At 42.5% G+C, this 119,723-nt stretch overlaps 1 protein-coding gene across 1 annotated transcript; it reads left to right on the forward strand.

Moving 5' to 3' along the window:
• The first annotated feature begins 43,313 nt into the window (after positions 1–43,313).
• On the forward strand, positions 43,314–119,488 carry TXNRD1 (thioredoxin reductase 1). Its single transcript, XM_088453577.1, has 17 exons — positions 43,314–43,480; positions 46,651–46,829; positions 57,063–57,123; positions 77,688–77,797; positions 85,711–85,833; positions 85,977–86,049; positions 86,495–86,614; positions 90,557–90,699; positions 91,035–91,150; positions 92,597–92,822; positions 96,765–96,854; positions 97,279–97,355; positions 97,800–97,956; positions 100,632–100,739; positions 102,328–102,423; positions 113,178–113,312; positions 118,724–119,488. The coding sequence occupies exons 1-17, from the start codon at positions 43,402–43,404 to the stop codon at positions 118,790–118,792; spliced, it is 1,962 nt and encodes a 653-aa protein (XP_088309703.1). The 5' UTR covers positions 43,314–43,401; the 3' UTR covers positions 118,793–119,488.
• The last annotated feature ends 235 nt before the right edge of the window (positions 119,489–119,723 follow it).

The following is a 119,723-nucleotide window of genomic DNA, read 5'->3' on the forward strand; positions in this document are numbered from 1 at the left end:
GCAAGTGGGTCGATGTTTCCAATTGCGCATGCGCACGACGGAGGGAGCTCCGTCGTGCGCATGCGCGAGACCCGGCGAGCGACGGGCTTCCCATCGCTCCGGGTCTCGCACCAAAGGGGGCGTGCTGTCGATGTTGATTGACAGCATGCCCCCTTTGGTGGGCGTGCCGGGGGCGTGCCTGCCAGACGGAGGCGTTCCCATGGGAACGCCTACCGTCTGAAGCCGGCCCCACTGACATCACTAGTGATGTCAGTGGGAGTGATTTTGGCTCTGATAGAGCCAAAATCACTCCAGGGCTTGTGGCTGGGAAACCCGACCGCAGGGTTTCCCTCGCAAGTCCGATGGTCGCGATGGTCAAGACCATTGCGACCATCTTTTCGGACGCTCGTATATGCTGTGGGTGGGGACCCACAGCTATACGAGCGTCCAGGAGAACGCTCCATTTTAATGGAGGAGGACCCTGATTCAGAGCGTGCGCTCTGGTCAGAGCGTCCGGCTCTGAATCAGGCCCTCTGCACATTACACTTCCTCCTCTGAGCGGTGCAGGGGCAGTACAGCCTATTACTATAAAGCTTATCAAGGTAAAAAAACTGAGATGGTTGCGCTCAGTCAGGAGGCTAGTGAAAATAATGGGCGCAGCTTACTGTTGAGGCCATCACTATCTCAGAAGATAAGGTTATGTAAGAATAAACACTATTCGTGTTAAAACAGAGCTCGATCACAGGTGTTGACACAATACTGTAGATGTAAATTAATATGCTATAAATCAATATTACTATTGCTCAATTCTTATGTCTGATCCTGCTGAATTAGACATATAATTCAATACCAACTTGTGTAGTTTAAAATTTAATATGTAAATGGTGTCAGAGTATATATATAAAAAATAAAACAATATCATATGATTACTACTCTCATTATAAGAACACAATAAAGGTAAACACAGGGTCACAATAGGATAGAGAGTGGGGATGTGGGGAAACAGGTATGGAGAAGAGAAGACCAGAAAAAAACTCCAAATACCATTGGAGATGTATAAAACATGTATATTATTATTCTTCTTTATTTATATGGCGCCACAAGTGTTGCGCAGCACCTTACATAGTACATAAAATAATAGGTGAACAAGAAACAAGTAACTTACACTACATCACAGTGCAGAACAAGGACACGATTTATATACATTGCTGCAATAGCGATTAAAGCACTCACAATAAGCAGCCGGGAGTTGGCAGTCACGTGTTAGGTGCCCTTATGGGGAGTAAGGAGTAGAAGAAAATGTCAAGAGAAGCACATGAGGGAAGAGGTCCCTGCTCGTGAGAGCTGTAAATAAATAAAACTAAAAAGTATAGTCTCTGTAAAAATATAAAAAAATTCAGTAACGGGGCGTGGCCTAGGAGCGCATGGAGTAGTACGCAGTTTGCAGTGCTCTCCAGGTTATTAATATCCGGACGCAATATCCTGCTCTTCCCCGGGACCCAAACACTTGCCTGCAGATGGTAGAAGGTGAGGGGAACCTCCTGGACGCTGGCTGAGCCGCTGAGCTGCACTGACGGCGCAGTCGGGGCTCTCTCCTCCTGAGCCTGCTGCCGAGTCCAGCTGCGTGAGACGCCGACGGCATCCCCACTCGGCTCCCTTCAGCACACACCACCTGACCTACATTCCAGTCTGCACACAGGGGCGCTGACCGGAGGGCTCTGCGGGGAATCTCCTGAGCTGCTGAGAGGTGCGGAGGCTGAGCGTGTACAGCTCAAACAGCACGGACCTGCCAGAGGGCCTGGTCACGTGACAGGCCAGCGCCATCTTCCCTGGGGACTGCACTATACAATCACTCTCCTGTGAGTGGTGCCAGGTGAGCTATCTAGTTGAGCTCACATATATCCTTCATCTCCTTTGAGCTTCATTGGTGCCCCCTGTGAAACAGAGAACTGTTTGTCGCCCTGCTGTGTGTTGGAAAGATCAGATCCTATTAAGTAAGGTCAGAGCTTGCTGCTGCATATGAGACTGCTGTCTCCACAGACTTAGCTGTGATTTATATAAATTGTCTCAAGACATCTTGTGGTCGTCTTCTCTGTAGGGGCTGTTCAGCATTAGACAGAGCCCAGTACCTGTGTGTTAACCCATCCTTACAAGCGGATAATATTCTAATAGATACTTACCAGAGTCCACTGTGTTGACGATGTGAAGATACTTATCTAAAGAATGTTGCACCTCCACGGGTAATGCCCTGCCTACCCATGCAGTAATCTCCTGAGTCGCTTTACCCAAAACATCACTCTGGTCCTTTTCAAAGCGAGATTTTACGTATTTCTCCGACTATGCCGTCAAAGAAAACAAGACAACAAAAACTTCCAGCACCAATCCGCTTTCCTACTGCCCCTATATCTAAAGTCGGACAGATACCTTCCCCAACATCTGGAGCGTTATCTATGTCCACTTCACGCGATGTTAATGCACTGCTAACTACACAGGCAATGTTCCAGGTTTTCGCGGCATTTCGGTCTGACGTGTTAAAGGGATCAATCTATAAAAATCTATAAAATAGTTCAATCTATCCGAGCTGATATTCTGGGGCTGGGAGAGCGTACAGACCATATAGAGGTGAAGATGCAGGAATTGATCTCATCTCATAATGAGCTCCTCTCAGCCCACGCAGAACTCCAATCAGAGGTTTCATCTATGAGAGATAAAATGGCGGATATGGAAGATCGCTCACGAAGAAACAATCTGAAGATTCGCGGTGTCCCAGATTCTGTATCTAATGCAGAGCTACCAGTTTACGTTTCAAAGTTGTTTCTTAAATTGGTGCCTATGGCTTCTCAACAAGACTTGTTAATTGATCGGGTACATCGCCTTCCCAAACCGAGATCAGGAGCTGGAAATTACCCGCGAGACACTTTATTGCGTGTCCATTTCTTTCATTTCAAAGAGCAAATCATGCGCGCTGCACGTCAAGCTGAGGGCACAGACACCTTGGGGGGCCTTCAAATCTTTCCTGATCTGTCTGCGGCTACTCTGTCCAAAAGGCGCTCTTTCCAGTCCATTACTACAGCTCTAAGAGATAATGACATCACGTATCATTGGGGGTTTCCTGTAAAGCTTCTGGTAAACTACGAGGCTTCCTCATACGTAATCTCTACTGTGGAAGCTGGAATTAAGCTTCTGGCGGAATGGGACATCCCAGTGTCTACTCGTGCTTCTGGCTCCAGCGTTCAAGTAACTCAAGACTGGTCTAAAGCTACGTGAGATTACTACATATATACAGCTATTGTGTTATCTCTGTTATATTCTGGTCAGCCCTGTTGTATCGATAGGACCGGAGATATTAGATTACATTTTTTACATGAGATAGTCATTTCTTATGTATGTTCTATCATGTTTTTATTGTCTGATTGCACCAAATTGAATAGCAAAAATCTGCATTTTTGTATTTCTGTTAGTTTAAGGGCCTTATTTACTAATAAGAAATAAGAGAGGGGAACCCTTAAGGGTTTCCATCCTTCCTACTATTGCAAAAAGTCTTAATTTGAGACCCTTTTCTAGTACATCTATAATCAAATAAGCATGTTAAATGCGTATTGTTTTTGTTACTGTGTGTAATTCAGATTCCGAAAATTTCTATAGTATTACTATTACTATTATTATTGTTGTTTTGTGGGTTTAGCAACTCCACATTTATACTGTTAGTAAGGTGGATGAGTTTATGTTAGTTTATGTTTGGATTTAGCTAAACGTGCATATCTGACATCTAGAGAGACTTGAATAGTCCTTACACACTCTGGCCCTCATTCAGAGCCGCACGTTAACAACAGTACGCTCGTTGCGTTCCGATGTTGACTAACCGCGCATGCGTCGGTGTTACACTGCGCATGTGCGTACGGCAGATTGCGAGCTTTTTTTCTCTCGTTCCTAAAATAGCGTACAGGAAGTGACATGTCAAATGTGATTGACAGAACAGGGCGTTTTTGGGTGTTGACGGGGGTGGAGATGAAAAAACGCAGGCGTGGCGAGGCGTTTTTGGGGCGTACATACATTAGCAGATGCGAACGTCAAATGTGTTCGGACCGTCTCATACGTCACTGGAACATCCGCTTTCCCTTCAAAATGCTCGCACAGCCTAGGGTCAGGATTACTCGACCACATTGGCGATGGCCTTCTCCGTCCTGGGACTCAACGATGGTGCTGCGATTAATCGCGGCTGGTCAGTAAAGTAATTAGTGTTGGATTGAAAACCGGCTTGGTATGTGCTTGGAAAGCAGTTTATTGGGATAGCACAAAAGCGTACGCAGGTGGAAATCAGAGCTGCTAATGTCATGATTACACAATCAATTAGCGTACATTTTGGGTGTTTTATTTTGGCCACAATTTGTTGGTTATGGCCTATTGTAACAATAATGTCATCATGTTTTAATTAGCTCCCCTTTTTTTTGGTTTACTGTGGAATTTGCATCGCTATGTGATTTTTTAAACGTTCCTTAAAGAGGCCTTTTTTTTTTTTTAAGAGGGTCAGTTTTTGCCTTTAGGGCCAGGATTAAATGTAACCCATTTGTACAATAATGTCACAATACAATGTCAGTTTTTCTTTTTAAAATTTATTGTTTAAACACAAACAAATTGGCCTAATATTTTTTGGCCTTTTTTTTGTGGCAAAGATATTTGTTAAAATAAAAAAAAAAGCCATAACTGGTAACATAAACGTAAATACCAAATTTAAAAAAATTTCACAAGAAAGGAGAGGGAAGTTTTGACCAGAAAGGAATATGAGCCAAGCACAGAAGGAGTGTGGGCAAAGTCGCCATTGCTGTCACCGTTTTCTCGCCCGTTTGGCTGGGTGAGGGTGGGCGCCAGACCGGGTCCGGGATGCCATCGGGCTGGCCTGTCCAGAGGCAGATGTTGTGGCCTCTGGACTAGGCACAGGGCTAGGCACATTTGGAGGATTGGCTGATGTTGTGCCAGAGGTGGAGGATCCGGATGTTCCGGCAGGAAGGGAGGTCGGCTCCACCATGTGCTGGCGAACGAGCTGCTCCAGGGCATCGGTGATGCGGATGTTGGCCCTGGTATTTTCCGCCAGGGCCTGAGCAATGGTCACGTTGGCCGCAGCATTTTGCTCCAGGGCCTCAGCCACCCGTATCAGACTGGCGTCCATCCTCTGCAGAATCTCCGTATGGAAATCCGATTTAAAATTGAGTTCTGTGAGGAGGCCCACTGCCTGCGAGGGGGCACGCCCTGGACTGGCTTCTGCAGGGTCCTCAGCCGGATGTACTGGTTCCTCCCCTGCAGAGCCAGCAGAAATTCTGCGGCCAAGGCTCCCCTCTGGAGCAGACTCATCCGCCTCTGTCTCTGTTAGGAAAATTGCGAAAAGACTCACATTAGAATCTACATATTGGCACAATAGCATTTCAGAGTTGGTGACATCACAAGACTTACCTTGGCCAACATGAGGAGCCGCAAAGTCTGGCATGTCCGTATCCATGTTGGACACGCCAAACACCTCCACAGCCTGCACACACCCCTGTGCCAGCTCTTCTAAGTCTGTCAACTCCAATGACACAGGGGTGGGACCCCCACCTGTCCCCCTTGCATGAGTAGCCCTGTCGGCAAGTTTTTGCTTGAGACGATATTTGAAGTCTGCCCATCTGTGGAATGAAATTGGAACCATTATCCTTTGTTTTACAATGGGGTTTGTTTATAGGATGGGAAAGTGTTTACTTACCGCCGTTTGACATCCCGGGCTAGACGGACATAATCACCCACCCTATTGACAGCAACAGCGACCTCCTCCCACATTCTCCACTTCTGGCTTTGGCTCATATTCCTGGCTGCTTGGGGCAGGATGTCAACGCACTTCTGGATCAAAACCTCCATCTCCTTGCTTGTGAAATGTGGCTGCCTTTTTTTTTTGGCAGCTTTGGCGGGTTGACTGGGGCCAGCAGTCTCTTCCATGTCATCCTCCTCACCTATTTGGGTAAATATGCAGATTTAGCCACTTCACAACTTGCACAATATTATGTTTTAAAAGAATCATTGAGACAAAATGCATGAAGGCCTTACCGCCGGATTTTTGGCCATTGTTTCCCTGGTCTGAAGCCATGTCTCTGCTTCCAGAATGAAATCAACCAGAAATTAAATGTGATTTCGTGACGTATTTATACATGCGTCCTTAGTTTGCGGCCGCATCATTGATTGTGCGTCCCTATGATTCATCCTTAATTTGTGCGGGAAAATAAACACTATTTATGGCTTGGTGTGTGTGGAGTCGAGGTTGCGTTGTTGGATTGTTGGCGGTTAAGTTGGTTGGATTTGGTTGTTTGCGGTTGGAGGATTTGGCGGAGTTTGTTTTTTTTTTGTTTAGCTACAGTTGTTTTGGTTTTCCGTTCGCATTTTTTTGGTTTATTTTTTTCCATCGTTTCCTGATTTGGTAAGTTTTGTGCAGTCTAATTTGTGGCCAATTGGTGTCTACTTCTGGTTTTTGGTTTTATATATATTTTTTTACACTAATTTCATCAATTTTAGTTTGTTTTGGCTTTCGGACCCAAAGACCTTTTTGTTGGAAATCTTATATATTCGAGTTGGGTAAGTCCATTTTTTTTCTTGCATTTGCGAACTAATTAACGCATTTTTGACTGTTGGTGTAGTGACTTGCATTTGCGAACTAATTAACGCATTTTTGACTGTTGGTGTAGTGACTTGCATTTGCGAACTAATTAACGCATTTTTCGAGGCTTATTCATCATGTAAACCAGTTTTGCTTTTCCCTTTTCCATTTTTGGGGTCCATTTGACCCCTATTTGACGTACGGTGTGCAATGTCGTTTTCATCGATGGCCAAATGTGTGTTTCGCCTATTTTATGTGTTGGCTTGCACCAATTTGACAAACAAAAAATCACCCTCTAAATTTTTGATGTCTCATTTTTGGCTTTTTTACAGTTTATACGTATCATGACAATACCCCGGCATGTAAGCTGCTATGGATGGTATCATAAAGCTAAGTTGTTTTATGTTACTTTTGGGGTGGCTCAAAAGCCTTACATTGTAAACTTTGAATTTCAGGTAGATCTGGGGCGAATTGTTCTGGCCCTGCTCCCGGAAGACGACCAACCTCAAACTCGTCCCAGGCGTAGGCATCGTAGGCATGCAAGGCCCCAGATATTTCGAACACGTGTCACCCTTTTTGGAATGCCCGATGATGAGGTTTTAAGACGCTACCGTCTACCTCCCAAAATCAGCAATACCACCACTGACGCAATTTATAGCGGTGTTACATTTCTGTGCCTCAGGATCGTTTCAAACAACGGTGGGAATAGTGGCGGGCATCTCCCAATCCTCCTTTTCCCGGATCCTGAGGGCAGTGATGGAGGCACTTTTCAAGCACCTCCATCATTTTATTAAAATGCCTTTGGATATGGGTGCCCTTAGTGTGGCCAAGGCCAATTTTTACCAAATAGCTGGCTTCCCACACATCATAGGGGTTGTGGATGGTACTCACATACCACTTCAGCCTCCAGCACGGCTGGAGGCAATATTTAGAAACCGTAAACACTATCACTCCCTGAATGTAATGGTGGTATGTGATGCCTCCCTCCAGATCCTGTCCCTGAATGCTAAATTACCAGGAAGTGCTCATGACTCCTTCGTCATCCGGCAATCAGGGATATGGCAGAAATTAACCAACCTACAAGCTGGTGATGCGTGGCTTCTGGGTAAGTGGAGACCTTTAGTACATAACAATGTTAAGCTTGATACACAGTGTTCCTGATGTTGGCTATTTTTTTTCACAGGAGACAGTGGATACCCTTGCATGTCCTGGCTGCTCACTCCTTATTTGGCTCCCATACCAGGGCCACAAAGTGCGTATAATTCCGCACTTACAGCCACCAGGCAAGTGGTGGAGCGCTGTATCGGCCTTTTAAAAGGCCGATTCAGATGCCTCCACCGCTCTGGTGGCGAGCTCATGTATGTGCCGGATATGGTGTCTAAAATTGTGGTCCTGTGTGGGATATTTCACAACATTGCCATAAGGAGTGGTGTCCCAATGCAGCCAGAGGATGCCTTACCTGAGGATGGCCCCCCCGAGGTTGGTCGGAGGTCAGTATGTGGGGGGGCCATACGCGATGATGTGGTGGCCAGATTTTTTAGGTAAGTTGTAACAAAACTACAGTGTTTATACCTAATGTGTTTGTGTTTGTTTGCGAACATCTAATTTTGTGTTTTTTTTCTCACCATCTTCTGTTTGTTCACATAATCTTTGGCACTCCAACGCTCACTACTTCCTGCTACCCTTACCAAACCTGGATCTGGTCCTTTTGGGCATATATTCTGGAACCCATATTGCAACGCCATGTTTGTGGAATCATGTTGGCATGGTCCTTCGTCAACCAGTTCTTGATTTTTTGTTTTTATTTAATTATTTCTTGGTATGTGTTGTATTTGAATTTATCACTGTGTTCTTTTTTTGGGAGTGACCACTTTGTTTTCTCTGTTATGTTGTGAATAAATGTTTGGAGAGTGAAATGGTCTTCCTTTTTTGGGACATTAACAGCAAGTGTAACCAGGTTAACACAAGTTACATTTGACTAAGGGGTAATCCAGTACTGACGCCAGTTGAGCTAAACTGAAATATGTTTTCAGCTTCCCAACCCACACCAAAAGGAAGCCTGGCCCAACCTTGGGATTTGTAAGATTGGCCTAAGCAGCTTGCGCACCAACTAGGAACCTGTAAAATGTAGAAATATGTAATTGACACTACACCCAAAAAGGGAAATGACATTGTTACTGTTATGTGTTTCTTGTGTCTGTTTGACATACAAAGACAAAACACAATCTAACTTTTAAAAAAGGGAAATCCTTGCAGGAACAGTCTACTTATGTCATGCTAAACTATCTTGGTTTTGGATTTAAAAAATGAGCCAGAACGTATATTTGTCTGAATAAATTTATTTAGAAACGTTAACAAAAATAAAAAAACTACTGGCGAAGGAGGCCAGACAGCCGGTCGAGGGCCACCAGAATGCCGATTACATGTTGCCGCATCTGGCCAACACAATCCGCCACCTCTTGCCGACGCCTCTGTTCCTCTGTGGGTGAGAAAAGTGTGTGGGTTAATACAACAATAGGGAATCCACATTAAAAAAACAAAAACACAACCAAATCACTCCTAAACCTAAAAAAAAAAAAAAAAGGGGGTGCTGCCAAAAATACAAGGCCTATGTACAAATTCCCACAGGTGTGATATGTGTATGTTGAAATCACCAGGAAGAGGTAAAGGCAAACTGCAAAATCACCAAAAGTCAAGCCACAAAAACACGAAGAAAGGCACGACACATGATTACATACAAACAGTTTGTGCTTTAAAAAAAAACAAAATAAAAACATACCGGGAGCCAAAACGGGAGCTCCGGAAATGCCTCCATGATCCTCCTCGGAGGATCCGTCATTCCCCAAAGAATGGGGAGGAGTTATGATGGACTCCGGGGAGGGGGTAATTGGAAGAGGGGTGGGTGGAGGAGAGGGGGAAGTGGGACGGAGGGGAAGGAGGCCCGACATTTCCGGGAGAGGGTCTGGGAAGGATGGGGAGGAGTGGGGAATAGGGGAAAGATTTGGGGTGGAGTGTTGGCTGGGGGTTGGGGATAGTGGCCGGGAACGCCGTCTGGACGGACGGTGACGGCGGAGTCTTGGCTGTCCCCCTAAAATATGTCAAAGAAATTGCGGTTAGTTTATGGACAAATCCGGGCACCAAAACTAAAAAAAAAAAACAACCCCAAAAATAAGCCAAATAGGAGTAGAATGAATAAATCAGAAATAGAGGGAAAACATGCACACGCAGATATGAGTACAAATAATAAATAGGACAGACAGGAAAACATGCACACGCAGATATGAGTACAAATAATAAATAGGACAGACAGGAAAACATGCACACGCAGATATGAGTACAAATAATAAATAGGACAGACAGGAAAACATGCACACGCAGATATGAGTACAAATAATAAATAGGACAGACAGGAAAACATGCACACGCAGATATGAGTACAAATAATAAATAGGACAGACAGGAAAACATGCACACGCAGATATGAGTACAAATAATAAATAGGACAGACAGGAAAACATGCACACGCAGATATGAGTACAAATAATAAATAGGACAGACAGGAAAACATGCACACACAGATATGAGTACAAATAATAAATAGGACAGACAGGAAAACATGCACACGCAGTTTGCCCCACAAACACAAACATTAAAACCACAATACATAACACTTACTTTCCAGGATCTGCATGCGAAAGCATGCCAGCAAGCGGGGCGTTCGCCGTTGCAGGTCGGACCACCTGCGCTCCAGCTGCCCGATGTTGCGGCGTGAGCCGAAGGACCGCAGGCGGGACCGTGCCTCCGCATACGCGGAGCGCTTCTGCCGGTTGGTCATGGGTTGAGGTTGGCTGGTGATCCGGCGATCCATGACCTCCGTAAGCACCAGCAGCTCGCGCCTGGTGAATGCGGAGGCTCTCATGATGGCAATGGTGTTTTTCTTAAAAATCATTTTTGATAAAGTGTGTAAAAATTTTCTGATTGGCTAATGTATTTTGGAAATTAACAGGAGCAATTTTATTGGTTAGTGTATGAGTCATGTGTTCGACAGGGCCAGAAATCTCTGGAGAGTTATGATAGGCTTGATGCAGTGACATGCGTAAGCAAATTTAAATAAAGAAATGAACCCAGGGAAATATGCGGGGATCCACAGCAATAGAACAATTGTTTAATTGTGGTTCACATGTTTTTTGAACAATAAAAGCGAATGTTTCATCCGTACGTATTCTGCGGGTAAACACAAACACGGACAAGAGTAAAGTTTCTTGCATTGTGTTTAAAAAAAACAAACAATTAAGCTAATTGATACATTGATTGGCATGATACGATTGAGGGAGGTAGGCAGAATAAAGGAGCAGGTAATCGACATCTGACAAGGCCACTTCCTGTTTATACTTGTGCGTGCGTTCCTTTCAAGCCATTTCGGGGATGTACGCTCGCTATTTCGTACGCTCGTTAGTTAGAGGAGGGGTCGTCAGAGTTTAGGGAGGAATTTTAGATGCGAACGAAAATACGAGCGAGCCATTGAATTTAAATATTTTTGTACGTACGCCTAACGTACGTGCGCCCGCTTGCGAGTGGGTCTGAATGAGGGCCCCTGTATTGGCGAGCGTTTTATTTTAGCTTTATTCCTATATCTATGTAGTCCACCTGTCTTTGTATTTCGTTAACAATATACTGCATGGGGGGCTTATGGCTTTTGCCGTAGGCCACGTTCCTCCATGTTCTTAGATTTGCCGTTTTTTTTCTATACGGCAAACACTCTAACCCTAATTTTTTGTGTTATCTCAGTTTTCCCTATGTGTTCCTTTTCTGTGTGTCCTTCTTGGTTTTTTTTTCAGGTTTATTTTGTATTTTGGGTACCATAGTGCATATTACTCTATCTCCGCTAGAACCTTGGGTATTTTTGTCAATCTAACGTCTCTTATTTATGGTCTATAGATTATGGTCCAATTTTTTTCTTTAAATGTATATGGTTTGAACTCTCCTAACAGCGCAGGCTTGCTTTGTCCACCTTCCATAGACACAGGGCTAAAGTTGTAGCACTACAAGAGACTCATTTTTCATCTGCAGCCCCACCAATTTTGAGAGACGCGAGATATAATGTTGCATATTATGCGAATGGTCCTCTCAAAAAGAATGGTGTAGCTGTGCTGTTCCATAACTCAGTGTCTTTCACTTTATCTAGAAAGGTAGAAGATAAGAACGGCCGGTATCTGATATTAGTAGGTCAGCTAGACGGTAAAGAGGTTACATTAGTTTCCCTCTATGCCCCTAATACTCTTCAAATCCCGTTTCTCAGACGAGTGTTTGAGGAAGTCTATCAGATTAGACGCGGTCATACGATTGTAATGGGTGATTTTAACTTAGTCCCTGATAGTCGAATAGACAAATCATCAGTTAATGTTTCCGGAGTGAACAATAGCGTTGCCGATACATCAGCTCTACTGCGGAAGCTTTTGGCGGAATTCGATCTATACGACGATCTATTCGCCTAATGTGAAAGACTATACGTTTTTTCACATGTACATAATACTTATTCACGTATCGATCTGATTCATCTACTACAACATACTCGACAATCTAGTATTAAGCCTAAAGTTTGGTCTGACCATGCTGCGGTAACGTGGACTTGGGATGGCCATAACACAAGATTTCCCTCTAGACCATGGCGTTTACCAGATCACTTACTATCTTCCCCTGAAGGTGTTAAACCGTTAACAGAGGCCCTGGAATCCTATTTAATAAATAATGATCCACAGGACACCTCTAGCACAACACACTGGTGCGCCCTCAAAGCTGTCCTTAGAGGAGTAGCCATTCAAACAAGTTCTCGACTTAAGAGACAATATCTACTCAAACAATCCGAATTGGAATTACGCTTAGCCCTGGTTGAATCTCTAAATAGGGCCCGTCCTTCACGTACTCTTGAGAGAACTAGTGTCTATTCGAAACCAACTCCAGAAATAATTTTTGGCTCGTATGAAATCATCCCTAATTAAATTTCAGCAAAAGTTCTATAATTCAGGGAATAAAGTAGGCAAGTTTCTAGCTCGTAAAATGCGTAAACGTCAGACCAGAAATAGGTTTGAATATTTAATCACACCCAATAATAAGAAACTACTTAACCCCGCTGAGATTGCAAACGCCTTTGCTGAGTATTATGCGGGACTATATAATCTTCATACTGACATTACTATACCACAGCCATCTGGCGCTTCTATTTCTACCTTTTTAAGAGACATTACTTTTCCTCAGTTAGGAGAGGATGCTTTGGCTGTTTTGAATGCACCTTGGACTGAACAAGAAACTTTGAGTGTGATCAAGGCATTGCCTTTGGGGAAGTCCCCTGGTCCGGACGGGTTTACTAACCCATTCTATAAACACTTTGCTAATTCGCTTTCTCCCATACTTACCTCCTTATTTAATTTTGTCTCCGGTCAGGGTAGCTTTCCAACAGAGATGTTGGAAGCTGAAATTATCACCTTACCTAAACCAGGTAAGCCTCCTTCCTCCTGCCCGAATTTTCGCCCAATAGCCCTACTTAATTCAGACATCAAAATTTATGCCAAGATAGTAGCCAGTCGGTTGGCCCCTTTTATCCCCCTTTTGATTCATCCGGACCAGGTGGGCTTCGTCAGCGGCAGACAAGCATCAGATAACACTCGCAGAGTATTTGATTTGGCGGAGCTGATGTTGAGGCAACGCAAGGAGTTCATTCTTCTTTCTCTCGATGCCGAGAAGGCGTTTGATCGCCTTCACTGGCTGTTCCTCTTCGAATCACTAAGCCATTTTGGTTTTCAGGGTGCTATTTTAGAGTCTATCAAGGCACTCTATAGTAATCCCACAGCTAGAGTGTTCAGTAATGGCTTTCTTTCCTCCCCATTTAATATTAGAAACGGTACAAGACAGGGGAGTCCTCTATCCCCACTTATGTATGTTTTAGCCATTGAACCATTAGCTTCAGCAATTAGAAATTCCCCTTCATTTCCTGGAGTGACAGTCGGTTCAACTTCACATAAATTATGTTTACTTGCAGACGATATTCTTTTGTTTGTAACTAACCCTGTTGCTTCGTTGACAACCCTCCATGATATACTAGACAAATTTAGCGCAGCTTCACTATACAAACTGTCACGTCTGAAACTGGAGAAGAGGACGTGGTGGGCCTCAGTTGGGGAAAGAAACGGAGACGAGGGGCCTGGATGTACGTTCTCCTCATCCACAGGTCTTGAGTGTTGGCGAGACCTGGGCAAAGGTGCGGAGTCTAACCCACATGATGGTGTTCACCAGTGACCCCCCCAATTGGGATATGGGCTTAGCTGCACCCCGTGAGCAGGTCGCGGTCCTTTGACCAGGTACCCAAGCCCTGCAGGGATAGAGACACTACACCCGTGTCCCAGCAAGGATATGCCTACAACTTGACACGAGGATCAAAAACATCAATAAGGCTTTCAAAGTGGGAAGCGACTCACGGTTACTTGAGACGTCACCAGAGATAGAAGGCACATGGGTAGAGGTGGTAAATGTTGTAGCACGGATGTCCACGGGAGACGTGAGGCACACAGGTGGGGATGATCACACTGCTGCACGGGTATACACCAGAGACGTAAAGGCACACAGGTGAAGGTAGTAACACTGCTGCACGGGTATTCTCCAGAGATGTTAGGCACACAGGTAAAGGTGATATCACTGCTGCTGTACGATGAATAGGAACCTGGACCGGGAACTCACTAAGGCACGCTAGGAGACAACCGTTGTTCAGGCAATTTCCCATAACCTGTGGGACAGTTTTATACCCAGGGGAACACTTAGACAGGTGCACAGCATCAGCTGGAAACGAGCCAATCAGGAGGAAGGATTCAGTCACATGGGCCGACTGTCATGGCGACGCCCATGTCTGGATTTGAGATGCCGGACACTAGCCCTCCAGGAAGCCACAGCAAGCGGGGAGAATCCTCAGCTTCTCCCCCGCCGTCGCGCAGGCCGACCGACCACCCAGGAAGAAAGGGGAAGCCGGTGGTGCGGTAAGCGGGCGCCGATCCCCGGCTGAGCCCTGACACAAACTTAACACCACCAAGACTGAAGCCCTACCTTTTAACATACCTGATTGTGTTTTGTCACGTCTACAAGCTCAATACAGGTATAATTGGAAAACGGATTATCTTCTCTATCTAGGAATTAATATCTCGAACAGACTAGGTAACTTTACTAAGATAAATTTTGATCCTACAATAAAACATATTGCCGAACTGTTACTTAACTGGTTGGGTTTCGAGGTTTCCTGGCTGGGTTGCCTTGCAGCATTTAAAATGATGATTTTGCCAAAGTTAATGTATCTATTTCGCACCATTCCCTTTTTGGTTCCGAAACACTTTCTCATTAAGGCCCGTAAACTAATTGTGTCTTATATTTGGAAAGGTAAAACTCCACGACTAGCTTAGCAGCGCTTGACCAAACCTAAAATCCTGGGGGGATTACAAATCCCAGACCTAGAGTTATATCAGTCAACGTGTTTAGTTTCACAAATTAGTAACTGGTTTCTTCCTTCTAACACTAAACCCTGGGTTGACCTAGAAAGGGCACTATTGAAAGAGTATCCCTCGGTGGACTTAATTTGGACACCCAAACAAATGCGTCCCCTTTCGAATAATACCCCTAGGGCCATATTAGACTCCCTCAAAAGCTGGGACGACATGATATTTCAATCTAAATGTATCAGATTACCGGCTAAATCTCTTATCTTTAGGCGCTATAGCACGCTTAATCCCTGATCTATTGGTGGCGATCTGGCGTTCATGTGGGATTGAAACTATCGCTGATATTTTTGGGTTCTTCCTCTCTAATCCCGTTTTCTCAAATCCAATCCCAATTTCAGTTACCGTCTGGAGAGCTTTTCTCCTATCTTCGAATTCAGCACTGGGTGGCTAATATAATAAAGCTGTGTGGTTCCTTGGAGTTGCCTTCGGCTGATATCTTAGCTAAATTAAAAAAGGGTAATTCTAAAGGTACTATTGGCTTTTGGTACTCCATGTGTCTCGAGGCTTGCCCCCCAGTTAAGTTTAAGTCCCAAGAGCAATGGGAGTCTGATCTTCAGGAGTCTTATACTCCCCTGCAATGGGAATCTATTTTCACTACTGCCCACAAATTGTCCAAGTGTTATATTCATTTAGAATTACAGTATAAAATACTCCATAGGCTCTATTTCACTCCAGCCAAATTACACGTAATATGGCCAACGCAGTCAAAATATTGCTGGAGGTGTAATACGAATGTTGGAGATATATTTCATATTTTTTGGAGTTGTTCTCATATTCAGGCTTTCTGGAAAGATTTATTTGATTTGATTTCCAAGGTATTAAAAGTGAATATCCTGCCATCCCCCTCTTTGGCGTTATTGCACGTTTATCCTGTAGGCATGGCCAAAACTGACTGTTACTTAGTGGGGCATGTTCTCCTAGCAGCCAAAACAGCAATAGCACAATTATGGAAATCATCTTCTCTTCCTTCTATTCATGAAATTATGCAAAAGGTACAATTCGCATTTTTGATGGAGACTGTAGACGTTGCATATTCCACGTCTGCTGTTTCGCCACTGAGGTTATGGTGTAAATGGCAGGAATTTGTATCTGTTGGCGAAGGTGCAGACCTTATGCTTTGAGATATACCTTTTGTATGAAAATATATGGGGGAATTGGTCTTTACTGGGATATAGGCATTTTGATTATGACATTTTATTTGTACTGTATATTTTTGTGAACTGTGGTACCTTTTATTTTATTTAATTTATTTTTTTATTGTGGTATTTTGGTATTGTATTATATTTATCTTTTTTCCCCTTGTTCTATTTTCTTTTTATATTGCTTACTTATTTTATGTCATGTATCTGCAACCATTATAATTGTAAGTAATGTGTTTTTACTTGTGTTTTTATTTTAGTTTACTTTACTATTTTTGTATTTGTGTTTTTCTTGTTGAAAAATCAATAAAAATTTATTGGAAAAAAAAATTCAGTAACGATGTGGCTCTCGCAAAGTCCAGTATTATTTGTAAAGGTCTCAATGAGTTTAGGTTCCCGGCAAGGGGTTCCACCAGCCCTATTTCACAACAGGGATATCCACAGGCCATCTCCTGTGTAGTGATGTCAGCGTCGATCTTAAAGCTACTCGGCAGATCAATCAGAGGCCGCACTATGGGGCATATTCAATTTGAGGCGAAAGGTCTGGCAACTGACTTTTTGCCGTCATCGGAAGTTTTAGAATTTAAAACTTATCACGCTCGTCCCCGCGATTCCCCGTATTCAATTTGAATTTAGGCGAAAACGGAACCCGGCGAAAAGGAAATCGGCAAAAAGTCCTGTCATTTTAGGGGAAATCAGCCTCACCCCCCCAAAAGATGCTCTGACATGGTGGATCACTATGGGTACCCCCGAATAGCCCTGCTAAAGGTATGTGGGGTCTTTAAACAATAGGTGCTGTATAGCATCTTAGGGAAAGTGGTGAAGAATAGCATTTAGCAACTTTTTTGGGGAAAAATAAGGTGTCCCATCAACTTTGGGGTACATGAAAATGGGTACTAGCATATTTTAAAGTGGCTATTGTAAAGTTTTAAAAATCGTGAAAAATCCACCTGCCGCAACCACCTGCAATCAAAATGTAACCCTTCGTTACCAGTTAATAAATAGTGCTTCCACCCAGATTTGTATTTGATATAAATTATCTAGGCTAACCTGGGAAAGCCCATACTATGTAATGACAGTATTATACTTGGTGTGTATAGTGGGCCTGATTCAGAGCCGGACGCTCTGACCAGAGCGCTCGCTCTGAATCAGGGCCCTCCTACCTAAAAATGGAGTGACCACCAACAGCTTATGCGAGTGGCCAAAAAGATGGTCGCGATGGTCATGACCATCGCAGCCATCGTGCTTGCGATGAGACCCTGCGGTAGGGTCTCGCTGCCGCAAGCCCTGGAGTGCTTTTGGCTCTATCAGAGCCAAAAGCACTCCCACTGACATCACTAGTGATGTCAGTGGGGCCGGACCCAGACGGTAGGCGTTCCCATGGGAACGCCTCCGTCTGGGCAGCAATGCCCCGGCACGCCCACCAAAGGGGGCGTGCTGTTACACACCATCGACAGCACGCCCCCGTTGGTGCAAGACCCATAGCGACAGCTCCCTCCGTCGTGCGCATGCGCATTAGGGAACCATCGACCCTCTTGTGAGCACTCAGCGCTCGCGAGCGGGTCTGAATTAGGCCCAGTGTTAGTATACAATTTCAATACATTACATACCCAATCACTTATTTTTCTTTCTGGCTCCTCAACAGCTCCTCTACACTCCTTCAGTTAAGTAAATCATGCAATGTATGTATATATATATATATATATATATATATATTTTAGTTACTCTTTTATAAAAAAAAATCACATACAGTTGCAAAAGTAACTTATGCTATTAAGTTTCAATTATAACACTCCTACCAATATAATTATACTATCATAACATCAAGCAGTATTTTGACAATATAACAATACACATAAATATACAATGGATTGGATAAACTCTCGGGATTCCCTATAACTTAAAATGTCCTTCCCACAATTCTGGTTTTTTGTTTTAGTCACTTACTATAAGTCAAAGTATTGAATACAGCCTCCTGGCAACATAGATAGTTTCCGTCGGTCCTCTTTTACAGACCAAATAATATCTCCGCTTAAAGGTGAACCCTGTTCTCAGCTTACGGTATCAGTTCACACTCTTATTAAACAGCATAAATATACAGGCTCCGATAGAGGGGCAAAAGTCAAAGTGAGAGTTTATAGGTGAAATATTTACAATATCCCTAGATTTCTTTAAAACTAATTTCTTACTAGGTGTTCCTCTCTGGGTCTGATTTCCAAGAAAGATGCAATTGTTAAAATGTTGTAGCCTTGAATCCTCTGTAGACTGAATAAGTGACTCTGTAAAAAGTTAAATTCAGCTGTATCAGACTTAACTCACCCTACTTTCCGCTTGTGTACTCCTACTCTACTTTCTCTTTCACTATTATTGCTCCTCAGCGATAGCTAAATACATATATATGTATATATATATATATATCAGTTTACATACTGTATGTTGGCAATAGGTGGTATATAAGCACCCAAAGAGAGAGGGCAACAATACTGTTTGAAGTATAAGTCACTATCACTATCCTAGCTGAGGCAAATGAGGACTTCCCTTATATCTCTATATATTCTGGGTTGTTAACTTGCTCCTCTTTAATGGTCTGGCCTTTGGCTGACCCCTCTGTTCTGTATTAGCGAAGCTTACTGGGCTTCTGTATAAGCAAAGTGGTTTATATATGTTGTATATGTCAATTGGTAAAGCAAGGTTGCTATACCTATCCAGGTCCCATGCAGCCTTTACAGCTACTACGGCTCCTAGATTAAACTGACTGCTGCGACTTGCACTTCACCGGCTTACTTAACTGTCTGGCCAGCCGTCCGTCTACTTCATTCACTCTCCCAGCCTGGAGCCTTCTTTGACGTGGCTGCCTGCCCTGGACACCACACCCCCTGGAGATCTCAGGCTTCCTTAACAACCGCAGGCCCCAGCCATCAAGCGCCTGCTGGGAGCCTCTTCTACTCCACTGCAAAGTCCAGCGACTGCAGTTCGGAAGCTGCCGCTGAAGGTACCAGAAGGCCCCACACTGGCCTGTCACTATCCGACTATTGGCTGCCGCTAGGTTTTGCTCTCATCGCAGCGCTGGTAAGTCAGTTGTACAGCTCTGGAGGGGGGAACCACCAACTGACCCAACCACCGCTGTCACTTCCTGTATCCCTCTGGTCATTGACGTGACCAGCTCCTTTCCTATGACACTAACCTCTAGTGTTTGTGCTCCAACAATGACTTTTACCACCCTGTACAAAATATACACATTCCCTATAAAATCCTGTTATCAATATATACATTAACAGTAAATATAAAAAATATTCTCTGTATTCAAAAGGGTTATTCTGGTTACCAGTGACTGGTGCGGGTTCCTACTATAGGGGTAGTGTTGCTACAACCCAGCCCTTTTAGACTAAATACCCCAACACTGGCTACAAAAAAAACACCTGCCACATACTTGGGGACCCCCCCTGAGTCTATTTTGCTAGTTTAGAAGTTTGTCCCACAATTTTTTTATTTTACCCCCAAAATGAAAGTACCTTTTTTGGGGTGTCCTGTGGTCCTTTTTTAAAATTTATTGATACAGAATAACTTTGGGGGACTGTCCAAGGGGTGCAGGGTGGTTTTTGGAATTCTGCATCCCAAAACCTTAATTCTGCACTTGTTCTCGACACATTTTCAATGGTGACACTTTTTCGCAGGTCCCAATGCATAGACTTTTTGCTCCGGCAAAAAGTCGGGTAAATTGAAAACGGGGATAAGTCAAACCTGCGAAAATTATGTCATCGTCGATAAAGTATCGCCGATAACAGGTTTTCGCAGCCTAATTGAATACGGCCCTATGTGTAGTATCAGTTTGGCAACTTATCACGGTCGAGCTACGTTCTGGACAAGGCAGTCTGTTAGTGTTAGCGTCGGTCTTGCAGCCGCACAGCAGATCAGTTTCAGCTTAGCAGCATATCTCAGTTTAAACTCAAATCTGGTAAGGCAACTTGGATTCATAGGCTGTGTCTTACTTGATACGCAGTAGCGCTGGATTATAGGGAGGGTGACAGGGGCGGTCGTCCTGGGTCCCCCAAACACTGTCCCCGGGCGGCCCCTTCCCCAAGATGAGCAGATTTTTTCTTTATTAGAACCGCCTGCCACGGCCCACGATTAAGCTTCGCCCTCTCCCGGCATTTGGCGCCGCCCCATTCTGCTGCTGCTGGCCTGCTGCCTCTGAACTTAAGAACGTAAGAAATAATGTTTATATGTATATGTGTGTCTGTGTCTATATGTATATATGTGTGTGTCATATATACTGTATATATATTGTGATATGATCGGGGTAGGGGGTCCCTCTCCTGGGGTAGATGGACACCTTACACACAGCAGCCAGGAAACAGCACTCCAGTTGTGGATTTTCATGCAAGCTGGTTGGCACCAGTTTTTATTGTGCAACATCAATAATGAAATACACAAAACATAAAATAAATCCTAGCCTGTCTGGGCTCTAATTAGACAGTAAGTTCCCCCACTAACAGAACACTAAACTAAGTTCTCATCCACAGTACCTTCTGGTTTGTAGCAAACAGTGTCTCAGAGCAAGCTAATCTGCAGGCCTGCTCTCCCAGGTATGAGACACTCAGCCACAATTAAACCCAGCTTTTATCAGCCATTTCCAGGTGCAAGCCCTAATGAGCCTGCTACCAGGCTGAAAGGCCCAACACCTGGAGTGGCCTATGGATGGAGCCCTCCCTCTCCTCGTGTCCACACCCCCAGGACCCATTCTGGCTTTTCACAAAAGCCGACATTTCTAGACTGCTTTGTCCAACAGAGTTGTCCTAGGGGTTTTAAAACACATTGGACAGGAATCTGGGACAGATATAGAAGCCATTCCACACTTCTCCAGTGCTTCTATCACATATCCCCCCCTTTGTTTTAACCTGTGGGGCGGAACAACCGCAGCCCCCAAACAATGGACACGTGACAAAGCATCTGCATTGGCCAGCTGGCTTCCTGGCCTGTGTTCTACTGTGAATGTAAAGGTTTGTAATGCCAAGAACCACCTCGTTATTCTCGCATTGCTGTCTTTGTTTTCTGACATCCACTTCAAAGGGGCATGGTCAGTGATCAATCTGAACTTCCTTCCCACCAAGTAATACCTGAGAGTTTCTAACGCCCACTTTATGGCCAATGCTTCTTTTTCGAGCATAGTTTCTCTCATATACATTTAATTTCTGGCTTAAGAAAAAAATTGGGTGTTTTCACCCGCTTTGCTTTAGGACAGTATCGCTCCTATGCCTACATCTGATGCATCAGTTTGTACAACAAACTCTCTGTCAAAATCAGGGGTCATCAGAACTGGTTGGGTACATAATGCTATTTTTTACTCCTGGAAAGCCTTCTCTGCTTCAGGACTCCATTCCACCATGACTTTCTGTTTGCCATTGGTAAGGTCAGTCTCTTATAATACCTAGTGATCCCTAAGAAGGCTTGCACCTGCTTCTTATTCAGGGGTCGTGGCCAGTTTTGTATTGCCTCAATCTTATTGAGCTGTGGCTTTATCAAACCTCTGCCAACGGTGTATCTAAGATACTTTACTTCTTCCATCCCTAGACAACACTTTTTGGGGTTGGCTGTCAAACCTGCCTTATAGATGGAGTCCAACACTGCTTGTACTCTGGGCAAGTGAGAAAGCCAATCAGGACTATGAATGACCACATCATCCAGATAAGCAGCAGCATACTGTTTATGGGGCCTTAGAATCCTATCCATCATTCTTTGAAAGGTAGCAGGTGTCCAATGTAGCCCAAAGGGCAACATCTTGTATTGAAACAACCCCTCTGGTGCGGAAAAAGCTGTCTTTTCTTTGGCGTTCTCAGTAAACGGCACTTGCCAATACCCTTTGGTTAAGTCAAGAGTGGTTAAATATCTGGCTGTCCCCAGCCTTTCAATTAGTTCATCCACCCTAGGCATAGGTTAGGCATTGAATTATTTTGACACACTGTTCAATTTCCAGAAGTCATTGCAGAAACGCACACTCCCGTCGGGCTTTGGAATAAGCACAATGGGACTTGACCACTCACTATGCGATTCTTCAATTACAACCAACTCTAACATTTTTTTAATTTCTTTTGACACTGATTCTCTTTGGGCTTCTGGTAACCTATAGGGCTTTAGGTTAACCTAACCCCTGGGTCAGTGATTATGTCATGTTTAATGACCGTGGTTTTCCCTGGTATGTCAGAAAACAGCACCCTATTTCTGATAAGAAATTCCTTATCTTCCTGCTGTTGACTTGCAGACAGGCTTTTTGCCACTGTCACCTCGGGAACCACGGGCCCAGGGTTTACTGGAGGGGCTCGGATGGCTGACAGTGCTGCTCTATCCTTCCAGGGTTTTATAAGATTTACATGGTATATCAGTTCTGGCTTTCTTTTCCCCGGCTGGTAAACTTTATAATTGACCTGCCCCACTTTTTCTAGGTTTCAAAGGGTCCTTGCCATTTAGTCAAAAGTTTACTTTTTACTGTGGGAACCAACACCAAAACTCTGTCCCCCGGAGCAAAGTTGCGTAACCGAGCATTGCGGTTGTATACCCTCTGCTGTGCCTGTTGGGCCTGTTCCAAGTGCTCTCTTACTATCTGCACCACAGCAGCAATTCTTTCTTGCATTTGGGAAATATGCTCAATAACTGTTTTATACGGACTGGACTGCCCCTCCCATGTCTCTTTGGCAACGTCTAGTAACCCCCTTGGGTGTCTCCCATATAACAAATCGAAAGGTGAAAACCCGGTGGAGGATTGGGGAACCTTTCTTATGGCCAACAACAAATAAGGCAACAAGTAATCCCGATCTCTACACTTTTCTTAGCATATGTTTTAACATCTTGTTAAACCTCTCCACCAATCCATCGGTTTGGGGGTGATAGACCAAAGTTCTTAACCAATTTAGAACAGGTAGCATAACTCTTCATGACTTTTGACATAAATGGGGTACCCTGGTCAGTCAGTATTTCCTTAGGTATTCCCAACCTCCTAAAGACATGGACTAACTCTCTAGCAATGGACTTGGTTGACATTTTGTGCAATGGTATCGCTTCCGGGTACCTGGTAGCGTAATCCATTATCACCAGAATATATTGATGGCCCCGGGCACACTTCATTAAGGGTCCAACCAAATCCATAGCTAGTCTTTCAAATGGCACCTCTATAATAGGTAATGGGACTAGTGGACTTTTAAAATGTGGTCAGGGAGCATGATACTGACAATTCAGCGCAGGATGCACAAAAGTCAGATACCTCTTTATGGACCCCAGGCCTGAAAAACCTTCAAAATTCACTCAGTGGTTTTCTCTACCCCGGGTGGCCTGCCGTTATATGGCCATGAGCCCAATCTAACACTGTTCTTCTGTATGCTTTGGGAACTATTAATTGTTCCACAATATCGTCCCATTTCTTAGTCACCTGATACAAAAAATACTGACATGCTGCCATGTGAGGATATGACAAAGGACTATCGGGGTCTATGGGTTTACCATTGATCACTTTGACAATCTCCTTGGCTTTTACCAGAGTAGGGTCATTTAACTGCTCCACGGCAAAAACCTCTCTTCTGACCTCTGAATCAGGCAGACGATCAACTGGCTCAATAACACTTCCCACCTCAATGGGAGGCACATCACTTGGCGAGCCACCATCACGCTCCGCATTCTCTAGTTCGCCAATCATACTAGAAAAAGGGAACATCTCTGACTCTGAAGAAACTTCCTCTGCTACTACACCAGTAACCTTCTCAAACGGGTCAGGGTGATTTACCTCTGTGCAAAAGCGACTTTCCCACAACTTCCAGAAGTGAGCAAAGTCTCTCCCCAATATTGCATCATACATTAAGCCATGTACCAAACCCACAGAGACTATCGCGGTACCACATGGTGTCTCAATGTTCACTTCTGCAGTAATATATTAAGTATGCAGGTCACACCAACAGTTTTCCCCTTTTGCTTCAATGGGTTCACCAGTTCAGCTATCATAAGTGTAACCAGGCTACCAGAATCTAACAGAGCCTCTACTTGATTGCCTTCTACAGTGAGTACACACATGTGCTTATCTGTCTCAGCCTACTGGTCAGCAGTACAGGCTGGCTGTGCAAAAAAAGACCCACTGAAGTTGACATGAGCAGTATCACATTGCATAGGTTCAGAGGTAAGTGAACAATTAGCCGCAATATGGCCGAAATCACCACATCGGAAACACTGAATCACATTATTATCTAGTCTTTTACGGGGAAGGAACCTTTCTGGCCTGGCTGGCCTGTCTCCAGGTTCCACACCCTCAGTCTTAAGTACATTCCATCGCCCAGCACCCTTCTCCATGGAACAGTCTTACCAGTGTCGATAGGAGTTCACCGACGCTCCATCGGGGCTCGGTGGGGCAGACTCAACAGCTCCTCAGCCGCCACGTACCTCTCCACCAGTTCAACTAACTGGTCTGCGCACTTAGGGTCTGCATGGCTCACCCACTTGCGTAGAGTTCCAGGTAGCGATCGCAGATATCAGTCCATCACGACTCTTTCGACAATCTGTGGTCCTGTCAGCATCTCAGGCTGTAGCTATTTTGTGGTTAGATGGATGAGGTCATGCATCTGTGAGCGTGGAGGCTTTTCCATTAGGAACTCCCAGCAGTGGACTCATTGGGCATGAACAAATGTGGTGACTCCCAAGTGAGTTAGGGTCTCCCGTTTTAACTTTACATAGTCCTTTGCATCAGCCAGGCACAAGTCATAGTAGGCCTTTTGTGGTTCTCCAGACAGGAATGGTGCCACAAGACTTGCCCACTGTTCCTTGGGCCAACTCTCCCTTTCTGCGGTTCTCTCAAAGGCCGCGAGATACGCCTCAACATCATCACTGGGAGTCATCTTCTGTAAAAAATGACTGCCACATATGGAGCGAGCGTGGGTTGGAGGGTCAGTGGAAGCATCTCCAGACCGGGCTACTAGGTGTTGTACCATCTCCTTTAAGGCCTGGCTGTTTTCCGCTATGGCCTGGCGAGTTTCCACGATGGTGACTTGTTGTTGCCTCGGGGCTGCCTCCAAGGCCAATAGTTGCACCTGGGTGGATTCTTGCTGAGCTCTGGTAGCTTCCTGCTGAGCCCTGGTAGCCTGAAGCAAGGCTTTTACAACATCCTCCATGTTGTTTTAAGGATAAGCTGAAAGCAGAACCTGGCCTCTCTGAGCATCTGCTGATGCCACCTTCATGGATTTCACCGAACACGAGTTGATATCCAACACAATAAATTGGAGTCTGTCACTTTTAATTTTAAATGCAGAACTTTTCCTCTTGCTGCAATTTTCGGTGTGCATTGCCCGCATTCTCCACCAATTGTGATATGATCGGGGTAGGGAGTCCCTCTCCTGGGGTAGATGGACACCTCCTTACACACAGCAGCCAGGAAACAGCACTCCAGTCATGGATTTTCATGCAAGCTGGTCGGCACCAGTTTTTATTGTGCAACATCAATAATGAAATAAACAAAACATAAAATAAATCCTAGCCCTTCTGGGCTCTATCTAGACAGTAAGTTCCCTTACTAACAGAACATTAAACTAAGTTCACATCCATAGTACCTTCTGGTTTGTAGCAAACAGTGTCTCAGAGCAAGCTAACCTGCGGGCCTGCTCTCCCAGGTATGAGACACTGAGCCACAACTAAACCCAGCTTTTATCAGCCATTTCCAGGTGCAAGCCCCTGTGAGCCTGCTACCAGGCTGAAAGGCCCAACACCTGGAGTGGTCTGTGGATGGAGCCCTCCCTCTCCACACATCCACACTCCCAGGACCCAGTCCGGCTTTTCACAAAAGCCGACATTTCTAGTCTGCTTTGTCCAACAGACTTCTCCTGGAGGTTTTAAAACACATAGGACAGGAATCTGGGACAGATATAGAAGCCATTCCACACTTCTCCAGTGCTTCTATCACTATATATATATATATATATATATATATATATATATATATAGGGAAAAACAGCGGCACTCTCAGGACTTGAAACATAAATGAGACTCACGACTCCAAGAGATCAGCGTCCAACGTTTCAGTCGGTGTGACTTTTATCAAGAACGGCTTGATAAAAGTCACACCGACTGAAACGTTGGACGCTGATCTCTTGGAGTCGTGAGTCTCATTTATGTTTCAAGTCCTGAGAGTGCCGCTGTTTTTCCCTATATACTTGGTTCACACACCATTAGAGGGCACCCAGGCAGGTACTGACTATACTGTGGAGTGCCGGCGTTATTTCTATATATATATATATATATATATATGTAATGTGTGTGTCTATATATATATATATATATATATATATTGTGTATATATATATACATGCATACATACATATACACACATCAGACAGGCAGCCCGATGTGGGTTTATGCATGTGTGTATGTGTATAAAACATTTATTGATGGGGCCCCCACACATTTGTTGCCCAGGGGCCCCTTCAGACCTTAATCCGGCCCTGTACGCAGTAGAAGTGAGAACGCATCTTACGCATTACTCGGCCACGACAACAATGACTGCCCGTTTCCTCAATAGACAGGCTGCGGCTGGGAGGCACTGCGAGCAGACTCGCAGATGGAGGGCTGCACATGCGTAGTACCCATCCTGCCCATACACAGTCCTCTAACAATCGGAAATGTGGGCAAACCTTCGGGTTACTGTACATCTTTGAATCTGACCCATTGACCACAAGTACTTGATAAAATCAGATGAAAAGCCTCATTGATTCCAGTCAAATGTGCCAATTACAATTCAGCTGTTTTTGTCCACCTGCTCCCATTCAAAGCAGTGATAACACTACAGTGATGATATTATGCAGATATGGTAAGGTAACAGGTTTTAATATTGTGCCATACAGAGGATAAAGGGGTAGATGTATCAAGCCTTTGAGAGAGATAAAGTGTAGTTGCCGAATCAATCAGCTTTGAACTGTCATTTTATACACTGTTCTAGATACATGATAGCTAGTAGCTGATCGGTTGCTATGGGCGAATTCTCCACTTTATCTCTGGCATAGGTTTTATTACATCTCCCCTGCTCCGCTCAGAATCTGCACCTATACAGCATGTTCCCAGCTATCACCTGCAAGTTCTGGCTGTCTCCATGGGGTACTTGGCTGGTAAATGGTATTAATACTTTGCTGAGTGTATTCCTGTCTTTCACCTGCAAGCTCACACTGACTTCAACCAGTGCTGGTCTGGAAAAAGGGCAATACTGATTCACTGGCCGTGGCTATAAGACCTTGAGATCCACCAACTACTGACATAAAAAAGACATGCTAACTCAATGCGTTTCTCTGGCATTGCCCAGTTTCATCAGAGGATTCAGTACAGTAGGATCATATATATAATACAGGAACGTACTTGCAGATTGGCACCTCAAGCTCTGTGTAGCTGTAATACTAATTAGTAAGCACTAAGGCAAAGCATAGCTGCAAGCTGAAGCTATTTAATCAGGGCATTTGCTCCTCCCACTGTCCAGTTCCTCGGTAGACTGTCTCTAACAGCTTTGCAGCCATGTGACGACATTACAGGATGTGGAGCCAGCTAACAGCTGTAGACAGAACCATAACTAGACATTTTGGTGCCCTGTGCCAGAAAGAACTGGTGCCCTCCCCAAATTTTAAATAGGAACAGCTCCCCAAAAATTTCATGGTCTTGTGGGGAAGGGGCGTGGCCCCATAATAGTACCCCCAATTCATATTATGCCATACAGTAGTGCAACCTTATTCACAATACACTGCACAGTAGTGTCCTTTATTCACGTTACGCCACACAGTAGAGCCCTTTATACACTTTATGCCACACAGTAGTGCCCCTTACACATTACACCGAACAGTAGCACCCCTTACACATGCCACACAGTAATGCCCCTTGCACATTATTCCACACAGTAATGACCCTTATACCCTATTCCATCCATTAGCAGTGCCCTTATACACATTATGCCACACATAAGCAGTGCCCTTGTACACTTTATTCCACACAATAATGCCCTTTACACATTATGCCATAAATGATCACCCCACCCCCAATCCCCCCTCTTAGCCTCTATTAGTAAATCATGATTTCATTAATTCCAGCACCCAATGTCACTTCCAGTACCAGCCCCCAGTGGCAGTCCCAACCCAGTGTTGGTGTCTCTTCCAACCCCCAACACCTACCTTCCTCTGGCTACTCACCTGCTTGTCTGTGATTCCTCTGCTGGAGAGATATGATGTCTCTCCCTGCAGACACTGCGGGAGACGGAGCACAAAAGACAGTCACAGCCTGCTCCAAAGTATATTAATATCGGTGCACCTGGCAATGAAGGGGCTGGGTGCACCACTACTAATATGCATTGCAGGGGGTGCTAGGCAGTGGGGGCACTTACAGAACATGGTGGTGGTGACCAGTTCTGCCCACAGAGAATCGGTGCTTTGTGCAACAGCACCGGCCACACCACCCTAGTAACGTTCCTAGCTGTAGAGAGCTGGGCCACAGGTCAGAGAGCCCTGCTCGCAAGCTTACAATGTATAGGGAAATAGGCATTGATACACAAGGATAGGTGCTACACATTGCATATTGGTCCAGCCAGATTGCAGAGCTTCTTTGTGGGCTGTATGATCCAGTCACACAGGAATGTTGTCCTAAGCTTAGGAGGATGTGAAAGTGAAGAAAGAAAATATGTGAGGTTATGTGTGGACTGTAAGAAGGGATGTAAATAGATAGTGAAGCTATGAAGGTTATGTGGGCAGTTCTGGAATCTGACTAGCTTGTCTGAAGAGGTAAGTTTTCACAGAGCGCTCAAAGGTGGGGAGACTAGCAGAAAGTCTTATTGTTCATGGGAGGGCATTCCATAGAGTGGGTGCAGGCTACAAAAAATCCTGTAGCCATGATTGGGAACAGATAATGCGTGTGGATGAGAGACAAAGATCTTGTGCAGAGCGGAGAGGTCGGGTTGGGAGATATTTTGAGATAAGTGAAAAAACGTATGTTGGTTGGTTTCATTAATAGCCTTATGTGTATATTGCATATGGTAGAAAACCAGTAGCCAATGGAGGGACTGACAGAGCGGATCAGCAGATGATGACCATTTAGCGAGAAGATCAGCCTCGCAGTTGCATTAAAATGGATTGTAGTGGCAAGAGTCTGTTTTTGGGAAGACCAGTAAGGAGACTATTGCAATAGTCAATGCGTAATGAGTGCAAGGATGAGCTTTTCCAGTGTCTTGTGTAAGATATGGTGGAATTTTGGCTATGTTTTTTAGATGTATGTAACATGATTTTGAGACAGATTGAATGTGGGGAAGAAAGGACAGTTGAGAGTCAAAGATGACACCTATGCAGCGGGTTTGTGGGGTGGGGATGATTATTGAGTTATCAACCGTGATCGAGAGATCAGGATGGTAGCTACTATTGGCCGATGGAAATATATTTCATTTTGTTCTGGAAACATTAAGTTTGAGGTGGCGAGATGAAATCCAAGATGAAATGGCAGAGAGACATTCAGTGACACGGACCAATACAGATGGTGACAAATCTGGGGTGGGTAGGTAGATTTGAGTATCATCTGCGTACAGATGATACTGAAATCCAATAGAGCTGATTACTTTGCCTAGAGAGGTGATATAGATTGAGAAAAGCATTATTATATAGTAATTCACTATATGAACAGGTGACAGGGTAGATGACCTGCTGCCTGCAATCCGGCTAAGGGGTGTGCGCGCAAAACACGTGCCTATGACTGCAACAAAGTGTAGCTTTGGAATCAAATTTTAGTGGTATCATTATTGGATTTTAATCATTTTTAGAAAGACCCGGTGGTTATGTTGTGATTAACCCTTTCTCACACACCTGTCACGTAGACTGAGGCAAATGGTGTATGTGACAAACATATATTCTGAAGCATGGGAGACAAGGTTTTAAAATGATTGGGGGTTGCTCGATTAACATCCACCATATGACTCAACAATGCATAGACATGTCTGTGGGCAACATGAATATTGTTTCATCAAACACAGAACTTATGTTCCAACTTATGCTTAGCATCTTGGCAGGTGACATATCATGTGTCAATGCTCTGTAAACACAAGGTTTCAGTAGAAAAATAGGCATGGGCTTATCTATAAAGGGTGCTGGGCGTGCGGTGCATACGGGCTCCTGGGTCCTGGGGGCCTATACCACACACCCTGCACCCATTTATGCAATACTTACCTCTCCGGAGTCCCGCTTCAGCAGTAGCAGCGCTGTAGAAATCGCCAGGAAATGACTGGGAAATTGGCTGCTGCGCCATTTCCCCGGGGACTTGCACATGTAGACTGGTGCCCAGAGTAGAGTACGGGGCCTTGAACGGAGACTGCACATGGGCCCCCTCCTCTCTTAATATGCCCCACTTCATAAAGAAATGGTAGTGGTGGGTAGGCTGTAGTGGTAAAATAACAAATGTTAGAAATGCCAGTAATTAAAATTGTAAAGTGCAACAGAATATGCTGGTGCTATATAAATGTAAATAAACTACAATCTAGCAGCATTATTCAGATATGTTACTTGTACAGAATGCACTTGTAAATGAGAAGTAGAAACGGATGGATTGTTATTGGCTACTTCTCCAATGGGTCACTTCTCTGCACTGCTTGATGCAGAGAATGCTTTATGGGCCTGATGCAGACCCGGTCGCAAGCGCTGAGCGCTCGCAACCGGGTCGATGGTGGCCCACAGTGCATGCGCACGACGGAGCCGGCTCCGTCATGCGCTTGACCGAGACCCGGCTAGCGACGGGCAATCCATCGCTCCTGGTCTCGCAACAAAGGGGGCGAGCTGTTAATGTTGAGTGACAGCTCGCCCCCTTTGGTGGGCGGTCCGGGGGGGGTGGCTGCCCAAACGGAGGCGTTCCCATAAGAACGTCTGTCGTTTGGGGGCGGTCCCACTGGAGAGATTCCAGCTCTGTTAGAGCCGAAATCTCTCTGGGGCTTGCGGCCACGAGACCCTACCACAAGGGTCTCGTCGCAAGCCCAATGGTCGCGATGGTCTTGACCATCGCGTCCATCATCATGGCCGCTCGCTGTAGCTGTGGGTGGTCACCCACAGCTATGCGAGCGGCCAGGAGGCCGTTCTAAAAAATAAAAACCCGGCCCTGATTCAGAGCGAGCGCTCTGTCAGAGTGACCGGGTCTGAATCAGGCCCTATGTCTCCCCACTTTATAATTACTCCCTATTGGAAGGAATGGTATTGGGTGTCATTGGGGCTCTCTTTCTGGGAGCTGTACTGCAAAATACCATTGTATATTGCCTTGTGGATGGGTGTACTGGTTATTTATGCAGACTGTGGAGTGTAGGGGGGAACTGACTTCACAAAATGTTGGGATGGAGGTGGTGTAGGCTGTAGTGGCCTAAATTTTTGACACATAGGCCTTGTTGTCAGGTCGGTGTCTGTTGTCAAATCACCACTTAACCACCTCATTAATGTAGTAAATATGATCCGCTCTGCGTGTATGCACTGGTCTTCAGACATGCGACAGTTTAAAAGCATAAGAACTGCATAAAGTGTCCCACTCGTCTGGGGGCTTCCTCAGTACATTCTTTGCAGTAGTGAGTACTTCACGCTGCAGTACAAAATTGTCCTTTTGGACTTCAGTTTGAGGCTGAGTTGGCCTCTTCCTACGGCGCAGTGGGATGGGCTCAGATGCTGAGACATGTTCGCTTTCTTTTTTTTTTTGTAAAACATTTTTATTGTTTTCAAATAAGAAAGTATAACAATACTTGGCATTCCAAAATATCTTTTTAAAATATCGATACTCAGATATTAATATTCAAGTAACAATAGTTGACCATATCGGAATAATTGACAAAAAACAATATGAGAATAATCTTTGATCAAATCCAAACTTTAAAGTACATATCCTTCAAATACAAAAAAAATCTTGAAAACAATTAAGATAGGAGATTAATAGACAGACTCAGGGGGGGGAAACACAAGAGGGGGGGGGTGAGAGGTAATAGGGCAAATTATTTTCTGTGGATCTAGCATACAAACTTTAATAAGAAGTGGTATATGAGATTCATAAACCTATTGTCCGGTACACATAGAAAGGATATCATGTAAGTCTTCTGTAAAGCATCCATTCAGTCTTTTCAAATATAGATAACACCCATGACTGAGCAGAAGGATCTAGCGATTCTATATACGGACCCCACTTTCTATAGAATCGGATTACTCCTTTTTCTATGTCTGGTAAGGTTGACTGTCTGTCATAAAACATTAAGCGTTCGAGTTTATGACATACCATTTGTATTGTAGGTTTCTGGCTATGTGTCCAGTTTGTTAGAATTATCTTTTTTGCTACTGTTATCACCATGGTTAGAATAGGAGATAACAATCTTAACTGAACCAGATCCTTCCAACCAGATAAGTTGGCGCAAAGTAGCGCCAGGGGATCTAATGTAAGGATTATACGAAAAAATCTATTCAGGTAAGATATTAATCTATTCCAGAACCTTTTAATATATTTACAAGTCCAGAAATTGTGGGTAAAAGTGGCAGAAGGATCTCCACATTTGGGGCATACTCCAGATGCGCCTGTAACCAAATGAGAGCGTTGAGATTGAGAAATATACGCCCTATTAATTGTTTTTACATGAATCTCCTGTAAATCTGCAGATTGTAAAATGGACATAGTCTTTGAAAAGTATTTAATACTGGAGGCGCCTTCTGTAATAGTCGGGTGGTCCTTCTGCCATGCCTGAAAACAGGGAGCCCACAACCTAGAGTCTTTAGATTTAATTAAATCTGCATATAAATATCGGGTTCGATATGGAATTCGAGAACAGACAGAAATTAGAGACATTAGGGTATCCGAATCATCATTTGCAGAGGATAATGACATTATAGATTGAATAAAATATCTTCTCTGAAGAAAAATATATAGGTGATTGTTTGTGATCGCAAATTTCTCTTTCCATTCTGCAAAGGACAACAATCGACCTCCTGGGTCAAAGACATCTGAAATAGCACGAATACCTTTAGCTTGCAATCTTAGGTATGTACAGTTCTCTAAAGCTGGAATGAACATGGGATTGCCACAAAATGGTATATATTTGGAAAATCTGGGATTTCTTCCAAGTCGTCTGTTAATGGCTAACCATATGTCAAATGTGCTTTTGAATAAAGGGTTATTATATATTACACTAGGAATCTTCTTCTTTGGTGAATGTAAAAGTGCCCCCGGATAGTATGGGTGTAGAAGAGCACACTCTAATGCATAATCTGTATATAGACTACGAGTATGCAGCCAGTCCGTTATATATCTAAAATGGACCGCCTGTGTAAAGCGACCCAAGTCAGGGAGGCCCATTCCTCCATCATTTTTATGTGACAGCAACTTTGCTCTTGCAATTCGTGGTTTTTTACCCCGCCAAACAAATTTAATAAAAAGTTGAGTAAGCATTTTAATGTCATATTTAGAAATCTGGATAGGTAACATCTGAATGGCATAAGATATTTTTGGGAAGACGATAGATTTAATTAGGGCTATTCTTCCTAACAGAGACAACGGGAGCTGCATCCATCTCTCCAACATATTTGACACTGATTGGACCAAAGGAGTGAAGTTAACTTCGTAAAGATTAGACTATTTTAAGGGAATGTTGATCCCTAAGTATTTAATATGTGATTTAACCACTTTGAAATTTTGTACATAAGGGATTGAGGATATATTTGTGTTATTTTCAGGCAGCCCGAGAAGTTCAGATTTCATCATGTTGATTTTATATCCTGAAAGTTTCCCAAAGTCTTCAATGATGTGTATTATAGCGGGCAGTGAATTAGCAGGTGATGAGACAAAGAGTAACATGTCATCTGCAAATAGGGCCATCCTCAAATCTACACCTCCTCCTATCTGTAGACCTTGAAAAAGGGGTGATTGACGGAGTGCAATCGCCAATGGTTCTAACGCTATGTCAAACAATAGGGGCGAGAGAGGGCACCCTTGGCGTGTACCACGTTTGATCTGGAATTATCCAGATATATGGTTATCACATATTATTTGTGTTGAGGGTTTAGTATATAAAGTACGAATCATATTAATAAATTGTAAAGAGAAATAAAATTTCTGTAATGTGTCAAAGAGGTGGGACCAAGAAACGAAATCGAACGCTTTTTCTGCATCTAACTATAAAATAGCTTTGTCTATGTTATCTTTACGTTGGGATGCTGTATAAATAGCCGCCAAGACCCGTCTAATATTAACTACTGAATGTCTATTTGTAACAAAGCCTGTTTGGTCTTTATGGATTATGGAAGGTAAAATTTGGTTCAATCTTTCTGCTAGAATCTTTGTTAGGATTTTGTAATCACAATTCAAAAGCGAGATTGGTCTGTAAGAGCCAGGATCGCTGAGATCCCTACCGGGTGTCGGTAAAATACGTAATATTGCAGAATTGAAATGTAGAGGCATATGATCTTGCTCTAGAATTCGATTATAACCTCTTGGTAGTATAGCAGAAATACATTTAGATAAAAGACGATAAAATTCACCGGAGAGACCATCAGGTCCAGGGCCTTTTCAGGTTTTAATCCTTTAATTACGTTTTCTACTTCTATATCCGTGATAGGGGCATTGAGTGAAGTATTTTGATCTGCTTGAACCCGGGGACTGGTAGCATATCCCAAAATTTAAATATAGTGTCTGGAGCGTCATACAGTTTCTCGTAAAAAGAACGCATGACTTCTGAAACCTGAGCCCCTGAGGTAGTGAGAGAGTTATCCGCTAGACGAAGGGGATGGACCACTATAGGCGGCCTGTTCCCTCTTAATAAGTTGGTCATCAATTTACTTGACTTGTTATCAAATCTATGAAAGCGGTAATCTCTTCGAAAAGTATGTCTTTCTTCTAGTCTAATAAAAACATCATCAAACTCTGCCTTTGCTTTTAAGTAATTTTGTTTATTAATTTTTGTAGGGGAAGATGCAAATAAATTATATTAGAATTACAACTGTTTTTGTTTTTCCGTGTAATCTTTCATTAGTTTCTTTTTATGATTTGAAGCATAGGAGATAATACCTCCTCTCAGGACGGCTTTTGCAGCCTGCCAAAATAGAATGGGGTCATCTTCCAAATGAGCAGCATTGTTAGTTAGGTAATCTTCCCATATAGCATCTAGGTGGTTCCTGAATTGGAGTGATTGTGTCAAGTATTGAGGAAATCTCCATAAGTAACTTTGTCCCTTTGTGGCGGGGATGTGATAATCTAGCCATATCAAAGCATGATCTGAAAAACAAATCGGTTCTATTGTAACTGTAGATATATTGGGTATCAGTGTTATAGATGATCAAATATAGTCTATCCTGGTAAGTGTTCCATGTGCATTTGATAGGCACGTGAACTCCCTATCCACTGGATGTGAAAATCTCCATGTGTCTACTAAATTAAGACTTTCAGCAATAGCAGGAACTCCAAATCTAGGGGGTTTACGTTGTTGATTATTAGGAAACTGTCTATCTAAGTGAGAAGAAGATATCATATTGAAATCTCCACAAACAAACAAAGAGCTGCACTGGAATGGACTAAGTAAGGCAATGAGGTTTTGCATAAATAGTTTAGAGTATACATTAGGCGCATACACAGAACATGCTGTAATTTTTTGTCCCGCTAAAAGCAATTCACATATTAAATATCGACCCTCCGGATCAACCACAGATGTCAATAGTTGAATCTGTAAATTTTGTTTTGCCAATATACTCACTCCTCTCGCTTTCGATGTGAAAGGAGCCGATGCCAAAACCGACCATTTTAAGGTATTTAATTTGTCAATTTCTGCCTGTATTAGGTGTGATTCCTGTATACAAATTATGTCTATTTTCATTTTATTAAGATACAACAATATATTTTTCCTCTTCTGCGGTGAGTTAAACCCGCCTACGTTCCAGGAACCCACTCTTAACTTATCCCCCATTATCTATGATAACAGTATGACGACCTTTAACTCTAGAAAGTGAAATGTAGTGGGTTACAAATGACCTAAATCCACAATTATCAAAGAATTGGGGGAGGAGGACACAAAAGGGAAAGAAAGACAAACAAATAGAAGGGGAAAACATCAACACTAGTACTATGAGGATAGGAGTATAGTTCCCAAACCTCATAAAGTACATACAATCAGAAAAAAGGGATCTTCCGGGAAACATCTATGAATGTCAACTAATAAAGGAAGATCAAGAACAATCCTAACCGATTCACCGCAATGAATAAAGTATTGAAATCAGTATTGACAGGTGTCTTGAATTACACTATTAAAGAGGCGCTACTCAGGAAAGACAGGGGTGAGTACCTCCCAGAAATTGGGTGCAAACTGTAGGGCTATATTATTTTGCTACTAATCAGTAAAGAAGATCCATCGTCACATAACTATATGCAGTAATAACATTCATACAAAGGTATGTCATCAAATTCTACAACCGATTTCCTGCTGCACAGGAGAGTGAAAAACAAAAAAGTAAAAGCATAAGGGTTAGCTCTGCATTATATGTGGTTGTGACCTTCCTTGGCCTAGTAGTATAGAAAATCTAACATTGATCATGTCATGTTGGAATTTTCAGATCCATGACGTTCATCATCCAGTTCTTTTAAGTAGGCTTCTGCATCTGCCACAGTGAAAAATCCACCGAGGATGATCCATCATACAACATAAGGCGTGCAGGATATAATAGGGCAAATCTTTTGCCTTCTTTAATGAGACGGGAACACAGTGGGGAGAAGTCCTTGCTCGCTTTAGTAAGTTCAGCCGAGTAATCTTGAAATAAATAAATCTTGTTTGAATTCCAAGTAAGGTCACAAATTTTCCGAGAAGCAGACCAAAGCATCTCCATGTGTAAATAATTAAGGCACTTGAAGACTACCACCCTAGGGCGAGCCCCTTGATATGTGCGTTGCGGGCCCATTCTGTGTGCTCTTTCTATCACGAGGTCTCCGCAGGAATTTTGAATATTGAGTAATAAAGGAAGGTCATTGCGAATGAAGTCATATAAGTCGGGACCCTTCACAGTCTCAGGGAAACCTACTATGCGCAGGTTATTCCGCCTGGAGCGATTTTCCAAATCGTCTAGTTTGTTCCAAATAGCATAGTGTGATTTTTCCATTTTGGCTGTTGTCTTTTTTAACTGGGAAACATCTAGGAAACACTCCCCCAGCCTATGTTCTGTGGTTAAAACTCTCTTAGATAGGTCTTGGAGCTGAGCCTTTATATCTGCTGTTTGTGCCTGTAAAAGTGGGCTTATTGCATCTCTCACAGCCTGCACTATGGAGCTGTAGGTGACGGAGGTATCGGAGAGAGAGGGAAAAGGATATCTCACTGTTTGATGCCTTATCTGTCCTCAGATTGTGTTGTGCTTCCGAGGATAACGCTGAGTCACTGGTCTCCGGCGCCATATTGGATGTGTGGCGTCTGTCAGTTTTATTTTTCTGCGTTTTGCCCGGTGCTGGAGCCATGAGGTAATGCTGCATAGAGTATGGGGTGGGGGTCAGCGGGTTCTCCCAAAGCTTTGCCCGTCAATGTAGAGTTCAGAAATGACCGTGACCGTGAAATAGGGTATGCGGCTATCAATACTGGCGCTCCTGATCTTAGCGTCCAGCCATGCTCGCGCCGGAACCGGAAGTCCACATGATCGCTTTCTATCCACATCACTATGGTACGGCTTGCTTCAGTGCTGTAGCTAGGCATTTTGGTGTTCTGTGCCAGAAACAGCACTGGTGCCCCCCCCCTATATTTTAAAAAGGGATAATGCGCAGCGAAGGCATGCAGTAAAAATAAAGGTGGGCGTGGCCTTTCCGGGATGGGATGTGATCACACAAAAGTACCAGATAACATTACACCGCATATGTCCGTTATTCTTTACACAAGTAGTACCCCAAACCTCTTTATGTATGTTACGCCACAGTAGAGCCCCTTATACACATTGTACCACACAGGAGTACCCCTTATACACATTATACCACACAGTAGTGCCCCAAACCCCTTTATGCTAGTTACGCCTCACAGTAATACCCCTTATACATGTTACGCAACACAGTAGAGCCCCTTATACACATTATACTACACAGTAGTGGCCCTTATACACATTATGTCACACAGTAGTGCCCCTTAAACACATTATGCCACACAGTAGTACCCCTTATACACATTATGCCACACAGAGCCCCTTATACACATTATGCTGCATAGTAGTGCCCCTTATACATGTTATACCACCCAAATCACAGCCCACACTCTTACTGCCCCAATTTATAGCTATCACTGCCCCCAGTCACAGCCCACACTGCTTCCTTTCACACTGCCCCCAATCACAGCCCACACTGCCCCCAATTACAGCCAACACTCTCACCACCCCCACTTATAGCTATCACTGTCCCCAATCACAGCACACACTGCCCCCAATCACAACCCATACTCTCACCACCCCCACTTTTAGCTATCACTGCCCTCAATCACAGCCCACACCTCCCAGCTCACTGCCCTCCTCACACAGCCCCCACTCATAGCTCACTGCTCTCCTCACACAGCCCCCACTCATAGCTCACTGCTCTCTGCACACAGCCCCCATTCATAGCTCACTGCTCTCCTCACACAGCCCCCACTCATAGCTCACTGCTCTCCTCACACAGCCCCCACTCATAGATCACTGCTCTCCTCACACAGCCCCCACTCATAGCTCACTGCCCTCCTCACACAGCCCCCACTCATAGCTCACTGCTCTCCTCACACAGCCCCCGCTCATAGCTCACTGCCCTCCTCACACAGCCCCCACTCATAGCTCACTGCCCTCCTCACACAGCCTCCACTCATAGCACACTGCTCTCCTCACACAGCCCCCACTCATAGCTCACTGCCCTCCTCACACAGCCCCCACTCATAGCTCACTGCTCTCCTCACACAGCCCCCACTCATAGCTCACTGCCCTCCTCACACAGCCCCCACTCATAGCTCACTGCCCTCCTCACACAGCCCCCACTCATAGCTCACTGCCCTCCTCACACAACCCCCACTCATAGCTCACTGCTCTCCTCACACAGCACCCACTCATAGCTCACTGCTCTCCTCACACAGCCCCCACTCATAGCTCACTGCCCTCCTCACACAGCCCCCACTCATAGCTCACTTCCCTCCTCACACAGCCCCCACTCATAGCTCACTGCTCTCCTCACACAGCCCCCACTCATAGCTCACTGCTCTCCACACAGCCCCCACTCATAGCTCACTTCCCTCCTCACACAGTCCCCACTCATAGCTCACTGCCCTCCTCACACAGCCCCCACTCATAGCTCACTGCTCTCCTCACACAGCCTCCACTCATAGCTCACTGCCCTCCTCACACAGACCAATCACATCTCCACACTGCTCCCCTCAAAGAGCATCTCCCTCACCTGCCCCCTTACAGGACACACTGCCCAAACCCCCCTCCCCTCTTATCCACACTATGCAACCCATATATCTCTTCCTCACAGCCAGCCCAGCGCTGTGAGCTGGCTGTGACAACTCCACATGGTGAGTGAGGTACTGGCCGCACCATCCTCCCTGTGGCCCCAGGGCCGGATTAAAGCTAGAGGGGGCCCGGGGCACTTCAGAAAGAGATGCCCCTATTTAAGAGGTAGGCAGATGATGTGTCCTCTCCTGGACAGTTGCTTCTTTAAGTCCGAGCCTCCAGATCTGCAGAAATGTAAAAGTCTGAATCCTACCACCATGTAAAGTGGGGACAACCACAGGCTGTGTATAGGTGTGTTATATATATATATATATATATAAAATTTATACATACAGCATCAATACTCTGCCTTATCTACTCCCAGATGCTATTACTGTACCCCTTGCCTCACATAGAGGGCCTGATTCAGAGGTGGGTACTAGTAACACATTGGACCCAAGCGCCCAATGTTTCACTTCTGTGCATGTGTCAGAGACGCACTGCTCATTCGTCCCAATGGTTATTGCAGGGGACGCATATTGGAACGGCATGGAAATCCATGCAATTTCGATAGGCGTTCCTGGGCAGTGACTACGGGGGTGGCTAATGGCGGTGGGCGTGTCAGTGTTAGGTACTGCATCGAAAGACGTAGTTCCACTGGCACTGGCAGCCATGATCTGACGGACCTTCTGAGCAACCATAGGGTTGCACTAAAGTCCAATGGTGCAGCCGATGTTTGATCGGTGGTTCGTCTTTGTGCGCACATTGACAGATTTGTGCCGCGGCTGGTGGGCGACTCAAAAGGATACCCACTATCCGCAGCATTAGCATAAAGATGCAGTGGTGGCTGCAAATATGTTGCAGCTGCTACTACAGATCCATCCACCTCTGAATCAGGTGCATTATTACTACACCCCCACCCACCACCCAGATAGCAGTAATATACCCCCTATAATATTACTACACCCCCACCCACTACTCAGATAGCTGTAATATACCCCCTATAATATTAGTACACCCCAACCCACTACACAGTTAGCAGTAATATACCCTCTATAATATTACTACACCCCCACCCACTACCCAGATAGCTATAATATACCCCTTATATTATTACACCCCCACCCACTACCCAGATAGCTATAATATATCCCCCCATATTATTACACACCCATCCCATTACCATTAACATTTCCCCTAGATAGCATTAATACACCCACCCAGCGCTCAGCACAGCAGCAGTACGGCCCTCCCCTCTTCCCCTCAGCCAGCGCGGCTAGTGTCAGACACTGAGCCTGCGCTGGCTTTCATGCTAAGGAGGCATTTAAAGCATTGTGGTGGGCACCACCCTAGCTACGTCCCTGGCTTGCTTATGCAGATGAGGGCCTTGGATTGCTGCAGCATGTTTCTGCTTGTTTGAGTACTCCTTGTTTCGGACCTTCCAAAGACATTCATGTTGTCTATGTACTTCAATGAACTCTTTAGTAAATTCATTGCTCTTTTCCAAGGGCATTTTGCTAAAAAAAAAAAAGGACATAAAATTGAGTAATACAAATGGTGGCATACTACAACATACCAAAATGATATAATTTGTTTCAATATAATGTTCAATTGTAAACTGTATTTTTAGATTTTAATTAATGTTTTTATTTTTGAAGTTTATTTTTTACTGTCAAACTGATGTTTTTAAATTTTTTGGCAAATTATAAATAAATGTTTTATGATTTTTTGGTTTTCAAAAATACATTTTAACAATAAAGTCAGATATTCAGACACACACACACACACATATATATATATATATATGTATATATCGCGTGTACATAACACGCGATATAGAGAGAGAGCTAAAGTAACACGCTGAGAATTAGCATGGAAGCTAATAAAAGTAACACTGGAGAACAGTGAGAAGGCTGAAGCAACACACTAAGGAATTAACACAGAGAAACACTGGTGAGTATCACAGTCACTAGAACAGCGAAGTTGAACAGCAGTTTTCTGTTCCTGGAGTCAGACTTAAATACCCCTGGGTACCTAGTCATTGGATCAGAGGATCAGCTGAGTGACCACAGGACTACCATTGGGAGAGACTAGTCAGGTGATATGGACCAACATGGCTGTGCCGATGCCCGGCACCCCGGGAATCAGGACGCATGCAAGGAAGCCCTAGCAGACCTCGGGGAGAATACTCAGTCACCACTTACCTCCACTCCCAGCGACTGAACACTTAAGCCCAAGAACGCCAGCATGGAGGTGACACCCCCCAAATTTCACAAAAGACATCCCTCACATAATAACACACAGCAGGGTTTAACTATGCACATATGTGACCATAGCAATGGCCCCCCAAAGAGTGCAAAAGACAACCCCCACATAATAGCACATACCAAACTAGAGTATACTGCTGCTCCTGCTGATGCTCAGAAACAGTATGCTCGTGCTGATGAAGAACACCTGTGTGCTCTGCACTGGGTCCAGCATACAGAGAAATGGCGGAGGGAGTGGGAGGACCATGGCGTGGCATGAAGGTGATGTTAAATCGGTTAGACATATTGTTTGTCGTCCAGTTGGCCAACAACACTACACCAGTGATTCCCAACCTCGGTCCTCAAGGCACACTAACAGTCCTGGTTTTAGTGATATCCATGGTTAAGCATGGATAGTTAAGTCAAAATAACTGAGATACTAATTAAGTCAGCTGTGTTCAAGTATGGTTATCCTTAAAACCTGGACTGTTAGTGTGCCTTGAGGACCGTGGTTGGGAACCCCTGCACTACATGATAGGCACAAAATTGCTAGCAATATCGCTAGGTTTGATGTGCAGCACGGGCAACCAGCGACAGTCTTTAGCGAACAGCGGACGCGCGCAAGCATGTGTACACACTGAGTGATGATATGTGATATGTTGTTACCCGACATCGTTCTAGTGTATACCCTGTCAACCACGGCAGTCTATTCTCTATATGCAAATTTGTTTCTAGAAACGTTTCAAACATGGATTGAACACATCTTTGCAGCCCCAAAGTTATCAGTGGGAATATTACCTATCTAAATAGTGCTGTGAATAAGTTGGCTGCACTATAATGAATATAGGTCCACCCCACAATATGGCTGCCTCCATTGTGCATAACAGTGTAAGCAAAGAGTGCACTTCTGTTGGTTCAGTTGCTGCTACTACAAACTGAATTTGCATATGGGGGATAGATTTGCCACGGCTTATTTAAATGTTAATGACCTGCAGAAGCCAGCAGAGGTCTCTCCACACTACAAAACTAGATTGTGTTAAACGATAAAAGCCTTTCATCAACAACACTGATGACAGTTTCTATTAACGTGTAATGAAGGGACTGTACTCTAATCTGCAGCGCTAGTTGCAAAGGTAAACAATAAAAATAAAACCCTCAAAGGACAATTGATACTCTATGTTCATCCCCTTCTGATAGGTTAGCTAGTGAAAACAACATATCTATACAACAGGTTTTTATTAAATACAGTGATCATAATGGATGTGCTTTAATGTCAGGTACAAAGGTTTGATTAGTAACTTGCAGGAAGAAGAAAGGGAAAGCCTTTGTCTTTTTGCTTCATCACTGTGGTATCTAAGGTCAACAAACAGGTGTTGATAACAGATGAGAGACAGTAGATCCTGGCTTCACTGTGGAAGTGGCTGATTATGGTCCCACAGCTACAGAATGGGCAATTCTGTGAAGAAAGGGAAGGTTGTCATTGCGGATGAGAGCCAGGTTAAGAGCTTGCGACTCTACAAGGCAGGTAAGGTAACATCATTTTGATCAGTTATCTGTTAATATAAAATTGTTTTCATTTTATGAGTGCATAAAAATATATATTTTTCTGTTATTTGCGAGGATTGCATAGGTAACAGGCAACTTCAACTGTTGTGGAACTAATAGTCTCAGCAGGCCTGGCACAATGGAAGAGTCACATATTGGTTTTGTTTTGATAAATTAATTTAATTAGAGGACGTTGTACAACAAAATAAAAGATGTTGCTCTATAGTTTAATCATTAATAGAATATAATATACATTTTTAAACGAGGTGCAGATCCCCTTTGGGGCAAGCTGCAGCCTCGCCTTCATTTAACCCTGTGCTTCCAAAGCGCTCATTTTCTTTCTCTCACATGGGTATAAAGCAAAGCATGATATGGTATGCTGTGATGTGTCCTTGCTTAGGGTTCATTCTGACCCTGGGAATACAACATAGTAAATCTATATGTGGTTGGCTAAACTTCTGTATTTAAAATACTTATTTATTTTCCTTTCCGTGGTCCCCAATAACTCTTCTATTCTTTATAATGCATATGTCATAAGAATTGCTTCAATGTAGGGTGACATTTTTAAGCCGACCAATGTAAATATGCTTGTTGTAACATACTTCAATTATTTATTTTGTTGTTATTAGTGTTGTATTGCACTTTAAGGACAAAAGAAACATCGTCAATAACAGTACTAATCAAAGGTTGACTTTGTAACTTAGTGTAATGTTCAAGAGTCTCATAGAAATAAGATAATGAGGCAGTCATTGTGTTCTACTTCTGTTCTTATTATTACTAATTAAGAACATATTCCTGGGAGAACACTGCTGGGCACTGTCCTTCTGACCTGTAACAATGTTAAGGGATCCACTCCTGAAAGAGGAAAACATAGGTACCCACCATAGGGATTACAGTTATGCAGAGTTCTTTCCCAGAAGAGAGTAGTGTGTGAAATCTCCATGAACATGAGAGACCATGAGGTCTATTTACTTAGCTGTATTAGGAGATAAAGTGAACAGTGATAAGGTACCAGCCAATCAGCTTCTAACTGTCATTTTTCAAACACAGCATGTGACATGGCAGTTAGGAGCTGATTGGCTGGTACCTTACCTCCGTTCACTTTATCTCCTAACACAGCTTAGTAAATAGACCCCCATATATATACAGTAACTTCATGAAAATCCATCCCAACATCTCATTAAAAAGAGCATCAGGATTTAAAACGTTTTTACTTCATATTTCATGCATGAAAAGCTCTACATCACAGATACAAAATATCTCAATTACTGAAGTTAGTGGTGCTAAAAATAACCAGAATTGATTACTATAAATAATAACAATAATAATTTTGCCTTAAATGTCACAGTAAATAAAATTTCATGTCATTACTTTTAAAATTTTTACCACATGGCATTTAATCATGAGATTTTGTAAGAGCAGCAATTTCAACAGTGCGATAAGGATTGGCATTATCAAAAAAATAAAAATGTTATATTGTCTCAATTTTCCTTATGTTTACTGAACAATGTAATACTCAGTTACTATTAACACAATTATATTTATTGTGAACTACTAGGAGGTATGGCCAAGTGTGTGGGGCATCGCCGCATTCTGTTGTGAATATCGGAACCCTCTGCAGAAAATGTGGCCGCTACCATCTTGGGGGTGTGGTTAAAATTTCATGGCCGCTGTGTTATGTAACCCCAACCACCATATGAAGAGAAGAGCAGAGCTGGGGGCCTTCTAAATTTTAAAGTAAAATGAGGACCTCGAGGGCCAGCTTAGTTTTGCCTTAAAAATGATTGCTGCTTTAAAAATATGGTAACATGACTTCCCACAGTGGCGCCAGCATAAACCCCTGTAAAGTGTGGTATTCCCTGAAAACCGGCTCCGGAATCCTTACGTACATCAGAATACCGGCTCTGGACTCCTGACGGTTGGAATGCTGACAGCCAGAATCCTGACGGTGAGTGTTAGGATTAGGGGTTAGGTTTCGAGTTAGGCGCTAGGGGGAGGGTTAGGGTTAGGCTGCGGGAGGGGACGGTTAGGGTTAGACTAAGGGAAAGGATGGTTAGAGTTAAGCTGCCGAAAGGGACGGTTAGGCACTAGGGGGAGGGTTAGAGTTATGCTATGGTGTGGTTTAGGCACTTGACAGAGGGTTAGGGTTAGGCACCAGGGAGAAGAGTGTGTTAGGGTTAGTGGGAAGGTTAAGTTAGAAAACGAACCAACATGCATCAGGATTTTGACTGTCGGGATTCCAGAGCCGGCATTGTGACCAACAAAATTCTGACTGCTGGGTTCCTGTACCCAACCCTGATATTCATGTATGACTCCTGCTGCCTTCTGGCTCACTTGTATCCTGCTAATCTTCGGTTGCTGACATTTCATGTTCCTGACTCCATTGCTGTTTGATTCACGTGGCTCCTAGTGGTTTGCTAAGTTCAAGCCTGCATCCTGTGTGCATCCTTTTCCTCCGTGTCCAAATACACGGTCGGTCGCTGCTGTCATCATTTACAGAGCTGGTATTGTGTTTGGACACTCTGTGTCCTTTATGCTTAGATATCACTGATGTATGAATGGGCCGCCGGTCAGTACAACATAGCTGCCACACCCGTTCCGATTGGACTGCAGCTCTCCTTGTGATTAATTCACAGTGTTCTGTGCAGTGTTCCTTACTGCATTTGTTTTTTATACTTTGGTATTGTGTTATACATATATGATTGATATTTCCTGTGGTGAAGTGAAGTGCGATACTGCGCAGTCTCCAAGAAAGTGGCCGCTCTCTTAGCTGAATGGTCGAGTGAGTTGCAGAGAGGATGGACCGGAGGCAGGAAAACCTGCCCGGTCACCATGTGGGGTTCCTCCATGTGGTAATATGGTTCTGTGCAGCCTTATGAGGTGGCGCTCCCATTTGGCTGTTTCACTCGAACAGTCCTTGAGGCGGCCCTTATTGTCACACTCACCCAGTCTGCCGCAGACAGAGAGAAATGATAAGCGGAAGTCAATGCTGTAGTGAAAATAGGGGATCTTTACCTATGTTGGATTAAAGCTCCACTTTTCTTCACTACAGCATTGACTGCCGCTTCTTCATTTCTTAATTCAGTAGAAACAACATTATCGTAGCCTTATTGACCACATATGACTGTCCTCTTTTCTTGTTGCACTTAGCTATTGAAGAGCAATGTGGTAAGACTCCAGAGACCAGGCACTACAATATGAATGTGAAAGAAGAGAGGCAATGGGGAAAGGACAAGAAAAAGGCTGGTCTGAAGATTCAGATCCAAGACTACATAAGCAGCAGTGACGTTGTGATCTTCAGCAAGACTACTTGTAGGAATTGCTCAAAAGTAAATTTTAATATATACTTTCTATTGTATTCCGTGCTTATATAACTTTTATGTTAAGGTAGATGTAGGTCCTAAATTACAAAGTGCTACTTTCAAATTTTTGTCTTTAATAGTCACATATAGTACATATAGGCCCTCATTCAGAGCCACTCACTATCGGCAGTACGCTCGTTCCGAGCGATGTTCGCACATCTGCGCATGCGTACGGTTTTTAGTACGCATGCGCGAACCAGTCAGTGCGGCCGAAAATCATTTGTACGCTATATAGCGAGTGCCTGCTATTTTGAGTGACAGAATGAGGCGTATGTGGGTGGTAACAGGGGAAGGTGCTTGAAAACGGGGAGTGGAGATCCGAACGCAGGCGTGCTTAAAGGTCAAAACGGGCGTTTTAAGGGAGTGCATAATTAATACAGCAGTGCCATTGACCACGTCACTTGGTTTTTTTGAACTCAGAACTGCTCGCAAAATAGCGGTTGAAAAAACCAACCACAAGAATAGCGAGCAGTTCATACGCTGTACGATGTACTCGATTAATCTAATAAATAGCGGACATGACGTATGGTGCGAGCGGCCAGGGGGCGTTTTTATCAAATAAACGAGCGTATGTTTTGCGCGCTCGTTCAGACTTAGAGGTGGGAACAGACTGCAATTTGCAAACGGATCATTTGAATAGCCACCCCTTGTTTTTGAACGAACGACCGCAAATAGCGAACGGCTCTGAATCAGGCCCATTGTTGTTAAACTTTTGAATTTGTATGTAGTTCTTAATGTTTACAATCAATGGTTACTTGTTGTTTTTTTTTGTTAAATCGTAATGTGTACTTTTCTTTGGTAGAAATTGCAGCGGCAACAAAACTAAAATCCCTATTAGGAAATGTGTCTGTGTTTTCGGAGCCACAGTTACACAACTAACAATACTGAACTTGTGAAGCTCTAGTTTAAAGCTCAGCAATAGCTATAGCTGTATGAATGATCATACTGCAGATAAATAATATGAAATGTGTACATGTGTTCAGGTGTGTGTAAAAGATACAATCATTTGACATCTTTTACTGATGTCATGCATCGGCTGCAGATCTTTGATTTTTGCAGTCCTGAGTGAGTCTATGGTACCGCAGAATGCATGTGGGAATTAATACACTGGAGCCATATACCTTGCATATGGGATCGTAGTCGCTGGGTGTGACATGCTCCTAAAAGTTGGTGATAGGCCTGCGTTCTTTACTGCCACTCCCTGTTACCTCCCACAAACGCTTCCTGACTGCCAATCACACTGTGAGTAAATAGTCACTGCGAGCAACTATGGTAATGCAGCTCGACGCATGTGCAGTGCAACTTAGATGCATGCGCAAATTGATAATTATCGCTCAACTATGGAAACATTGGCATAGCGTAGAACTCTGAATCAGGCCTAATGCTCAATAATAATCAAATAATAAACACTCAGATCACTTAATGCCATAAATCTATTTATGTGATATATGTGACAATATAGTTCTGCATGTACTATCATTAGTGCCATCAAGAGCTGTGCAGGGCTTTGGTCCTACAGAGTGTCTATTTCCTATTGGTAGGCCTATGTAGAAACAGCGCTGAGGGAGTGTGGCCATGCCATTTTTGGGGAATCCTTTCTCTGCGCTTTTGGGCCTCCTGTACCCGTCCCCACCTCTCTGTGCCCATTATCTTTCAAATGCTATAATAGGCTCTGATAAGGTTCAGTAGTTATCCAGCTGCTTGGCCTGCATTAGGGATGACCATTGTAAGTGTGGGATCAAATTCGAATGTAATCATTGCTTGTTAACCATTCGGTGGCTTGAAACATTGATATTAAACTCATGCGCTATAGACAGACATAGTTTGTGCAAATGAGCTCTGTTACAGACAAGAGAGTTTCTCCGTTTGGTGTACAGAGCAGGAATGACATCACCAAACATTGGAAAACAGCCATGGAATCTAATAGAAAAACCATCACCATCAGACCAAAAACATTGATGGTTACAAACCATTAGTTATCAATGGCCATCCCTAGCCTACCCTACAAGCAACCGGATCTCCTTCTGTTTGGCAGTGTAGGAAATAGGATTACACAGGAGTCAGAACACATGTGAAAATTAAAAAGTGTTTTTACTAGTGACTCACAAACTGGCACAAGCTTGTACATGTTAAACAATGCAGAAATAGTGCTGAGTTTTCTCCTTATGTAAAAACTGTGCCCTTAGCAATGCTTGGCACAGTTAATTAACAAGTAAATTCTTGCTTACATTTTTTATTAGAATCAATACTTTTCTTTAACTTGATCAAACGTTATGTAAGCAGTAGTGTACTGTAAAATGAAAACACAAATTCAGCATTAACAGCTTTAGAACTGTTTTTTTCCAGAAACAGAAACTGAATTAATATTGAACAGAAACCTAAGAGTTTTTTTTTCTCTTGGAAAATCTAAATTGTATAAACTGTTCAAAAATTCAAAGTAACAGATGGCAGATGAAGAAAATAGAATAATTATATTAAAGGAGAACTACATGGATGCATTTTGTCTGATTTAATTTTTCAGAGCTAAATTATTTTATTGACCATTGAATAAAATGTAATTTGTAGCTTAAAAGTCTTATTAAAATGTAATAAAATAATGCTAATAACAGTGTCACTGAAGTCTGAGGCATTTATCCCAGCTAAACCTCTCTACCCTAGCAGAGCCGTAACTACACTTTTTGGTGCCCTGGACCAGAAAGGGGCTTGGCGTCCCCCCTCTCTCCCCCGTGTTTCAAATAGGGACCTAAGACGCATATCCAAAAAAGGGGCATGCCGACACCTTTGTACCACTGTTATCCAGGTGTCACTGACAAATACAGTGTGAAGCCAATGGCTGCAGTGATGATACACAATAATTATGCAGTATAACTCACCAGCTCTAGATGTAGAGGAGCGCTGGTGAAGCTGTGTCTGCAGCAGAATTTGTCCATCAGAATAGCTGTGCACAAGCCTGGAGATGGCAGTGTAGATCACCGCCTAAATGTATAGTAAGAGTGCTGCTTAGTAGTGTACATGCAGCAAATATCTGCGGTGGGGAGATTCATGTTTCTATACTTTGTTGGCAGCTGAACTCACTGGCAAAGATATTCAAGGTGTGCTGGTAATATCTGGGTTGGGAATTGGTGGCTGTGTTCAGGGCTGCCATCAGAAATTGTGGGGCAGAAGGGCTGCCATCAGAAATTGTGGGGCAGATAGCTCCATGTGTAAGGTGTCTGACTGCAATGTGAGAGGTGATAGGTTTGATTCCTGGGTATTACAGTATTTTGAAATGTGTGTGTTATATAAAATAAGATGTGACTGAAGGTGCCTGGGGAGATGGTCAAATGGAGAGGGAGTTGGCCTAAGAGATAGGGACAGCCGGGGATAAAAGAAGAGGAAGTTACAAGTGAGAATAATTATGAACAGAAAATTGACTGGCCCAAACAGCGCCCTGCTCTTCGGTGCTCTGTGTCGTGGAACATGTCACACCACCCTAGTTACAGCCCTGTTCCTTGATGTCTTGCACAGCCAGCCATCACATGCACACATATATGTATGTGTATATATATATATATATATATATATATATAGTAAATGCATATCAAAGCACATGGATATTTGCAGACCAGTCAGTGTGCAAGTCCTACAGCAGTCAGTGAATTAAACTGGAACTGAGCTGTGACTAGCATCCTCGGTTCCAGTAGTGTGACAAGGAGCTGTTTCATCTGATAAGTAAAACAAGTTGAGCATTATCGAGCAAAATTCAGAGATACAGAGTTGGCCACAATTGCACATGCACTGTGTGTATGAAACTAAGGCCCTGATTCAGAGTGGGACGCTCTTTCAGAGCGCTCGCTCTGAATCAGGGCGTTTTGTTTTTTTTGGAGCCGGCCTCCTGGCCGCTCGCTAAGCTGTGGGTGACCACTCACAGCTTTTGCGAGCGGCCAGGTGATGGTCGCGATGGGCTTGTCACGAGACCCTTGTGGTAGGGTCTCGTTCCCGCAAGCCGCAGTGACATCACGAGTAGGGCTGCCCTGAAACGGCAGGCGTTCCTTCGGGAACGCCTCCGTTTGGCCAGCCAACCCCCATCCCCACCTACAAAACATCGACAGCCGCCCCGTTTTGTTGCAAGCCCCGAAGTGAGTGATTTCTCGCTCGCTCCGGGGCTCGCACGCGCAGTGCGCACTGCCTGGCCATCGACCACCTTGCGAGTGCATAGCGCTTGCGAGCGGGTCTGAATCAGGCCCTAAATGCGAATATTCACCTTTATGCAATGTCGGACTGGGGCAGGAAGGACCCACCTGGGCAATGCAGTGGTAATGTACCAGACTGATAAAAGCAATGCACTGTAGAATATACCATAGTCCTGGATATGCAATATAATGTTTTATATCTATAAAAATTAAGCACATGATGGTGATTCTATCTACATATACCACATTAATGCACTGTACATGTGATAAGGGACCTACTAACCAGCCAGTGTGTAAAACTCAATGAGAACTGCATTAGGTCTAGTAATGACGAAATACACTGAAGTGTCAAAAGTTATGGCATAGGTGCCTAGTATCATGTAGGAGCCCCTCTAGCCCAGTGAAGTGCAGCAATTCGATGAGGCATCGATTCCACAAGTGGACAGAAGACCTCTGGAGAGATGTTGACCCATGCCATCTGGATAGCTTCCCACAGCTCTCTGATATTTGTAGGTGCAGGATCTTGAGTGTAAATGGACCTCTCCACCATGTCCCATAAATGCTCAATTGGGTTCATGTCTGGCAAATGTGGTGGCCACAACATTCATTGGAACTGCCCAGAATGCTTCTTGAACCAATTCTGGACAACTTGGGACAGATGACACGGCGCATTATCCTGCTGGAATATTCCATCGTTGTATGGGTACATCCATAAAGGGCTGCAAATGGTCATCAAGCAATGCAACGTATCGGTTACCGGTCAATGATATATTCAGGTAGACCAGCGGACCCAACCCATGCCACATGAACACACACCACACCATTATGGAACCACCACCAGCCTGCGCGGTGCTTTACTGACAACTGGGGTCCATGGCCTCAGGGGTCTGTGCCACACCCAAACCTTACCATCATTCTGTGACAACTGGAGCCATAACTCATATTGGACCATGCCACATGTTGCCAGGCCTCCAGGGTCAAATTAGTGAATCACAAGCCCAGGTGAAGCATTGTGTCCAGTGTCGTAGTGTTAACAGGGGCAGTTCTGCTCCCATATCCCATGGAAGCTAAAAAAAACACTGCACTGACCTGCTGGAATCTGGTGCATTGAATGTGGATGTGATTTAGGCCAGTGTTGCTTGTCTGTTACCATGGATAATTCTGGCCAGGCACCGCTGGTCATGATCATTAAGCACTCAAGGTTGACCACTGTGCTGTCCACCGTGGATGGCAGTGCCTTTCATGAGGAATTCCCGGTGCACACATGACACAGTAGATCAAGGAATGTTGAATGTCCACTCAACTTCAGAACTAGAATGTCCCATCCGTTGAGCACCCACTATCAATGCCCCATTCACGTCACCTTGCCATGCCCAGCCTAGCCGGTGTTCAGACAATTCTGCAAGTATGACTCGCGAGATGTCAGATTACAACTGATGCAGGTCTAAGCATTTCCAAGACGTCACAGTACGGCGGCATCACCTACCTTTAACTGTACATACTGCCAATTTGGCACTTCAGTGTACATTTCATTGTGAATAAAAAATCTAATAGAGAAACAATGTATAATCGCAGTGCACAGTCTGGATCTGACTCCTAGAGGAGGAGGTGGAGCTCTACCGGGGATTGACCCTGTACCGCTGTGGGCCAATCCAACCCTGCCGTTATGGAGAGATGCACACATCTATGCGACTACACTAGAGATCTCTGCATATACTCAACTGTGCATAACCCACAATTCTGCCTACACACCCTCACTCAACTACCTGCATGTGAAGACCCCATTACCCCCAAGCCGTAAGTGGACTTGTGACTGAGATGTGTATGACTCTGTATGTCCCATAGATGTGGGTGCTTTGCTGCAAGTATAAGAGCTATCCACAAAACAGACTTCCATGCAATTCTCAATGGGCCTCTGTGTGTCTAATGTATGAGTTGCTATGTATTCCTGGTAACATCATTGTCACATCATCAGTGCTTTCCTCCGTAAGAGTCATCTCTCCTCCCCAGCAATAAAAAAATTACTTCTACAAGTAATGGTGGGTACACACTGGGCGATATTACTGAGCGACTGCACGATTACGACATCGTAATCGTGCAATCGCTCAGTAATCGTGCACAAATCGTGCACTTTTATGTCGGAAACGACCAGCGATGCGCACTCCTGCTGGTCGTTTCCGATATTGTCCATCGCCTGAACATGCAGCACAATCTGACGACCTCGTCAGGTTGCTGCATGTTGGGGAATGGGGGAGAGAGCCCGGCGCTGAATGATATCGTTAATGATATCGTTCAGCGGCTGTGCTCAATGTCATCAACGACATTGAGCACAGCCTGCCGGGGACACACTACACGATATCGTTCAGGGAGCATATCGTGTAGTGTGTACGCACCTTTACTCTACAGTTTTTAGGTAAAGGGATTACATGGATGTGCTCCCAATGTACCACTATTGTGAGAAGTAAACATTTAAATAAACAAATAAAATCTAAAAAAATAAATATATATTCAATCTGTTTATGCATGAAGGACAATGCTTATAAGCTTTTCTATAGATGGTATTATGGGCCTGATTCAGACCCGCTCGCGAGCGCTTGCAAGTGGGTCGATGGTGCCCTAGTGCGCATGCGCACGACGGAGGGAGCTCCGTCGTGCGCATGCGCGAGACCCGGGGAGCGACGGGGTAGCTGTCGCTCCAGGTCTCGCACCAAGGGGGGCGTGCTGTCGATGTTGATTGACAGCACGCCCCCTTTGGTGGGCGTGCCGGGGGCGTGGCTGCCAGACGGAGGCATTCCCATGGGAACGCCTACCGTCTGGGTCCGGCCCCACTGACATCACTAGTGATGTCAGTGGGAGTGATTTTGGCACTGATAGAGCCAAAATCACTCCAGGGCTTGCGGTCACCGAGACCCTACCGCAGGGTCTCGTCGCAAGCCCGATGGTCGCGATGGTCTTGACCATCGCGACCATCATCATGGACGCTCGCATAAGCTGTGGGTGGTAACCCACAGCTATGCGAGCGTCAAAGAGGCCGCTCCAAGTTTAGGTAGGAGGGCCCTGATTCAGAGCGAGCGCTCTGGTCAGAGCGTCCGGCTCTGAATCAGGCCCTATGTTCCCTCCAAACTAAATAAGATGCACCCCAATGTATGCAGATGTGAAACGGGCATTGGGACTCCCCGAAAATGGTTCTCCTTTGGGATGGGATCAAATCTCTCACTAAATCCATTATACATTCCTTTTGCCACTGTATGTCTCGGATGCCCCATTATCAACATTTATTCATACATGCCTACCCTCCCGGAATTTGCGAGAGGCTCCTGATTTTTCGGGTAACCCCCCGCACCCCCATAAGGGTAGGCACTTTTCCCGCATTCTGCCCACTTCCTAGCGAAGTGCGCACAATGGGGAGAATTTCTCCATGTAGGGGGTGGGGCTTAATGACGTAACTCTTCATAAATCATGTCATTTAGCCCCGCCCCTATTTAAATTTCCGTCAATTGCGGCAACATCCAGTGTGGGGGCGGGGCTTAATGATGCAAATAAACAGGCCCCGCCCCCATTGTAACCCACCTGCTTCTCCTCCCAGGGCTTCTCCCGTGGAGGAGAATAAATAGGTAGACAAGTATGCACATATTGCTCAGGTATATGATTCTTGCATTCACATGTCACTTGGCTGCAGCTTGGAAATCACCTAACAGTCCAACTGTAGGTGAGATCATAGCCAGGATTTGGCACATATACTCCATGAAATATATGACCAGCATATTGCATTACTCGGCCAAGAGCTTTACTAAAACATGGGAACCTTGGACTTCACACTTTTCTGTCCCCTCAACGCTTTGCTGACTTTTCATCCTAGATTTTCAAGTACACTATTCGGGATTGTCTGTGATGGGTCTAGCTGGGCCACTCTCCTCAAACCCCTTCTTTAGTAGTTTTTCCACCCCTCTTCTATGCTTCCTCTCTTCATGGATGGCCACTCCATTCTTTCATCTTACTTTCTTCTCTGCTTTACTCTCTGTCCTCACACATAAAATACATCTGCATGAGTGTAACTATGTGATGTCATTTCTTCTGTTGCAAGCCATCTCATAATGCTCTTTTATTATGTACTGTTTGCAAATATTATTGTTATCTCTTTTGCTTATTATGGATCTCTGTGTAGGTCATTTACATATTGCCTCTCATCCATTGAATAAAATGTATTTAAAAAAAAATAAAAATGAAATTTGTAAATTGCTCCCTTATCTCACTCCACAGCGCCATAAAGCTGTGTAATTCTCCCTGAGAGACACCAAGATATTTGTGCCATTGCTGTAGTCCCCTGCAGAAATATGCATCACATAGATGCTGCAAAAGCCATAAAAAGAAATTGACTGTGCACTTTATTGTGTTACTTTTAGAAACATTGCCCTGTTATATTTCAGGCTTAAAAATTCAGGGGTATACAAGTCTCTGCTTAGAAAATAAACCCCTCTGTCTATCCACCACCTGTCCTGTCATTCCTTACCCCCCCTCCCACTTACCATAATAAAATGTGCAAATGTCTGCTTTGCATGTACAGTACTGTAAGTCTTAGGCAGGTGTGGGAAAAATAGAACCTCCCTGCCGAGTACCTTCAAAAATTGTGTGCAAGTGTACCTAGAAGAAATTATGCTGTTTTGAAGGCAAAGGGTGATCACACCAAATATTGATTTGATTTAGATTTCTCTTCTGTTCATTCACTTTGCATTTTGTTAATTGATAAAAATTAAACCATTAACACTTCCAGTTTTAAAGCATTCTTTGCAGCATTTTTTCCACATCTGCCTAAAACTTTTGCACAGTACTGTATGTGCAGTCATAGGGCCTGATTCAGAGGTGGTTCTAATGCAGCTGCGCTCACAGCCTCTCTCACAATAGCAGTTGCGGTAATATGCATCAGCTAATCTCAACCTTCCTTTTATGCTCCACGGTGCGATGATGGAGTGCACAAGGGGTTAGATGCCTACATTCTGTTGTGTGGTCTGTGCATTTGTGAAAACACACCAACATCAATGCAACATCGGACGCACCATTGACATTTGTGGTACTACTCTAGCTACTCTCCTCTACTCCAATTAAACATGGCCTCTGAATTATTGGATTTGCAATTGGGAACGCAGAAGCATTCCCAGACACGCCCGTGACTCTCCCCTAACAAGCCCTTGAAACGGCCCCTTTTTGCGATCACTTTAATTCACTTCCCATTGAGTCTCCACCCAGAAATGCCTAAGGACCGCAAACCCTTTCTCAAGTGTTAGCGATTCAGTACCCAATTGCAATCGGCATAGGACACTTGGGTTTGACCATTATGCGATTTATGGACTTTTCAAGCATAAACACTGACAAAACATCACTCAACTGCGGGAACATCAGAATATCGTCCTTCTCTGAATTAGGTCCATAGTACCTAATTCAGACACGGACGATATACTGATGTTCCCGCAAAAAGTAAGTTTAGGACGAAGCATACACACACCTACACACACACACACCTACACACACACACTACAATTTTGCCTGTTTTATTTACTATGCTATGACCACAAAAAGGAAAAATAAATATTTGCTGCTGCACGCCTCAAAAACAATATGAAACACTTGCTGAATCAATAACACTATAAAGCAGTGCATGCTGCGTTATTTATATAACATGTTTTTTTTTTGTTTTGTTAAAACTTACATTTCTGTATAGTATCAATTAATCAATAATTCCATTGCTGGTACAGTACTGCTAATAGAAGTAAAGAGAATCAGTGCAATGGTTTGGTTCCTTAAACATACAGTATGCTGATATTTTGCTTGTTTTATTAACTTTTGTTACTGAACAAATTAAAAGTATTTTTATGGAAGCTATTATACTGGGAAAATATTGCTATTAATAAATAAATAAATACTCAAGCATAGTTTTTTCCCATAATTTAGCAACTGTTTAACCGACCACACTCTGGCTGGCATGGGCAGAAGTGACAGGTGACATGATTGATTGGGTGCTTTTCTTTCGTAGGTTAAAGACCTCTTTGATGAAATGAATATTCAATATTTGGCGGTGGAGATAAACAAAATGGGTGAGATGGTTTTCCTTGTTTAATATATTTGGCACAATTTTTGTTTGGCACAATGAGATGGCCTGCAGGCAGGTTATTTGTGAGATAGGATAGGCTTGTCAGCTGTCAGTGTGTACTCCGGACAGTCCAGAAATTGAAAAATGGTACCGGAGTCTTCATACTGTCAGGGGTATTCAATACGGAAGCGAAAAGTCCGTGCTGGACTTTTGCTCCACATCGGAGATTTTCCTGGGATACAGTATCGGGCGCGCGTCCGCTTTATCCCCGTAATCAATATAAAACCTACGAAAACGGGAACCTGCGAAGTGGGATCTGCGAAAAAAAACGAAATGTATCTGGAATAAATTGTAGGACCCCCCTAAAACTGTAAAAACATGGGGGATCACTATGGGTACCCCCATTTTAGCCTGCAAATGAAAGTCGGGGATTTAAATAGCCGCAGCAGGTGTTTTTTTCCCGAAATTGAAGAAGTGTTGCAGAAGAGCACTTAGGTTATTTTTTTCATCTTTTTAAGTGGTCCCATCAAATTTGGGGTACATGAAAATGGGTACTAGCATATTTTTATGTCCCTAAAGTAAGTTTTAAAAAATTCTGCAACTATGCACCTGCCGCTAATAGCCTATTCTAGAAAACATCTGCCGCATACATGCAGAATAGCCCTGAACCTATTTCCCTATTGTTAAACACTTTTTTCCTTTTTTTTCATCCCAAATTTTTAAAATAATTTTTTGGGGTGTCCCTATTTTTTTTAAAACTTTTTTTGACACAGTTATTTTTAAAATGTCATTCCCAGGGGTGCAGGCTATTTTTTTTAAGGCTGCACCCCTAAACCCCAATTCTGCACTTTTTTTTGCCACCTATTCAGTGGTGAAAAGTTATCCCTGTTTTTTTTCAAAGACTTTTCGAACCTGTGAAAAGTCTTTGAAATTGAATACGGTGTAAAACCAAAACCAGCGAAAATGACGTCATCGGTGTGAAAACATCGCAAAAACTGAGTTTTCGCTCCATATTGAATACCCCTGTGTGTCAGACAGGGAGTATGGCTCTGGGCTGACATTGAGAAGTGGGGGTTTATGCGTGAATCAGATCTATAAAGCCATTTTCAGTCATTAATAGAGCGGTAAGAAAATGGTCTGAAATCTAACAATAAAAGGTCCACCATGGCTTCGTCACCTTTCCACAGCCCTGACCATAAATCTAACAATCAAAAGGTGGTAAACCCCCCCCCCCGCCGTCGTTCATCATAGCCGACAGCAGCAGGTGTATACTCTTACCGATGCCGGCACCCCTGCCGCTGCTGATATCAGCTCATACACCCATCGTCTAGTGTGTATGAGCCTCCAGGTTGCCTTGTTCAACATACCAAAAGTGAGAGAGCCACATTTTTAGATCTTATTTATTGCAGATACTGGACCTCCAAATGCACTGATGCCATTCAATCCTGTCATTTATTTTCTGCAATGTAACACAATTTCTGTAGACTTATTTTGATATCCTTCCTATAAACATATTCAATATTGTTGTATTAAACCCTGAATCCCAGGAGTTTTATGCAGGACACAAGACATCTCCAGTCATTGAACTGACTTACTGCACCGTGCACACCTAGGTATGCGAATAATTTGGTGACGTGGACAGGCAAATGAAATACAGTAGATGTATTGGGAGTAGAGAGGGTGTGATGGCGTATGGGAGAAACCCTAACTTTAGCCGAGTGAGATCTTATCATTCTTTCCAGTTTGGTAGCTCTAAGGGGTCTATTTACTAAGCAGTGTTAGGAGACAAAGTGAAAGGAGATAAGGTGCCAGCCAATCAGCTCCCAACTGTCATTTTTGAAACAGCCTGTGACATGGCAGTTAGGAGCTGATTGGCTGGCAAATTATCTAATATCACTTTGTCTCCTACACTGTTTAGTAAATAGACCACTAAGGCCCTCATTCAGAGCCGGACGCTCTGAGCAGAGCGCTCGCTCTGAATGAGGGCCGTCCTCCATAAAAATGGAGCGTCCTCCCGGACGCTCGTATAGCTGTGGGTCACCACCCACAGCTCATACGAGCGTGCAGGATGATGGTCGCGCTGGTCTTGACCATCGCGACCATCGCCAGTGCGACCAGAAGCCTGTGGTCGGGGTTTTCGACCACAAGCCCTGGAGTGATTTTGGCTCTATCAGAGCCAAAATCACTCCCACTGACATCACTAGTGATGTCAGTGGGGCCAGCTTCTGATGGTAGGCGTTCCCTTGGGAACGCCTCTGTCTGGGAGGCACGCCCCCGGCACGCACACCAAAGGGGGCGTGCTGTCAATCACCATCGACATCACGCCCCCTTTGATCAGACACAGCGAGCGAAGGAAAGTCCTTCGCTCGTCGCGTCTGGCGCATGCGCACGACAGAGCTCCCTCCGTCGTGCGCATGCGCAGTGCACACCATCGACCCACTTGCGAGCGGACAGCCGCTTGCGAGTGGATCTGAATCAGGCCCTAAGTCTTCTAAAACCAATAATGACAAAATATAGACACAATTAAAATGTCGACAGTCCAAGAGTTTCATTGCAATTAGCATTACAATGGAGGGTAGTATCATATGAGTTGCTAATTGCAGTCAGTCTGACATGACAGGCTCGCTGTTTACTGGTCACCATTAGTTCTAATTTTAGCTATGACGACATTTTGACTGTCGACATTTCACAGTGTATATATATATATTAAATGTCTAAATTATGTTCCTGTTGACATTTTGACTGTCTACATGTAGCCCATGTTGACATTTTGCTTGTCTTAAGTATTGTACCTGTAGACATTATGGTGTCTGAATTTTGACTGTCTAAGAAATGTACCCAACCACTGTAGAGCCATGCTGATGGTAGACTGGTTGGCAGAAAGAAGATCAGTGTTTGGGTACCCCCTGATTCAGAGATTTATGTAAATCTGATCCTTACGTAAATCTCTGATGTTTTATTATCACTGCACATGTGCAGATCTGGTCCAGATCTTCGGACACAGAAGCGGATCAGAGAAGCCAGCGGTGGGCATCTTTATACTTAAGACTCCTCCTGCGGTTTTTGCATAATTTTGCACAGCCGGTGTGCACAAAGACGCAGCGTCACATCTGAATACAATTTTTGTTTTCGGTATATTAAGTGTGAAAATCAACTTAGGTCCCATTGTGCACCTGAATTTGCGCAAGTGTTTCTACATAACCACAGTGCATTGGATATTTAGAGGGAAATAGAGGCATTTGCAGATTAGTTTTCACATGAAGACAGAAGTTGGAAGGAGTGAGGACATTCCTTGCATTAGGTGCACTCATTTTGCGGAGCAATGCAAAAAATTAGGTTTAATTTTAAATAACAACTGTTATTTGCACAGGTGGAAAAATTGCATTTCTTGCTGTGTGGAGGGGCACACCGCTATATTCATACAGCAAAATGATTTGAAATTTGCACCAGTACATAGCATGCGGTCTGCATGTCTATTAATGGTATATATTTCACACTTCCATTCGCATTCATGTAATAAAAAGCTTATCACACACAAAAGTATATTATATAATATAAAATAAAGTATATAATTAGACACATAATAAAAAGAGGATGTAGCGAGTATGCCGGTGGATGGGATGCCGGCCGTCAGATCTAAATCCCAACGCCGGAATCTCGACAGCCGCCATCCCGATCGCAGGTACACCGGGGTGTCTTAGCTGTTAGCCGCGGGGGGGTCGGTGGGGTGGGTTTGTTAGATTAGGCACCACAGCCAGTACATAGCATGTGGTCTGCATGTCTATTAATGGTATATATTTCACACTTCCATTCGCATTCATGTAATAAAAAGCTTATCACACACCAAAGTATATTATATAATATAAAATAAAGTATATAATTAGACACATAATAAAAAGAGGATGTAGCGTGTATGCCGGTGGATGGGGTTCCCGGCCGTCAGATCTAAATCCCAACGCCAGAATCTCGACAGCCGCCCTCCCGATCGCAGGTACAATGGGGTGTCTTAGCTGTTAGCCGCAGGGGGGTGGGTGGGGTGGGTTTGTTAGATTAGGCACCACAGCGGGGTTAGGGTTAGGCTTTGGGGTGGGGGAGGTTAGGGTTAGCCACTACTGGGGGGGTTAGGGTTAGGCACCACTGGGTGGGTTAGGGTTAGGCACTAAGGGGGATGGTTAGGTTTAGGCACCAAGGGGGAGGGTTAGGGTGTGGGGTGGGGAGGATTAGGGTTAGGGTGCAAGAAGGGAAGATTCAGGGGGGAAGGGGGGAGGGTTAGTATACTTACCCGACCCCTGTCGGGATACCGACAATCGGGATGCTGCTGTCGGCATTTTGACAGTAGGCATCCCAACTCCCAGTATTTTATAATCAACCCAATAACAAGCAGTTCCAATGTAAACTCACTCTTGATTCATTCAAGCCATAAACCAAGCAGGTTTTTTTTTAGCAATAAAAACATTTTGGTTCTAAAGTTCTAAGAACAAGTGGTATTGGTTACATTTACACTATCACACTATGCACTACTTGGCATACGTAAGTGCTCTTCTAGGGGCTGATATAGGGTTGCACATAAGTTAGTTTATGCGTTGCGCATAAGTCGTACGCTACTCCATTTGCAACTAGGTGGCAATTGGGCATTCTCATGTTGGTTATGTTTAGTGAGGGTGTGTTGAGTGCGTGTTGATGGATTTAATGGCTTGCTGACTTTTGTTTACATGGACTTGCATCTGATTTCAGACCGCGCCATTTTATTTTCAGGGGAGAGGACATATGCACATGGGCTCCTTCCAGTCTTAAAATGCCCCTGTCCATCCCAATACTCATTTATCAGCATATACTAGTGTTATAAATGCTACAAAAAGCAGATTTTTTTATGACAGTGAGCAAGGGGCCATAAGTTGGAGCTTTTGATTAAACACTCCTGTAACTACTGTACTTATTATTGTAATCTAAACAGGATGTTTGAGTAATTAAGGTGTAACATTTCCTGTTTATAAGAAGAGTATCTGTTATTTCCATATGTGCTTTGTCATTCAGTATATCTCTCAGGTGATGATTATAGTACCTATAAATTAATTTGAAAGTTAATTATATCTCCCCTACATGTAATTATGCTCAGGTTAGACCAGTGAATATTAAAGGTGATTTCAACCTTTAATAAAGAACTATAAAATGGAGGACAATGCATTATATGTAATTTGCATGACATACATAAATTATCTTACAGAAGTTTGGTTAGGGTGGAGGTCTGGTGTGAAGGGTAGTCAGTTTTCCATGAGCTATGCCTACAAAAAAACAATATTTACTGCTGTGAGCTACGCTACTATTAGGGAAGTCACCAAAGTATCATATTGTATAAGAGGTAATGTAGGTATTTAGTCATTGGACTGATACCTGAAACCTTATTGAGCCGGCTCCAGGCACAATAATGGTACATGGTCACACAGCAAGACCCACTCCTCAACTTACAAAAATAACCAACCGAACAACCCAGACATTAGAACAGTACCCACATGGGTATACAGTCACATCATCTACACAAAATGTTGATGTAGTCTGACTATTATTACCACTTACTAAACAATTCATGCCATGTTTATGTAGTTAATTTGCCACATTTGATCGCTATTGACTATTTATTTACTAACATCTATCTATATATGTACTGTATATTTACTGTATATATAATAAGCGTGTCTGTCTGACTATTTGTCCTTTTTGCATGGCCAAAGTTTTGGACCTTGCTTCACCAAATTTGGCATGGTGGTGTAGTTTGACCTGGATTAGGTTTTTGCCTAGGTTTGAACTTTGTCAGGGCCACACACTGGGCCTGATTCAGCAAGTAACGCAGTTGCTAATACGCACGCAATCAGATGATTAATTTGCATTGTGCATGCGTACGCATTGCAGTGCTTGTGCGCGAACCATATGCTGCGATCGGAGAATACGCAGACTGATGGCAGTGTGATTGACAGGAAGTGCTGTTTGTGGGTGGTGACGGGGGGTGGTCAGATTAACGCAGGCGTGCCAGTGCGTAATTTATGCAAGCTCTGTTGCAGGGGCTTGCATAAATTATCCACTGCGATATCGGATGCTACCTGAGGCGTCATAGCATGTGCAGAAGTAAGCAATTCCTGAGTAAGGTCTGGGCTTCAATAACTGTCCAATGCTACTCAATGTTACTGCTTGTTTCTCTATGTTGGCCAAGTATACGGATGTGAGTAAGGGGAAGTGGGCGTCTTTATGTCAGGCTGCTATGTGAATGCAAACATTTACATGTCACCGCTGATATTAGCAACTGTGTTACCTGCGTATAAGCAGAATAGCGATCCATAGAGAATCAGGCCCACTGTCACACAATCCCTAAAAATGGGGACACTCTTAAGCTGCATACACACGTAAAGATTTTCTGTCAGACCATCCAACTAGTTGATTGGTTGGAATGAAAATCTGGTAAGGTATGAAAGCAAGTGACAATCAGCAATTTGCTTCCAAACGCCGGAAAAAGGACAAAAACTGTTATTTGAACAAATTGTTTAGATCAAACATTTAACAGACTTGTCTGACGACCATTTTCATCTGTTTTCTGGCATTTAGGAGCAAATTGCTGATCATCAGTTACTCCCATTCCTTACCAGATTTTCATTCCAACCAATCAACTAGTTGGATGGTTGGACAGAAAATCATTACGTGTGTATGCAGCTTTAAATTACACAGGTTCCTGGGCTGACTCCAGTGAAAAGTGGCAGTCTGCCAAAAACCTGTATGAAAGCTACAAAAGCATCCCTTTAACCTCACAGTCTAAATAAGTGTCAACCTTTATGACTCATGTAATTTCATATTAAATCCAGAGTTAGACCCTTTTTAAAGTGACAATATATGTTAGTCAGCTCTCTGTGTTTTCAAGGGTGTAACTATAACTTTGTGTGCCACACAGCAAGATCTTAAATGGGCTCCTCAGAGGTAAAAAAACACATTAATTTGCCCCCACAAAGAGCCCATTCATGTTATGCTACACAGAGCCCATTTAGGTTAAGCCACACAGTAGTAGTGTACACATTATACACATTATGCCACACAGTAGTAGTGTCCCTTATACATTATGCCACACAGTAATGCCCCTTACACATTATACCACAATGAAATGGCCTTTATAGATTATGCCACATAGTAGTAGTGCCCCATATAACATATTATCCAACACAATAGTAGTGCCCCTTACTCATCATGCTACACAGTAATGTCCCTTACGAATTATGCCCCCCTCCAGCATCATCCTCACGTGTCCCTCCAACAGCCTCTCGCCTCCCCCTGTGTGCTATAAGCAGCCAGCTGGTGTGGATTTGGTGCTGGGTCACCAGCTAATTACAGCTGGTGCATCGGCAGGCAGCGCCAGACATGGATAGACAGCACTGGCGCAATTTCAATCTGGTGACGGTCGCGAGCCAAACGGAGCTCACGAACCAGCAGCCAATCAGGATCCGCCACTGCTGATTGGCTGCTGGTCTGTAAGTTCTGGCTGCCTTGTAAACGGTGGCACTGTCTTTCCATGTCTGCCTGCCAGTGCGCCAGCTGTAATCAGCTGGTGGGCCAGCACTAAATCAACACCACTGACACCCATGCCCCTCTTGGCAGCCCAGACTGGACTGGCCCACCTTGTGTGTGTGACTGGGTGCAGGGGGAGTGGCGGGCCACAGAGGCAGCTTGGACACTAGAGCAGCCTCACCCCTTCCACCCTCTGTAGTTACGCCACTGTTTGCATGTATGTTAGCAAACAGTGGGGTACTTTTCAGGATCAATGAAATTGTGTTATAGTCAAGGACAATGTAAATAAATAAAGATTGCAGGTGTACTTCAAGGTCCAGTCTTCAACCCGGGCAACGCCGGGTATCCCAGCTAGTATAAAATAAGTGAGAAAGTGTGTGTATTTGTCTGTCTGTGTTTCCTTTATGCACGGCCAGAGATTTATACCTAGATCCACCAAATTTGGCATGGTGGTGTAGTCTGATCAGGATTAGGTTTCTGGCTATGTTTGGTGGTGATTCAATGCAGAGGGAGTTGAATAGCATTGGGAAGTTGGACCCGGAGCTATTCAATTCAGCACACGGTGAGGGCGACTAAATAATTTTTTCTCGCACCTTCCTGAGGGTGCAAGGAGAAACCCAACTAATGTGTTGGCTGCAAGGCTATTTTCTGGCTAAGCTAAGTGCTAACAGCCTTGTGCCCGGCACTTTAGTTGGAGAGTGACAGTTCTCGTGACTAAACACTCAGGTAAGTCGCAAGAACCGACATTCTCCAACTTAACAGTCGGACTAAATAGCGCGCTGAATTGAATAGCTCTGGGACCAACTTCCCGCTGCTAGTCAACTCCCGCTGAATTGAATTGCCCCATATGAAGTTAGTCAGGGACATAAAGGTCTACATGGTGCTTATGAAGTATGCCATGGAGTATCTGATTTGAAATTTTTGTTTAAGCAAGTTCGCTCTGGATGTTTTCCAGTACCTAAAACTACACAGATCTGAAGACACAGTGGCTTTGTGAGCGTGCAATTCTTGCACCAAAGAATGAAATTGTAAACAAAATCAATTAGACAATATTGCAGGGACTGCCAGGTGAATTTGGCAAGTATAGATCAACTGACACTGTTACTGACCCAGAACAAGCTATCCATTATCCAAGTGAATTTCTAAACTGCCAGGAACTACTAGTGATGTCTGTGCACAAATTATACTGCTTAGAAACCTGGATGCTCCAAAACTTTGCAATGGTACAAGACTTTGCATAAAAATTCTCAAAGCCCATGTCATTGAAGCCACTATCATAACAGGATGTGGTACAGGAGAGAATGTGGGCCTGATTCAGCAAGGAATGCAAAGGAGAGAACGCACACACTTGGCCGATGTTTTTGATCTGTGCATGCGTATGCATCACACAGCCAGTGCAATCGTGTTATGGTCGCAGACTACATGCAGGGTGCACGCAGACCCTTCCGATATTGATTGACAGGAAGTGCCGTTTGTGGGTCATGACGTGGGGTGGTCAGGTGATCGCAGGCATTATAACGCGGTTATAGGGGCATGCATAATTAAGGCAGTGCTGCAGCATATGCAGCCATACCAAGCTGTACACAGGAAGCGGCCAAAATCCAGCGGCAGGTCAGGTCAACCACTATTGTGCGTATGAGTCCGATGGTTCTCGATGTTACCAATGTTTATGCTATCTTGCATACTGATCAGGCTGTGAGTAAAGGGAGATGGGTGGCTTTATATGGGGTTGGGCATCTGCATCTTGTGCTGCAGTCTCAGAGCGTATGCATTGATTAGCATATTCTCACAACCGACGGGTGCGTGTGTCTGCTAGCGTGCGTTCCTTGCTGAATCAGGCCCTATGTTCATTCCTTGCATCCCACTCATACCAACAGACATGCCATTTGCAATTTCCAATCTGACTCTCTTTTGCAATGACCATCAATAAGGCTCAAGGTCAATCTCTGAAGGTAGCAGGTATTGATCTGCAAACTCCTTACTTTTCCCATGGACAGTTGTATGCATGTTCAAGAGTGTGGGCTTTCAACAGCCTTTTCATTCTGGCTCCTAATGGAAAAACAAACAACATAAACCCATGTTAGCAAACACTTGGGTCTTTTTCAGAATCAATAAAGAAATTAAGGCTGCAGATGTACTTCAAGTTCCATTGTTCAACCCGGTATCCCAGCTAGTCAGATGCCTCCCTGATGGCATTGCATGATGGATAAGTACCTGCCTGTATTTCTCAGCATTGAGGACACCATTAATCCTGACCAAATCCTCAACTCCATTTGCTGAAATGCAGCCCCAATCTTGCAAGAAACCTCCACCATGCTTCACTGTTGTCTGCGGACACTCATTATTGAATCGCTGTCCAGCCCTTCAGCAAACAAACTGCCTTCTGTTACAGCCAAATATTAAAATTTTGACTCATCCGTCCAGAGCACCTGCTGCCATTTTTCTGCACCCCAGTTCCTATGTTTTTGTGCATAGTTGAGTCGCTTGGTCTTGTTTCCATATTAAAGGTATGGTTTTTTGGCCGCAAATCTTCCATGAATACCACTTCTGGCCAGACTTCTCCAAACAGTAGATGGGTGTACCTGGGTCCCACTGGTTTCTGCCAGTTCTGAACTGATGGCATGCTGGACGTCTTCCGTTTTTGAAAGGGAAGTAAGCATGATGTGTTTCATCTGATGCACTAAGTTTCCTTGGTCGATCACTGCGTCTATGGTCCTCAACGTTGCCCGTTTCTTTGTGCTTCTTCAAAAGAGCTTGTACAGCACATCTTGAAACCCCGGTCTGCTTTATTTATTAAAATTTGTATTTATTAACAGTTTATTTAATAGTGCAGCCTATTCCGTTGTGCTTTACAATTGGAAACAACATTAATAGACAAAACTGGGTAGTAACAGACAAGTATAAAGGTAAGAGGGCCCTGCTCGCAAGCTTACAATCTATAGGGAAATAGGTGTTGATACACAAGGCTATATGCTACATATTGCAAATTGGTCAAGCCAAATTGCAGAGGTTATTGGTGATCTGTATGATCCAGTCACACAGGAAAGTTGGTCTAGGGTTAGGGGGATGTGAAGCTATGAAGGTTATGTGGGCGGATCTGGAATCTAATAAGCTTGTCTGAAGAGGTGAGTTTTCAGGAAACGCTTGAATGTTTGGAGACTGGCGGAAAGTCTTATTGTGCACAGAAGGGCATTCCACGGAGTGGGTGCAGCCTGAAAAAAGTCCTGTAACCGTGCATGGGAGCAAGTAATGTGTGTGGATGAGAGACACAGATCTTGTACAGAGAGGTGATGTTGGGATATTTTGAGATAAGTGAAGAGATGTACAGTATGTTCGTATGGTTTGGTTAATAGCTTTATGTGTAAGTAAAAGTATTTTATATTGAAACGGTAGAAAACCGGTAACTAATAGAAGGACTGACAGAGCGGATCAGCAGACAATGAATGATTCGCAAAGGAAGATCAGCCTCGTAGCTGCATTCAAAATGGATTATAGTGGCAAGAGCCAGTTTTTGAGAAGACCAGCAAGGAAACTATTGCAATAGTCAATGCGGGAAATAATGAGTGCATGGTTTAGCGTTTTTGCAGTGTCTTGTGTAAGATATGGTCGAATTTTGAATATGTTTTTTAGATGTATGTAACATGATTTTGAGACAGATTGTATGTAGAGAACAAAGGACAGTTCAGTCAAGGATGACACCTAGGAATACGGTCTTGTGGGGTGGGGTTGATTGTTGAGTTGTCAACAGTTATAGAGATATCAGGTTGGTAACTACTATTGGCCGGTGGAAATATAATTAATTTAGTTTTGGATATATTAAGTTTGAGGTTACGAGATGCCATTCAAGATAAAATGGTAGAAAGACATGCAGTGACACGGACCAGCACAGATGGTGACAAATCTGGGGAGGATAGGTAGATTTGAGTATCGTCTATATACAGATGATACTGAAAACCAAAAGAGCTGATTAGTTTGCCAAGAGAGGTGGTATAGATTGAGAAAAGCAGAGAGCCTACTCCAACTGATAGAGGTAGCGAAAAGGAGAAAGTGAAAGAGTGATTAGATAGGTAGGATGAAAAGTAAGAAAGGGCTGTGTCCTGAAGACCTAGGGATTGTACTGTTTGTATGAGAAGAGCGTGGTCAACAGTGTCAAAGACAGCAGAGAGATCTAGAAGATTAAGAAGTGAGTAATGGCCCTTAGACTTAGTAGTGACCAGATCATTCACTACCTTAGTCAGTGCTGACTCTGTGGAGTGTTGGGAATGAAAGCCTAACTAAAGTGGGACCAATAAGTTGTGCGAGTTAAGAAAGTGTGTGGGGCGAGTGTAGGCAAGTCTCCAGTAGCTTGGCGGAGCATGGAAGCTGGGAGATGGGATGGTAATTTGAGAGAGAGTCAGGCCCGTATTCAATTAGCCGCAATAAGTCGGCTAAGTTTCGCCTCCCGGACTTTCCTCCTACATTGCGTGTTTTTGTCGAAAAGGCCTTTCGTGCGTGCGACCGCTTTTCGCCCAATTCAATTCCAAAGGACATGAAAATGGGAGCCAGTGATACTGAAACAGGTGAAAAGTGCTATCAGTTTTGGGGAAATCAGCCTGACACCCCCCAAAATATGCGCTGACATGGGGGTTCACTATAGATACTCCCAAATTGCCCTGCTGAAGGTATTTGGGGTACTTAAATGGTCTCAATAGGTGCTGTTTAGAGTATTTGAATTAGGGGTGAAGAATAGCATTTAAAATATTTTTTTATCAGGAAATAACTAGTCCCAGCAAAATTGGGGTACATGATAATGGGGGGTAGCATATTCTAAAGTTGCTAAAGTGAAGTAAAAAACATCAAAAATCCACCTGTTGCAAACACCTGCAATCAAAAAAACACCTGCGGCATTCTTGGGGACCCCCCTGAAGTCTATTTCGCTAGTTTTTAAATTTGTCCCCAACTTTCTTTTTTTTCACCCCCAAAACAAAAGTACTTTTTTGGGGTGTCCTGAAGGTTTTTTTAAAACTTTTTTGATGAAGGGGGACTGTACCAAGGGTGCTAGGGGATTTTCAAAAGTGTGCACCCCAAAAACGGAATTCTGCACTTTTTTTCGATCCCTATTCATAGGCTAATTTTTTTCACCTATTCCAATGCATTGACTTTCCGCGTACGCGAAAAGTTTTTGGAATTGAATACGGAGAAAAGTTTTTGCCTGGCGAAATTATGTCACCCACCATACTTTTCCGCGGATTTGGACTTATCGTGGCTAATTGAATATGGGCCTAAGAGTAAGAATTTTGTTTTTTTAAAATGGGAGTAATCACTGCATGCTTGAAAAGTGATGGAAAGATACCAGTAGAGAAAGAGAGATTACAGATTTTAGTTAAGGGTGGGTTGAGCACAGAAGACAGATCTTTACTGATTTGTGAGGGTATGGGATCAAGAGGAGAGGTAGTAGAGTAGGAGAATGAGAAGAGTGTAGATATTTCATCTACATTTGTGGGGTCAAACTAAAAGAATGTGCCAGTGGGTTCCGGTAGGTAATTGAGCAGGTCACTAGCTGGGGAAGAGCGTACCATTTCATTTTGGAGCTTTTCAATCTTGTCCTTGGAATAGGAAGCAAGATCTTGTGCACTGATAGTAGCAGGTTGGTTGGGTAAGAAGTGATTTAAATGTATTAGATGCTCGCTTGGGGTTAGAGGCTTGGGCAGAGATGACCATGAAATACGTTTGTTTGGCAGTGTCTAGAGCATTACGATAAGACTGGTAGATAGTCTTATATGTGAGGATGTCACTTGGAGTACGAGATTTATGCCACTGATGTTTTTGTAGGTGTCTTGTTAATTTAGAATGCCACGTTTGATGTCTAAAGGCCAGTACACACTAAACGATATATTAGTGTGTACCAGTGGCGTAACTCCCGGATACAATGGAGTCATTTGCCGCCGGGCGTCAGTCCTGAAGGGGGCACCTGGCTCCATTGTCCCCAGGAGCTGCATGGAGAAGGCGCGCCGTTGATCGGCACTACACCTCCATTGGCGTAACTACAGAGGGTGCAAGGGGTGCATTCGCACCCCCTGCACCCTCCATTTGCCGGGCGCCCGCTGAGTGTGTTACCAGCGGGCGTCCAGCTCCTATTCAAACCCCCGGCGGCAGCCGGAGGACGGAGCTCCCTCCGTCTTGTGTACCTGCAGTGTACTATGGGAGTGACGTCATAACATCACTCCCATAGTGCCGAGGAGTGGACGCCGGGGACGGAGCTCAGGAGTGAGCTCCGTCTTCTGGGTACCGCAGTGCACTATGGGAGTGACATAATGACGTCACTCCCATAGTGCCTAGGAGCGGACACCGGGGATGGACGGCAGCAGCAGTGGAGCGGGGATAAAGGTAAGTGTTTGTTTCTTTTGTGTGTGTGCGTGCACGGTGGGGGCCATCACTACTGGGGGCAACTACAGGGTCCTCACTACTGGGGGTAACTACAGGGGCCACACTACTGGGGGTAACTACAGGGGCCTACTACTGGGGGCAACTATAGGGGCTCACTACTGGGGGCAACTACAGGGGCCTCTCTACTGGGGGCAACTACAGGGGCCTCACTACTGGGGCAACTACAGGGGCCTCACTACTGGGGGTAACTACAGGAACCTCACTACTGGGGGCAACTACAGGGGCCTCACTACTGGGGGCAACTACAGGGGCCTATTACTGGGGGCAACTACAGGGGCTCACTGCTGGGGGCAACTACAGGGTCCTCACTACTGGGGGCAACTACAGGGTACTCACTACTGGGGGTAACTACAGGGGCCACACTACTGGGGGTAACTACAGGGGCCTACTACTGGGGGCAACTATAGGGGCTCACTACTGGGGCAACTACAGGGGCCTCACTACTGGGGGCAACTACAGGGGCCTCACTACTGGGGGCAACTACAGGGGCCTCACTACTGGGGCAACTACAGGTGCCTCACTACTGGGGGTAACTACAGGGACCTCACTACTGGGGGCAACTACAGGGGCCTCACTACTGGGGGCAACTACAGGGGCCTACTACTGGGGGCAACTACAGGGGCTCACTGCTGGGGGCAACTACAGGGTGCTCACTACTGGGGGCAACTACAGGGGCCTCACTACTGGGGGCAACTACAGGGGCCTCACTACTGGGGGCAACTACAGGGGCTCACTACTGGGGGCAACTACAGGGGGCAACTACAGGGGTCTCACTACTGGGGGCAACTACAGGGGCCTCACTACTGGGGGCAACTACAGGGGCCTACTACTGGGGGCAACTACAGGGGCCTCACTACTGGGGGCAACTACAGGGGCCTCACTACTGGGGGCAACTACAGGGGGCTCACTACTGGGGGCAACTACAGGGGGCTCACTACTGGAGGTACTGCATAGGGGGACCATTACTGGGGAGCACTACATAGGCGGGCAATGCTTAGGGGGGACCACTACTGGGGGCATTATATAAAAGGAACTGCATAAGGGGGGTGGCAGCAGCTGGGGCTGGGGGGTTGTACATTTTAGTTTGGGGGGGGCACCAACATTTATCTTGCCTCCGGGCACCTGGGATGAAGTTACGCCACCGGTGTGTACCAACCTCGTCAGTGATGCGACTCAGCAGGGTGCCGGCATCGGTAAGTGCATACATACTAGCCGATGCTGGTAGCAATGAAGCAACTTCAGGGACTATGCTGCATTCGACAGCATGATGCTCGCTAACGATGTCGCCCGACTGATGTGCATGCAGGTCCAACGGGTGATGTCGCTGATGTTGCGAGGGAGCGCGAATCATCAGCAACATAGAAGGTACACAGTAGATGGTGAACCCGATATGTCGTCCGATCCGGCCTGTACCCGGCATTAGTCTACATGGAGTGTGATGGGTAGGTGGAGCCACTTCATCAAGGGCTAATTCTATGTGTTATACAGGTGTGATACAGCTGTCTCAGGAGAAGTGAACTTAGAAATTGGTAAGAGTACTTGTTGCAGAGAGGTGGCTAGTTGTTGAAAATTAATAGCATTAATATTTCTGCAGGTTTGAGGTGGCTTGGTTGATTTGATTGACGTTGTGGTTGACGTAATGGAGGAGAGTTTGCAGGTGATAAGGTTGTGATCTGAGATAGGGAAAGGAGAATCAGTAATTCAGAAACTGAGCATAGTCTGGTGAATACAAGACTACAAGGCAGAGGCTATCCTTATGAGTAGAGGAGTCAGTCCACTGGGAGACGCTGAGAGAGGAGAGGAGAGGATAATGAAATCACCCATAATGATGGTGGAGATGTCTGAGGATAGGAAGTGAGGGAGCCAGGCAGAAAAATGTTACAGAAATTGTTGGGGTGGCCCAGGTGGGCGATAGATAGCAGCAGCTCGCAGAGAGAAAGGGATGAAAGTCCTGAATGTACTTCCAATTATGTAAATGTGAGTGATGGTACCTGTGAGAGAACTATGTATGTGAAAGATTGGTACAGTAATATTCCTACTCCACCTCCTTTACTATTACCAGGCCTGGAGGTGTGGGCGAAGTGTAGACCACCATGTGAGAGTGCTGCAGGGGAGGAAGGCTTTGAAATTTTTGCCTGAGTTTAATACAAAGTGTATTAAAATCAGCGAAATAAAACAATAGAAAAGTAATGAAAATTAAAATGAGAGTGGCTGTAATAATCTCTGTGTCCCATTAATATTGTGAGACGCTACATACGGACTAGTGGATTGCTGCAAAGTAGAGTAAAAGCAGAGCTATTAAAATTGCATAAATATAATTCGGTTGAACTGAAATTAGGTTAAGATCAAGAGGTTACAGCAATAACATTATTAATAAAGCCTATCAGGATAACCAATTTAAAGATAGAGACACATTACTGTACCAAAAAGAAGAAAAATCAAAAACGGCAAAAGATCAATCAGATTCATAGGAACTTATTGCAGACAATGGAAGAATTTGAGAAATGCCCTCCAGAAATACTCTTATGTTCTTAAAACAGATGACAATCTAGCTACCATTTTAGGCTCTAAAATTGATATAAGCTGGAGGAGATCTAAAATTTTGAAAGACCATCTAACACACAATCATTTTGGTATAAAAAAGAAATTAAGTGAACGAAATGTAGGTTCTCATAAGTGTGGGCACTGCAAGGCCTGTGAATTTATGGTGAAGAAAAGCCACTTTATAAATCGCTATGGCATAAGTGTGGGCACTGCAAGGCCTGTGAATTTATGGTGAAGAAAAGCTACTTTATAAATCGCTATGGCAATAGATTTCAAAATCAAAGACTTCATTAATTGTTCTACTCTTGGAGTCGTATAGTGTTTGACCTGCCCATGTGATAAGATCTATGTGGGCATGACGATAAGACAACTGAAAAAGAGATTAATGGAACATGTTTATAACATCAATAATACACAGAGATGAAACTAGAATGAAGACTCTCACCAGTGTAGCAAGACATTTTTAAGTATCATCAAGGAACTGCAGTAGCAAAGGGTTGCAGGCATTTGGAATGGAGAAAATACAGCTGGGCCTGAGAGGAGGAGATATAACTCGAGAACTTAAAAAAGAAGCCAGCCTGATATTTTTAATGGACATTGTAACACCCAAGGGTATTCAATAAAAGTTATGTTTAACATTTATATACCTATATTAACATTATTGTGCATCCAAACGATTGGACTACTTTTTGCTTTTTGTGCTGTGTACTATTTCAATGGTCCAGGGATAGCACCCCTCATATATATCCAGATAACTAAACGGAATCATAATACAAAGAGGGTTTAGTTATATAGGTATCATGTACTAACAACTTTGGTGCGACCTATTTGTTTTGTGCTCAGTATGACCTGTAACATGAAACATGTCTTCCACAACCTCACCTTTGTAGCAGAATTTGACTGTTCCTAACCCAGTTTTAAGCAGTTTAAGCTGTTTTTGTTTCAGTTAATGACTGTGGGCCTGATTCATTACTGATTGCAACTGCGATTACGCACACAATCGGACGATTGTTGCATTCTTCACTTGCGTATGCATCGCAGTGCGCCTGTGCAAACAACCACTGCTATCGGCACAGCGATCGCAGTGACTATGCAGACCCATCACAGAATGATTGACAGGAAGTGGCGTATGTGGGTGGTGACTGGGGGTGGTCGGCGAAACGCAAACGTGCCAGGGCATTTGAAGGCCATTGCAGTGGCATGCACATATTATCCACTGCGATGCTTTGCGCAGCTATGAGTACTCATAGCGTGCGATGAAGTTAGCAATTCCTAAGTAAGGTCAGAGCTTGTGCAAGGGTACGTGAGGTTGCAATGGTACTCGAAGTTACCGATGGTTTTTCAGTCTTGCTAAGGATTGTGTGTAAGATAAAGTGGGCGTCCTGTGCTGTGGTGGCATAGCGGTTGCAATGTATTAGCATACTATCGCAGTGAGACTGCATGCGTAAACGCTATTGCAATCGCAGTTGTGATCTGTAATGAATCAGGCCCTGTGTTTCAACCTACTATACATATGAAAATTATGAAAATTCCCTGACTTTGTGTAAGTGTGGCTAGAAGAATTGATGCTGTTTTGAAGGCAAAGGGTGGCCACACCAAATATTGATTTGATTTGATTTAGATATCTCTTCTGTCCATTCACTTTGCATTTTGTAAGTTGATAAATATTAATGCTTCTATTTTGAAACCACTATATATATATATATATATATATATACACACACACATTATATGGACAAAAGTATTTGACCACACCTGTTAATTATTGAATTGAGGTGTTTCAATCAGACCTGGTATATAAAGTCAAGCACCTAGCCATGCAGTCTTCCTTTGCAAACATTTGTGATACAAGATGGGTTTGAAGAGCTCAGTGACTTCAAGTGTGGTACTGTGATAGGATGCCACCTTTGCAATAAGATGGTTTGTGAAGTTTCATCCCTGCTGGATATTCCACGGTCAACTGTAAGTGCTATTATTAAAAAGTGGAAGCGTTTAGGAATAACTGCAACTCAGCCACTAAGCAGAAGACCACATAAAATTACAGAGCGTGGCCAACAACTGCTAAGGCGCATGGTGCGTAAAAGTCGTCAACGCTCTGCTGATTCCATATCTGAAGAGTTCCAAACTTCCACTGGCATTAATGTAAGCACAAAAACTGTGTGGTAGGGAGCTTATTGGAATGGGTTTCCATGGCCGAGCAGCATGCAAGCCTCACATCACCAAGTCCAAGTCCAAGCGTCGGATGGAGTGGTGTAAAGCACACAGACACTGGACAGTAGAGTAGTGGAAACGTGTTGTGTGGAATCGCACTTCTCTGTTTGGCAGTCAGATGGGCGAATCTGGGTTTGGCAGATGCGAGGAGAACGTTACCTGCCTGACTGCATTGTGCCAACTGTGAAGATTGGTGGAGGAGGGATAATGGTATGGGGCTGTTTTTCAGGGCTTGGTCTAGGCCCCTTATCTCCAGTGAAGGGCAATCATAATGCTTCAGCATACCAAGACATTTTGGACAATGCTATGCTTCCAACTTTGTGGCAACAGTTTGGGGAAGGCCCTTTTTTATTCCAACTTGACTGCGCTCCACTGCACAAAGCAAGGACTATAAAGACATAGTGTGATGAGTTCCATCATATTAAAGTATATGTATTTGAATACACTGTCATCACAGTCCCTGTTGGTGTAATTGTCAGGTGTCTGAATACTTTTGTCAATATAGTGTGTAGATAGATAGATAGATAGATAGATAGATAGATAGATAGCACCAGCATATCTTGCAGTACTTTAATGTAGCTAACCTACACATATCCAGACTCATATGCGTCTCTTTGGATTCCCTCAATAATAGTACCATGCCATTCCTATAAATTTCTACTGAGACTATATTTCCTTTTCATTTAATTATTCCATTATATCCATGTCATCTTCATTGTTATGTTTCTTGTCCTCTACAATTTACCATTTCTGTCATCAGTTCTGTATATACTGTACCCAATTCTCCACTTTACTGCTTCCATTCTTACCTCTTTAATACTGTTTATCTATATTAAACTAATCCTATCCCACATAAAGCATGTTTGGACTGACTTAACACTGACAGGTATTCTGCAGACCTCCCAGCTATCTATTCTCGCCACTCATATTATTTCTAGCTCCTCCTTCAACATCATGTGGTCCTCTGGCTCCATCTTTGCATCACCACCAAATAACATCTATTTAAAACATCAGAGACCACACAAAATGCTCCATGACAAAATATTAACTTTAAGATTAATTACATAATAAAAGTAATCATGTCAATTTTGCATTATTAGCATTATAACTATCATAGTTTAACATTGTTTTTAGTATGTTCTCTAGAATATGCCTTGTCATTAAGGTGAACATACTGTATTTAAGGGGTCTATTTACTTAGCATTGGATGGAGCTAAATTGAACGGATATAAAGTACCAGCCAATCAACTCCTAACTGCCATGTCACAGGCTGTGTTTGAAAAATTACATTTAAGAGCTGGTTGGCTGGTACTTTATCTCCGTCCACTTTTGCTCCATTCAATGCTTAGTAAACAGACCCATATCATTTTTACTCCAATTTGATCAATTTTATAGCAAAACTCCCACTGAATGTAAGAAACTAATAAATAAATATGGATAAGATTTGAGTCATTGTTTAATTTCACTTTCTAAATTATAGTTACTACAAGCCAATGAAAACATCACTTTGTGAATGCCAAATTAAATTAAAATGACAGAAAATACATATATTAATTAACATATATTATTGTGGCTTATATTTAAGAATAATTTCCATAGTTCCCTTAGGGATATTTTCTGTTCCCAAATGTACGTCACCCTAATTATTCACAACTAATTTCCTGTATCTGGTAAAGTTTGCAAGTCATGGTTACTCACACCCTTATGATACAATGTGTATTCCTATTGTGAGGAATCAGAAATAGGAGGTGGTAATAGAAAGTATGGTTATAACAGTCCCTCCTTTTTTAGCTCATCTTGAGAGCAGTTTATAAATGCAGGTGTCACATATGATTCTTTTCACAGACAACAGGCAGGAACTTGAAGAAGAACTTTATGAATATACCATGGAAACGGCTTTACCTAATGTTTTTGTGAAAGAAAACCTTATAGGTGACTACGCTGAAGTTATTCAGGTACTTTTTAGCTGATCATTGCTTTTTGTACATTGTTGTAATCTGATTTTTAATATCTGAAAACTTTCCAGTGCAGGGAATGCTCTTGAAGTTTGTCAATTTATTGTTTTCATTTCTGTCAAGCCAGGATAGTGGACAAATTGAAATTACACCACTTTAAAAGCTATATAACTTACTACAAATATATTAAACATAAGTAGTATACACAGAAAGCCAAATAAAACAAAAATAAAGATACTGATGAAAATCATGATTACATTTTTACCACAATACTAATTGATTTGATTTCTGTAGTATATGTTGGTATTTTTTATATAGGGGGGAATTCAATCAGCCCCGATAATTTTTTGTGGGTGAAAAACTGGACTTTTTTGCATTTTTAAGCTTCAGGCATTCAATTAGAGCCAGATAATATTTTGGGCGAAAACACATAGAATCCATGATAAGTTCACAGACCTATATGTATTTTGCTGCTGGCTTCCCAAAAACAGGCTAATTATTGGGTACTACCGAGTACTCCCAATCAGCTCCTGACATTTTTCAAACACAGCCTGTAAAATGACAGTTCGGAGCTGATTGGTTGGCACTTCTCTCTCCACTTCATCTCTCCCCAGGCTTAGGTAATTCTCCCCCTTCAAGTAAGAACATAATAAACATATCCATTTTTATCTGGGTTCAATACATATATATTATAGAAATATACACACAGTTAGGCACAGCTCCATAAGTAATAAAATACACAAAGATACATACTGTATACTATAAAGTGTTAAATCAATACATACTATGGATTTAGTTATGTTATATTTGGACACCATGAAAACACTCTTAGATATCTAAACTCAAATATTGAAGTAATTCTGTATGCATTACAGTATTAAATCTATTCATTTAATTCTTAACATCATATAGACACAACTCCACTATACATACTGTATATATTCTAAAGTAGCAACACAAGAGAAAATCAATACAATCCTATGATAGTACGAAAAACAAAAATACATGTTTGTACAGTAAAGCCAATAAATATTAAGATTCAACAAACATAAATAACATTTAATTATATTGTATTACTCCAGTTACATGTGCAGAACTAAGATGTACCAAAGGCATCTAAGGCCCGTATTCAGTTTGAAGCGTTAAGTCCGGTTCCTCGTTAAGTTACCGCTGATGACGTCATTATCGTCTGTTTTGGTTTTACCCCGTATTCAATTTGAAAGACTTTCCGCCTAGGCGGAAAGTCAATGCAATGTAATAGGCGGTAAAGTTTCGCCTATGAATAGCAGGTGGAAAAAAGTGCAGAATTGGGGTTTTGGGGTGCAATGTTTCGGGAACCCCCGTGCAGCCTTCAGACAGTTCCCCAAAGGTAATCTGTGTAAAAAAAAAACAAACTTAAGGACACCCCAAAAATTGACTTTGAAAAAGGGGGCGAAAAGAAAAAATGTTGGGGTACAAACTTAAAAACTAGCTAACTTGACTCTGGGGGGGTCCCCAAGTATGCCCCAGGTGTTTTTTTGATTGCAGGCGTTTCCGGCAGGTGGATTTTTCACGTTTTTTCAAGTTCACTTTTTCAACTTTAAATATGCTGGCAGCCATTTTCAAGTATCCCAAATTTGCTGGGATAACTTATTTTCTGGAAAAAATACTCCTAAATACTATTCTGCATTAGGTATAGAAAAACACTATTTAGCAGCTATTGAGCCCATTTAAAAACACCAAATACCTTCAGCGAGCCAAATCGGGGGTTACCATAGTGAACCCCCATGTCAGAGCATCATTTGGGGGGTGACAGGCTGATTTCCCCAAAAATGACAGTACTTTCCGCTAGTTACAGTATTGCCGGATGCCGTTTACGCGTACTTTGAAATTGAATATAGGGTAAAGCGTGCACGCGTGCGATACTTTAACGCCTACAAAACAGGCGAAGTTGGCGTTAAGTCCGGGTCGCGTTAACTTAACGCGGCTCGGCTCTAATTGAATACGGCTCCAAGTGTGCAATAACTACATAGTTCACTCAATAAATGGAACATGTGAGAGCATATGTATTTAAGCTCTGGAAAGTGATAAAGTGGAGAGTGATAAACAAACACAGCCTGCAACATGACAGTTAGGAGCTGAGCGGCTGGAATTTATCACTCTCCACTTTATCACTTTTCAGAGCTTAATACATCTGGCCCGTGATATCAAAGTTCTTGATGTTTATAATATCATCAACAAATTTATATAAATAGCCTTAAGTGTGTGTGATACAGTCATGTGAAATTCAAAGTATTGTACATTCTCTTTCAAATCAACGAATCAGGGCATAATTAACAATCATATTACAATCTTATTCTAGACATCATCAGGTCCCTAAATTTGATATGTGACAAACCTAACTTCATATAACAAACAATCCATGATAGACATTACTTTGTTGTAAAGGTTAGTGATATGTGTGTGCGATATAGATATATATATAATTTAGGGATGTGCAGGCTCGGATAAGTTCGGATTTTCCCGCCAAATTCTGATTTTTTTCCCCCGCCAAACAACGGGTCTCAGAAAGAGGCAAAACGTCATCTTTCATTGACAAACATCATCATTCCTGGACAAAAGTCCATGAAAGATGATGTTTATCCAGTGGCGTAAATTCATCCCAGACGCCTGGAGGCAAGTTATAATTTGCTAAGCATTGTAGGTTTTACAATGGTTGAAAATCATTCATGGTTGAGATTTTGTTATGAGACCCTTACTAACAATATTTAGAGTTCATCCTTAAGGGTAACGAAATTATCAAGCAAAATGTTAAAAACTATTGGTAATATTTTTCCATGTCAGATCCATTGTGCCCTTTCAGTAATTAGAATTATTTTATAATTACTTAGTAGGAAATATAAATTTCTTCTTTTTAAAATGGTTCAATGTTATCGGGTGGCTGTGCACTTATCCACTGGATCTAATATAAAGCTGGTGAAGGTTAATATATTCCTATGATTATTTTGTGTATGATGATTATATTTTTTTTGGTATGCTAAATTTGTGGTCCTGTTTACCAGTGTTGCCGAACCCTTGCTGTTGAGATAGTTTTGACATTGTCTGCACCCACAGTCACATCAGAACAAGAGCAATGAAGCCAAAACCAGGCTTATCTGCGCAAACCCAGGCCCCAGGACAGGCTCAGAAGTGCAGGGAGAAAGGAATGCATCATATGGCCCTTCCCCTCATTTTCTTACTTAAACATTAAACAGTTTGGTACATTATGTCAGCATTCACCATGTCTATTAAACATGATCATAATGTCAACACTGATAAAATGTTCAGAATGTTGACAGTTTATTTTTGAGTTTTACTCTAACCTTAATGCTAACACTAGCCCTGACGGTAACTCTAACCCCTAACCCTAACTCCTACACCTAAGTCTATCCCTAAAGCTCATGTCGACATTTTAATTTTAATTGTCAACATAGTGACCGTCGACATTTGACCGCATCCCAAACAGATATATGAACAGAAAAAATAATAAACATACCTTCTAATTACTGCATGTTACAGCTTTATACTATATTTTAAATGTCACCTTTTTACATGTCTGTAAACATGTAGCCTTCTTTGTGCAGGTACAAATACTAAATACTATTATAGACAAAGTGATCTTCCCAAGTACTGGCAGGAATATGCTCACTGTTTTCCAAGAAGCTTTCCTTGATCACAAGAAATTTGGCCACATTGACTTACCGTCACAACTATATATAATAATATAAACCAGATCAACTTAAATGAAATATGTGCTAGAAAAAAATAAAATGTAACTACTTAACAGTATCACTGAATTGCAGATACATTGTTTACCATGCTAGTCCAACATATCATTATTAGTATAAATAAGAATATACAATTTACTAAGTTTATCCTTAGCAGTTACAAATAGAAAATTGTATAATATATATACTAGAAACTGTGATCAAGAAATGGGACAGCCTATGTACGATAATTATATAGCACAGGGCATGTGAGGTGCAGTAAAGCGTTCTGACTTGCTTCCTGGAAGTGTAGGCACACTGCTGACACACCTAGAATCTCATCACAGGTTTCTTAATTCTGGAAATCTATATTTAAGATGAAGTGATCTTCCCACATGCGCCTGAGTAAGTCAGTTTGCATGAATAATTAAGTTGCATGAATCAGCATAGACACTTGTGTTCCCGTACAAGTTGTATCAGCCAATGTTAGCTTTATAAGCATCATTCACATATTAATCAATAATTAAAGTAGTGGCCAAAATTGTGGAAACCTTTTGGAAAATGCATGTTTTTAGGATTTCATTGCGTATAACTGCATTATTTTTAAAGAAAATCCTATGAAGGTATATGTCACTGGAAAGATAATTTTATACACAATATAATGCAGTTCACCGCAAAGAATTATCTTTATTACGTAAAAAGTTATAACTAAATAAACATAGGGAGCACATTTGATGCTACCATAATTGATAGTAAAACATCTTGTTTGATTGTTCGCTGTTTTTTATGCGTTTTTTGATTAAAATTTTTTGAAGTAAGTTTGTAACTTATTTAGGTGACAAGCAAAGTAAAAAGAGTTGACTGGTCACCTAGAAAGAGATACAAAATAATTACTTTACGTGAAGAGGGTAACCAAAAGAGGCATTTCGAAACTGTGAAATAAGTGTCAACAGACTCAGTCGATTCAAAACCAAACTGGTAAAGGTAGTAAAAGATCCACAACACCATGCTGTGATAGAAGAATGAAAACACTGTGCATGAGCGACAGAAGAAAATCATCTGAGGCATTTTAAAATGATTTACCTGAATGTGGTGTAAACATCAGTGCCAGGACGGTTCGACACAGACTTCAAAATTTTGGATTAAACGCCAGAATTTCAGGGAAAAAGACGCTTTTATCTCTCAAACAAGACAGAAAAGATTAGATTGAACTAAAAAGCACATTAATACCCCTTTCAGACATACGACCCGGGAAATTTCCTGCTCAGACCCAGGAATTTCCCCTGTGTAAAATCCCGGGTATTTGGTGGAGACTCCCCTTTCACACTACATAGTCTACCTGGGAAATTCCCGGGTAGACCCCTTTCAGACACAAGCCGGGTATTTCTGCTTTATACACACTGGATGTATTCCCCACCTCTCACTTCCTTCTCTGACACGTCAGCGCCACAGCCTAATCCGGACATGTCCCCCGAGATGTGCTAGGGGAGAGCGGGGGACTAGCCAGGCTGGAGCCAGTACTGCCATTCTGTAATGGGTCCCCGGGCTGCAGTGACAGGGGAGGCCCACTCTTGGAGCCAGGTTGATGGCGCTGCGCTAGAGCCGAGCTTTGTGACCCCGTGAAACCCCCACCCCAGTGACGCGGAGCCGCCTCTTCTAGCATCCTGCCCCTCGCATTGCCCCTCGCAATAGGGGCAGTAGTGGTGGTCCAGCGGGAGTGTGGACAGATGGTGAGCGGCAGCGCTGAGCGTCCTATAGGACGCTCTGCGCTGCCAACTCAGAGCAGCAGCGCTGAGCGTCTTATAGGATGCTCTGCGCTGTCAGCTCAAAGCAGCAGCGCTGAGCATCCTATAGGACGCTCTGCGCTGTCAGCTACATGTCAAAGCTGCTTGGTGCTGCCCGGGAGTACTAAATTCCCGGGTAGCACCATTCAGACAGAGGCAGGGTAATTTCCCGGGACTTAAGTCCATGGAAAAACCCTGGTCGATTGCAGGGGCGGCTACCCGGGAACGTGTTCCCGGGTAGGTACCTTTCAGACAGACTTGGCTTCCTGGGAATTTGGCTGAGGCAGGCCAAATTCCCGGGAATCTCGAGATGTCTGAAAGTGGTATAATTGTCAGAAGAACAATGGAACAGTGTCATCTCACAGAGACTTGGAGAAGATTTGCTACCTGAGCAGGGGCATTTTAAGAAAGGAGGGGGCCCGTGTGCACTCCCCGTGCGGGGCCCCCTCCTCTCTCCCCGGTGGCCGGCAGCCGACTGACGCGGCTAGCCAGCCACCGGAGCCTTAGTAGACTCCAGACACTAGAGTGTGCCCGGAGTCTACTGCGCATGCGCAGAACACCAGAAAATGGTAGCGGCAGCCATTTTCCGGTGTTCTGAGGAGCGCCGACACCCGACGTGAGACCACGGACAGGTAAGTCTAAAATAATATGGGTGCAGTGTGTGCGGCGCGCGGGGGGGGTAGTTGGGGTTGCACACACAGGTGAATAGATGCTGCTCACATGCGCACAGCATCTATTCACAATGCAGAGAGAGCCTGGGAGCAGCCAATCATCTCGGAGAGCACTGGGCGCACCCCCACAGTGACTGAAACGGGGGTCCTGTGGGGCTCAGCCCCTTTTCCCTAAGCCCCACCGCCTTTCCTGACATGGGGCACGCCTTAGACATGTCAAGGGTCCCGACCCGCTGGCCACCAATGTTGGGAGGTATGTAATTGCAGCAAAAGGCTTCCAAACTAAGTACTAATGGATATTTTGCAAAACTAAAGGTGTCCACACACATACCGGTGTGCACACGATCAGCCGATCTGTACAATTTCCCTTGAAACTCTCCCCGGCAGCTCTGCACACGATCTCCACACGATATGCACACAATTTGGTGTCCAATCTTCATACGATCTCTCCTGCATGCAGACTTTTCACTGTGTATTGTATGCTAGATTGTCAGATCTTTCCTACTGCACGGCAGATCTGAAGATGCGATGTGCGACCAGCGGGGACGCTCATCACATCGTGATTGTGAGTGGGAACTCACGATTTCCTCACGATTTTGGCATATTTTACACGATCTGTCGTTCCAATGTGTCAGAATCGGCCAGATCGGGTAAAATGTGTGTGTGGCCACCTTTAGAAATGTACTTTCCCACAGTTCAGTATGTTTAACTGTTTTCAAAATGTAAAATGTTGTTATGAAGTTAATTTTATTATGTTCTAAAGGAATTTGCCATTGTAATGAAATATGCTTTTTGGTATAATACTAAAATATATTAGTGCTATAAACTGTTAAACTTCACAATTGCACATTTTCCAAAAGGTTTCAACAATTTTGCCCACTATAATTTCTACATACAGCCTATGACATACTGTGCAGACAAGCAAAAAATACAATTTGAGACAAAAAGGCTTCTATAATATATAATATAACTATTGGAAATTTGCATAACTCTATTGATAGTTATCATTTTTCCATTACACTACATACTGTAAAACCAGGACCGTCTCTACTGAATTGGGCATTATTTAGGTCCCCAGGGGCAAAGAATCTCCCTTGCTTTTAAATGTTATGATTCATTATGTGTATGATTCAATGTGAAATGTAGCATTTCTGATGGTTTAACCTGTTGTGACCTATAGTTACACTTAATGTTTCTAAACCAATGTAGTCATATAATGGGGTTTATGTATCAAGCTGTGAAAAACCTGGAGAAGTGGACCCCCTCTGTCTTAAAACCTTGAGGAAGATATTAGCATTCTGTACTATTGACATGTACTGTTTTTTCACAATATGATTGATGCATCCTGTTCATAAAGTCAATATGAATGATTAAAACGACAATGCTACAAAAGGAAATGCTTTAACATGTTTTATTAACATTTTCTATCAGTGTTATTGATTTAAGAGGAAATGTTCCCCTTCCCATGCTGCAGTGTTAGGGTATTTTATGTCAGTCATAGTAACTAGAAGACAAACCTTGTACATTTATACTTTTTATTGAAATTCTGTATGTTTTTATTATTGTTCAGACCTAGTTTATGCTTTGAAGCACAACAACAATCACATTAGCCATAATAACAATCACTTCTTTAACAACAATCTCTTTTAGCCATTTCTATTTGCTTTTGATACTAGTTATAATACTGGTTGAAGCATAATTACATCTTGTTTTTCCTCTCTGCCTTTTTCTAGCTGTCTAAGGATGGTCTGTTTCAAAAACTGCTGGAGGATAAAGAGAATAAACCCAAAGAGGATACCTATGACTTTGACCTGATTGTCATCGGGGGAGGATCAGGCGGTCTAGCTGCTTCTAAGGTACAAACAATTTACTGTCAGTGATGATTTCAGGGCTCAGGGGAAGGACAAGTCTATATGCAGGGTAATGTTCATCATAGGCTGCTCTTTGGGTGTACAATAATTATGATCTAATGTGTGCTGTTGTCACATTTTCCTGCCAGGAGGCTGCAAAGTATGGCAAGAAAGTACTGGTACTGGATTATGTAACTCCATCCCCACTAGGAACCACATGGGGTAAGTTGGAAAGGACAGCTTAAGCAGAACCTAGGGGAAACCATTCCTGTTCCCTATATGATATCCACTAACAACAACATGATAAACTTATAAGTACGGGAATACAACAACAAAAAATAAAAGGCAAATTGCTAGATTTCCAATAGACCAAGGGCTAATTAAGTATGCAAGGAGCATAGTCATCTGATCTGTGATCAGTGCAATTGGTTGGCTTCCTTGGACCAATCAGTCAATCATCACACTTGATGATTAGTTATTACTTTACACATTGAGCTGAAGAGCCCAGTATATCCCGATTGTACTCATGTGGTTGAAAATGTAAAGATCCTTTCATAATTTCTGTTATGATAGTATAACCATTTTGTTGTCATTGGTGTTTGAGTGTCTTGTGAGTTTTCACTACTGTTTACATTTAGTAATATAATATTTGTTCTTCTTTTTCTAGGTCTTGGAGGAACATGTGTCAATGTGGGCTGCATTCCAAAGAAGCTAATGCATCAGGCAGCCCTACTGAGACAGGCTTTAAAAGATTCTTCTAAATATGGATGGAAAGTTGAAGATAATGGTAGGTAATTAATACAGTATTGCTTCCAAATAGTGCTGACTCTTCGGGCCCCACTGACTTATAGGATGCAACTCTACTAAGCTAAAACAATCTCAGTGTACATAAGCACTAATCACCGACTGTAAGTAAGGCTGGGATATTCTAGCTAGAAAAGTGCTAATTATTAAAGTCTCCGTTTGACACCTCCGTCAGTGAGGCCCCAAAGGATGGCACGAGGAGAGGCAATTATTTGAGTGTAATTAGCTCAACTCTGTAACTATTCTGATGTCCAGTAAAGTAGATGGGTGTGGAATTTATTGAAAGGCTTATGGTGCATAGACACGGGATGATCGATAACGATATCATTGTTCGATCTCCCGATGTGTTGGACGATCGATATCGCTCTTCCAGCACACCATGTACCCACCAACAACTATAACGACCAGCGAGCAACGATCGCGGGTTCCTTAAGTAACCTGGTTGATATCGACCATGGTGGCCTGCATGCATGGGCTATGGTCGATTCGTGCCCAAATAATGCATGATATGAACGATAACGATGTGATCAATATTGTTATCGTTCATATTGTCCATTTTAGTCGTTACATGTGTACGCAGCTTAACTGTACAGTATATCTAAAACAAGTAAAAAAGCTGTTATTGCATTCAATGGAAAATATGTGAAATTATTTATCAATAAAAATAAATTAGAATTACTTATACATTAATAAGTATGATCTTAAATAGTGGTGTAGCTTTTTATTGTACTGGTTAGCATGTCTGAACTTAGGAACTCATTCTCTAGTATTTGTGATTCAAGAAATGGGTTATCACTGCATCCTCCCATTTTACAAGAGTGCTACCGAAGACACTCAGTGGTCTAGTTATCAAGCATTGTGAAAACTGTGGAGAAGTGGACCAGTGGAGAAGTTGCCCATAGCAACCAATCAGCTCATACCTATTATTTTATAGACTGTACTTGATAAATGCTACTTGAAATCTGATTGGTTGCTATGGGCAACTTCTCCACTGGTTCACTTCTCCACAATTTTCACTGCTTGATAACTAGACCCCTTAGGGGTCTATTTACTAAAGTGCGTTTTTTTAGAAGTGGAGATGTTGCCCACAGCAACCTGTCAGATTCTAATTAACAGTTATCTAGCACCTTCTAGAAGATAATAGCTGGAATCTGATTGGTTGCTATGGTCAACATCCCCACTTTAAAAACCCGCACTTTAGTAAATATACCCCTAACACTTATTACTATAATTTCACCTGTTACCACAGTCCCCATAGCCCTATGGCTCTATGTAATCATTAGAGCTTAATTGGTAAATTGCCGCGCAACTAGAATCTGAATAAGTGTGATAAGCGGCAATACAGATTGTTAGCACAGCGCTGGATATTAATTCACATATCCTAAAGCCTATTTCATTTTTAGCTTGTTATTGTGGGTACCCATTGTGCATAGGTAATGGTGCCTGGACCTCACCATCACCATTGCCCCAGCATTACCTATTTCATCTGCGCCAAACACACTTTAAAATACAACACTACATACACAAGGTTACTTCTACTACTAACCCTATTTTTGTTTTCCCTTTGCATTTGTAAAATGTAAATAAAAGTTAAATGTATAATCATTTGCTTGTGTAGTAATTCTTCAAGCTTTTATCACGTTCTTACTATGTCCCATAATTATCTCCTCCCAAAGCCTTAATTTTAACCTTATATATAACATACACATAAGTCATAACAATGACTTACTTTCATTAATCATATATTGTATACATACAGTATAAATCACCAGATATATTTATGCAATTATAAACAAATAATAATTCACAGATTATTCACATAGATGTAAACAGCATATTAATATGTATAACAAAATATGTACCCGAAAAGGGCCAATTTGTGTGGAAAGTTGTAAATAAAAATGAGAATTTTAATTTACAAGTATAGTATGATGGCATAGAGCAGGGATGGGGAACCTCAGGCCCGGGGGCCGTTTAAGGTCCGCAGAATAATTTGGTCTGGCCCTCAGAGTTTTTTTCTGCTAGCCTCATATGGCTAGTAGGGTGCCTAGAATGGCACCCTGCAGCCAGATTCTATGCAGCAGTGCCGCCTGGAGTGTCCTTAGGACGCTTCAGATGGTCACACCGCTGCCCTTAAAACTCCGCGGAGCATCCTTAGGATGCTCCAGGCATTGTTATAATAACCGTGGATTGTGGCCCTGCCCGCGTGTGACATCACACAGAGGGGGCGTGGCCTGCATAGATGACTATTTCTGTGACATCGCCCTACTACAAGTACTCTCCGCAGTTCCAAACTCAATCACCTCCCATCTGTGCAAAATAAAAGCACAAACTGTATATATTATTAAACACCAATAGATTCAACAGTTAAATATTTATAATGTGCAAATAACAAATTTATTTTACAAAAATATAAAAACAATTATGTGTATTGTAAGCAAAATGCCACCAAACTCTAATACCCTAGGTCCATCTTGGTGGTATTTTTACAAGCAGCTTTTGAAGGACATAACCTACGCCCCAGTCTAATACCTTACATTCCTGCCATTGACACTTTTTAACACAATGGCTGAATGAAAGCAGACTATTGAGATCTGTACGCTGCTTTGGTTATTTGGTGTTATTTTCATGTGTTTCTCCACATACCTTTTATAAGCATTATTTCATAGTCACTGATTAGTTAGATCATATAATATATGATAAAAGAATAATTCATGAAATAGAGAATTTAACCCTCTCTTTAAATCTCACACTAGTGTGATGTCATGGGGTGGTTCTGCTAGGTTGGCCCATGCCCTATATTTGTTCCATAGGAGTGTTAGGGACCTGGGCAGGCCCATAATTATGACCATTATTATGCAAAGAACCTCTTTGATGCTATTCAGCAGTTATATTATTAGGTTCAGCATGGTTAGAGTGTGCACTTGCATTTGTCACTTCATGAAATAGAGAATTGTAAGCTCATAAGTTTAATTTTTAATTTTTTTTATTTGTCTTTTAACCTGTACGTTTACTATTATACTTAAGTGTAGCAGGTAGGTTCTGCTTCCATGATGGTGCTTCTTAATTTTAGTCCTTGGAATAAAAAAATACATAAATAAATAAACTTCAACTCAAAGTGGAATAACACAAGATAATTTTGTTTGCCACAATATACATTAAATATATGTATATAAATCCCTGTTTTAGAATTATTATACAGTATATTTGAATTCAATTATCAGATATTTTGCTTCTTAGAAATGATGCATTAATTAGCCCAAACCTGTGAATATTAACCACTTACTATATGATAATAACACCGCAATATAGACCTGGTCACTTATAGAAAACCAGGTGGCTGATTAGTAATGGATGATTACTTCCACTTTAGCGCACATACTGCAAGAATAATAGCGAATATAACATCAAAGTAAAAAATTATTAGAACTGTATCACAGATTGATGCACTGATAAATGTTAGACTTTAATGAATTAACGCCAGGAAACAAGTACAGGTTTGCCCTTTACTGGATATGTTCACTTAAAATTAACCTGTTATGTCATACATTTAGCAATGATGACAATTTAATTTAGTAATGAGAATTCACTTATTTGAATACTTGGCATATATCTCAGGATTACAGTAATTATATTATATATGCACGTGCAATTTTGATCAGCCTTTTTTAGTATGTTAGCAAATATATCTTCTAATAAGTTTTTCCACACAGTTTTCAGCCTTCAGACATGTCACATGTTCCCAGTGTCACACCGGTTCAGTAACACTGTCCACGTAAAATATCCCTGATATAATATATAATTCTAAATAATTTGAAACTAAAATAATGTATTTTCTTCGATGCACTTAATTTTAATTCTTTCCTGCCAAAAGTTATATAGCTAGTTCAATAGTTAACCATGTGTCTTGTGTTCCTTTCACCAGTGCAACACAATTGGGAGGTTATGAGCGAGTCTATCCAGAATTACATTGGTTCTCTGAACTGGAATTACAGGGTGTCACTTGTAGAAAACAAGGTGAAATATGAAAATGGCTACGGAGAATTTGTGGGACCACATCAAATTAAGGTACAGGCACGTCCACATATGTAGATTGACTTAGGGACATAGCCAACAGTTGACTGCCTAAAGATACAAATGATGGCATGGAAATACACAGCTGGGCATACATGATAGCTAGAGCAATTTTCTAGAATTTAAAGTATACATGTAAAAAAAAAAATCCAGTCTTCTTAATATAACTTACAGATGAGACCTAGGTTCTTTTCTGTGTTTTCATAGGAAGAATTTGCCATACTACACCACAGTGTCACCTACAATGTACTCTTAATAGTAAATTATTTTTTTTATTTCAGTTCCTTTAACAAACCAAACTGTATGAAATTATCTTTTTTATTCTACAGTCAACAAATTCAAAAGGCAAAGTGAAGTTTTTTACAGCAGAAAAATTCCTCATAGCTACTGGAGAAAGACCACGGTACCTGGGTATACCTGGAGATAAGGAATACTGCATTACAAGGTACTGACCACATCATCCACTTGGTGTATTGCACTGTGGTCCTGTGTTTTGTGTCATTGCAGAAGCTGCTGGATGGGGTTGGGTATGGGAGACCAGCAGTCGGGATGCTGGCTGTCAAAATACAGACACTCAGAATCCCGACAGGGTGTTCAAGCCCTCCCCCCTTCATCCCCTAACCCTCCCTTTCTGCGTCCTAACCCTCCCCTATAGTGCCTAACCCTAACACTCCCCCCTTAGTGCCTAACCCTAACCCCCTCCCTGGTGGTGCCTAAACCTAACCCCACCTGTCTGCGGCCTAACCCTAACCTCCCCCCTCCTGCAGCCTAACCCTAACCCCTCTCCCGTGGTGCCTAAACCTATCCCCCCCCTTCCCCGATGGCTAACAGCTAACCCGGCTTGCTATACTTACGTTTGGGATGCCGGCTGTTGGGATTCTGGCATTAGCATCTCAACTGATGTCGGGATTCCGGCACTGGTGTTCTGGCCGTGGGTCGGGATTCCCGGCGCCGGGATTTCAACCACCAGCATCATGTGCAGCGGTCACATTACTACATCCTGCTGGATGAACATACAGCCAAGTTGATAAACGAAGAGTTTGGTAACATACTGTAGCTTCTTTAAAACAGGAGTACTTGTTTATTCCATGGATTCAGACACAAAACATTATTCACCATATCATTCTAGGCGGGTTCCTGTGTTAATTTGTAGACAGCAGAAAAGTAATTAAATAGAAGTATATTTTTAATTAAACACTGAACTGCTGACTGGCAAGCTGATTTGCAGTCACAATTTAGGTCCCCCGTAGGAACCGATTAGGAAACTCTGCTTTCAACAGTGTGATTTCTGTACTTCATAACATTGTGCTGAACTATTTGCATAGGTTTGTAACTAATAATTGCATTTATTGTTTGTAACCCTAAATTACTTTGGGATAGCATCATGTGTTAAACTGCACACAATGTTCTTTACTGCAATTAGTGGTACATGTACTAAGCCTTGGAGAGAGATAAAGTGGAGAGACATAATGTACCAACCAATCAGCTCCTAACTGTCATTTTTCAAACTAGCCTGTAAAGTGTCAGTTAGGAGCTGATTGGTTGCTACTTTATCTATCTACACTTTGAAGAGAGATAAAGTACCAACCAATCAGATTTTAAGGGGAATATTTACTAAAGTACAGGCTTATAGAAATTAAGATGTTGCCCCTAGCAACCAATCAGATCCTAATTATCATGTAACTATCTCTAGCTAGAATGAAATTGGTTGCTATGGGCAACGCCTCCACTTTTATAAACCTGCACTTTAGTAAATATAACCATGTAATTTTCAAACACAGCCTGAAACATGGCAGTTTGGTACTTTGTCCCTCTTTAAGCTTTGATAAGTCTCCCCCTTCATTTTTATTCAAAATGTTATATCAAGGATCTCATTCTAATTGTATTACAGTGATGACCTCTTCTCACTGCCCTACTGTCCTGGGAAGACACTAGTGGTTGGAGCATCTTACGTTGCACTAGAGTGTGCCGGCTTCCTGGCAGGGCTGGGACTGAATGTTACAGTTATGGTGCGCTCTATTTTATTGAGAGGTTTTGACCAGCAAATGGCCAACAAGATTGGTGAACACATGGAAGAACATGGAGTAAAGTTTATCAAACACTTCGTACCAATAAAGGTATGACCTAATTTCCTGGCTGACAAATCCACAATATATGTTATTTGTAACATAAATGTTTGTGAGTGCTTCTATTTATAAATATGCACACACGCACACGCACACACATGACACATTTTCACTTTGATCAATGACGCAATCAACCAACCTCCAAAGCATGACACGATTGTGTCAGAGTAACCCCTGTGTGGTTAAGGTGCACAGTTTTAATTCCTGCACTGTGGTACTGAAGCTCGGTCTCCTCATGTATCCCAGTATCTTTCTGTGTGTATGTATGTGTGTTGATTTATAAATGATATTATTTGTCTACTTTTCACTATTGTTTTCAGAACTGTTTTACCAGCAGCAGATTTTTATATGTCAGTCAGCAATCTGTAGAATATCTAATGTTTAGCAGTTTACATTGTGCTTTAGGGAGTCCCATCCATGTGGATAGAATGTCTGTAGTCTCATCTGTGTTTTGGTAAAAAGCAGAGTGATACCAGTAAAGCAGCAGTGGACTATATAAATCATATAGTAATCAATAAAGCTGGGTACACACGTAAAGATTTTCTGTCCAACCATCCAACTAGTTGATTGGTTGGAATGAAAATCTGGTAACGTATGGGAGTAACTGATGATCAGCAATTAGCTCCTAAATGCCAGAAAACAGATGAAAATGGTCGTCAGACAAGTTTGTTAAATGTTTGATCTAAACAATTTGTTCAAACAACAGTTTTTGTCCATTTTCTGGCATTTGGGAGCAAATTGCTGATTGTCATTTGCTTTCATACGTTACCAGATTTTCATTCCAACCAATCATCTAGTTGGATGGTTGGACAGAAATCTTTACGTGTGTATGCAGCTTTAGTATTCACTATAAATTCTTACACATATATTTTTTACATCTATGTATAAAACATTAATCCTTATATTGTGCCTTGTGAAAGTTGTTCCTTCTCTATTTGCCTTTTTTAATGTTATGTCACTGGAAAAATATAATTTTGTAATAACATACAGAGCACAGCCCAAGCAACTAGCAAAGTTATAGAAATACAGAAAGTCTTGATTATATATTATATAGTAACAGTTATTTATGCAGCGCACACATATTCTGCAGCACTTTACCGAGAATATTCAGTCACTCACATCACTCCCTGCTTAGGTTAGGTACGGGATGTCGGCACTCAGAATCCTGGCGGTCAGAATCCAGGCGCCGGCATCCCAACAGGGTTAGGATACCGACACCTGCAGGTAAGTATCCTAACCCTACTCCTAAACCTAACCCTCCCACCCCACAGCCTAAACTCATCCCTCCCCTGTAGCCTAAACCCTAACCTTCCCCCTCCCCCAGCCTAACACTCCCCCTAGTGCCTAACCCCTAACCCTTCCCCTAACCCCAATAGTTACCGTCGCTATGCAGGCAGTAGGGATGCTGGTGCCCGGATTCTGACTGGTATTGGGATGCCGGCACTTAGAATGCCGCCGGGATATAAACTACATCCCCTCCCTGTCTCGGTGGAGCTTACAATCTATATTCCCTGCCACATATACTATAAATTAGCTTCATTTTTGGTCAGATTCGATTTAACATATAAGTATGGTTTTGGATTGTGGGAGAAACTAGGAGTGTCCGGAAACAAGGGGAGAACATGCAATGTCTACACATATAATGCCACATAAGTATTCACACAGCAAGACCCAAATTATTATCTGGTACAATAAATATTTTATTGTTGTTAGTTTACATGTTTGGAAATACCTTGTTGCTTTTGTTGTTGCAGAAATTGCCTAGATTACGTTATTACATATTGCTGGCTGGTACAAAAAAATGTCCATGTGATGAGGCTATAGGTTTTTTGCAGGTCTTTACTTCCAGTTAATACTAAAATGTATTACACTTAGAGCTGTATTCAATTTGAGCGGACCCGCGATACTTTTTCGCCTCCCCGGACTTTTCACCTACTTTGCCTGTTTTGCAGGCGGAAAACTATCGCGCGCGTGCCCTCTTATCGCCGTATTCAATTTGAAAGTAGGCGACAATGGGACCTGGCGAAACATAAACAAGCGGAAAGTACTGTCAGATTTGGGGAAATCAGCCTGACACCCCCCAAAAGATGCTCTGACGTCGGGGTTCACTATGGTACCCACCCGATTTGGCTTCCTGAAGGTATTTGGTATTTTTAAACGTGCTCAATAACTGCTAAATAGCGTTTTTGTACAAGTGGTGCAGAATAGTATTCTGAAGTTTTTTTGCAGAAAATAACTTATCCCAGCAAATCTGGGGTACTTGAAAATGGGGGCCAGCATATTTTAAAGTTGCTAAAGTTAGGTTTAAAAACCGTGAAAAATCCATCTGCCGCAAGCCCCTGCAATGAAAAAAACACCTGGGGCATACTTGGGGACCCCCCCAGAGTCAAGTTCGCTAGTTTTTAACTTTGTTCCCCAACATATTTTTTTTCTCCCCCAAATTCAAAGTGATTTTTTTGGGGTGTTCTTAAGTGTTGTTTTAAAAAAAAGTTTGACACAGTTTACCCTTGAGGAACTGTCTGAAGGCTGCACGGGGGTTCCCGCAATGTTGCACCCCAAAACCCCAATTTTGTACTTTTTTCCGCCTGCTATTCATAGGCGAAACTTTTTCGCCTATTACATTACATTGACTCTCCGCCTAGGTGGAAAGTCTTTCAAATTCAATACAAAAAGTTTCCGCCAAAAACATGTGAAAACGGCTTTTCGCCTCAAATTGAATACGGGCCAGAGTCTCAGATTAACATCCTCTGCCAGGTGATGACAATTACACTGAGCAGGGCCGGATTAAAGGGGGGGCGACAGGGGCGGTCGTCCCTGGGCCCCCACACACAGAGGGGCCCCCACTAGCAGCGGTGCAACCGGTGGCTTCATCCGCCGTTAGTGTCCCCGCCGCTAGTGTAGAGTAGATCGCGCAGTGAGCGCGGCCACACTACACAGTGACATACACACAGCCGCCGGCGGCAGCTGTGTGTTTGTTACAGCAGCTGATGAGAGTCACACAGACTCTCATTGGCTGCAGCTTCAACGGAGGGAGCCGGCTGGAGCTCACTTATGAGCTCCGTCTTCCGGCTCCCCCCCGGGTGATGATGGGAGTGACGTCATGACGCTGACTTCTCTCCCATGCTGCAGGAGAAGAGGAGCCGGAGTGGACAGTGGCGGTCGCGTCAGGAGCGGGGTTTCAGGTAAGTTGTGTGTTTTATTTAAGGGGCACTGCATAGGGGGGGCCGCTTCATGGCGGCACTGGGGGCAATGCATAGGACAACTACTGGTGGCACTGAATAGGGGTGGGCTACTACCGGGGCAGTGTATAGGGGGGGTAACATCGAGTACAATCGCAGCCTTACACACACTTGCACAAGGTCTGACCTTACTCAGGAATTGCTAACCTCATCGCACGCAGTAAAAGCCCATGCTGTGTATGGTATCATAGTGGCTAATTTATGGACGCCCCTGTAACGGCGTTCAAACTCACTGGCACGCCTGCGTTTCGCCGACCCCCCCTTCTCCACCCCCAAACGGTCACTTCCTGTCAATCACTCTGCGATGGGTCTGCGTAGACACTGCGATTGCATTCCTGATCGCAGTGGAGTCTTCGCACACGCGTACTGCAATGCGCACACATGCGCGGAATGCAACAATCGGACTACTGCGTACGTAATCGCAGTTGCGACCGCTAATGAATCAGGCCCTAAATGTGCTCAAATATTAATATTTATTTATTTCCCACTTTATCAATTTCCAAAAACAAGCAGGATAGCTCCCTAGCTGGAAATAACGGTTTATCAATTACATGCGCTAGAAAAGATGTACTGATATTATCACTGCCTGTACTGTGTAATGTACCCTATTCCCTGATTCATTCCTGTCTTTGGGATTACTTTTATCATGCCTGTAAATATTCTTGCACATGATATATATATCTCTTCTTTGCAGATAGAGCAGATAGAAGCAGGAACACCAGGGAAGTTAAAAGTAACATCTCAGTCAGCTGATGGTTCGGAGATTACTGAGGAATACAACACTGTGAGTAATGAGCACCGCACGCTCTGTACTGTATGGCCAATACACAGCTCTTCCCCACTAAACAGCATTATTTATTACCGATGAGATAGATACTATTAAATCATTTATTATGGTTAATGTGGCCTTTATTTTTGAGGGCTCTTTACCACAAGCTCATAGGAAATGGCTAACACAAGCTGTGCAAGGCAGATTTAATAATGCAGATCCTTTCTGTCATGTAACCCTAATTCTGAATGCCAGAATGTGCCAGTAAAAGATGTTTTAACCACATTGTTTAAAATATATACCAATTACAGAAATTGTGAGTAGATAGACTATGTATAACTAGGATCTGATTCACTTTTCATTTTATATTCAGTATCTCTGTATAAAGTAATTTAAATAAATATGAATGATACTAAAATATTGCTTTGGTCATTTGCAGGTTTTACTAGCAATCGGAAGAGACGCATGCACGCGGAATATTGGTCTGGATTTACCTGGAGTGAGGATCAATGAAAAGTATGTGCCACAACCCACCATTATTATGTGTATGATACCTTTACGTTAGTATACATGTTATTATGGTTGATTTGCTATTGGAAGGTGCACATTGTAAGTCATTTAGGGCTGCAGGAAAACATGGAGATGCAGCGCAGCTTTTTTCTATGTGATGCACATACATTTGAAAGCTTTTATTTAGTGTGACTAATATTATTGGATTTGACTTAAAGTGGTAAGAACCTGGAACAAATGCAGAACCGAGGTACTTTGTGCAGTGACCCAGTACAGTTCATAAATGTACCCAATAGGTTTGAATATGTGATCTAGTAAAGTGGCTTCATTTGCTCTTTAATGACATATTACAGTTCTGCTTGTTATTTAAAAAGTATCATGCAAGTAAGTAATACTCTTTTTAATGTGTGACTTTAAGATTGAAAACGTATCCAATGTGTTTTGTTTCAGAACAGGAAAAATTCCAGTCGATGATGAAGAGCAGACAAATGTGCCTTATGTTTATGCGATCGGAGATGTGCTAGAGGGCAAACTAGAGCTTACTCCGGTAGCTATTCAGGCAGGACGCCTGCTGGCTAGGAGACTGTACGGCAACTCAACTTTAAGGGTCAGTTATCTCACCTGTGATGTGTGTGACGGTCTACTGATTAGTATAAGAATGTAGTCAGGCATATGTGTATATAGGTTCTGTATCTTTGTAAAATGGTATGCCCTCTAAAATAACAACATAAGACAGAAATAAAAATATTATTTTACCTAAAAAAGACAGCTCTATAGTAGTTGTAGAGTCACTTGCCATAGACATTAGTCCATAGTAAGGGGTATATTTACTAAAGTGCAGGTTTTTCGAAGTTCCGATGTTGCCCATAGCAACCAGTCAGCTTCTACTTAACATTTATTTAGCACCTTCTAGAATATAATAGCTAGAATTTGATTGGGTGCTATGGGCAACATCTCCACTTCTAAATATCTGCAGCTTAGTAAATATACCCCTAATATCCCTTTCAGACATACGACCCGGGAGATTTCCTGCTCAGACCCAGGAATTTCTCCTGTGCAAATTCCCGGGTATTTGGTTGAGACCCCCCTTTCACACTACAGCGTCTACCCGGGAAATTCCCGGGTAACACCATTCAGACATAAGCCGGGTTTTTCAGTTTTTAAGATTACCTGCATCTCCTCTGCCCTTCCTAGCCTATTCCTCTCTCCGGCTTCCGCTGATGATGTCATCATCATGCAGCAGGCAGCCGGCCAATCACAATGCATCCATTTTATTTATTTTATTATTATTAAATTATTTATTTTATTACCTATTTGCCCTGGTGGTCCAGCGGGAGTGCATGCGACCTGCTGTGGCATAGACCCGCCAGTGTTCTCCAGCCCCGGCAGGTGTCCCCGGCGTCCGGCTGGGGTTCTCTGTGCTTGAGGACCCGGCTACAGTTGCTGACTCGGTCTACAGCGCCATAGCCACCAGCGCTGGGGGTGGTGATCAGCAGCGCTGAGCATCCTATAGGACGCTCTGCGCTGCCCACTCAATGTAAAAGCTGCTTGGTGCAGCCCGGGAGTAAATTCCTGGGTAGCACCATTCAGATATGAGCAGGGTAATTTCCCAGGACTTAACTCCTGGGAAATTCCCTGGTCAGTTGGAGGGTCGGCTACCCGGGAACATGTTCCCGGGTAGGTACCTTTCAGACATACATGAGATCCTGGGAATTTGGCAGAGGCAGGCCAAATTCCTGGGAATCTCAGTATGTCTGAATGGGGTATTAGTATTAATTTGTGTTTCCAGCTTCCTTAGTGACTTGTGCTTAGTTGGAGTTAAAAGCTTTATCTACAGGTGTTTTTCAGCTTTTGATGTAAATACTACATTTAATAAATTAAAAAAAGTAAAACTAAACAAAAGCTGTAACACTGCCCTGCTCTCAGGTAAGTTGGCGTGGCTGTTTACTCACATAGACAGAATGAGGGGATTTGGTAAAAGACTGAACACCTAAACGTTTTCTGGGAAAATTGCCACTAGCATAGGGAAATGTGGTATATTTGGCTGAAGGTCATAATGTCGACATTTACCATGTTGACATTCACCAAATTACACGGATGTTTTTAGCATGTCGACATGGTAGTTTTCTTCTAATTCTGCCCCTAACCCTAATGGCAACTATAAGCATCCAGGAAATGTCACAAATCTGTCAATATCAACATTTTGCAGGTGTCAAGATTAATGCTGACCATGTTGTCATAATCAATATATACCTTCTGCTGTTGATATTTTCAGTGTCCACATTGTGACTGCATAATTCTAGAACTTGTGTTTTTATTATTCCTTTTTGCATGTTCCTGCGCCCCCAATGGTGTCACACATATGCTATTATACTGCGAGTTGATTACTACACCTTAGATGATTTACAGGAGGCTCTGGGGGTAGATAACGGAATTTGGGGGCAAACAGTGACAGTGTACTAAATGGTGATCTGTCACAGAGACTAGATAGAACTGCACAATAATACTTTTATCCATTCATCACTTAATATGTATATTATAGCAAAACAAAGGGAAAATTAAATAAAAATTAGAGCCCCTTTAATGCCACATCTTTGTAACACCCAGTTGGAGACAATATTGCATTATGCTAGGTGTTTATCAATTGTATCATTGGTGTCCATGGGATTTTATGGCTGTTTGTACGTAAGCTATTATAGTGCCACAAAAACGGCTTCAGTGAACTGTATTTTGCACATCACATTGATACTAATTGTCCTTACAATATAACCTAAAAAGGGGGTATACTCTCTAAGGATAAGCTGAAATTACAAAAGGTCATCAGTAAAATACCAGGGACCACATGTAATAGGGTGAGAGGTTAGAAAATGTGACAGTTTAGCAGTAACCTCTCACACTAGAACATTGGTCGAGTTTAATCTTCAAAATGGGAAAACAAAATGGGAGTTTTTTGAGTCTAAAAACATGTGAGTTTGCATGTTCTCGGACTCTATTACATTGGCAGAGTTTAAAAAGTGTGAGAGCTTACTGCTAAACGCTCACATTTTCTAACTCTCACCCTATTACATTTGGCCCCATGTGTTAACCCAAAGTCAGGCAGATGTATCATATTATTTTGCCATATTTATTGCTTTATATTTTGTTGTTGCATTTTACTCTGTATGAATACTTTGAGTGTAAATATAAATTAATCTACCTAATAAAGTTGTAATTAGTAAAAAATGTCTGTACCTAATCATTTTCACTAAGTTTATTTGTATATATTTTTAATCTCTATAATAGTGTGACTACATAAATGTCCCAACAACAGTGTTTACTCCGCTGGAATATGGCGCCTGTGGTTTATCTGAGGAAAATGCAATATCAAGATATGGGGAGGAAAATATAGAGGTAAGGTAAATGTCCCATGTATAGATTAGATTGTGGCCCGGGTGACCCAAACTCATCAGTAAGGTTCAGGAAGAGATCTTTCTCTATATATAGGGGCTTATGTAATAGGGTGCAATCTGGTGCCACTGTGGGATCTCCTGCGAGTCTACCTGTATTTTTAAAGCGGTAATCATTTTAAAGCTAAAATGACCTTGGTTTTGCCGTTAAAATGATTGCCGCTTAAAAAAAAATAAAAAATGGAAAGACTCACAGGAGTTCCCACATCAGCATCAGATCGCACCCGATTACATAAGCTCCCTAGTGTTGAATTTGATAGGCATGGTAATGCATTCTACCTAGCATGGATATGTCATGTGGCCCTGAAATTATTATTGCTTTTGTTATTGATTTGTAAAATACCAACAATCTATTTAGTACTTATTCAAAGTAAGTAGTGCATACCAAGTGTTATATCAGTTACATAATTGTAATATTACGCAATCAGATCAGCAATATAATGATTATAATAATAATTCTAATAATAATAATGAGAAAACTGCTAAGCATATCTTAAAATGTACAGAACTTGGTACAAAAACAAGAGGTGGGGAACAAGTAAAGGTGACAAAGAAGGTGTGCTTTTAAATCATATTATGGTGGAAAAAGAACTAATCGATCATGCGAGCAGAGTGTTATTATGGAACTATGTTATATGTTTGCCTAAAGACATGAGCTTGGAGATTCTGGAGCTGATGCAGAGCTGCACGTACATAAGATTAGGGGACAGATCTTGTGCATGCTTCGTAACTATGTGTATATATCTAAAGGAGATTGAGAGTTGTATGGGTATAACTGGGTGGTAATGGAGTGTTTGCACATGGCTACATTTAGTGAGGACACAATGAGGGTGTGTAGGAGCAATTGAGAGCAATGCTGAAATGTGCATACACAAAGATCTGTCTGATTTCAGACAGATATCTTGTATTAGGGTTAGGGCTGGTGCAAGTGCGCGGTGATAATGATTATGAAACCATGCATATGGATGAGGCCAATGTGTTGCAAAGATGTGTACAACTCTACAACTTGACATACAGGTTAATATCTGCATTTAGTTCCATGAGTGTTATTGCAGCTAACTTGCATGCAACTGGGAATGGGCCTCTCGATGAGCATCTAGTACCATGAGAGAGGATTCTATAGAAAAGGTGCAGCACAAGAGAAATCCCAAAGGTGCAGCTGAAAATAATGATGACTGGAGAAGATAGCAAGAGGTTATGTACAAAGCAGAGGTTCCATTTGAGGGGGTACCTGGATATTAAGTGGAAATGTAAGGAGGTACAACATTACTGAGTGCTTTACAGGTCAAAACTAGAATTTTAAACTGCATCCTGTGTGTCTAAATTGCAGTTAGTCTAAGTAATGGCAGAAACAGTATAGCAATAGAGTTCTAGGAGGGGAGGTGTATGATACAAAGTGCAGAATGATATTTAATTTACATTATATTCTTTTCACTTTAGTGTTGTTTGGACCTTTTATGGTCAAATTCTGAAAATAAAAACAGATGTATAAACATGTGCAATCAATGTTTATGAGAAAAAATATCTTTTAGGTCTACCACAATTATTTCTGGCCTCTGGAGTGGACGGTTCCTTCAAGAGACAACAACAAGTGCTATGCAAAAGTCATCTGCCATTTGAAAGACAATGTAAGTAAATATGCAGAGTACTAATTACAACAGAGCACTGCTCAGTGACTCAGTGTATAGCCATTACCACTTGCTGTGCTGCAGAAATAGTAAGCTTTGGTTAAGGTTTCATAGAAAAGATATAGGACAATGGTATTCTATCATATACTTATTATTCCGGCAGTCTGACGTGTGGAGTTTCCTGCGCCTAGCATTCTGACAGCTGGAATCTCCTCCGTCTATAATTTAACCGCATCCCGGCTGGGAGACCTACATTAACGGATGAACCCTAGGAATAATTAGCAGCACTTACTGTATATGTGTATATTGATCTTTGAACCTTACATAAAATTGCTGATGCTGCAGATAATTTAGTATGGCTTAAGGTCGGTACACACTATACAGATATATCTGCAGATCGAGTGATCTGTATATATATCTGCAGATGATGGTTGTTCACACACACTGAACAACCATCATCTGTGCCTGCCTGCAGGTCCCGGCGACCAGGGGGCGTGTCCCGGCTGGCGGGGGACGTGTCCCACCCCTCTCCTCGTGGCTGCCTCTGTGAGTGTACAGGCGGTCTGCTGACCGCCCGTTACCACCTGCCGATGGACAGATATGCCTGCAGACATATCTGTCCATCAGCTGTGCAGCACAGCCAATGCGATATGTCGGTGAACGCCGGCGTTCACCAACATATCGCGGGTACACACTGCCTGACGGGCAGCACATACATTGGCCGATCAATTGATCAGCCAATATATCTGTCAGTTTGTATCCAGCTTAAGATTGTAAAGTTATATTATTTTTGTGGGTTATGTGTTATAACTTTCTTTTGTTAAGATAATTATCATTCTTGACATTGGGCATTGTGTTACAACAATTACACATCATGATCTATATTGGAATTTAACACAGAAAGTTAACCATGTAATCTATGGATCCATTATTATACCTGAATTTGATTTAAAGATAAATTCCCTCCTCTGTGTTACCTTATCTACTTTGTAAGATTTAATACAAACAATCTTTTATATCACTGTAGTTTTTCCAAAAGAGAAGGAGAATGACTGGTTAAACCGTAACTTTTAATGTATAATATTAATAAAAAACGAAGGAGTTCTGTAAATAAATTCAAAAGTATAAAAAGTCAACCAACAACAGTCACTGCTGCAAAATGCAAAATATATACCTTAGTAAATCATACAATTGAACAGTATCATACTGTAATTACTCCTCCAGACAATTCACTACAATACTCCAGATATGGGTATATAAACAGATTGCAATGTAATGATAGTTATTCCACTTAATGATGTCACTTTCTTATATAAATCCCTGGGTTAAATGTATGTTCGTGGAAGATAATTTTCTATGACAATACCAAAATCCTGTATCGGGTATTAACCATAATAGCAATAGTTGCGATGGTAATCCCAGGCTGCGACCTTGGTCGCATCGCTGGGATCGTAAATGCAGCAAGAAGGTGTCTGACATCTCCTGCTGCATTTGCATCTGAGATGGACGGATTTGCACAGCGGCTTGTGTGCGGCTCTGCAATTCCGTCCATCTCCGAATCAGGCCCTTGGTCCTCAAGTCATTCTTTTTAACAAACAAATATTTATTTATTTATTTAAAACAGGCAGAAGTAGGCAGACACTGTCCTCCTACCTCTGTGACATCACAAGTTGGAGAGAAGTTGGCTGGTCTGTTGAAAAAGTTGGTTAGGTGTGAGGGGCAGTGTTTTAGTTGGACAGACAAGTTGGTCAGTTGGATGGTTGGAGGAAAGTTGGTCTGATGTATGGCCAACACACGGTACCATCTGCACAACCAACGATATTCCCTTGAACTTTTCTGTAGTGCAGGACAAACGATATTGGGTGTACACACTGAAAGATATCTATGATAGATATCTTTCATTGAAGTCATCCTGCCACATCTCTGAACATTCAAATCTTGATGAAATCGTCCAAGTTGGCCTGCATGTCCGGACGACCATAGATATAGTTATCGTCCATGTGGGGACGCGCATCGTTGGTCATTCATTGGTCGTTCCCTGCATAAAAATTAACAATATGAACAATTTATCGTTGAACGATATTGTTATCGTTCATATAGTTCATAAAAATCTTACCGTGTGTATGTACCCTGTGTGCTACTTTTACTTGTTTTACAGTCACTAAAGATGAATAGTACAAAACTCATCTTTGCCGAAATAGGGCCAAATGTAACAGCCTATATTTCATTAATTTAGCTGCTAAATTTAAAGCGGATGTTTTTGTAAGGCAAAACCAGGTAATAATTGGTGCATTAGTCTGAATTATATATATATATATATATATATATATATATATATATATATATATATATATACATACTGTGTATTATTTTCTCATCACTTTTCAAATTATATTAATGTCTGGATATATAATAAGCCACACTTTCTTTTCCATTTGGACAGTGCCCCCTGTGTTTCTGGACCCTACAGCGGTGGCACGTACTGAGATTGCTTTAGTTGCACACTTACACGCTACATTAAATTAACATATCCATTCTCCCTTTATGTGAATTGCATATTTATTAACCTCAACTGTTATGTGCTGACCTACACTAAGGCTTGTTGCATTAATTTTATAGATGCCCTTAAAATATCACGCGCCTATGCGAAGACTTAGTAGTAAAATTTATATTAATATATATTTATCAGTACCAAGGTATACAGTGTACAGTCATTTTAGAAGTTATTTATAAATGAGACACATAATTACTATTGTTGTTACTGCCCAGATTTTTGTGATTGGTCAATAATTAGTTCAGTGTAAGCTAACCTTAGTATCTCAATGAAGGATCGTTACTTCCATAATGAAAAGTTTAGAGTTGAGTATCTTTCCAAGGTCAGTTTTCCCATTTAAAGAAGTATCCCCATACATTCATAATAGTACCGATCTGTAGAACACTGTTGTCTAGAGATTAAACCATTTGTATACGAATAGCATATAGGGAGAGATTTATCATTGCTTGGAGAGAGATAATATGCCAACCAATTAGCTCCTAACTGTCATGTTACAGGCTTTTATAAAAGGATTTAAGGTAATGTTATCAGAGCGCTCTGATAACATTACCTTAAATCCTTTTGTAATTGTAAATTGTTTCTTGTGTTTGGGCAAGACGAGGTAAGTTCTTTGGAGCTGCTAGTGTCTAGCTATTGCGCCTCACTTTTTCCGATAAAATGTCTTTGTATGTTACAGGCTTTGTTTGAAAAATTACAGTCAGGATTGGTTGGTACTTATCTCTCTCCACTTTATCTCTCTCCAAGGTTTGAGAAATCTCGCTCATAGTTTTATGATTCCTGTGTTACTACCATACATTATAATAGCAACAAGCTCTGGCACCTGTGTTACTACCATACATAATGAGAGCAACAAGAGCAGATTTATGCTACTACCATATGTACAAATAGCAACAAGCTCTTGGATTCCTATGTTACAACCTACATAAGATTAGCTCTCTGATTCCTGTGTTATTACGGCACATTGGTGGCAATCACTCTAAACTGTGTCCCATCTGAAAATGTCTTAATACCATCATGTAGGAATAAACATTTCTGCACCCGACACTGACTGTTTTACTCAAGTGCTGTTGATCTATTTTCTGCTTATTATCAGAGAACTACAGCTGGCTCTGTGTTTTTATTATAAAGATAAATAACTGCTGTGTGCCAGACAATGGTGTGCAACCTGCAAACTACAGATTTCACAACCAAACAGAGCCCTAAATCACAGACATTCTACTAATATAGTGCTCAGTTATGTTATTCACCTATAACTCAAGTAAATAGTTATGATGCATAAAAAAAATTAAAGGGTGTCAAAATAATAGTGATATGTGCAAAATAACAATAATCTTTCACCAAAAAAACAAGCAAAATATAATCAAATATAATTAATAATTGCATGCCATATAAAAATGTATGTTCACTGCATAAGGAGAAGAATCTTCTCATTCAAATATTCCAAAGAAGCTGGGTCACAGGTACCTCAAATGAGAAGTAAACTAGACATAAGGGTCTATTTACTAAGCAGTATTAGGAGACAGAGTGAAAAGTGATAAGGTGCCAGACAGTCAGCTCCCAACTGTCATTTTTCAAACACAGCCGGTGAGATGACAGTGTGATAAAGTACAATAAAAGGTATATGGCCTGATTCAGGGGTATTTTGCCAGAGTCATGGGAGCGATAATATACAAATGCTAGTTTCACCCTTTCCTTTTTGCAAGATTTACAGTACTTGAAACAGAATGGACAAGTATTTCTTATGTAATCGCTGGAAGACAAGTTTTTAATAGTGATTCAGGAAAAGATTCCTAATTGTTCAAAAGACAAAATGTAAAGAATAAAAATAAATGTAACAAGAACAGTGCTTATTACCCTTTTGGAAGACTAAAAAAATTTCCCAAACGGAGATTTTCTGTCCACAAGACCGTTTTTTAATATAATTGAATGTATTAATTTCAAGTATGAGGCTCTTCATTGTCTGAGTACTCACTACGTGCAACGAGACTTGCAAATTCTGAGACAGGACAGACCTGCTGTAACTGTGCGTGTGGGGCCGATGTTACCGATGTATACGCAGGACTGCTAAGTATTACGGATGTGAGAAGGCAAAAGTGGCCATCTCTATGCTGGCTCAGCGGTGGCAAAAATTAGCATACTTTTGTAGATGCATTGCGTGCGATTACGCAGCTGCAATCACCGAATTGCAAGTTCCGATGGACGCTCCAATTGGTATTGAGCATCTACGGAGGCTGACGGTGCATGCCTCAGTCCTTGCACATTCATTCGCATGGATATAAACTAGGGAAGGACTAGTTTATATCCATCCTTTTGGAGCAGACACTCAATCCTGGATGGAATTACTCTTGATGTCCCTGTTTCCACTTACAATGATTCCCTATAGTTTGGCCATCAGGAGATTATACCTTTATTCTACAGTATTATACCAGGTCTAGCTTACTTCTCATTTGAGGAACATGTGAACAAACTTCTTTGGAACTTTTGGAGGTTTCTTTTCCTTTTCCCATAAACACACTTTTTAGATGGTATATCATTATTATATGTATTTGATTATATTTTACTTGTTTATTAGTGAAATATTATTTTGCACATATCACTATTATTTTGGCACCCTTTCACCCTCTTGGTAAATCTCTACATTATACGTTATAGCAAGCGTATCACTAAGGTGACAGCCGTAACATATTATTTTTGTTATGGTATGTACTGTATGTTATTTTGCACTTAGGAGCTCATTCAGACCTGCTCGCTAGATGCATTCGCTCTCTCCCAGCATATGTAAATCCAGTGCACACCCAGCAAGGCAGGCGATCGCACGGGAAGGCATTAGGACGCCCACTATGTCTTGGCGTGTAATCACTTTGTGTATGCAGACGCCCACCAGCCATTCATAAGACGTCCACTTGCGCACGTCATTTCCTGGAAGTGCATGAAACCATTGGTACATCAAGCACCATCGGATGTACTCGCAGCGCTTGAGGTAGACTATACCCTGCCGCAAGCACTGCGATCACTTCAGTGTGAAATTCAACCAGGTGACGTGTACTATGACGCTGCCTCTTAATTATGCACGCCTATGAAACTGCGTTGAAACACTCAGGCATGCCTGTTATCGCACCTCCACTCCCCCGTTTCTAGTGGCCTGCCCCAGTTACCACCCACAAATGGCCTCTCCTGTCACTCATTCAGCTGGACTGTCTATGCTGGATGATTGCTTCCCGATCTTTCTCAGTGGTTCGCACATGCGCATTGCGATGCATACGAATGCGCAGATTGCAAATATCGGCCTGCTACGAGTGATCGCATCCTAGCAAGCGGGTCTGAATCAGCTCCTTACTTCTGTGACCTCATATTTTCCATGTAAATCTATCCATTTTTTTTCTTTAAACCCTTAAATTATAAACTACAGTTTTATAAAAACAAATATTAAATGAAAAACCTTTAAATACAACTTAAACAATATACAGTATATTTATACTAGCAACAGATTAAATATTGGTCTGAGGCAGGGTGTATTTTGAACCAAGAGGACAAAGGGCAAATGCCTTGCCCTAAATTCCCCCCTTTTTAATGGCATCCTTCCAATGAAGAAATTGAGGGGTCTATTTACTAAGCTGTGTTAGGAAATAAAGTGAACGGAGATAAAGTACCAGCCAATCAGCTCCTAACTGTCATTTTTCAAACACAGCCTATGAGATGGCAGTTAGGAGCTGACTGGCTGGTACCTTACCTCCGTTCACTTTATCGCCTAACAGAGCTTAGTAAATAAAGCCCTAGGTCACTAAACTACAATTGCCTAGACTATAAATTTAGTAAGCAATGTTGTACAATGACCCATCCACAATGAAGGAGATCAGGGCCGGATTAAGGTCTGTGAGGGCCCCTGGGCAACAAACATGTGGGGGCCCTTATTACGTGCCCTTTATGCAGTGCACCCAGTAGTAGTACCCCCAGGAGTGTTGCCCCTTATGCAGTGCCCCCTATGCAATGCCCTCTGTAGTTATACCCCCAGTAGTAGTGTTCCCAATAGTAATGCCCCCTGTATAAATACCCCCAGTAGTAATACCCCTGTAGTTGTGCCCCCAGTAGTCATGCCCCCTGTGTGTGCCCAATAGTAATGCCCTCAGTAGTATTACCCCTGTAGTTGTGCCCCCTGTGGTAGTGACAACAGTAGTAATGCCCCCCCCGAGTAATGTCCCTTGTAGTAATGTCCCCCCCGGGTAATGTCCCCTGTAGTAATGTCCCCCTCGAGTAATGCCCCCAGTAGTAATGCCCCCCCCGAGTAATGTCCCCCCCAGCAGTGGAAAGCTGCTTGCGCTACAGAGAAAAAAAATCATACTTACCTTAAGCCCCGCTCCCGCTGCCTTCTGATCCGCTCGGCTGGCGCTGCTCCTCTGCACTATGGGAGAGACGCATGACGTCTCTCCCATAGTTCACTGCCTGAGCTGGAAGCCGGAGCTCATGAGTGAGCTCTAGTCTCCGGCTCTGGCTGCCGCTGCGGGGAGGGAGCCGGGTGCCCGCTGGTTACAATCTCAGCGGGCGTCTGGTGTCTCCGTGCGGCACCGAGGTTAGGTGTCCGGAGGAGGCGGAACTGGTTCCATCTCCTCCGTTTCACTTTAACCCCGATGGCTGGGTGTGGGGGCCCTTCAGGTGTGGGGGCCCAGGGACGATCGCCCCTGTCGCCCCCCCTTTAATCTGGCCCTGAAGGAGATGACCCGAAACAGTGAAAGCACATAAAATAATTATTATGCTGTAACCGTTCATTTGTTTTGAAAATATAGGGAATGTCAGCCTATAACTAAGCTCTCTAAGCTGTCTGTATACTTTATGTACACTGTAGCAATGCACAAGTATACAGATGTTACTTCTGACATAAACTTAGAACACAATGGTGATGTACAGCTTATCCATCAAGTTGTTGCTTCTGATTTAAACCTAGCACAAAAAAGGGTGATATACAACTGATGTCACATTGAACATATGCAAATAAATGAACTTTTGCTTCTTATTTTAAGGTTGCAAATGCTTCCAATGCTACATGAGCCCCACTGCATCTAGACCAGTACCATATATGTGACATGTGACTTGCCAGGAAGATCTTATTAATGTACTTTTATTTTTGTGTGTAATAATTAGAGCTAAAAATCAAATATTATTTTACTACCAATAATAGCCTGTACTAAACCTAAAATGAAAACGTTTGCAGTGAGATTCTGTATTTTCAATCTAGATTTCTTTCAGCAGTTGGACAGCTCCTGAAAGATACCAGGGCAATAGAGTGGTAAAAATGAACGGATTAGTATAATACAGTAATCTGATATTGCTTTCTGGAGTCCGCTTCGACTAAACCAATATGAGTATGGAGCCTACAATTGAGGCTACCCAATTGTAAAGTGCTATGAAATATGATGGCTCTATATAAATTAATGTAAATAATAGTAATAAATACTTTAGCCCACATCAGTCACCACCTAGCAAGCAAAACCATAAACCAATATGAGTATGGAGCCTACAATTGAGGCTACCCAATTGTAAAGTGCTATGAATTATGATGGCTCTATATAAATTAATGTAAATAATAGGTAATAAATACTTTAGCCCACATCAGTCACCACCTAGCAAGCAAAACCATAAACCAATATGAGTATGGAGCCTACAATTGAGGCTACCCAATTGTAAAGTGCTATGGAATATGATGGCTCTATATAAATTAATATAAATAATAGTAATAAATAGTTTAGCCCACATCAGTCACCACCTAGCAAGCAAAAACATACATTTGAAGAGGAAAGGTACATGATAGTAGGTTGTGTATTTATCAAAGAACATGCATTTTATTGTATAGCTATCACTTTATGCCGCAGTTTGTACATAACCCCTATCTTTCTACTAAGAACATAAATAAATAATTTTATGTATGCTGACACGCCAGCAAGCACTATAGTACTTTTACAGGAACAAAAATGTATATAGTACATTTGACTGCGATAATACCTGCTTGTACAGGCTGAGCGTAGTATTTCATCAGTGCATGTGCTAATGTTTTATAATAAGTAACACTTACTGCTTCCCTCCTGCCTTGAAACATCACATGGATTATCATAATAAAGGACTGCGGTTTATACCTTTTACCACTATCATCAAAATGTAACCTGCAAAAAGGGCAGATAAGGCTTAATAACGTCTGTACTCTATAAATACAGTCTGTAAAAGTATAAGAATATGGATAATACAATTACCTATCCATCATCCAGCATACAGATTCATTTCACTTCAGATATCCAGGATATGAATTGCAAAGCTAAATCAGGGAAGAAAGAAATCAAATTACCATTCTCCTTGGAAAGTGGCTGTCACCTTGCACCACTCACCTGTGTTGTGCTGGCTATGGTAATGCGACAGGCCATAATCATAAAGATGATGAATGGAATGCAGGAGAACAGCATCAATTCTACTAACCTGACTTGTGAAGGCTGCTGACCCTCATAAAACAGGCTGACTTATGTGCTGCATGTTCAGGGTAGTGATTGCCTTAGAGATTGGATGCTTAGCATATAGTGACTATGTCTCAAAGATCAAATGCCATCACCACACAGTAGCCATTATATCACATTTCAAACTAATTTATCTTTTGGGAGAAAATGGAATTACCCAGAGATCCCTGAACTTTATTTGTTTTTAAAGGAAACAAACAGTACATCCATATTAGGATTTTTTAAAACATTTTATTAGAATTTAGTAATTCAATAATTACTATTATGCAAAGTTTTCTGCATTGCTGTTGGTATTTGGAGATTATAGGGCTATAAACTAATGTTTCATACTCAATAGGCTAAATTTTAGCCAAGTTCCCACTAAGAATGCTTAGTGGGAACAGCCTAACTCATACAGTATCAGGGCACCACCTGCACTTGGACTTCACCTGCAGGAAATGGTGGAGGTAATCAGGTAGGAATCAGAGAGACAATCCTGAAATGGATATACATCTGTTTTCCTTAAAAAACAAATACAGTTGAGGGGTGTCACATCTATGGGTAATAACAATTTCTCCCAAAAGCTAAATTAGTTTTGAATTGTGATATCATAGCTACTGTGCGGTGATGGCATTTGTTCACCTTGAAATAACCATTTCATTATATTTATTACCAGTTATTTATATAGCGCACACATATGCCACAGTGCTTTACAGAGAATATTTGGCATTCACATCAGGCCCTGCCCCAGTGGAGCTTACAATCTATGTTCCCTACCGCATGTGCGCACACACACAAACACGGGTTAGTTTTTAGTTGGGAGCCAATTAACCTACCAGTATATCTTTTGGAGTGTGGGAGAAAACCGGAGTACCCAGAGGAAACCCACGCAAGCACAGGGAGAATATACAAACTCCACACAAGGCGGTAGTCAGAATCGAACCCACAACCTCAGCACTGTGAGGCAGTAATGTTAACCATTACGCCATCTGTGCTGCCCTATGATACAAAAATATAGTCCAGAGTTCTTAGAATCTTTTACGTTTATATTTGCATTATAACGTGTATTTGGTGTAATCCGCCATTGTGCAGAACGTTTTGATTTTAAGTGCAACTTTGGAATTATTTATGCCAGTTAGGCTTACTTTTAAAGGTCTCTGAACTTTGTACTACACATCTTTTATTTTATTTTTTACATCTTTTAAATGCTGACTGCTAATTGCATTTAGTGCATCTATGCCGATTAGGCTGACCAGATAGGGGATTTGCAGATCTCTGGACTTTTCTCACACTCTATTGCTCAAAATGCTATCTATTGCATAAAAACCGGTTTCATAACATATTTGCCATACCGTTTATATTTACCTATTTAATATAAAAAATGTTGAATATTATATGAGCCATATCAGATGAGATCTGCCCATATACATGTGTGCTTATTGACATTGATGTTTTCAATGAGCAATCTTTTTAAGTTGAAGTTTTTATGTTGACTTTATCTAAGAAATGTATATTTTTATAATATACTAGTGGTCAGTTTCCTTTCCTTTCCTTTTTCCTTTCCTTTCCTTTTTCCTTTCCTTTCCTTTCCTTTCCTTTTTCCTTTCCTTTCCTTTTTCCTTTCCTTTCCTTTCCTTATACAATACATATATATCAATTATGTTGATTATACCTTTTTTCTTCATTGTATGGTTTTAATTCATATCCATCTTATTTTTGTGTCCTAGGAAAGAGTTGTGGGATTTCATATACTTGCCCCTAATGCTGGAGAGATCACTCAAGGATTTGCAGCAGCAGTAAAATGTGGTCTCACCAAAGACCAACTGGACTGTACAATAGGCATCCATCCGGTCTGTGCAGAGGTATGTACTGTGCATGAGCTATAAACCTATGTGATTGTTTATACAGCCTGGTGAAATGTACTAGGTGTTTAGTGTCTCAGATGGCCTCAGATAGTTATGAAGAGACCGGGAATAAATATATGTAGCTCTCAAACTCGGCACATAACAGTAACCAGCAATAATACAGGACAAAGCTGCAAAGACAATCTCATAACTTCTTGCGTTTGCTATCTCACACCATAGACAAGAGACGTCTGAGGAATTATAGCAGTTTATTTCCTCATTAACAGTCTGAGCAGGATCTGTCTTCAGTGAAAAAAAATGTACTTCTAAATTATAAAATAAATCTGCAACAGAAATTTCAGAATTATTAATTCCACATCAATTTGTCGCTTCTGTCAAATACTTCTCTCTTACCCAAGGTCAGAACAGACATCATCTAATGTGCTGACGGGCTTTTCCAAGCAATGCCTAAGGCCTCAACTTATTAATCAAGAGACTCTTATTCCCCACCCATGCAAGTGGCAGTTAATGATTTGAAAGTGTTATATTATGTATATATATTGGGATCTATCTATCTATCTATCTATCTATCTATCTATCTATCTATCTATCTATCTATCTATCTATCTATCTAAGCATGAAACATTTACCTATAAAATGAAGGTCAGTCTTTAGCTGAGTCATAGCACACACACAGTCATCTTTCCTGAAACAATTGTACAGATTGTTACATTGAATTATGATTGATTATAAAAACATATTTTATTCCATTTAAAACAAATTGGTTCTGGAAAATAAATGGATCACTTTGTGTATTTAGACATAGGAGTACTGTACATAAGTCAGTGTTTTGTTGTTGAAAGATACAAGCTCCTCTCTGAGGTTTCTCAAACGGAGAGACATCAAACACATGTAGCTGGCAAACTGTACACTGAGCTTGTTGAAGCTGTGCATTCATCCTCCCACAAAATATATCTTTGATACCGTTAATTAAGGCCTTTGAACAATGAAATTTCTCATAATTATTCTATTAGTTTTATTTTCTATTTAGTTTTTCTACACAGCGGTACACAGTGTACTACAAATACGTCTTATTATGATTTTAGCCCCATTTCATATGTTTAAACCAATCAATTAAAAAATAAACAGTTTTTTTAAATAAATCATGCAACATTATAAAAGGACATTTTGTAACATGCATTTAGATCTACATACCCCTGGCTGCCATCTTACAAGTATTTTTGCCCCAGAAGAAATCTCTGATCATATGACACAGTGGGGCTGATTTGGAGTTGGACACTGCAGTGTGCATCTTTGCGGGCCTTGCTTCTGTGACTGTATACAAATGCCGCTACAAGCTCTTCCCTAATGCACATCCATGTGTCTGACTGTGCAAGGACTGATACATCCACTTTGAGCAGCTTTAGATGTTTAAATACCGTTTTGGTGTATCTTTGGGCACAAGCATTGGTCTTGCACCAGCTCCATGCAACTGTAGGTGCAGACTCTCCCTTAGAGTCTGGCCTCCAATGTGAGTGATTATGACTCGGAGTACATAACCACTTCAGTGACAGGCCTGCGACACTCCCTTATCATGCACATAAGATGGACCATTCCGCGCCTCTGCTTAGCCACCTCCCTTTTACCTCCTAGTCATTACCCAATACATTTTTAAGATATTTCTGAGCCCATGCATCTCATTCGCAACTGCGACTTTTTCTGCATGTGCAGTGCGACTTAGACGCATGCGCAATAGAAAATAATTGCTCAGCTGCGTCATAACATATTCACCAAGGATGTTTATGGAGCCTGATTCAGACTTGTGCGCAAACCATCGGATTTGCGTACAAGTCCGATGGTGGCTGAACTGCACATGCACCAGGGCAGTGCCCTGGAAGCTGCAGCCTGATAAGCTGCAGGTGTTTAAGGGCAGGAAATGGGTGGCGATTGGGACCATTCCCCCAAACAGAGTCTTGTCGCCTCCGTTTTGTGGGAGTGCTGATGCAGATTTCCCGGTCCCAGCAGAAGAGTTCCATCACCCATTCTGAGTAAGTTTAGACTTACTCAGGTGGGTGATGACTGCGATGGTGATCCAATGCTGTGTCCTCGGATGCAGCACTCAGATCTGCAACGCCGACAGAAGGCGTTTTTTTTCTTCAGACTTCTCCTGCAGCATTAGAATATTTTAGCAGTTTGCAGAAGCATATGGAAAGCTGCAGATATATGGTTATCAACACCTACCACTGTTGCAGCAGATGGACAGTTTATGTTTGCAGCCAGGGGAATGGAGAAGTGAGTGGGGGAGAGAGAGCAGTACTGGCAAGGTTGTATCAAGAGAGGAGGGGGCCCGTGTGCAGTTTCAATCTGGGGCCCCCTCTTCTCTTTCTTGCAGCCGGCAGCCCACTGAGCACAGCGCCACAGCAGTAGACTCTGGGCACTAGTCTGTGCCCAGAGTCTACTGCACATGCGCAGGTCACCGGGAAAATGGCATGGCAGCAATTTTCCAAGCAATTTCCCAACTACGCATGCACAAAACGCTGGAAAAATGGACGCAGCAGATATTTTCCAGGTAATTTTTACAGTGCCGATACCACCGATGTGGGACTCCGGGAAAGGTAAGTATTAAAAATATGGGTGCAGGATGTGCAGTGTGGACCCCTCTGGAATCAGGGGCCTGTGTGCCCCGCACACCCTGCAACCATTATAGATACGCCCCTGAGTGCTGACCACACTACCTGGCAAGTGATGGACAAAAAATACTAGTGTTTACATAACTAAGACTGATCCAAGAGAGAATGGATCAAGAGTAAAGGTATTATTTTAATTTGTAGACTATAGTCAGTCTCAAAAATCTCAGGAATTACAAATACAGATGTGTCCTCAGTCACTCATCTGGCGTTTTTGAGCCATAACAATTTCTACTTTTTCCTGTATTTTTCGCCTTATTCGTGTCGTAGCCAAATAGTTGTCTACAGTGTACCAGGCACATTAGATTAGTACTTTTCTTGCAAAGGAATTGGTATAACGATTCAGATTTAGCATAACAAGATGTGGCACAGGTCGTTCATATCGGGGTGATGTCTTTTGCCTTTTTACTCAGATTAGCGACACACGGATGTGACACCCAAAAGTAGGTGAAACGAATTGTCAGTAAGCAGTGTACCCCAGTATTGTGCTTGTGTCACATTAGTGATGCAAATAAGATGTATATTTAAGATACATTTTCTGGCAGGATGGGAAACTGTAGCGTGCCAAGCAGGATTATTTGGCGTGAGTTGAGCAAAGGTGTATGTGGACAGATTTTTTACTCAAGCTTACTTTCACAGAATTTTCAGTAGGCACAAACAAAATACCTAAGGCTTGACCACTCAGTTTCATGCACCGTACAATGTAGTAATGATAATATGTAGATCCTGAGTTCAACTGTCAAATTCTGGAGTAGGCACCAGCTTGCCTGGGTGTTTTTTCCCCATGCCCATCTACTGTAGATGCTGTTATTTTCCAGTTTCATATAGCAGACCTGAACTACACTACATGAACTCTTTCACCTCAGTAAAGGAACATACTGTATCTTAGTTTCCACAATGTAACTTCTCCGACTTCAACATGGATGACTTGGTAGAGCATTTGTACATTGGTTCTTCTGAGGATACTGTGGTTCTTGCCCGGAAGAGTGTCTTATGGCAAAAACCCTCAATTCAGTATCCTCGCTTTAAATAATGGCTAGTGGAACTTCTAGAAGTGTACCATCATGTATTTCATAACTTCAAAAGCCCCAGCACAAAATTGATTATGATAGGCAGAGTCTTAACTACACATTTTGCTGCCATGTGACAGGAAGAGCATTGGTGACCCCCCCCCCCCCCAATATATTTAAAAGGGACAGCCCATGCAAAGGACTCGTGGGGAAGGGGTGTGACCACACAAGAGTAACCCCCAATTTAAATTATGCCACACAGTAGTGTCCCTTATTCAGCTTACGCCAAACAGTAGTACTCCTTATACACATATTATGCCACACAGCAGTGCCCATTACACATAACTGCTACTTACACTTTATTTCACACAGTACTGCTCCTTACACATTATGCCACACAGTAATGACCCTTACACATTATTCCACACAGTAACGCCCCCTTCCATAGAGTCACAGTAACAGCACTCACCCAGCTGCCAAGCTTTCACTGTTACTCACTGACTGCTGGTCCTGGTAGTCTGCCTTCCCTGCCTGCAAAAACCAGATGCCGCCCTGCTGCGCTAGCCAACAAACTACTCTTCCATGCTCTAGGAACTAAGGAAAAGAACCATGCATGTATCTAAAGCTCTGTTTAATTGTGAGTGGTGCATATGAGGAACAGCAACCTGTTTCTGACGGATCTCTTTCACCTACCATGGGACTGATGCAAGTGCCAATACTAATGATCATAGTTGCGGCTTCTGGTGTATAATCAATGGACGGCAAAACCCGCGTTAGCATAAGGTAGTATATCTAGCTTCCGCAGCTGCCCGCAACTACAGACACTTTTTCTGCTACTCAGAATCAGCCAACTGGGGATTCAATGTAAAGACCCAGTACTGGTGGGAATACTTATTCCTACTCATTGCTCTTCTAAATGCAACTGTCTTTGAAATGTATTAAGATTCAGTTATCCCCAGAGAACCTGTAAGGAAAATTACATTTAGTATTCATAGAAAGTGCATCCTCCATATTCGTTTTGCATTATTTAGGCAAATAAACAGTCAAAGGCAAACTTAGGGGCAGATTCAATTAACCTTGAGCTATTCAATTATTAGGCCATTTCCTTGCGCGGTGCTAAGGCGCGTTCACCAATAGGTTCCGAGTTATGGGCCCGTAATGTCTGCGTTACCTCGGGCAGTAAGTCGAAGAGTGTGCATTTAACGCGGATTAGTCCTCACAACAGCTCCTGAGGCTGCAAAGACAATTCTGCTTTAAGTGCACCCTCTAGGGCTTACCGCGCAAGGTAGCGGCACTAATTGGATAGTTCTAGGCAGAGATTTAGCTGCGGGGTAAACCCTGTGGATAATTTAATCTGCCCCCTTTAATTTTGCAGTAACATGCTCGCATAATTGTTTGAACAGTGATTATTGGCTGCTAAATATTATTATCTTATATTTGTGATGCACCACAAAGTTTCCGCAGCATCGTACAGAGAGGTTAACATAAAAACATAACGTAAAAAGAAATTGCAAAATAGCAGAATCTCAGAGCACAAGAACAAAACAGCAAACCATAGCGTAACATAATTATAAAACATTACTATAACACCATAGATTGGATAGAACTAATCAGAAATGACAAACAGCAAAACTGTATTCATAACTGGACTATATATATTACAGTATATAATATTCTTTATGGTAAACATAACATAAAATGTTCTAAATGTTAATTTTATCTTTGCTTTCAGATATTCACTACCTTAAGTGTGACAAAGCGCTCCGGAGGCAGTATTGTTCAGTCTGGCTGCTGAGGTTAAACCCAGCTGTTTGTTGTGCTTGCCATTATCTTATAAAGCAAGGGAGAGAAATGGACATAACTTGAATACAACACGAAAGTGAAAACTATGAGAAAAATCCATAGCGCTAAAGAAAAAGGATCTCATTTGCTTTCAGCATGGCAACTAACATTACAGCTTAGTTACTGGAAAAACGGATGCAGTGCACCATCTTGGTGCTTTTGTGACGTCACAACCTAAAGCCAACTGTGGTGGGTTGTGACTGAAGACCTGCTAGCTCAGTTTATGAACATTGAGGGAAGGAGATGTCCTCCCATTATTATTATTTTTGCAATAGTGACCATTTTATATTTCTTGAAGGCAGTGGTGTAACTAGGGTATTTGGAGCCCGGGGCAAATTTGAAAAGGGAGCCCCCCCCCCTGATGTGCGTTCGCCGAAGGCAAAAAAATGGGCGTGGTCACTTAAAAATGGGGCGTGTCAACATGACACACCCCTTTATTTTCACACTGAACATTCCTATCCATATGCACCTTAACCCCAGTATTACCCCTTATACAGTACCCCCAGTATGCAGTTGTGGTCCCTCTTATGCAGGCCCAGAGTAGTGCCCCTTATACAGTATTCCCAGTAGTGGTCCCCCTTATACAGCCCCCAATTAGTTCCCCTTACTCAGTACTCCCAGTAGTGGCCCCCCCAAATGCAGTGCCCCATGTAGTGTTCCCCCTTATGCAGTGCCCCCAGTAGCAGTCCCCACAATGCAGTGCGCCCAGTAGCGGTATCCCCTTATGCAGTGCCCTTTATATGGAGCCCCCAGTAGTAGTCCCCCCCCTATGCAGTGCCCTTTATATAGTGCCCCCAGCAGTAGTCCCCCCCCATGCAGTTTTCCCAGTAGTGGTCCCCTTAAGCAGGCACCCAGTAGTGATCCCCCCTATCCAGTGCCCCCTGTAGTGG

Source organism: Taudactylus pleione, unplaced genomic scaffold (assembly GCF_031769625.1).
Source record: "Taudactylus pleione unplaced genomic scaffold, aTauple2 ptg000040l, whole genome shotgun sequence".
In the NCBI taxonomy this organism is placed as follows: Eukaryota; Metazoa; Chordata; class Amphibia; order Anura; family Myobatrachidae; genus Taudactylus; species Taudactylus pleione.